Source organism: Glarea lozoyensis, assembly GCF_000409485.1.
Source record: "Glarea lozoyensis ATCC 20868 chromosome Unknown GLAREA6, whole genome shotgun sequence".
Lineage (NCBI taxonomy): Eukaryota > Fungi > Ascomycota > Leotiomycetes > Helotiales > Helotiaceae > Glarea > Glarea lozoyensis.
Genome location: NW_007361001.1, coordinates 2470490 through 2604418, shown reverse-complemented (window position 1 = coordinate 2604418; position 133929 = coordinate 2470490). Strand labels below are relative to the sequence as shown.

At 46.4% G+C, this 133929-nt stretch overlaps 49 protein-coding genes across 49 annotated transcripts; 32 read left to right on the top strand and 17 right to left on the bottom strand.

Annotated features, from left to right (window-relative positions):
* Positions 1 to 241: 241 nt before the first annotated feature.
* Positions 242 to 2172, bottom strand: GLAREA_03175 (uncharacterized protein; the record flags this gene model as incomplete). Its single annotated transcript, XM_008088259.1, has 5 exons — positions 242 to 883; positions 1038 to 1659; positions 1709 to 1871; positions 1919 to 1979; positions 2032 to 2172. 5 exons carry the CDS (start codon positions 2170 to 2172, stop codon positions 242 to 244), a joined length of 1629 nt encoding a protein of 542 aa, XP_008086450.1.
* Positions 2173 to 3136: 964 nt separating this feature from the next.
* GLAREA_03174 (RibA-like protein) lies at positions 3137 to 4415 on the bottom strand (the record flags this gene model as incomplete). The annotated part of the gene is made up of 2 exons (XM_008088258.1): positions 3137 to 3178; positions 3231 to 4415. The coding sequence occupies 2 exons, from the start codon at positions 4413 to 4415 to the stop codon at positions 3137 to 3139; spliced, it is 1227 nt and encodes a 408-aa protein (XP_008086449.1).
* Positions 4416 to 5421: 1006 nt separating this feature from the next.
* GLAREA_03173 (FMN-linked oxidoreductase) lies at positions 5422 to 6806 on the top strand (the record flags this gene model as incomplete). The annotated part of the gene is made up of 2 exons (XM_008088257.1): positions 5422 to 5872; positions 5926 to 6806. 2 exons carry the CDS (start codon positions 5422 to 5424, stop codon positions 6804 to 6806), a joined length of 1332 nt encoding a protein of 443 aa, XP_008086448.1.
* Positions 6807 to 7441: 635 nt separating this feature from the next.
* On the top strand, positions 7442 to 8830 carry GLAREA_03172 (uncharacterized protein; the record flags this gene model as incomplete). The annotated part of the gene is made up of 2 exons (XM_008088256.1): positions 7442 to 7631; positions 7668 to 8830. 2 exons carry the CDS (start codon positions 7442 to 7444, stop codon positions 8828 to 8830), a joined length of 1353 nt encoding a protein of 450 aa, XP_008086447.1.
* A 729-nt stretch (positions 8831 to 9559) lies between these two features.
* GLAREA_03171 (uncharacterized protein) lies at positions 9560 to 12094 on the top strand (the record flags this gene model as incomplete). Its single annotated transcript, XM_008088255.1, has 4 exons — positions 9560 to 9995; positions 10043 to 10191; positions 10311 to 10904; positions 11231 to 12094. 4 exons carry the CDS (start codon positions 9560 to 9562, stop codon positions 12092 to 12094), a joined length of 2043 nt encoding a protein of 680 aa, XP_008086446.1.
* Positions 12095 to 12283: 189 nt separating this feature from the next.
* GLAREA_03170 (uncharacterized protein) lies at positions 12284 to 14005 on the bottom strand (the record flags this gene model as incomplete). Its single annotated transcript, XM_008088254.1, has 3 exons — positions 12284 to 13043; positions 13093 to 13208; positions 13262 to 14005. The coding sequence occupies 3 exons, from the start codon at positions 14003 to 14005 to the stop codon at positions 12284 to 12286; spliced, it is 1620 nt and encodes a 539-aa protein (XP_008086445.1).
* A 1340-nt stretch (positions 14006 to 15345) lies between these two features.
* On the bottom strand, positions 15346 to 16759 carry GLAREA_03169 (RmlC-like cupin; the record flags this gene model as incomplete). The annotated part of the gene is made up of 2 exons (XM_008088253.1): positions 15346 to 16563; positions 16610 to 16759. The coding sequence occupies 2 exons, from the start codon at positions 16757 to 16759 to the stop codon at positions 15346 to 15348; spliced, it is 1368 nt and encodes a 455-aa protein (XP_008086444.1).
* A 525-nt stretch (positions 16760 to 17284) lies between these two features.
* On the top strand, positions 17285 to 18799 carry GLAREA_03168 (uncharacterized protein; the record flags this gene model as incomplete). The annotated part of the gene is made up of 3 exons (XM_008088252.1): positions 17285 to 17957; positions 18010 to 18440; positions 18464 to 18799. 3 exons carry the CDS (start codon positions 17285 to 17287, stop codon positions 18797 to 18799), a joined length of 1440 nt encoding a protein of 479 aa, XP_008086443.1.
* Positions 18800 to 19486: 687 nt separating this feature from the next.
* GLAREA_03167 (P-loop containing nucleoside triphosphate hydrolase) lies at positions 19487 to 20212 on the top strand (the record flags this gene model as incomplete). The annotated part of the gene is made up of 4 exons (XM_008088251.1): positions 19487 to 19736; positions 19802 to 19948; positions 19998 to 20110; positions 20159 to 20212. 4 exons carry the CDS (start codon positions 19487 to 19489, stop codon positions 20210 to 20212), a joined length of 564 nt encoding a protein of 187 aa, XP_008086442.1.
* A 2494-nt stretch (positions 20213 to 22706) lies between these two features.
* On the bottom strand, positions 22707 to 24286 carry GLAREA_03166 (Protein kinase-like (PK-like); the record flags this gene model as incomplete). Its single annotated transcript, XM_008088250.1, has 3 exons — positions 22707 to 23755; positions 23804 to 23971; positions 24187 to 24286. The coding sequence occupies 3 exons, from the start codon at positions 24284 to 24286 to the stop codon at positions 22707 to 22709; spliced, it is 1317 nt and encodes a 438-aa protein (XP_008086441.1).
* A 1791-nt stretch (positions 24287 to 26077) lies between these two features.
* Positions 26078 to 27646, top strand: GLAREA_03165 (MFS general substrate transporter; the record flags this gene model as incomplete). Its single annotated transcript, XM_008088249.1, has 2 exons — positions 26078 to 26182; positions 26231 to 27646. 2 exons carry the CDS (start codon positions 26078 to 26080, stop codon positions 27644 to 27646), a joined length of 1521 nt encoding a protein of 506 aa, XP_008086440.1.
* Positions 27647 to 28310: 664 nt separating this feature from the next.
* Positions 28311 to 30529, top strand: GLAREA_03164 (DNA-binding of Mlu1-box binding protein MBP1; the record flags this gene model as incomplete). The annotated part of the gene is made up of 4 exons (XM_008088248.1): positions 28311 to 28358; positions 28418 to 28664; positions 28714 to 28890; positions 28944 to 30529. The coding sequence occupies 4 exons, from the start codon at positions 28311 to 28313 to the stop codon at positions 30527 to 30529; spliced, it is 2058 nt and encodes a 685-aa protein (XP_008086439.1).
* A 1591-nt stretch (positions 30530 to 32120) lies between these two features.
* GLAREA_03163 (uncharacterized protein) lies at positions 32121 to 32555 on the bottom strand (the record flags this gene model as incomplete). The annotated part of the gene is made up of 1 exon (XM_008088247.1): positions 32121 to 32555. One exon carries the CDS (start codon positions 32553 to 32555, stop codon positions 32121 to 32123), a length of 435 nt encoding a protein of 144 aa, XP_008086438.1.
* A 1066-nt stretch (positions 32556 to 33621) lies between these two features.
* Positions 33622 to 34836, top strand: GLAREA_03162 (Protein kinase-like (PK-like); the record flags this gene model as incomplete). Its single annotated transcript, XM_008088246.1, has 2 exons — positions 33622 to 34500; positions 34552 to 34836. 2 exons carry the CDS (start codon positions 33622 to 33624, stop codon positions 34834 to 34836), a joined length of 1164 nt encoding a protein of 387 aa, XP_008086437.1.
* An 813-nt stretch (positions 34837 to 35649) lies between these two features.
* Positions 35650 to 36518, top strand: GLAREA_03161 (uncharacterized protein; the record flags this gene model as incomplete). The annotated part of the gene is made up of 3 exons (XM_008088245.1): positions 35650 to 35785; positions 35860 to 36163; positions 36227 to 36518. 3 exons carry the CDS (start codon positions 35650 to 35652, stop codon positions 36516 to 36518), a joined length of 732 nt encoding a protein of 243 aa, XP_008086436.1.
* A 5711-nt stretch (positions 36519 to 42229) lies between these two features.
* Positions 42230 to 44079, top strand: GLAREA_03160 (Zn2/Cys6 DNA-binding protein; the record flags this gene model as incomplete). The annotated part of the gene is made up of 2 exons (XM_008088244.1): positions 42230 to 42873; positions 42927 to 44079. The coding sequence occupies 2 exons, from the start codon at positions 42230 to 42232 to the stop codon at positions 44077 to 44079; spliced, it is 1797 nt and encodes a 598-aa protein (XP_008086435.1).
* A 4005-nt stretch (positions 44080 to 48084) lies between these two features.
* GLAREA_03159 (Protein kinase-like (PK-like)) lies at positions 48085 to 49720 on the bottom strand (the record flags this gene model as incomplete). The annotated part of the gene is made up of 2 exons (XM_008088243.1): positions 48085 to 48807; positions 48935 to 49720. The coding sequence occupies 2 exons, from the start codon at positions 49718 to 49720 to the stop codon at positions 48085 to 48087; spliced, it is 1509 nt and encodes a 502-aa protein (XP_008086434.1).
* Positions 49721 to 50600: 880 nt separating this feature from the next.
* On the top strand, positions 50601 to 51224 carry GLAREA_03158 (uncharacterized protein; the record flags this gene model as incomplete). The annotated part of the gene is made up of 1 exon (XM_008088242.1): positions 50601 to 51224. One exon carries the CDS (start codon positions 50601 to 50603, stop codon positions 51222 to 51224), a length of 624 nt encoding a protein of 207 aa, XP_008086433.1.
* A 1762-nt stretch (positions 51225 to 52986) lies between these two features.
* On the top strand, positions 52987 to 53211 carry GLAREA_03157 (uncharacterized protein; the record flags this gene model as incomplete). The annotated part of the gene is made up of 1 exon (XM_008088241.1): positions 52987 to 53211. One exon carries the CDS (start codon positions 52987 to 52989, stop codon positions 53209 to 53211), a length of 225 nt encoding a protein of 74 aa, XP_008086432.1.
* Positions 53212 to 53530: 319 nt separating this feature from the next.
* On the top strand, positions 53531 to 54736 carry GLAREA_03156 (HAD-like protein; the record flags this gene model as incomplete). Its single annotated transcript, XM_008088240.1, has 3 exons — positions 53531 to 53642; positions 53812 to 54417; positions 54471 to 54736. 3 exons carry the CDS (start codon positions 53531 to 53533, stop codon positions 54734 to 54736), a joined length of 984 nt encoding a protein of 327 aa, XP_008086431.1.
* Positions 54737 to 56487: 1751 nt separating this feature from the next.
* On the top strand, positions 56488 to 60014 carry GLAREA_03155 (C2 (Calcium/lipid-binding, CaLB); the record flags this gene model as incomplete). Its single annotated transcript, XM_008088239.1, has 5 exons — positions 56488 to 56658; positions 56715 to 56759; positions 56818 to 58969; positions 59039 to 59790; positions 59841 to 60014. 5 exons carry the CDS (start codon positions 56488 to 56490, stop codon positions 60012 to 60014), a joined length of 3294 nt encoding a protein of 1097 aa, XP_008086430.1.
* Positions 60015 to 62395: 2381 nt separating this feature from the next.
* Positions 62396 to 63232, top strand: GLAREA_03154 (Concanavalin A-like lectins/glucanase; the record flags this gene model as incomplete). Its single annotated transcript, XM_008088238.1, has 1 exon — positions 62396 to 63232. The coding sequence occupies one exon, from the start codon at positions 62396 to 62398 to the stop codon at positions 63230 to 63232; it is 837 nt and encodes a 278-aa protein (XP_008086429.1).
* A 1328-nt stretch (positions 63233 to 64560) lies between these two features.
* GLAREA_03153 (Dimeric alpha+beta barrel) lies at positions 64561 to 65062 on the bottom strand (the record flags this gene model as incomplete). The annotated part of the gene is made up of 2 exons (XM_008088237.1): positions 64561 to 64854; positions 64907 to 65062. 2 exons carry the CDS (start codon positions 65060 to 65062, stop codon positions 64561 to 64563), a joined length of 450 nt encoding a protein of 149 aa, XP_008086428.1.
* A 472-nt stretch (positions 65063 to 65534) lies between these two features.
* Positions 65535 to 66071, top strand: GLAREA_03152 (uncharacterized protein; the record flags this gene model as incomplete). The annotated part of the gene is made up of 1 exon (XM_008088236.1): positions 65535 to 66071. One exon carries the CDS (start codon positions 65535 to 65537, stop codon positions 66069 to 66071), a length of 537 nt encoding a protein of 178 aa, XP_008086427.1.
* Positions 66072 to 67083: 1012 nt separating this feature from the next.
* Positions 67084 to 68390, top strand: GLAREA_03151 (uncharacterized protein; the record flags this gene model as incomplete). Its single annotated transcript, XM_008088235.1, has 4 exons — positions 67084 to 67161; positions 67580 to 67887; positions 67942 to 68142; positions 68189 to 68390. The coding sequence occupies 4 exons, from the start codon at positions 67084 to 67086 to the stop codon at positions 68388 to 68390; spliced, it is 789 nt and encodes a 262-aa protein (XP_008086426.1).
* Positions 68391 to 70339: 1949 nt separating this feature from the next.
* Positions 70340 to 74834, bottom strand: GLAREA_03150 (Clavaminate synthase-like protein; the record flags this gene model as incomplete). The annotated part of the gene is made up of 2 exons (XM_008088234.1): positions 70340 to 74511; positions 74564 to 74834. 2 exons carry the CDS (start codon positions 74832 to 74834, stop codon positions 70340 to 70342), a joined length of 4443 nt encoding a protein of 1480 aa, XP_008086425.1.
* A 990-nt stretch (positions 74835 to 75824) lies between these two features.
* Positions 75825 to 77090, top strand: GLAREA_03149 (uncharacterized protein; the record flags this gene model as incomplete). The annotated part of the gene is made up of 1 exon (XM_008088233.1): positions 75825 to 77090. The coding sequence occupies one exon, from the start codon at positions 75825 to 75827 to the stop codon at positions 77088 to 77090; it is 1266 nt and encodes a 421-aa protein (XP_008086424.1).
* A 1191-nt stretch (positions 77091 to 78281) lies between these two features.
* On the top strand, positions 78282 to 78840 carry GLAREA_03148 (uncharacterized protein; the record flags this gene model as incomplete). The annotated part of the gene is made up of 2 exons (XM_008088232.1): positions 78282 to 78584; positions 78634 to 78840. The coding sequence occupies 2 exons, from the start codon at positions 78282 to 78284 to the stop codon at positions 78838 to 78840; spliced, it is 510 nt and encodes a 169-aa protein (XP_008086423.1).
* An 848-nt stretch (positions 78841 to 79688) lies between these two features.
* GLAREA_03147 (uncharacterized protein) lies at positions 79689 to 80121 on the bottom strand (the record flags this gene model as incomplete). The annotated part of the gene is made up of 2 exons (XM_008088231.1): positions 79689 to 79792; positions 79884 to 80121. The coding sequence occupies 2 exons, from the start codon at positions 80119 to 80121 to the stop codon at positions 79689 to 79691; spliced, it is 342 nt and encodes a 113-aa protein (XP_008086422.1).
* A 382-nt stretch (positions 80122 to 80503) lies between these two features.
* Positions 80504 to 81665, top strand: GLAREA_03146 (Translation initiation factor 2 beta, aIF2beta, N-terminal; the record flags this gene model as incomplete). Its single annotated transcript, XM_008088230.1, has 4 exons — positions 80504 to 80515; positions 80603 to 80744; positions 80795 to 81442; positions 81496 to 81665. 4 exons carry the CDS (start codon positions 80504 to 80506, stop codon positions 81663 to 81665), a joined length of 972 nt encoding a protein of 323 aa, XP_008086421.1.
* Positions 81666 to 82591: 926 nt separating this feature from the next.
* GLAREA_03145 (TRAP-like protein) lies at positions 82592 to 83949 on the top strand (the record flags this gene model as incomplete). The annotated part of the gene is made up of 5 exons (XM_008088229.1): positions 82592 to 82610; positions 82659 to 83231; positions 83284 to 83630; positions 83682 to 83855; positions 83905 to 83949. 5 exons carry the CDS (start codon positions 82592 to 82594, stop codon positions 83947 to 83949), a joined length of 1158 nt encoding a protein of 385 aa, XP_008086420.1.
* A 695-nt stretch (positions 83950 to 84644) lies between these two features.
* GLAREA_03144 (uncharacterized protein) lies at positions 84645 to 86777 on the top strand (the record flags this gene model as incomplete). Its single annotated transcript, XM_008088228.1, has 1 exon — positions 84645 to 86777. The coding sequence occupies one exon, from the start codon at positions 84645 to 84647 to the stop codon at positions 86775 to 86777; it is 2133 nt and encodes a 710-aa protein (XP_008086419.1).
* Positions 86778 to 87745: 968 nt separating this feature from the next.
* Positions 87746 to 89783, top strand: GLAREA_03143 (uncharacterized protein; the record flags this gene model as incomplete). Its single annotated transcript, XM_008088227.1, has 3 exons — positions 87746 to 88032; positions 88081 to 88889; positions 88942 to 89783. The coding sequence occupies 3 exons, from the start codon at positions 87746 to 87748 to the stop codon at positions 89781 to 89783; spliced, it is 1938 nt and encodes a 645-aa protein (XP_008086418.1).
* A 583-nt stretch (positions 89784 to 90366) lies between these two features.
* Positions 90367 to 92328, top strand: GLAREA_03142 (uncharacterized protein; the record flags this gene model as incomplete). Its single annotated transcript, XM_008088226.1, has 1 exon — positions 90367 to 92328. One exon carries the CDS (start codon positions 90367 to 90369, stop codon positions 92326 to 92328), a length of 1962 nt encoding a protein of 653 aa, XP_008086417.1.
* Positions 92329 to 92938: 610 nt separating this feature from the next.
* Positions 92939 to 94170, top strand: GLAREA_03141 (uncharacterized protein; the record flags this gene model as incomplete). Its single annotated transcript, XM_008088225.1, has 11 exons — positions 92939 to 93035; positions 93086 to 93123; positions 93171 to 93203; positions 93259 to 93390; positions 93445 to 93502; positions 93555 to 93602; positions 93650 to 93675; positions 93725 to 93818; positions 93867 to 93976; positions 94029 to 94095; positions 94148 to 94170. The coding sequence occupies 11 exons, from the start codon at positions 92939 to 92941 to the stop codon at positions 94168 to 94170; spliced, it is 726 nt and encodes a 241-aa protein (XP_008086416.1).
* A 502-nt stretch (positions 94171 to 94672) lies between these two features.
* Positions 94673 to 95577, bottom strand: GLAREA_03140 (uncharacterized protein; the record flags this gene model as incomplete). Its single annotated transcript, XM_008088224.1, has 5 exons — positions 94673 to 94717; positions 94795 to 95024; positions 95072 to 95314; positions 95369 to 95458; positions 95514 to 95577. 5 exons carry the CDS (start codon positions 95575 to 95577, stop codon positions 94673 to 94675), a joined length of 672 nt encoding a protein of 223 aa, XP_008086415.1.
* A 2121-nt stretch (positions 95578 to 97698) lies between these two features.
* Positions 97699 to 99356, top strand: GLAREA_03139 (Glycosyl hydrolase family 6, cellulase; the record flags this gene model as incomplete). Its single annotated transcript, XM_008088223.1, has 6 exons — positions 97699 to 97777; positions 97825 to 98209; positions 98260 to 98513; positions 98566 to 98961; positions 99021 to 99169; positions 99219 to 99356. 6 exons carry the CDS (start codon positions 97699 to 97701, stop codon positions 99354 to 99356), a joined length of 1401 nt encoding a protein of 466 aa, XP_008086414.1.
* A 1481-nt stretch (positions 99357 to 100837) lies between these two features.
* On the top strand, positions 100838 to 102070 carry GLAREA_03138 ((Trans)glycosidase; the record flags this gene model as incomplete). Its single annotated transcript, XM_008088222.1, has 4 exons — positions 100838 to 100946; positions 100999 to 101517; positions 101568 to 101874; positions 101929 to 102070. 4 exons carry the CDS (start codon positions 100838 to 100840, stop codon positions 102068 to 102070), a joined length of 1077 nt encoding a protein of 358 aa, XP_008086413.1.
* Positions 102071 to 102545: 475 nt separating this feature from the next.
* Positions 102546 to 103902, bottom strand: GLAREA_03137 (uncharacterized protein; the record flags this gene model as incomplete). Its single annotated transcript, XM_008088221.1, has 3 exons — positions 102546 to 103249; positions 103304 to 103826; positions 103876 to 103902. 3 exons carry the CDS (start codon positions 103900 to 103902, stop codon positions 102546 to 102548), a joined length of 1254 nt encoding a protein of 417 aa, XP_008086412.1.
* A 384-nt stretch (positions 103903 to 104286) lies between these two features.
* GLAREA_03136 (P-loop containing nucleoside triphosphate hydrolase) lies at positions 104287 to 106146 on the top strand (the record flags this gene model as incomplete). Its single annotated transcript, XM_008088220.1, has 2 exons — positions 104287 to 105594; positions 105646 to 106146. The coding sequence occupies 2 exons, from the start codon at positions 104287 to 104289 to the stop codon at positions 106144 to 106146; spliced, it is 1809 nt and encodes a 602-aa protein (XP_008086411.1).
* A 394-nt stretch (positions 106147 to 106540) lies between these two features.
* Positions 106541 to 107914, bottom strand: GLAREA_03135 (FAD/NAD(P)-binding protein; the record flags this gene model as incomplete). The annotated part of the gene is made up of 3 exons (XM_008088219.1): positions 106541 to 106975; positions 107027 to 107599; positions 107651 to 107914. 3 exons carry the CDS (start codon positions 107912 to 107914, stop codon positions 106541 to 106543), a joined length of 1272 nt encoding a protein of 423 aa, XP_008086410.1.
* Positions 107915 to 108643: 729 nt separating this feature from the next.
* Positions 108644 to 108988, bottom strand: GLAREA_03134 (uncharacterized protein; the record flags this gene model as incomplete). The annotated part of the gene is made up of 1 exon (XM_008088218.1): positions 108644 to 108988. The coding sequence occupies one exon, from the start codon at positions 108986 to 108988 to the stop codon at positions 108644 to 108646; it is 345 nt and encodes a 114-aa protein (XP_008086409.1).
* A 656-nt stretch (positions 108989 to 109644) lies between these two features.
* Positions 109645 to 112227, top strand: GLAREA_03133 (uncharacterized protein; the record flags this gene model as incomplete). The annotated part of the gene is made up of 1 exon (XM_008088217.1): positions 109645 to 112227. The coding sequence occupies one exon, from the start codon at positions 109645 to 109647 to the stop codon at positions 112225 to 112227; it is 2583 nt and encodes an 860-aa protein (XP_008086408.1).
* Positions 112228 to 112790: 563 nt separating this feature from the next.
* On the bottom strand, positions 112791 to 113838 carry GLAREA_03132 (uncharacterized protein; the record flags this gene model as incomplete). Its single annotated transcript, XM_008088216.1, has 2 exons — positions 112791 to 113714; positions 113776 to 113838. 2 exons carry the CDS (start codon positions 113836 to 113838, stop codon positions 112791 to 112793), a joined length of 987 nt encoding a protein of 328 aa, XP_008086407.1.
* Positions 113839 to 115411: 1573 nt separating this feature from the next.
* Positions 115412 to 116289, bottom strand: GLAREA_03131 (uncharacterized protein; the record flags this gene model as incomplete). The annotated part of the gene is made up of 3 exons (XM_008088215.1): positions 115412 to 115433; positions 115484 to 116033; positions 116085 to 116289. 3 exons carry the CDS (start codon positions 116287 to 116289, stop codon positions 115412 to 115414), a joined length of 777 nt encoding a protein of 258 aa, XP_008086406.1.
* Positions 116290 to 118490: 2201 nt separating this feature from the next.
* On the bottom strand, positions 118491 to 120846 carry GLAREA_03130 (uncharacterized protein; the record flags this gene model as incomplete). Its single annotated transcript, XM_008088214.1, has 3 exons — positions 118491 to 120469; positions 120523 to 120690; positions 120738 to 120846. The coding sequence occupies 3 exons, from the start codon at positions 120844 to 120846 to the stop codon at positions 118491 to 118493; spliced, it is 2256 nt and encodes a 751-aa protein (XP_008086405.1).
* Positions 120847 to 121624: 778 nt separating this feature from the next.
* Positions 121625 to 125341, top strand: GLAREA_03129 (uncharacterized protein; the record flags this gene model as incomplete). The annotated part of the gene is made up of 3 exons (XM_008088213.1): positions 121625 to 121781; positions 121834 to 122255; positions 122309 to 125341. The coding sequence occupies 3 exons, from the start codon at positions 121625 to 121627 to the stop codon at positions 125339 to 125341; spliced, it is 3612 nt and encodes a 1203-aa protein (XP_008086404.1).
* A 510-nt stretch (positions 125342 to 125851) lies between these two features.
* GLAREA_03128 (PH) lies at positions 125852 to 126484 on the top strand (the record flags this gene model as incomplete). The annotated part of the gene is made up of 1 exon (XM_008088212.1): positions 125852 to 126484. The coding sequence occupies one exon, from the start codon at positions 125852 to 125854 to the stop codon at positions 126482 to 126484; it is 633 nt and encodes a 210-aa protein (XP_008086403.1).
* Positions 126485 to 128404: 1920 nt separating this feature from the next.
* On the top strand, positions 128405 to 130072 carry GLAREA_03127 (uncharacterized protein; the record flags this gene model as incomplete). Its single annotated transcript, XM_008088211.1, has 5 exons — positions 128405 to 128555; positions 128613 to 128803; positions 128854 to 129100; positions 129148 to 129884; positions 130010 to 130072. The coding sequence occupies 5 exons, from the start codon at positions 128405 to 128407 to the stop codon at positions 130070 to 130072; spliced, it is 1389 nt and encodes a 462-aa protein (XP_008086402.1).
* Positions 130073 to 133929: the final 3857 nt, after the last annotated feature.

The window sequence follows — 133929 nt, the reverse complement described above, 5'->3', positions numbered from 1 at the left end:
ATGAGATGCACGTGAGCTATGAGAGAAACTCATCTTGATTATGTCTGAATGAATTTTTACCCCTTTATCTTAATGTGAGAATGTTAGCAGCGCGAGAGATATAAAGCAAAAAGATCTCACAGTAAAATCTCGAGAACAAACTCACTCATCAGGAACAATTCAATTAAACACTACCTCATCTCACCATTACCTCCCCCATCCCAACCACCAGTTACCCCACAATCTATCACCACAACCCCTCCTACCCCTTAACATCAACAACCTCCTTCCCCTTCAGATCCTCCTCCTCAGCCCTCTCCAACGCCCCCGGCTCCTCAGCACTAACCCCCAACCTCATCGCCTCCCTAACCTCATTCTGCGGCCCCACAAACCACTTCCGCGCACTCACCACCCACACCGCACAGCTGCCAAACGCAATAATGCCCACCGCCACAACCGTATAATTAAGCGTCTGACTGGTAACCGGATTCGCAGTCGGGAGGCAGAAAATGATCGTGATGAATGTGATCCAGGCGACCGCTACACCGGCGACCGGGCGAGAGAAGACTCCGAGGTTAAAGGGGCCCTTGCGGGCGTTGAACTCGCGATGGTAGATAAGTCCGATGAGGATCGGGATGCCGTATGAGATATACAAGCCAATCGTAGCAATGGAGGTGCATGCTGCGAAAGCGACGGTGGAGCCGAGGGAGGGGAGCGCGAGACAGAAGGAGAGGAAGGAGGCGAGCCAGACGGTGCGGATAGGGGATTGAAAGCGTGCGTCGACTTTGTGGAAGAAGTGCGGGATGCCGCCGTCGCGGGCGAAGGCAAACATCATGCGTGAGTTGGAGGTCATACTGAAGAGGCCGCAGTGCCAGACGCAGATTAGGATTAGGCACATGAGGACCTGTAAGAGAGTTAGCCTCTGAATTTGAAAGTGCTGTGAGATCGTTAAGGAAATTTAGCGGCCTGGTGGGTTCTCTTGAGGTGAAAGTGGGGCTCCTCCAGCTCGCTTAAACGAAAAGGGGGAGGATTGGAAAACAATGATAGAAATAACTTACAACCGCCCCATCATCCCCAAAGATATCCACAAAAATCTGTAAAACAGGCTGTCCATAATCACTTCCAATCGTAGCCTCAAAATCCTGTATTGAAAATAGGAAACTGAGGAGCACGAAAAAGCCAAATAGAGAACTGAACCCCACAGACGAAACAACACCAATCGGCGCGCTCCACGAAGCTTTTCTCGTTTCCTCGCTCAGATGCGCGGAGGCGTCAAAACCGGTGAGAGTGTATTGACTCATCAACGCACCACAGCACGCAACGTACGCGGCACTGGCGCGACCGCTCCAGCCATCATATCCTTCAGCACCTGTGCCATCGTTGAAAGACGCGAAGACGAATTTGGCGCTTTGGTGGGTTGGTGCTTTTGCTAGGACTGCGATTGCGAGGGCGGTGATACCTGCTGAGTGGAGGAGGATGGAGGTGTTGTTTAGATAGCGGAGAACGTGGACGCCGAATGTATTGACGATGCCGTGGGAGATGAGGACGGCGGCGTAGATGCCGATTGTCTTCGCAGCGGTGGGTTCGTAGGAGGATTTTACGGTTGCGGTTACGGAGATTAATCCTGCGCAGCCAAAAGAGATGCCGGTTGTTACTGCTACTTGACCAAGGAGGTTGAACCTGAGCTCGATGTCAGCTGTCGTTTGGTCGAAGTAGAAGGGGGAGTTACCATCCTGTTATCCATGATGCGAAAGCACTGTGTTTAGCTGGCGCAAGTAACGCAGACCAGTAGTAAGGTCCACCAGCCGTTGGAATAGCAGATACAATCTCAGCCATGCCTAACGCGACGAACATGGTGAAAACAGATACCACGATCCATCCTATCGACATGACTACTTCTCATCAGCACTATTCCGCATCCACTTTGCGCTTCACATACCGCCAGGACCTCCAGTAAGAAGCCCATACTGAAACAACGTCGTAATACCAGTAATAACAGACTGCAAACTCTGTTAACAGATAACCCAAAGCTTCGCGATACATCAAACCTACGATAATAGAAAACGAAATCCCAAAATTATGCGTCAACCCCCAATCTCTCTTGAGCTCCTGCTTATAACCAAACTCGGCCAGCACCTCCTCATCACGAACATCAGCCTTCGAAGTCGTGCGCTCAATCGGTGGATCCTCCATATCTTAACCTATATCTCAGCAACCTTTTCTTCTTTTGTGTCGTCAAAAGTAAATAAGTAAAGAAGCAGACGATCAAGCTTCGAAGGTGCAGCGCGAACGCGTGGGAGACATGGTTCCCAATTCACCGGCATGGCCGAGGTGCAGCTTGATCGCATCGTCCTCATTGCTGGAGGGGAGGTGATGGTGGCTTTCTTCTGGTCCGTTTACCTGCCCTGTTGTGATAGCTTCGAGCCAGTCGTGGTGCCTTGTTGGGGTTGGACCCCTGGGTGGGAAGCGATAAGCTGATAAGAAGGGTTGTTTCGGTGGTGATTGTGTGACGGGTGGTTGGAGGTGTGATTGTGAATGTGAAATATATTTCACGGGTAGATATAAAGTATATGGCCCATAGTTGTGTGTTTCTAATCGTGCTGTCGATGGTGTGGAGTTTTATTTCAGGTAACCCGCTTGAAACTTCTCTACAATGATTCGAGAATAACCCTAAAGTCTAGACCTTTATTCAGCAGTATACATAAACTCAATAGAGTACCGAACGTTTCGTGCTATTTCGTCCAAACATTTCATTCATCTGAAATATAATTCGAAGTTTTCTGAGTCTCTTTGTAAAACAGACATTGAAGCTTTTCTTCATTTCTTAACCATCTTAAATCTCTTGGCAGACCTCGGCGCTTCTCCGTATCTTTTCGTACTGCAAGCCCATGTGATCAGCCAACTTTCACTAAAGCTTTTAATCTTTAAGATAAGTTGCGTAACAATATCTGATAGTTTTGGAGGTTCTCGCCTCTGAATGGTATCATATGTCATGATAAATACAAGAGCGTGTGCCCATCGATATCATCTTCCTTCGTTTGCCAGTATATACCCCTGACCCAACTCCACAATGCGCCGAAAATGTAAAGATTTGTACGCCAAATGAATGCTCTCCAATGCTTTTTGAGTGCTTAACATATCCAACATAAACCTATTGTCAAGCGTCCCCCATTTGCAACATATGACCCATCTTTTCGATCTGTAACAGCTGATTAGGACATGGTCAGAGAGCTTGTGATAGCTGTACATACCTTTGTCTTTAGATACCCACCCACCTCTTGACTTCGAATACCACCAGTCTTTCCCCTCCAGGCTAGGGGAATCATGGGCACACGTTCCTTCACCACGATCTCTCTGTTGGGCCCTTCAACAGCCCGGACCTTGTCGGGATTATTTGTGAGAAGTCGAATCTCTTCCTGCCCTAGATCTTGTAACATCGCGGTAGCTAGACCATAGCTTCGCGCATCTGCAGGGTGTCTCAGGAGCAAATTCGCTTCAACCGTATCTGAGCCAAGATCTTGCAAGTTGTATGCTTTGAGCTTCTCGCCTAACCCAATTCCACGTCCTTCCTGTCGAAGGTAGATAATAATACCACCTCCGGATCCTGGCAGGGACATCAAGCGCGCAGCTTCATCTAGTTGTTCTCCACAATCGCATCGCGCGGACCAGACGGTTTCGCCAGTGTAACATTCCGAGTGTATTCTCACCAATGGAGGATCTTTCTTGGTATTCTCTGTCAAATTCTCTCCTCCAGCTTTCTCAATTGTGTTTCCATTCGTATTTTCAGGCATCTTCGAAGCAGTCCGCCCAGGATACAGCCGTCCAGTATATGCTCCTCGAATCAGCCTATCCATTTCCGTCTCCCCATCGCGGGGTCGATCCAGGCTTGTACTCCTAATAGTATTTCCAAAAACAATCGCCAAATGCTCTTTATTATCCTCGTTATTCGTGTATAAATGTAAATACATTTCTGTTCCGCTAATTGTGGTTGGGATTCTTGCGCGAACAACGCAATTGACTTCCGGCAACTTCTTCAGAAGTTTAGGTTTCTTCTGACCGCATCCTCCATTCGGGGCGCTACTATCGACTGGTATTGGTTTCGGCACATGCTGGGTAGCAGCTGGATGTGAAGGTGTTTGTATGCCCGGAGTTGAGGGTGGGGTAAAGGCGGGGGACACGAGTCCTGGTAATGATGAATCGTGGTCGGGAGTCAGCGGTGAGTCCCTGTGTGAGTGATGAGATGGTATGGATGAATTGGATATGTTAAGAGTGTTTAAATCGAGTTCGGAGATGGCGCGCGAGACGGGTATGGGACGTGGGGAATAGAAGGGTGGTAATTGAGGGACCTCATCGCTTTCGATGTCGTGATTGGGGTTCCAGGACGAGGAATGTGAGGGATGTGAGGGATGGGAGGGATTCGAATCGAGAGTCGGCATGATGGCTAAGAACTATGGAGGTTGAGACGGCATGTGTGGGTTAAAGCGTGGTACAAATGTAGAGGATTGAAGGTGGTGGAATGCGAGACGGATCGTGGTAATAATATCGCAGCGGGACTTTGTTTCAATGTCCCGAGGTCGGCTCTGTCAGCTCTTTTTTTGCGCTGTCAGCATTCGGCATCAGGTGTAAGCCCAAACAGACACATATTACTGTACGAAGCTGGTGTTCCCCAAAGCAAACGAAGTCTTAATAATCACGAATATTTGTATATAAATCATTCTTTCTTCTCCTTCACCCAGAAACAAATTGCTAGAAATAAAAGCCGCGATCACGTGCATTTCCCTCCCCGCATTTGCACACTATCGGCAGCGGGAGCCGACATTCCAACTCTTCATCTTATCTCTTTCCGACAACGTGCCTCTGAGACGAATGAATGCACCTTTATAACTGCCGTTACATCCTTTCTCCAGAGATCAACTTTATCAACAGGAAGATAGCTAACCACCAAACAGAGGCCTGACCTGACAACGCAGACACACAAAGGGCCTCCCTCTATTATTTGCCCCTCGTTTCTTCTCGAATTGTCCAATTCGGACAATTCTCGCTATGACGTCGCCTTCTCTGCTAGCACTATTCGTTTGCAGAGCCTCTATTCTGGTATCAAGGTCCCCTGCTCGAGCCTTGTCGATTCCAACAGAACCAATGAGAAATAGGACTGAGACAATTGAAACTACGGTCGAAGGAGAAGGAGAAGCCGCTCGAAAACCCCTCGAGCAATGAAACCTTGAGGTCCACTTCCAACCTCCACTGGCTCCAATGCTAGTGACGGCATAGATCCAGATTGGAAATCAATTTGAGGTGACAAAGAAAGGCTAAGTCTAAATTTTCTTTGGGGCAGGTGTATTTATTTTGCACGAGTATCAATCATATTTCCTTCCAATTATTCATACTCTAGATTTCACTATACCACGAAGTCTTCTTTACCAAATCACCAAATCATACAACATGCCAAACCGTTACGAATCCGATACCTCAGATGCTTCCCCTCTCGGGAAGCCGCTCAAGTTTGAGTTCTCTGGTAAAACCGCTAGGAACCGATTCTTGAAGGCCGCAATGACAGAGCGTATCTCTTCATGGGATCCGAAGGATTTCAGCAAAAGAGGAATTCCTTCCAAGAACTTGATCAATGTGTACAGGCGCTGGGGCGAGGGAGAGTATGGTCAGATTCTCACAGGAAACATCATGATCGAATATGACCAGTTGGAAGCGATGGGCAACCCAATCATTCCTCGCGAGGCGGAATTCTCTGGAGAGAGATTCAATGCTTTCAAGGAGCTTGCGGAAGCCTCAAAAGCGCATGGTTCCTTGATTGTAGGACAGGTCAGCCACCCGGGGCGACAGTGCGAGCAGAGGATCCAGCCAAACCCTATGTCTGCTTCTGATGTTCAACTAGAAGGTATGTTTATGAAATGCCACCATAGAAATATTCTTGCTAACAGAATCGTTCAGGCAATGTGATGGGTATGCAGTTTGCTAAGCCGCACGCCGCCACCGACGAGGAGATCGCTAGAGTCATTGATGGATTTGCGCATGCTGCCGAGTACCTCGAGAAAGCTGGATATGATGGTATTGAGCTTCACGGAGCTCACGGTTACCTACTCGCCCAATTCCTCTCCCCAACAACAAACAAACGTACAGACAAGTACGGAGGATCGCTCGAGAACCGCCTGCGCCTCATTCTAGAAATTGCGGAAGAAGTCAGAAAGCGGGTTTCCAAGGAGTTCATCATTGGGATTAAGGTCAACTCTGTTGAGTTCCAGGACAAGGGGTTTACCCCAGAAGACGCGAAGGGACTATGCCAGGCTCTTGAGAAAGCACGATTCGACTATGTTGAATTATCTGGTGGAACCTACGAGTCCCTAGCTTTTGGACACAAGAGAGAGAGCACCAAGAAGCGCGAGTCATTCTTCATTGAATTCGCCGAAGAAATCGTCAAGCCACTCACCAAGACCAAGACTTATATTACCGGTGGAATGAAGTCGGTTGGAGCTATGGTTAAGGCGCTGGATACCGTCGATGGTGTTGGGCTCGCCCGTCCCACATGTCAGGAGCCACGATTCCCTAAGGAAATACTTGAGGGCAAATACACGGGCGCGATTCACATGTTGCTTGACGATAATGATTTCGGTTTGACTAACGTTGCGGCTGGTACGCAGATTAGACAGATTGGAAAGGATCAAGAGCCAATTGATTTGAGTGTCCAGGAAAACGTCGATGCGTTCAAGAAGGATATGGAGACATGGGGGAAGAAGCTGGGTGGTGACAAGGAGATGAATGAGTATGGATATGTTGATTTAAGCCAGGCTGCTAAGCCTTATGGTCCATCATAGAGATAGCATTTGTGTATAGATAAATATAGGCACTTTAATCTTGTCTCCTCGGAATTCGTATTCGTGTCGTATTTATCAGCCACAGGGCTGAGTTAGAACTTAACCTTAAATATTCCAAGGTTTGTTGTGTTCCCAGGTTGCTTCAGATCTAGATGTCGTACCGATTTCGGGTAGGGGTGCGTGCGATGTCTAGACCACGGGTTGAAATTAATTAGCTGTTCCAATTAAACTCTAATGGAAGACTTTTAAGGTATTCGATGGGAAGTGTTTTTCTCTCAAGCCGATCTAAATCAAGAGCTGTTCATTGATCGTGTAAGCTTGATGAGCAACTAGGTATTCAGTCAACTAAGTCTGGGTTACCCGTCCGAAGTACCCCTCCGAACATCCCTATCCCCTCGTGCCTAACTCCCTACCGGGATTACGCGGCAACTACTGCGGTCAAGACAAAGTGCCGGATCTCACTTCAGCTCTACAACAGTGACGAGGATAGTGAGTTGGGTTTATTCCGTGTTGTATACAAGTATTGGAAATTCGGCTCTTGTTGGGTGAGGAATGGTTCAAAGCTAGTGTGGGACGACGTTGTCAATTGATCGATTGCAGGCCAAAGAAAATGGAGGGACATAATAGAGCTATGAATGCTGCGAGGAGGCCGCACACGAAGACGAGAACAGGGTGTCGGACCTGTAAGAGGAGGAAGATTAAGGTGGGTTCAAAATGATCTATTGAGTAACATTTGGGCGGGCTACTTGGGTGTCGTCGGGGTTTCTCATTGGCTTTTGGTTACAAATGGATTCCTGTTTCTTTACGGCTTCTTCTTCACTCCTTGTATATGATTTTTGAGAGATTCATAGGCTAACTTAGCGAGAAAGTGTGATGAGGGTCGTCCATCCTGTTGGAACTGTCTTAAACACTCTGTCATATGCGATTTCCTCCCTGACGCAGGAGCTTCACCGGGAAGTACATCAACAGTTAATGGAACCGCCTCTCACAAAAACGCTGCATTCATCAGTGGGAAAGGATTTTGGTATATTCCTGGCTATATATGTCCAGATGTCACCTCACCCAGCGGAACGACCTCCTACGAGCTAAACATGCAAGACATGGAACTCCTCCACCACTGGACCATCTCAACAAGTCTCACAATGACTTCAGACCCAGTCGTCCGCACCACCTGGCGCACCACAGTCCCCCAAATAGCCTTCCAAAACCCCTTCGTCATGCGCGGCATCCTCGCCCTCTCGTCCCTCCACCTCGCCCACCTCACCCCCTCAAAACGAGACATCTACCTCTCCCTCTCAACCTTCCACCACGAAATGGCCCTCCCAGAAGCAACCTCCGTCCTCCCCGCCATCGACGCCTCAAACTGCAACGCCCTGCACATCTTCTCCATCCTAACCGCCATCCACACCCTCGGCCGCCCGCGCCAACCCGAAGACTTCCTCGTCGTGGGCGAACAGGGTATCGCCAAATGGCTCGTTCTCTTCCAGGGCGTTGTCCACATCATCGAGCCGTTTGAGGAGATCATGGCTCAAGGCCCGCTCGCGCCGTTCTGTACAGCACGTATGCACCGCCAGCAACAACGCGTTTCATGCATTGAAACTGCAACGACTGATTACCTCTCCTCGCTGCGGGAAAAACTGCTAACATCCCTCTCCACCCCGGAATACATGGCCATCTACACCGAAGCCATCGACTCCCTCTCCAACTCGTTTAATTTCATGTACTCCTGCCCCGCGCACTCCTGGGAGATGGGGGATGTGTTTATCTGGCTGTTCTGTAGTTCGGGGGAGTACCTTCACTTACTAAAAGAGGGCCGGCAGGAGGCGTTGGCGATATTCGCGTACGCGTGTGTGCTGTTTGGGAAGTTAGAGGTGTATTGGTGGATGGAGGGGTGGAGTGGGCATTTGATGTTGAATTTGTGGAGGTGGTTGGATGAGGAACATAGGGGGTGGATTGAGTGGCCGGTTAATGAGATTGGGTGGAGGCCGCCATATGAATTGGTTGAGGTGGAGATGAAGGAGTAGTGTGTTTTTTGGGTTGAGATGACATTTTTAGATGTAGTGTCCGGGTTTTGGGAGTTTTGGGTACTGGACGTTTGGAATGTATATATGGATATATGGACGTAGAGTACTGCCCAAGAGCAATCTGAACCTATTTAACTTTGACTACGTGCCTTTCTCCTCGATAGCTATCAACTTGTCTGGCGCTGTTTGCATGATGCCACGTAGTACCTCAGATTCAATCACAAAACACTTGCCAGTGAATGATTGATACATGTACTATGAGAGGAGGGTTAGACCATGAATTGAGTGGTTTTGAAAGTGTTTGAGTGAGGGAACATGTCGCTGGCAAGGTTCGAAGTGAGGAGCAGACTGGAAAGGAGAAGAAAATGCGTCTCGGGGTCGGGGGAAACGGCCCGACGATGGTCAAAGCGTTCTCGTCACTCAACTACTTCCTTCCAAGTTGCAGCTCTTCCATCAACAACATCCAGAAGTGTCAACATATATAGGTAGGTAGGCTTTACTCGGGCTGTACCATACTAGCGATCTGGCACTTCTCGTGTGTTTATATTTCCCAGAAGGACGGCGCATCTGGAATTGAGTTGCTTTCAGACTTCGCAATCAACATGGACAAATCTCTATTGATAGATCTTGAAGCTACGTAACGCGTTGCGCACGTCTCTCACGATTTCGAGAACCATACTACTTGTATATCCAAGTGCTCCTGAGTATAACTTTTCGTTGCAAGCGACCATGTCGCCAATCCTTTGCAATCCCTGCGCTGGTTTTCTGCAGCAAGCAATGATTCCAGATCCAACTGGAATATACTCACATACTATGAGTCAACGATGGCGTTTACGGTCGAACACTGGTCATCTGCTATCGGAAGACTGTGAGCTTTGTGCTTTGATTCGGGCGGCGTTGAATGGGGGTGAAAATCGAGACCTTTCCCCACTGGAAGCAATGCGACAAAACGAGCGGTGGAAGTCACGAGTTCTGGACCACGGCAAAAATGGGAAGCCATACCCGCAGCTGACTGTCCGATTTTTAGAGGGCTGTAATTTAGTAGGAAATCGAAAGGAACGCTTTAGGAGAGCTGGAATTGCTGGGTTACATGTTGAGATTGCGAAAGTGGGAGAATCCAGAACGGGGTATCACCGGGGACATTTAAATTTTTATGCCAGTGCTGGTAAGTGTACACTTCAGACTTAACCCGTGATACTGATCCAGATTCAGGAAGTCCCGCTGCTAAATCTGGAAGAATCGTAGGCCAGCCACCCCTTCCTACTGGTGATTCTGCAGAAGCGCTTGCTCGTCTACGCGCTCAGTTCGAGCAGTGCTTGGCTTCTCACGCCGAATGTAGAGGTGGCAGGCCAGCCGAGGATGTAAGTACGGTCGGTGGCATTCAGTCTCTTCTTGTATCTTTCCTCTACAACCAGCTGTCAAGCAAGGAGTTCACATACCAAAAATGGCGTAGAAACTGCAACTAAATTTCAATGCCTAGTTACCGATGCTCCCTACTCGTGTTATTGATCTTGGCCAACCAGGAATTTCGGATACTCCCCGTCTCCTGGAGACTCTAGGGCTACGAGCTCATTACACAGCTCTCAGCCACTGCTGGGGTTCTACAGAAAATCGACCGCTTGTAACGACGAAACAGAAGCTTTCGAAGCATTGCCTCCGAATTGACGACGTTCCGAAAACATTCGAAGATGCTTTTCTCGTTACCCGAGCGCTCGGTCTCCGATACATCTGGATTGATTCTCTATGCATTGTTCAGGACGACGATGAGGACTGGACGAGAGAGTCTCAGGTAATGGGGAAGATTTATGAACGAGCTCAGGTGACCATCGCTGCATCTGATGCCTGGGACTCTACGAGAGGGCTGTTTGTGACCTGCCCTTCGCTTCCACCTCCTTTGGAGATTCCTTTCATTGATCCGACATCACGAGAGCGACAAGGGTCTTATTTCATCTCGTTGCCAGCCTCCTTTGGTAATATTGACCCAGAAGAAAGTGTGCTCAATTCAAGAGCATGGGCCACACAAGAATGGATGCTTTCACATCGGATGGGTCATTTCCTTGCTGGAGGCACTGTCGTAAGTATATCTTGTCCTCTTCTAGGCTCACTTATCACTCCCTCTTTGCGACCAGCGGTAGGGAACTGTGAAGTGTATCCGATCATCATTTAAATTTTCATTGTGATTGTTTGGGTTGCCTTGAGACCATGCTACTTTTGGTGAATCAGGCTCTGCTTTTGAGATTGAAGCTGGAAATTTTCTCCTTCCTGTTACTTGAGACACTACTAAATTGTTACTGGGTTGAGCTGAGCTATTACCCGGTTTGGATTGGAGCGGGCGCGAAAATCCTCAATTTGGTTCCTTCAGCTAATTCTATGGCTGACATGTACTAATACCATAAACAGTGGCGATGTAAAAGCCTCCACCACACTCGATTCGAGTTGCACACTCCCGTCAAAGATGCAGATTTTGGTGTCCATGAAAGTGGCTTGATTTGCTATCTATCTAAGCAAAATCCAAAATGGGAGGATCTCGTAGAACAGTTTACAAAACGAAACCTGACCAAGCCGAAAGATAGACTCTACGCGTTACAAGGACTCGCAGACATGATAGGGCAAGGTAGGGAAGATGACTACTATTTTGGCTCGTGGTCTGCAGACATCGTTTCTCAGCTTCTGTGGATATGCACGGATGAGGTTAGAAGCACTAAAGCTGTACTGCCAAAAGTACCGTCCTGGTCTTGGATGTCCACCCAGGGCCCTGTCCGTTTTTGGCGGAAGGATATCTTGAAGATTGCGGGATCTAACATCTGCCAAGATGTTGAAATTACTAGCGACGCATCAATTCGAATGACCTGCCGCTTCAACAAGATCGGTGAATTATGGCCATATATGCTTGAAAAATGGGACGCAAACGATAATTACGACTCAAGTCCGAGATACAGCTTTCCTACATCCATCAAAAGAATGCATTTGGAACTCCTCCCTATTCGACCACTGCACTATTTCCTCGAAACCAATATTTCTAGTTTATTGGCATTTTTTGACACAGGGCTTGCTCCAGATGAACCGGTGTACTGCGCCTGTCTGTTTTCCGAGGGCGGAGATCAAGATGACCAGTCTCCAATTATCAATCTTTTGCTTCTACGTGAAGGAGAGGACGGCGCTTTTTATCGGATCGGTGTTGGAATAGCGTTGTTGTTTGAAAAGGGATTTGGAACTGGGTCTTCGGGCTTTGGAGAGACTTTTCGCCGCATTGAAATACGTTGACAGGCTAGTTTTGAATGATTGCCATCGCTTCTACAAATGTTGTTCAAATGGCCGTATCGGCATCAGCTTATTACAAAACACCAGGGTTTGCAAATTGGAATCGGTCGATACCGAGAGGCTCGTGGGTGTACTGCTTTTGCGGAGCACTGCGAGAAGGGCACTGTTCATGCAACATAAAATCGTCTGGCATTATTCTATCAACCAATCCACCTCATCAGGCAGCTCGGCACTTAAATCCAGCAAATCCATCAGCGGTAAATCTTCCTCTTTCTCAACTTCAACCCAAAGAGCCTCAAAGGCCTTGCCAAATACACTTCTCAGTCCAACGAACCGACTTACCTCCCCGTCATCATCATCAAAAGACTGTAAAGTCATACTAGCCTTCAACCCGCCAAGATAACTCACAAACCACCGCCTGAAATCCCAGATCCCGTCGGAGAAACTTCCTCCCACTAAAGCTAACCAAACTAGTAGAGAGTTGTAAGTGGATGAAAGAGGGATAACACTGAGCGATTGTTGGAGTTGAGTGAGAAGGATAGATGGTCCTGTGGTTGAATGTGGGAATTCCTGAAGGATGGCTTTCAGATATAAGAGAGACGCTATACGAGTTGCTTTATCCAGCGGTGATTCCTCGCCAACTCTCGATAAAGTGGTTGGGAATGTGAGAAGTTGGTATTCTATAAAATACAGATCTTCCAAGAACATGGAGGGATCGAGGGCGTGTTTTGCTGATGAGGCAATGTGGACGGCTTGAGTGAAGAGGACCATGGTTGAGATGATGGGAATCAGTCTGTCATGGGTTCCATATTGGGTGAAAAGGGTTTCAATTTCAAGAGTCAGATTGTCGCGTTTTTCCTGTGGGAGGACGGTCCATATGGGATCTCGATCTGACCTCTCAAACTCCAGAAGAGGCGCCGAAGCGTAGTCTATTGCGCCTGTGACATCTGCTCTTTATCGAGTCAACTTCGAAAGTTTGGGGCAGAGTAGGGTAGCCATACCGACGAATCTTCGCTTGCACCATGGGATGTAAAGGTCCCTTATTTCCACGCAAAGTGATCATCTGTTTGATCCCCAACATGTGCGTTTGCCATAAATCAGGCTTTCCAGCAATAGACTTAAACCATTCGTAAGTACTCATCAAATCATATCACATCAAATTTCTCTCACCTCTCCCAGCGCCAAACAAGTCACAGCCCCAATAGTATTATCCTCCACCTCCCTCCCCCCACTCAACCTTCCATTCACAATCCCCACCAGTTTCGAAAAATGATACATCGTCTCCTTCGACTCCCTCTTCCCATCCAACAACGCCAGATACAACGCTCCAGCATACAAAATCCCATGCAGTAACGCCTCATCACCCATCGCCATCTGGAACCAACTCGGTGACCGCAAAGGGTTCGAAGATAAACAGGATTCTAACGGGTACAGCCGTTTCGGAGCGTGCGTTATGTAGTTTTTGAGCAGCGAGAAACTGGTTTCTTCCATGGCGATTGGGTAGGCGAAGGTTGAGAGTGTTGTGGGGTTGCCTAGGGTGCGTGGGGTGGGCTGTTTACGCTTTCGAGACGTGGCGTTCAATTTGGACTCAGCGATGATGTCTTCCTTAGATGTCTTTGACTTCTTCTCTTTCGCGGCATTACGCACATACTCATTCCGAACATGCGTCCGAACCAGCTTCCTCACAGCCGGATCTTTACTCCGTCCTGGCTCGATCGCGTTCACGAACTCGAAGTGTCGTGCATATACGACTCCATTCTCTTTCCTCTTACCCTGTACTACCTTCTTCGCCGTATCCACTTTACTCTCTCCTTTCGATGGTGCTCCCCCTAACGGCTGTTTCCGCGAAGGCAACCATCCCTTGTGGACAGTGATCAAAGGGCCTTCAGGCACGATTATGCTGAACCCGTCCATTTTCTGTGTGTATCAAAGAAGGTGGATGCTTCGGGATGGCATGGGTGAAATAGGAAAATGAAATGTCTGGTCTTAGAAAGCAGGAGTGTATCGCCGATAGGGAGTTTCTGATTATGTGATCATGGTTGGCGAATGGGTGGGCTTGTGTGCATGCGAGGTTGATTACTATGGATAGAGCATTCTCCTAGAAGGGGAATATTGGTGCGTCTGGGTGGTTATGGAAGGTATTGGGTGTTTTGAATTTGTGAGGTCGGTGGTATGATGAGATGAATTTCTGACAGCGAGCATATATCGCACAAATGAGTTATACCGACTCAAAGCGGGATTGTTACTAATCTTATATTTTGTAAGCATTCTTATACGGCGGCTCTGACTAGAGAGTATTTGAAGAGGGACCCCGGGGTTTCGGTGCGTTTGAAGACAAGTCGGATTAATCATTCATTGTTGATGAGATGGGGTTGGTGATATGAATGATTGCCGAGGCATGTTTTGCGATGACTTCAGGGGGTCTGAGACTCTGATGAGATGTGATTTTGAGGTGTTTTAGGTAAGGGTATAACGATTATTGGTACTTGATCGCCTTGTGTTAAGAGGTGCGACTCGGTAGTGGTGGATTAGCTCCTTTATACAATGTTTTCCTTCAACCTTTCAATACATAACTTCGCAACACTTTAGAAATACTAAGAACGTTGTCTTAACATATACAGAAAACACCCATGTAATCACTATCGTCAACGAAAACCCTTGAAAGATTCTCCTAAAACCCGATTCCCTAGTCTCCAGCAGTAGATTTCGATGTTGAACTAAACTATTACGTCAACTCAGCAAACTTTGAAACACGAGCTGTCCTAGCGGTAACTCACATATCTTGCAGTCGAATCCGACATCCACCAGATCTATTCGATTCAATCAACATCTTGTCTTTCTATCGTCAGTTAAATTTACTACCTACTGGGTATTTTATTCAGGTCATTTCGGTCGATTGGATGTTCAACACCCCTATGTACCTACACTTCGACATGGAGTGACAAACTCGTTAGGAGGTCCGTGGGATATTACTACTTGTGTTGTCCACAGCGAACCCTCTTTACTGTTCTGCTTCCGCCGAGTCTGGGTCTTTGCTTTACGACAGTGGTGATGGAGTATTAGTAGCGCACTTCGTTTTTCAAACATCTCAAATTTGAAGTGGTTAACAACCGAGAAGCTTTGAACCGAACTAGGCACGACCTCGAAGGACAACTGCTTCGCTTGTGTGAGAAGTCATGGACAACTCAGGACAGGAATTCGCTCTTCATCTAATCATTCCATCGTGTGTATCATCTACATATCTATCAAACTTCTCAAAGCTTCTCCTTACCATCCGCATCCTCCTTACCATGCAACTCGCAAAACGCCTTGAACGTAGTAAACTCCTCTCCCTCGCTCTCCAACACAACTTCCGCCGTGGACCCAACAAAGTAGACATATCCCGTCTTGATCTCCTCCACTTTAGGTCCAACACTAATTTTCCCTTCCCCGGATGTACAGATAAATATACTTGGTCCCTCGATGGCCTCGAACGTAGCTTTTGCTCCCTTCTTCTTTAAATCTGTCTTGACAACACTGAACTCCTCGATTGGTGGGTCATAGAGCGTTGCGGCGGATCCAGATGAGTAGGCCTCCCGGTTCAAGGTGACGTATGGATAATCGACTGGATTCATCTTTTGCTCCTCAATTGGAGCGTAGCTGTATGTTAACATTGATGTCAACGTATCCACATCCTTGAATTTTGGCGTGAAGCCAGCACGAACAACATTATCTGACGCTGCCATACATTCAATGATGTTTCCGCTCAGGTAGGCGTGGATGTCATCAGCCTTCAAGAACATTGCCTCTCCAACTTCCAATTTCACGTAGTTGAGGAAGAACAGAACGAATAGTCCTATATCCCCAGGAAATTGAGAGTCTAGCCGAACAACTAGGTCTGCCAGTTCTTTCCCAGTATTAGACGGCCCGCCCCCACCAGCAAAATCCGAACCCTCCTTCTTTGCAGCTGCAATCAAGTCCTTACTTGCCTGTTCAACGTCTTCAGGCTTCGATTGCATCAGAGAGGTGAAGAGCGTCTGTAATGCCTTCTTGTTCTTTTCCTCGTCCTCTTTTTTATCAGAGGTCTCCTGCCCACTCACAGCACCTTGGAATTCTTTGGCTTTAGACTCGCCTACCAGCTTTTGTAACGATGGAACCGACGAAAGGAAATGGGAGATCTCCGCGAGAGGTCTAAAACCACACAACCCATCAAAAGGTGTGATTGCAATCGTCATTTCCGGCTTATGGTTGTCATCTGGATAATTTTTGCTATCCTTCTTGTGTAGCTGTTCTGCCAGTTTCTTGTTAGGATGTGCTTGTATGCTCAAAGCTTTGCCAATTGACAGAACTTTGAAAAGAAATGGCAATTTGTTTTCGAACTTTTCGGTAATTTCGGTGGACATTAATTGTTGATTTTGTTGTACCATATCCAGTAGGGTCCGTTTCGACTCGACGTCCTTGGAAGGATTTGAGGGGTGGGTTCCCATCCATAGCTAGACACAATGAGCGTGATATCAATAATTGGGATCTTGTATGTACCTCGGCATATGGTTTATCTTCTTGAATTGAGAACCCTTCCGCAGGAGTGGCAGCAGCGAATTTGGCAGCTGCTGAATCCTTTCCAACTTTGCCCCAATCGTAACTGTTGACGCCACATTGAAGGCGGAATAGAGGAACTTGTAGTACCATTGTGCGGTTATGAGTAATATTCCAAGAAACGGTGGCGCTTGTAGAGTGAGTGGTTGAATGATCTGACAGTTCCAACAGCAAAGAAAGGATTCAATATTCTATGACAACAGAACAAATGGAGTCTACAGCAAAACCTAACGTAAACGGTGCGAGAGCGCAACGTCACAAATGCGCGATGGTCTAGATTACCCCGCGCTAAATTTGAGGGAGTGGCCCAAGCTTCCCCCTGCACCCTACAAGTACCTTCGTACCTTCCACCTCACTCTCTTTCCTCTCTTCACCCAACGGTCGCATTCGACACCATAAGCTTTGGTCTACACTCACAATACACACGCGGAAAACTCTATTTAGAAACGCAAGAACGTTCCTACCCCGTCACTCCTTTTCGAAATCGTTAGGTAAGTCACAATTGAGCTTCATCTGTAGCCTGCTTCCAATCAATCACGCAACCAATTTTGGCCGATCATACCCGGTTCTTTTGGTACTTTTGGAGTTCTTTTTGGAATTGTTGAACTCGCAGCTAACATGGATTTCAATTCAGACCTCATACCGGAAAACCTGAGACCGGGGAAGAACGATACCGGTCTGCAGCGCTTCTTGGGATCCATCGGGAATTCGCCGAGAAGAAGACCTGGACTTGGGAATTCGAACCCGTCTGCTGGTTCAGCCACGCCCACGACAAGACCCTCGCTTAGATCAAGTACATCGATACAAAGCTCGAATTCCACTGCTCAAACAGAGACACGGCCTACCAGCGTAGAGACAAGGTCTCCCAACGAAGAAACACCCGAACGGCAACCTAGCAAAAAGATTGTAAAACTCCCTATAGCCGTACATCTCACTGGTGGGCAAGTGAAACGCGCGAAGCAGATAGTTATATCCGACCAAGAGTTGTACACGACCACTCAAACAGATACGCGATACACCACCGAAGAGACCTCTACAAGGCAAGCCAGCGAAACACCTTCAACAATCTCTTCGCCTACTGACGAGGAAACAGAAGGTATGTCTGCTCGACCTCCTCGTGCAAGAGGCGGCCGTGGAGGCGTTAATGACCAAGGAGAAGAACAAGCACTATGGAACGACTTTCGTGGAGATTTCGCGCAGCTCCAATCTATGGAGCAGAGATCGGCAGTTGTTGTGGAGCTCATATTCGAGAAGCAAGAACGGATGCAAGCTTTCAAGGATCTCGGGAAAAGTATGTTCTCCTTTCATTGCTGTTTTGCCAGAATTGATGTTGACGAGTGTAGAAATTCCGATATCTGATATAGATGAACTGGATAAGCTGTATCGCGAAAATGTGAGCATCGCAGAGAATATGAAGACGATTCTAGGTAGCGATGGTGGCAGTGGAGCAGTACAGAATCTTGGCATTCTCAAAGCTCTTGTTGAAAATAACGAGAATACAAGAGAGGACGTCACGACATCGCGCGGTTCTACTTCTCGGGACTCTCACTCAAGATCGGCAGTTGATCCATTTGACGGACCATCAGCGTCTCCTGGCCCTTCGGCCGCCGAAAATCGACAGGTTAGAAAGCTTGGTGGCGGCAATGCTCGAACTGGAAGCCAACCTCCACGGAATCTGGATGTGATTATCCCCTCTGAGCCTGCGGAAAGGAATGCGGACAAAAAAAAGTCACCTATTCTGTTGGAGACGAAGTTGCTTTCAAACGAAAAATGGGTGAAGAAACCGATTGGATACAGGGTATCGTCACGAGAGTGATTGGAGAGGGCAAAAGTCGTCGTTACGAAGTTCGAGATCCTTATCCAGACGACCTCAACCAAGACAATTTGTATAAATCTTCAGCTTCTCAGATGGTTCCTATTCCCAAGCCAAACCTCAAGCTGGATGATTACGAGGTCGGAAAGCGGGTTCTTGCCCTTTACCCTGGAACGTCAACTTTCTACCGAGCCGATGTTAAACGTATGGTAGATGGGGAGAACGGAAGGGAGGTCTTGCTACTTTTCGAGGAGGAAATCGAGGGCCAACAAGAGAAACAAGTTGATCGTCAACATGTTCTTGATCACAAGGGAGTATGATTTCAATGAATGGTGACTTGGTAGGTATATGGAGTTTATAGGAAATACCCATGGGTCAAAAATTACTGGAAAGGGTCAGGCTTAGACTAAAGGTGTCGGAGTTTCATGCGTTACAATAGACACTTGCTCTATAAAATGTATACTTATATATTAATTAAATCAAAATCAAACATATTACAATAACATGAGGATCGACATAAATCGCAGTTTGCTCGGCGCCAGAACCCTGGATTTGGAAACACAAGTGTCGTCACATGACTCATAACGACGCGTTGAAAGTTAATCTGCCAGCACCCCTGAAACGACCGCGCCGAATCTCAATTGGCGTCTGGGATATCCATCGAATTTCCTTTCTCAAGCACCGTCATCACCGACCAAAAACGATATTTTCAAGCCTCGAAATTGCTCACATACCACCTCGCGATCCCTTTCCACTATTCAACGGCCACCATCTCTTGTGTCCCGACGCCATTTGACTCTCTTCAAAACAACACCCGCCAAGCACGTCCACAGTTTCAACACAGTCATCCCTTTTCGAACACAACTTCCTGACATCCAGCCTTGTCGAGAGTACAGTCGCAAGAGTACTACAATCAGCATTTATCGCCCACACTCCTAACGCTGCTAAATCTCCCACCCCTTCCTCATCGCGCGACTCCAGAACTACACCACCCACCGACTGCCAAAATGGGGGGTCAAATCTCTAAGATGATGGGCAAGATCTTCGGATCAAAGGAAATGCGATTGCTCATGCTAGGACTAGACGCCGCGGGCAAGACGACGATATTATATAAACTCAAGCTGAACCAGGACGTCACGACGATTCCGACGGTGGGCTTTAACGTTGAGACGGTCACGTATAAGAATGTTAAGTTTAATGTGTGGGATGTTGGGGGACAGGATAAGATTCGGCCGTTGTGGAGGCATTATTTTAGTGGTATGTTTTAAGGAAAAGGGGGATAAGAGCGCTGGGAAGACAGGAGATGCTAATTTTGGAGATAGGTACTCAGGGATTGATTTTTGTTATTGATTCGAGTGATAAGGCGAGGATAGATGAGGCGAGGTCGGAATTACATCGTATTATCAACGATCGGGAAATGAAGGAGTCGCTGTTACTTGTGTTCGCGAATAAGCAGGATATTCCAGGAGGTTTGTCTGCCGCGTCCGGATATACGAGCACCGCTGACATGAAGGACAGCAATGAAACCACAGGAAGTTACGGATGCGCTGAAGCTCACGCAGTTGAAAGATAAGATCTGGTTCGTAGTACCAAGTTGCGCGACAACGGGAGAAGGGTTATTAGAAGGATTGGTATGTCTTCCTGCAGACGTTCTTAGTGGGAGGTACTAATTTAATCAGGCATGGCTCTCAAATAACGTCAAATCACCACCCCAAGGCGCTGCGAAGAAGTAGGAAGCTTGAACCTCCCTGAACTCTGAATGCGAACCACCATCTAGAGGAAGCACCACATCTAAGAATCAACAGGACACACCCCCGCCCCCCAAACAACTCTTCCAGCGTCCTTCCTCGCCCAACTGACACCTCTCACTTCGGCCACTCCCTCTCACGAACCTCCGCACTACCTCCCCCTTTCTTCCCTTTCGCAATCAAAGCACGCAGGCGCTGGCATACCATTCAATATCTTCCACATTCTTCATCCAAAGGGCAAAGGAGCTCCATTCTAGCTATGCAAAACTTATTAATACCTTTCTTGTTTTGGTCCTTGTTTTTTTTTTTGATACCACCCGTTTTACTTATTTTTCTGTGATGAGGTAGGGGGGTTTTTGTGTTCGATTAGGCAATTTTGTAATGTAAAAGGTTATCGTGTATTTATAGGTTTTATCATATTTTAATGGAATGGGGTTTTTATGGCGTGAATCTGATTTGCGCTCATTGAATATGAGACTGGCAATGTAGCAAGGTCGTCCTGGTTGCCTCAATCCGCGTTCAAAACATAAGTGTAAGCTACAGAGTCTCAACTGTCAGTATTTGAACCCTCAGAACAAGCATAGTTAAAAGCTATAGGGAGTATTCACAATCAGGTATATAATCCCCTCCCCTCCCATTTCCATCCAACACCCCCTCCCCCCCAGCTTCCCATATCCACACCGCTACAGCAGGCCTACTACCTTAACCCCCAATCCACGCGCATCCGAGAATACGTATCTACACACCAGCGATAGTTACCTGGAGAAGTAGGTCTATTACAACTTAGCCTTTCCTGGTTTACCGCATCACGCACTACCTTCTGGATCCTCTATACCCCCCCAAAAAACCCTCTTTACCCCTCGTGAAGAACGAAACAGAAACCCTCAAAGTAAAGTAGGGATACTAGCGCGCCTCCGCTTCCAAACTGTATTTTTCTGATGGTGGAGTTTCAGCAGGTAACGCGCGTGCGTTTTCATTCTTATATTTGAAGTACTTACTTGATAGGAAAAAGGCGATTCAGAGGAGGTTTTTACTTTTAATAGCTAGATGCAATTTTTTTCGTTTTTCATTCTTTTTGTATCACTACTAGCTCTCTTGTCAAGACTTACATAATATACTTCACAACGCCCACGAATATGACGGCGATGTGAAATCTCAATCATCACAGGGTCCTAGAAATGAAGCACACTTTGAATTTCAAGAGTCGTTGTTGGATCTCAAGAGATGTATATTAAAGTTTTTCAATTGTTTTTTGTTTCTATTTTTGCCCATACTACCTAGCTACAAATAGCCAGGTAAATTATGATCGTGATTTCAAAATGAATTCCCCATCCGTGGACTTCCCACCTCCGTGCCCAAACTCCTTGCTCTGACTTTCTCTCATTTGTTTATACAAAGGGGGTCGTGAATTTCGTGATTTGTGCTGTGGTGTGTCGCTGTGATGATATGAGGGTTGAGGTTCGGTGTGATAATGTGAGGATTGGCATGAGTGATAATGGTGATAATGAGATTGGGTGAATTGGCGAGGTTGAGGTTGATCGAAGGGGTGATGTTTTGATGTGGTGATGGAGTTGAAGTATGTCGTTGAGGTGTTATCATATTTGATGCCAATTTTCAGCGGTATTGGTGTTTCCCACTCCGTCAAGCCGCCCTATTGCCTCCTCCCCCAAAAGCCACCCCTTAACGGAAGCAGTTAAGACCGCACAATCTGAATCTGAAGACAGGACGATGAACACCATGACGATCCGCGGTAACGTTTCCACCCGCGCGACGACCACCGAATCCCTTATTATAGAAGAAACCCATATTGATTGTGTTGTTGTATGACTTGAAGATTGTCTGATTGTATGACAGAATGAGGTTTGTATGACAATCAGAATTCCAGGCGAGGGGACATATGAATTATATACCCAGCCTTCCTCTCATATCATGCGATTCTGAATCAATTTACCCGCCTCCTTGCCTTGAATCCAATCTCAACAAACAAAACAATGCCTCAGATGACGTATCCAATCAAGGAACGCAGCCTTGGCGACTGCTTGTCTGAGGTGTTGGCCGTGCTGGCGTGACGTGGGGCTTGTGGCGGTGCACGCTAAAATGGGTTGACACAAATTCAGCCACAGCTAGACACCGCGGATCTTGGGGTCACACCAAGTTCTCGTGGGAAATTCCCACTCTTCAGGATTGTTTGACGCGCACAAAAGGCGGTATTTCTCGTTGGCCGTGGCGTTATTTGCGTTTAAGCTACCCTTGGGTTTATCGAATTGTTGGATGTTTCCGATGATAATCAATCAAATGTGTCATGCTTTCGATTATTCTGGTACAGTAGGGTTGTACACATCACACCGCAAACGAACTGTGGTGTTTTGCGAGGTCATGTGTGGCTGGAAACCTGTGCGTCGCCGAAACTAAAATGGCGATGGCGCACCGTATAGTTACAGGCCTAGACTTGAGAAGTGACAGCTTCTTATGGTTTAGCTCATTCCTTCATTCTCTTCATCGGCCGAGAATCATCTGGTAATCCACTTCTCTTTGTGCCAGGAAGACTGCCCGTACGAATATCATTATCGTCCTGACTCACTCTACGGTGAGGATATTCCATTTTCATTCCTTCAAAACAGTTCGCGGATACTTTGTCGCCGGTGCTGAAAAATGGATGCTGCAGAGCCGCTTGTGCTGTCAAACGTTTTTCGGGGTCGTACTCAAGCAAGCCGCTTAAAAGCTTGTATCCTTCTGCTCCAAGTGAGGCATTTGATGTGGGCATTGATGTGGCCGAATGCGAGTTGATGGTACTGAAATACCACTTTTCTAGATTTGAACCTCCATTCTTGCTGTGGGAACTTGCCGACAATGTTTGGAGCTGATTGTATTCGGGCATATTAACCAGATGTGGCCATGTCTCTTTCCTTGGCAACCCCATGATTTCCACAATCTTCTGCATCTGGTTTCGCTGAAAAGGGACCGTCTTTTTCGAATCCATCTTAGCTTCCTCTCCTTTGAAAATGGGTCGCAGAGACAGGAGTTCGGCAAAGATACACCCAATAGCCCAGGTATCGATCGCAGGTGTATAATGTCGAGATCCAAGTAAAAGTTCCGGCGCCCTGTACCAAATCGTGACAACCACCTTGTCGCCACTGTAAAGAGAATGGAGAGGCTTATTAAAGAGACGAGCAAGCCCAAGATCTCCAACCTTGACCTCTCCACCAGAAGTAACCATAATATTGGCCGGTTTGAGATCTCGATGAAGTACCCAATTGGCATGTAAATATTGACATCCATTCAGCAGCTGGAACATGATACTTTTGACGGTTGCCGGTGGGATGGGATGTCTCGTTGGTTGTGTATGATGATGAATAATCTGAAGCAAGTCATGCTCGGCATACTCGAAAACCATGAAGATGCATTTGTCTTCCAGTATAATTTCACATAACCGGATGACGTTCATGTGACTCAATTCTGAGCAAAGTGCCATTTCCCGAATGGCAGATTGCGAGATTCCGGTATACTGGATTTGCTCTCCTTCCTTGTCTATGGGTCATCAGCCTCCGCGTTAGTGTTCGAGATGGCCAAACCTACCAGGCTTGAATTTCTTAATGGCAAATTCTCCAGGCTGGCCATGACGGCCAACGGCCTTGTAGACACGTCCATAGGTTCCGCTGCTGATGAAGCCGATGACCTTGTAACGATCTACAACTCGCACCTTACTTTGATATCCGATCGGACCTGCTCCTCGTTCGACTGGATCTACGGGGAGGTCAGTAAAGGCAACCATCCAAGCAAGAGCAACAGACGATATGAATAAGTTCGTCTCGTAGGAAACATGTCGCCGTCAGGATCCCCGTCTGGCTACTTCTTCATCAAGCCAACATGGAATTAGGAAGACATGGTGTCCTTGAAATATTCCGAACAAAAGATAAACTCCACGGAACCAAGTTGCAAAGAAAGGCGGGGTGATCTACCATCAAACGCTTGTTGGACACTCCTCTTTAAAGTCTGTCTGCTCTGTGACGCCGAGGATAGAGCCCCCCCGGACGACGGTGGATTCGAGGTCAGGCTCATCTCGCGTTGGTTGCCGTTGCTCCCCCAGGCCAGGCCAGGTACGAGGCACGACTTTCGTTTCCCCTTCTCGGTCGACCACAACTCCAACCCCTGGACTGCGGGTGCGGCTACGGCGACGGATACGTACTGTGTGAACGGATACGATTGAGTGGTCTTTACGTGGTGGAAACGGTTGGTTCCTCTTCATGCAAATGTAGATGCACGTGTATTAAGCGGTGCTACGGGCGGGCCGGGAGAGCTGGAGGCGCGACAGTCGGTGATGGATTCAAGCATGCGCGGACGTGGCGGATACGAAAGTCGGAGTTAATGGGGGTCTCAAAGGCCACTGGAGGGGAGGTACTGGGACTCAGGGGAGGGGGTCCAAGTTGGGCAATGGGCAGAGTTGGTGATGGATGAGGTGATTTGTGGAGTGCAGGACAACAACAGCTGCGTGTCTTGCGAGTCGGTGTGGTACAAAACCTAACGTATCGTGCGTATGTCTAGGCTTGGTGGGGGCAAACGCACCACACATCCACCCATACCGCAGGAAATGCAGCAACAATTTCTCCACGACGCACGCGAGCAGGATGACGAGAAACAGAGAAACACAACTATGGGTCGCATGCATAGGCAGAGGCAGAAGCACCTTGAAAGGTCAAGGTCACAATTCGGAGAATGCGATATCAGGAGTCAGTGAGCTGGTGGTCGGATCCTCGAGTAGTATTTTACTTTACTTACACCTATTGGTGTTAGTATTCTGTGATTGAAGGTTAGTAATGACTCGCTCACTCTGGAGCTGCTCTGGTGCTCTCCTCAAGTCCGGCAGCCATTCGATCTGGAAGACTGCAGTCGCAAATAAGTCAAGTATCAGCCCCGACTACAATCTTGCTCTCCTGCTCTCCGGAGCTGCACTCTCTGTTCTCTCCTCATCCAGCTGTCAGTACCTCACAACGTCGTACCCATAATGTCTCAATTAATGGCAATCTGACATGTATTTCTTTGTGTAACTGGCCGACTGCACCTCACTTAACCGGCTCCCTAGGATGTCTCACAAAGTCTGATAACTCGGTGTCTGGAATCCATTGCGGCTGCTTGCGTATCAAGAGGGGTCGACTAGGAGAGAACGTCCAATGCAATTCGCAAGGTTTCTTTGCAGGGCGGAATCGACGCGGAGTCTGGGGAGATGATCCTATCGCTGCTTACTTCCGAGTGCATACTCCGTACCTCCCAGTGGACTCCTACTTCCCTTCTCTCACTATCGCCAGTCCCAGATTCGCGGGATGAAGCCAGATATTCTACTGATGTGGTGACCGATCTGCCCAGAGAAGCGTCGAAGATGTCCAGAGCGGGGTAAGTCTGGTGAGCCCCCTCAGCTTGGGACGGTTTTCGTGAGGGTGTGTGTCAGGACGCAGGCGATAGGGGCCGATAAAGCAGCTAAGTCTGACTGATTGACTGTCGACGTTGAGTAATTGAGAGGCAAGCGGTGAGATCAAGATTGGGCAGACGAGGGGGCCAGACGACCTCAGGATAACCTCCGATACGATGTGGATGAACTGGAAGGAAGTTGGTGAACAGATGGATGAGATGTTGATATCGACGTTGGTCCTCAGCCTAAGAGATTCGGAGCTGGTCACATGCAGTCAATGGGTCCGATTGGCCACCTTTTAGCATAAGGCCGCCAGTTGCATAAATCGTGCACAAGTCGTGTAGCACAACTCTGACGACACTCAATAATCGCGAGGCTGGTTGGTTCTCGACCACCACAAGACAAGATGTGTATCGCTCCTTACACTTGACTATTGAGAAATTGAAATGGCTTCTGCTGGCTTGAGGCAGTGCATACGAGATGTAACTCCCTATCTGGTCTTTATCATATTCGTGTCGACTTTTGGGCCTCTGCAGTTTGGTTTCCATTTGGTAAGATCATATATCCTTTCAATCTTACGGTACTGACTCTGCGCTTAGTCCGAATTGAACGCTCCCCAAGATGTCCTGACCTGTGCTGTCAAATCCGTCGCCGATCATGTAGCCTCCCAGCCCGACACAAGTCTGCCGCAATGTATTCCAATGAACGAAGCCCAATTCGCCCTCATATCGTCCATGTATGTTTTGGGAGGATTCATCGGAGCTCTAGTCGCAGGACCGGTTTCTACCCAGTTTGGCAGATTGCTCGCGATGCGGATCACGAGTGTCTTCTTCATACTTGGATCCAGTCTTGAGACGTTATCTGGAACTGTGCCATTAATGTCAGCTGGGAGATGTTTGTCGGGGATTGGAGCCGGCGCCGCTACTGTTATTGTCCCCATATACATATCGGAAGTTGCACCACCAAACGAGCGAGGTCTTTTTGGATCCATGACACAAGTCACCATCAATATTGGTCTTTTGATCACACAGACTTTAGGATTCTACCTGAGCACAGGAAGTAGTTGGAGGATCATTCTTGGTGTGGGAATCGGACTGGGTTTTGCCCAAGGCATTGGTCTCTTCTTTGTGCCAGAAAGTCCGGCATGGCTAGCAGCCCACAAAGATCCCGAGCAGGCAGTGAAGACGCTCCAGCGGATTCGGGGTGCTGGAAACTCCATTGCTGAAGAGATTCAACATTGGGATGTACCGGCGGGATTAGTTGACGACGAGGCGGCTACGTCTCTTCTGCGCGATCCGGAAGCTCCAACCCGCCGCGACTCCTCCCACAGCAAATCATCCTCCACGAAGACAGTCGAGCACGTCGGTTTCTTTGCCATCATCAAGGACCCCCAGTATCGTCCAGCAATTATTGCCATGATAGGAATTATGTTTGCGCAACAATTCTGCGGCATCAACAGTGTGATGATGTATTCCGTTTCCCTTCTTCGCGGAGTCATTCCTATGTCCTCGTCTCTTCTCACCATCATGATCTCTGCCGTCAACTTGATAGCCACCGTTGCTTGTTCCCCTCTAGCAGATAAAATAGGTCGAAAAACCTGTCTACTTCTGTCCATCGCTGGAATGGGCAGCTCTAGTCTAGTACTAGCCATCTCTCTTCGTATGGAAGTCAAAGTCCTTTCCGCGATATCAGTCCTCTCCTTCGTCGGTTTCTTCGCTACCGGACTTGGACCCGTTCCTTTCCTGATTGCATCCGAGCTCGTCGGGACGGAAGCTGTAGGTGCGACGCAAAGCTGGGCATTAGCTGCGAACTACATCTTTACGTTCCTCATTGCTCAATTCTTCCCAATTTTGAATACCATCTTGAATGAGAAGTTGGGTGGGAAAGGCTGGGCATATTTTGGCTTTACAATATTTGCGGCAATAAGTTTTGCGTTTGTTGGCGCTTATGTGCCTGAAACGAAGGGGAAGAAAGATGCCGATGAGGTTTGGGGTAGGACTAGGAGGGTAGATTGAGGTTGCAATATTTTTAGGTTAGATTAAGGGTTTGGCGTATATATATCAGGGATTTATCGGTGTAAGACAGATAATGACATATTCGATCGGAGTGCAGTGCTAATACAGTGATATTATGTTAACAGCTTCGGGAAACAGACTCTGGTGATACCATGGTGCATCTACTACAGTCATCGTTGTGGTGCTATCTTCGCTTTCAGAATCGAAATTAGAAACAAGTCGGGTCAATTCACAGTCTAGACTCCTTGTTTAAAAGTACAGCCCTAGTTTCCACTTGATAAACTTGAATCCAACTAATTACACTTCGAAGTACAAGAGAATTGGAATAACTGCTGGTGATCTCATAGGCCTGGCTTAGTATGCACGGACCACGCTTAAAGTGGTTTTTGGTCCACCGTCCCACGACGCGATCCTTGACGCGTTCAACGTCAGTGTTCAGTTCCCCGTCTGCCTCTCCGCACGAAACACCTTGGATTTTGCCCGCGCCCGTCGATATCCAGCCTCGGAATCTTGTAAATATACGCGTTTTACGCGACAATAGCTTCTGGAATTTCCAGATACCTAGGGCCACAGTTTCTCTCTACCAAAATCGTCAGACCAGGCCGGCGAGAGATCGCACCTCGAGTCGAATTCTCAAGATCCTCGTCCCAAGAATATAACCAGCATGGTGAAGCCAACTGTGGCAGGAGTCTATTCGGCTACCTATAGTAACGTAAGTAGGAGCAATGGTTGTGCAATTTTGGTTTGGTGCCTTCGCTAACTTGGCATTAGATACCGGTGTACGAATATCAGTTTGGAGAAGCACTTAAGGAACATGGTAAGGATTGCTGCCACTGTTATCGACGCACTCATCAATTATGGTTTCTAGTTATGCGCCGCCGACATGACGATTGGATTAATGCGACACACATTCTTAAAGCTGCGGGGTTTGACAAGCCTGCGAGAACAAGAATTTTGGAACGAGAAGTACAGAAAGAAAACCACGAAAAAGTGCAGGGAGGGTATGGCAAATATCAAGGTCAGCGAAATCTCTACCCCTACCAACGAACGGTTGCTAAAATACCAAGGTACCTGGGTGTCATTGGAACAGGGCCAGGCTCTGGCGCAACGAAATAATGTCTACGAGAAACTTCGTCCAATTTTCGAATTCATCCCGGGGAACATCAGTCCCCCGCCTGCTCCAAAGCATACTACAAACAAGCCAAAGGTGCCAAAAAAGCCAGCGGTACCAAAATGGGGAAGCAGTGAGCATAGACCTACTTTTATATTCGAATTGTTGCTAACGGCAAAGAACCAGTGGCCCCTCCAGCTCGCGTCATTGAAGACGAGTATGACAACCAGAGCGCACAATTAAACGATGATGAAAGTATTGCAGACGATGTTACTGTGGCTTCTGCATCTTTCATGGCCGAAGACGACCGGTATGATATTTCTCAAGCTTCGACTGGTCATCGAAAGCGTAAGCGTGAAGAGAATGCTCAACACGCTCTAAACCAAGCACATCTTAGCTATACGGACGAACTTCTAGATTACTTCATGACCTCAAACCTCGCCATTTCTGCCCCGAGACCAGAACCACCTTTAAATTTCCAACCGGATTGGGCAATTGATCAGGACGAACACACAGCGATGCATTGGGCGGCTTCAATGGGAGATGTTGAGGTCATGAAGCAATTGAGAAAGTTTGGCGCAAACCTGGCAGCTCAAAATGTGCGTGGAGAAACACCCTTGATGCGTGCCGTTCTTTTCACAAACTGCAAAGATAAGCAGTCTATGCCATTGGTTGTCAAGGAGTTGATCGGGACAGCTCATATCGTAGATCACTGCGGAGCTACGGTACTTCACCATGCTGCTGCCTCAACAGCACAACTCACAAAACACAAGCCCGCCCGCTATTACATGGATGTCATCCTGAATAAGATGCAGGAAGTGTTTGAACCTGAACGTACTCAATCAATATTAGACGCACAGGACATTGATGGAAATACAGCCATCCATATTGCGGCAAAGAATTGTGCACGGAAAATAATCAGAGCCTTAGTTGGTCGAGGTGCTAGGACAGACATCACGAATAATGATGGCGTTTCTGCAGAAGCACTAATCCAAGAAATAAACCACAAGACCATGCGGGAGTTTCACCAAGGATCTTCTTCCCCATTTGCTCCACATGAAAACCATGTGTCTTTAGGCTCTCAAGAGGTTATGGACCAGAACTGGCCTGAGGGATTTGACACGCCTCCTCGCCAGATACGACGGTCGAATGCACCTTCTCACTATTCAGAGGCAGCCATGTCTGTGGAAAAGAAGATATATCCTCTTTTACAGGAGAAATTTGGGGAGCTGGCTGACTCTTTCGACGAAGAGCTGAAAGAAAAGGACACCTCGGAGCAAGAGGCGCACCGCATTGTTGCCCAGGTTCAGGCTGAGCTGAACGAGATCCGTAACCGAATAATTGACATAACGTCAACAGCAGAGGATCCTGACACGAAGGCTGAGGTACAAGCACAGCTTAACATGGTCGAGCAAGAAATGCTTTCCCTACTTGAACAACAACAGCAATTACAACTTCTAAGCCGCACCAACCGAGAAGAAAACAAAGCTAATGGGCACGCAAGCAACGGTGACGATGGCCTTGCCGAGCGAGCTATGCTTTCAAAAATACTCGCCTCGGAACAGGAAAAACGTCGTGCTCTCGTCTCCCGATACCGAGATGCTCTCGGGGCCGCAGGCGATATCGGCGAGATGGGCGAACTCTATCGTAAAGTCATTGCGGAGAGCATGGATCGCGTTAATTACGATGAGATTGATAACGAGATCGATGTTATTCTCGAGGCCATGCAGGATGAGGAACGGGATGGGATACTTGGTCCTGAGGACGAGTGATGTACTTGATTACCAGTCCTGAGGGATAAAATGAAGTTGTGACTTCGGTTCTGGATGGCGTTTTGGGGGCAGAATGCCTGGATTCTGCATTTGGCCGGTGTTGGCTGGAGGGACGGGTGTATGTCTGATCATATATATGCTGATTTTGCTTCTGAGTGCTAGGATGGGTGTTTTTTGGATGGACATGGGTGGCATACTGGAAAGTATGAGGCAAAGTTGGTGGTGTTGTAGCTAGTGGATTGATTATAATTATTCTCATAGACTCCCTCTTGAGTAGTTGTGATAATTCTGGGGGTTATTTACTTAGGTCGTCTGGTGTCGTTTTGAGGATGGGTGGGTTTTGAATGCTGATTATAAGCTCGTTTTTTCTTAATCTTTAACTAGTTCTTCCCTCTTCTTGTGGTCTTGTTTTTGCTTTTGGGTTGAGAATTGGGAGGTGTATGAATTGGTTTGGTCACTTTAGGTAAATAGATGGTGAGGTTGGGGTTGTGTTTAGTGTCATACTGCTGAAATGTGTGAGGGCGGGAAATCTTTCAGATTTTGAATACATTATAAGTAAACATTATTCTTCGCTAATTACTCTTGACCTCCTTACCATTATCATCAAAGTCACACATCTTAGCTAGTTAGTTGGTGTACCCTTACTGCTCGAAATAATTTTCAGATTAATAAGTGGAGAAAGGGTATAAGGGGTGAGTAGACGGTTGGTTAGACTTTGCTTCTGAGAAGGGTGACGGGGTGGTAAGTTGTAGGGGAGCGAGGGAGAGGGAAAAGGTGGGGGATTGGGTAGATAAAGAAGATGATGGGAGAATGTAGAGTAGGGAAGTTACCGACAATGAAAACGAGAGCGAAACTGTGCAAATGATGGATATATCTTTCCCATCTGCCCTTCACATCCTTTATTTTGTGTATCGACTACGATAGTAAGGCTAATTATTGTAGGTTTGATTCTTACTGCTAGATCTAAGGATATACTTTATTCTACTTATCCTATAGATCTTATCTATCTTATCTATCCTATTTATACCTCTATTACAGGGAACGAAAAAGTACTATTATTACGCTTTAGGGTTATAAATATAGCCCTTAAAAGGAATATTTCTAGACGTTAGATCTTGTCTTTAGAGGTAATATTCCATCAACCTTTACATATAGTTCAGAATAGCACTTCTTGTAGATTTCACCTTGATTTTGAACAGGTAACCTTTCTATGTTCAACTCCGGTCTTAAAAGTAAGAACTGTGAGCCTTCAACTCCGATGCCAAAACTCCTATTTGTGTAATTGCAACACTAGTCCTGTAAATCTGTGACTCCAATCCCAGAAACTCTGATCAAACAGATCCAATTCTGTGTAAATCCAACACTAATTCCAAAACCGCAGTCCGTGGACACCCTTAACTCCAATTTGTGCACCTCCAATTCCAGTCCCACTCATTGCTTCCCCTTCTCCCTGGGATAATCTGTGCTTCATTCCAATGATCATCCAACTCCGTCTTGACGCCATCAAATTTCTCTCAAGTGTATTCCGAGTTTAGCAACCATAGCTTGCCCAGACGTATGCGGGAAAAGTGTAGCATTCCTGTCCTACCGATCAAGCCGCGATCCTAGCTACAACTTGATCGAAAGCGACCATATCTTGAAGTGTGATCGCGCTAATCCCCCTTCTCGTTATGGTCGGTTGCCCGTCAACTCTGTAAGACATCATCACACTGTCATCCGAATGTCGAATGAACAGAGCTGCCTCGACGTTGTCGTCGGCACGAAGCAAGGAATCTCTTAACGAACTGGCCATTAGAACCGCTATAGTATCGGGTTGAATAGTAGACGGCTTTGGAGCTGAGAATTGTGTTCCAAATGAGTAGGTTGCCCAGAATATCGACTTGCGATTGTTGTCTTCTGTTGGTATGGCTGCTGAGTTGCAGAGATGACATACCCACAGAGTCTTAGAGATTTGGCTGCGACAGAACAGACATCTGTTAGGTGATCTCAGGTCTCGATTCGTTATTGGTCCAAGATGCAAACTCATGGTGTCGTTGATTTGGGAAGTGAATTAGAAATGGGGAGGTGCGTAGAGGTTAAATACTATCAATTCGCTATCATAGACATTTCTAAAATCTTTTGGGCCATACTCCATACTGTGCGCATTTTCAAAGCTGTGATATTTGAGGCTTTGAGCATTGACATCCATCCGTTGCATATACAAAGAAACTGCCCAAACACGGTTTGGCTACATGGCGCAACAAAGAAATATTCGCGATGCACGCTGGTAAGTTTGCCGAAAATATGACAGACAAAGACTTGTTGGAACACTAGACCTGTTGCTACCCGATGGAAATGCAAAGTAGTGGATCACTCATGTCGCCAGTTTACTTCTATATGGCGACACTAAAGAAGCATTTAAACATATGTCTAATGTTTCTTTCATGGCCAAAGGTGGCCGGGAAAGCTCGCTTAAAATCCAAATTGGAAGGAAAATGCACGTCGTGAGATTCCTTTGTCTCTCTTCCCAATCCACGTCAAGCACCTCTCACCCTTTGTTCTTTTTTTTTTTCGCACTTGGCATAGCAATCTAAATTGCTTCACGTGCTTACTCGCACTCTGCCAAATCGTTGCAAATTGAGAGGGAAATGAACGACCAGGTAGTTTTGGTTTTTTCAAGATCCTGGCTTATTGAATAAGAACTTCAAATTGTCAACACGTCACATCTTTGCTTTGATATTCAAATAGAGCACTTCCATTGTATATACCAGTCCAGTTTTCTCAGCATGCCAACACCCATAAAATCCCAGTTAAAATCCAGTTACAATTTGTTTTACTGGATACCTGCTCCATGTAACTCTGCACCGATGCCACCGCAGATGGACATCTTTAGATAATTACTCAAAATTTGCTTTACCTTCATCTATGGAGCAGGCCGTTCGCAGCGAGTGTGGCTTTCGGCTTTACCTTTGTCAGTATATGTTTTCATTGGGCTCTCTTGGTATAAAGAAGAGCAATTTTCTTATACCGACCGAGTCCGAGTCCGTGCAAGACTTTGTTCTACCTTGATACATTTTTTATTCAGGTCGAATTTATCACAGTATCTAATAATCATGGAGATTCCGTCGGAAAACTTTATGCATCCGGAGGATAGTATGAGCGATCTTATTTTTGAACCTGAAAATACAATAAGACCAGAAGCAGTCGTCGAACGCAAGAAACAGCTAGGCGTGGCGAGAAGAAAATTAAAGGATCATGAGCTGTGTTGGGCTTGCGGCTGGACAAATTTGCACCAGATGAGCAGTTCTTATAATCCACGGCTCAAAATTGTAACAACCAGAGAGAACATGGGAATCTGGGCACTAGGCTCGAAATATCTTCTTAAGGACTTCCCAAACGATGGTTCTTCTCCGGGAAACGACTACGTCACGCACCGATTTCTACAGAGTCAACCAAACTCAGGGGTTCCCCTTCTCAAGGAAATGCAGCTCCTTAGTAAGCCTACGGATAAAACTTACTTGCTTCTAATGTCACGCTCGGAAAGCAAGTCCCTTAGTTCCATTTGGCCAGATGTAACGATCAAACAAAGACTTGATCTAAGGAAACAAATGCTTAAAATCCTTCAGGACCTTCGAAAATTTACTGCATCAGGGGCACAAACAGTTGATGGGGGTAAACTTTCCGACTATATACTCGGTGGTTGTAGCGTCACTAGGCCTATGTGTAAAACAATCGGCTTCGACACGGAAGAATGGTTCGCCAATATTGAAGAGGAACTTCGTGTTGGATTGGAAAAGATCCATGAAACCAAGGACCCTATCATCATTGAAAGAGAGTACCAAAAGCTAAAAAGCAACTTTCCAAAGTCGGAACCTTATACTCTCACCCATGGAGATCTGACCCTTGGCAATATTATGGTCGATGAAAACATACAAATTACAGAGATTATTGATTGGGAACATGCCGGTTACTATCCATGGTGGGCTGAATGGGTAAGTCCCCTGCACCTCTATTGTAATGTGCCTAACCACGAACTCTCCTAGTGGTTCAGCAGGATGCAGGCGCAAGACGGCAGCCGACCTCTACTCAAACCAGTTTTTCCACTTCTTGAACACTCTATGAACCTTGCAACTTTTGATACCGAGGTATTGGATCCTGTAGGGAAAGTCATTCAAGCTTGGCAAAAGTGTGACATAGCTCACCCCCATTACCTTGATCGATGGCTACGTCCGCCTTTCTCTGCGTCCGAGCCTTACGATGGCGAGTTTGTGTTGGGACATATGGGGGGAATTACTAAAAGAGAGCACGTTATCAAGAGATCACCTTAGTGGTAGGTGTGGAGAAGTCCTTTGAAAAGGGTCGTGTTTAAACACGCGGACTTCGCGTCCCGTCAGTAATGAAAGGTACAGTCAGCCTGCCTCATACTTGGTGCGAACTTGTACTCATCTAAAATACAGGGCTAGGATATGGATCCACCGCAGTGTCTTTTTATCATTATTCTGTCTGCTTAGTTTGCTATCTGCTTGTTTTCTTATCTGCTTATTTTCTTTATCAAGCCGAGGCAAACCGAAATCTCCACACTATTAGCACAATGAAACTAAATTTGCGAGCTAGAAAGACAATATAGTACATGCAATCCCATGAGAAATTGAAAGGGCAAGTCGTGTATGCAGTACGTCTATATGCCTTACATTTAACTGAACTCCACCGAAAAGAGGGGTGATGTATGATTAATTTTCTTCTTACTCACATCTGAGAGCTGGCCCAGTCCCACCATCTCGTGGAGAACGTATACTACATAATTATATGTCAGAACCGACTCTAGCTAACATAGCACCGACTCCTCACATCATCTTTAAAACAGTGTAACCGCCTTTTAGGTGTGGTCGCAATTAACCGAGAACAAACACTTAATGACGCCGGCTCGCCGGTACAAGCCGGATCATCGCCCGTTTGTTTTAAAGTCGGACCGATCTTCGCATCCTTACCCAACCGGCCTCCATGATGTGCGAGCGGCGCATAACTCAGCCTTAACGTACATTCGCAAACACCAACTCGTAACGTCTCTTGTTCTTTACCATCTTTATACACTTCATTGCGGGCGAATGAGTACGACTTCAACAACCACATAATCAAAGAAGATGCACGTCAAACGCAATGTTCGAGGCGGCCAGCCCTCTCCATATCCTCGGATTCCCTTCCACGCGCTGCGGGCGGCTCAGCTACTCTCCTCGATCGTCGTCAGCGGAATAATGTGCTATTTCATGTATTATCTTCGTAAGTCATTTCCATTCCAATCGACACTTGTTCTGGATTTGCCTGTTCCAAAGACCCCGCGCTAATGACACTAGGGGCCGAGCGTTTTGCAATCCCATGGACATTTATCGTCCTTCTCAGCGTCTCGCTCGCCACTATTGTATCACTCACCGTGACGATCGTCCTATATAACTTTACATATCTTTCTCCTCGTTATAATCTGGTTACGAATGGAGCTATTTCGGCAGTGTGGGCAATGGGCTTTGCCATGTTGACATGGTCAATCAGTACCTCGCACGTATTGGCAAAGGCTTGTACAGGTCCCGTTTGGGGAGGTGAAGCTGGAGCTGGTGTATGCAGAGACTATAAAGCTTTGTGGTCTATGACATTGGTTGGAACGTACGTTTTGTCCCTCTTTCGGTGCAAGAATTGTCCCAATCGAGGCTAATGAATGAAAAATAGTGTAGCAACCTGTTGTGCACTTGCGCTTGACTTCGCTACTTGGAAAAAGACACGTCAACGGGGTGTATATGCTATGCCGGAAGACGACAAGGACGCCCAGATGCTGAAGGATCTGCCGCAGACAACAGCAAGAGAGACTAGATATGAGCCATTGAAGGAACGAGGAGTTGCAACACAATCGACGCCTGCTTTAACGCCATTTCACGATGAACAAGACATAGGCTACCACAGCGGATATGGCCATGCTGAGCAGGCCTGGGGACCTCTGGATGAGAAGAGGGCTTCTGATTGATTGAATCGTCTGGAATTTAGCAAGATACCCATTTGAAATGTTATAGTTGGAATGAAAAGAGAAGGATTTGAGAACAGCGGCACGCAAAGCAGAACACATTCGAGGCTTCGCGGAAAAACGCCCTGACCCGGGAACAGCTCATGGGAGAACAAGAGTTGGTCATGACCTGAATCTCAATAGAGATATTGTGACTTGATCGTTTACTTACTGAGTTGGAGTTCGGTTTTGGGGAATACACAGTATCGCATGTATTATATGTTTTTATGGGCCTTCTAAAGAGCCCTTTCCAAGTCTGATTGGATTTCTTTGATTCTGTATATCATTACTTCCTTTACTTCAATAATATCCTTATGCTTGCTTGAGATATTATCACCTCGACGTACAAAGGAGGCTGAGGCATGGGCTTAATCATCGGTTAACACTCCCATGTCATTTTCCCAATTATTGGACCTACAATGTTCGTAGCTTTGTGGATTGCTACATTTCAAGTCCACAAGATGCATGCAGCTTCCATCAATAGGACCAATCTCACACGTCTTAAACTCATACTCATAGTATCAATAAGAGATCGAGAACTAGAGCAGGGCCCTTCATCTTATCTATTCCATCCTAATACAGGGAATAACTCCTTCTTTGCAAAATCTCAATGCATTACAAGGCAACAGAAAAACACCTACCTCGCGTAAAATTGCGAAGACATCTCAGAATTCCACGCCACGATTCAATCACATAGCATCGAGTACGCAGGTTGGGTACGCAAGTTGGGTTTTCTTTGCACCAAAGTTGTTCGCACCTCGTGGTACGAGACATTGAGTATGCTGCCTCCATGTATGAAGCGATTTCAAAGAAAGAATAGCGGCCCGCCAGTTTGAGCTACCAGCGATGACGAACAAGAGTTGACATGAGAGCTACGAAGGTCTCTTCCTCCAAGTATTAGGACTAAAGGACGTATGTTTGTGATTCGGTAATGGGGTTCGTTAGATTTCACTCGCTTACTAGTAGGTAAGAACTCCTACTGCCCACCCCTCCCTTTCCCCCACTATTTAAGTTCCATATGCTGAACAGGAAAATCCATGTCAAGGGTTGTTTTTCTAGAGTCGTCTGAGAGCTTTCCTTTTTCGTGTAATCGAGAAGTGTAGACGTGTAGAATGATCTATCTGGCTCTTCCATGCACGGAAATCTCGAAGTGTTCAGGCGCCCAAATAAAGCTCGCCAAACCCATTTTTCTTGGACGGAAGATTGGAGTTGGGTCTTGGTGACCTGAAGGATATTTAAATCTGGTTATAACCCTTTTTTATTTAACTACTTCATTCTTAGACTTATAATGTTCTTGGTTTCCCGAGTCTGTGTAATTTAACATTTGTAGTGTCGTGTATTCATTTTCATGATTTTGAAAGTGTTACCTTTCTTCAAATTGATAAAATTGAAACTTCGCTGCTTACTTAGTTTCAGAATAACAGTCAAGTAATTATTCACAAGATATATCGTTCAAACCCCTTTCCCTGAGGTATATGTTGTTTTTGTTCTCACTTTTTCCTTCTCCTAATGCTACCCCTCTGATTTATAGGTTTCAAAGTTTGCTACACCGCGCAAGTTACAAGGCGCAGTGGGCAAAGGACTGTACTATACTGCGAGCGTTATATTGATAGACAACACTTACATATTGGCCACCGTTGGCTCAATCGGGGCCCACGCTATGTTGATTGGTTACTTCCATAATTTTGTTTCACAGGCATGAAGGCAAGTTTCCTGCAGGAAGTGAGAGGATTAGCAATGAAGGAAGGAATGAGAAGCATAGTCTCTCGCTTATCGTAACCTGGACCTGCATGAGTTTCTATCGTTGGGTTCTTTTGACGTTCTTGATTAGAAGGTACGTGTATAAGCAGCAATTCCTTCCTTACGGCTTGGTCTTGCTATGGACGAAATGAAAATGCGGCATGCGGCGTGTTAACACGCCACTCAAACACAGAGTAGATGGTAGAGTAGGGAGAAACGTCCCTCTGATGCAACATATTACCTGTCGCCAGACTATCTTCAATTTTTTAGTCTCAATGATCAACCTTTGTAAGCCTTTATGAAGTTGCGTCGTCCTTCTATCCGCTCACTACATTCTGGGATGAAAAAACATGTCGGCTATGCCATACCATGAAACGAATTGATGTCAAGGATACGTTCCATATCTCTATAATACTTTTTCTCTCTCATTGCAATAACGCAAGGTACCTTTCGTGCCATCTCATGAAGCACATTTACTCCTACGCCGACCACATGGGCGTCTGTAGGGGTAAGCGATGAGAAGTCAGAAGGGTTACAACACATGAGAATTTATGACGGAAAATCGAAGTGCCGCCAGAAATTTGTCTGATGTATGAACTTCCATAAACACCGAAGTCGTATGGGCATGGGAGCCGTTGGCCGGAGGCATGGACGCGGCGTGGATTGGGGATGAAATCCTTCCAGAATGCTCAGCCCCCACAATGTGAAATTGTGTACCTCGGATGATCTTTACCAAACAATAGAGTAGCTATCTTCCCATTCATTCGTTTTCATCAGATGAGAGGTGAAAGTGGCCTGCATTGAAGACACTGAAAAGGATTTCGGTAAAACGTGCCTGCATACCGGTCCCCAAGCAAAGCATGTTCGACGTTTACGTACATATCGAGCCAATCCGAGAGAGCAGCAGATACACTACACTCTCTAGCTGTGTACTTGGCCTTTGTCAAATTGGTTTTACTACTGTCCGTGAGGCTATTCATTAGGGTGACTAAGGAGCTTTATACACTCACGGTCACGGATAGGTGTTCTCGTAACATCTCTATCAATTTCCTGTAGCGTGCTAATCGCATATGGTCGGTGCGTCGACGGTCAAGATTTCTAAGGACCTTAGACTGCCCGTCCCTAGAAGTCTCCGTCTTCAACACCCTTGATGGTCCTTAACCTACCTTGTCAGTTGAGCACCAACCATATACCCTTAGTACGAAACAGGAGGCAGGCAGAACAACCACAAGGAAGGCTAAACTCCTATGCACAGACTAAGCTGTTCTCAAACTTTTATCCAGGATAGCAGATGTTAGTGTGTGGTAGTCCCTACATAACTTTGGTTGCACTCGCATCGTAAATTTACAAAAGCAGTAAGTTTTTTTTCTCTAACAAAGGGTTGATGAGACCTTGCAATATCCACGTGCAATAAACATGGAATCATGACAACCTGCATTGGCCACGTGTGATGCTACCCTGCTTTGATAAAACAGGAAGGCGGGTGAGAAGTAAGTGTGGCTGCAGGAAGGGAAGAGTAACGTTTGCTCGACTTTGAGAAGCAAAAGAACCTTCGATGCAGGTGCGATGACGGCAATCCCGATCGATGCTTGAAAAGGCGCGCTTTCCCATGTGGCATAATACGCAAACGGTTAGTTATATCATGTACATGCCCAGGAAGAGTTCAATTAAGCGTAGATAGCGAAGGAATCGCTTAATCTTGCAATCCTAGGAGTGAGAATACGAAACAAGTTCAAGACCGGGATTCTTATTCGTGAAAAATTACGACGAGGGGAATAAAGAAACGAATACGCTCCGCCCCAAATTACAGTAGCCGTTCTGTTCAAGATTCAGTAGTATGATATCTTCTGAGTACCAACACACAAGTCATCAAAACCCTGTAGCCAACCCATAGTTATGGGATGCTCTGAACTTTCCACGGCAAAGTAAAGATAGTTGAATTCAGTCAGATGTTTGGTAGTTTGAATCAATTTCCTTTGAACCCTGGGTCGTGATATCGACAGGCGTCTCTAGCAGTCTCCTCAAATCATCGTTCGTTTCATGAGTTCACATCTTCAGTGGTAATTGCCAGGTAAGGAAACGGCACAGTACATGAAAAGCATGAACAATTTTTTGTGGTTAAATTCGAGCATGAATATTCGTCCTCCAAGCCAGGTGGGACCAGAAGTGGGTGTTTTGCGCATACCATTGGAACTCGCATGAAGGACCATTGAAGGCTAAATTGTGAAAGGTCTTCCTCGATTGTGACAAATGTGGACGATAAAAGGTATGAACTGCAATATACGTTGATTGCTGTTTTCCAGTATGATGGTGTTTCTGGATATCTCTTTCTTTTCCTAAGATCCGAAGCAAATATGAGTTGCGCGGTCCCACAGTTGACTAGAAGACGGTGGCCGATGGCCAAGATCCAGATACATCAGAGCAGAGATGTCCAAGATATTCTTCTTTGCAAGCCGAGAGCGGTGTGATACTATAAATCACTACCCGACGAAACAACTCTGCACTCTCTCTTTCGTACATCGAGCTACAGAAGACAAAGCAAAGATCACTTGTAATTTGAATTTCAAGTTAAAGAAAAGTATGTCTGAGTTCTTATGTGCTGCATCATGGTTTGTTTGTTTTATCACAAATGCACCACATGCTCTTCCCGGATAGGTGAAGAAAAAGGGGTGTAAGATATTTGCGAAATTCCAATTCCAGTTGTCTATCAGCCTTACCGGATACGAGGACTCGACTACAGAGATGCATATGAGGGTAGCACGTAGAAGGGTCCGGAAAAGTCATAAATTACCTTGTTGGATAGGATTTTATGACTGTGGGGTAGAACTCTAGTCGACACCCTCAAGATTTAAACTTTTTCGCGCATTCTATACGAGTATAATAAGGAACAGAACGACGAAAATTGGTTAACATTTAGTAGATAATAATATACGGTTCTTATATGGATACCAGGCGCACCTACGCTCAGTTTTAACGCCGTACTCTGACAAGTTGTTCATTGGCCGTGCCTCCTAAAAAAAACCACTGTCATTTGTCAGTTCGGCATTTCCCTATTAGAAGAATCATGCGACTAAGTGGATTCCAACTTAGACATAGCTCCTCATTCCATTCAGAAACGCAATCTAGCAACGTATTCTAGTATGAGCCTCTGACCTGTATCATTCTATAGAGTATACCCGGTAGTCCAATATCCCTTCTTCATGATCCTTTTCAAAATCTTACAGCAAGCCTTTTGCGACTCGTCCCTTGTTCACGAAACACTGAGGTTCTTTGCTGAACGCTGCAATCCCTATGGAGCCCTTTAGGTAGACCTGTTCACCGTTGACCATTCCGGTTAAGACTGAATAAGATTATTGCTAAAACGTACGGATCAGTCTGTTAAATATGTAGTAGCGATGCATGCAGCATTGCACTGCGCCGCAGCTAGTTAGGCCCCCACATTTTGTCCATCAGGCGCTGCGTAGGTTTTGAATATGGCATGGATCTCTCCTGGTCTTCTAGGTGATCGATTGTGTGACATTGTATACTATTGTTCGCCTCACTGATTCAACATTATTGCGGATATAAATCTAGTATAAAGATTGGCCGTTAATGGATCTGTCATTTGGAACAGATCAAGATCGCCAGCCCGCACCGTGACATGGGCGGCTGACCCTCAAACTGACCTGGAAGTGGCGCATGCAAACCATTCAAAAAAGGTGGAGAGTTATTTGATCCCCTGTTAGCTTGACTGCAGGTTCATCCTGGCCTTGTTCCTTGCCTCTAAATTCCAAAGTCTCGCCATGTGCCGATTACATGGGTGATGGTACCTGTGCCGCAAGCAACACCAGTATGCCTTCGATCGGACAACAAGTTCCTGTTATAAGACTTCTTTATGTCACTTCTTTCTCGTGTCACATAGGAAATCGACTTCAGACTTCAAATGCGCTTCCACTATGAAGCCCAAGTCCGGTAACAGATTTAGGATTTGTGGAACACCATCAAAAACTGGCTGCATCACTTGCAAGTATGTGTACCAACTTCCCCTCTTTTTCAGATATTTTACTTCGGAATTGACGGACGTTGGATGTAGGATACGGAGGGTAAAGTGCGGTGAAGAGCATCCGTTTTGTAAAAGATGTACTTCCACAGGAAGGAAGTGTGATGGATATGCGCCTCCCAAAAGTCCGGATCGTTCAGCAAGAAATTCTACCCCGCGAAGTATCTCTAGAGGGTCATCTCAAAGTCCGGACTCCGACTCCCTGGAACAGCAACTACTCTACTTCTTTCGCACCGTAACAGCCCCCAATCTCTCTGGCCAATTCTCATCAGATTTCTGGGAAAGGAGAGTGTTTCAGGCGAGCACCATTGAACCTTCAGTCCGCCATGCTGTAATTGCCATTGCCGGTATTCATCAAGACTATCTCAGCTGGACCCAAAATAGAGTTGCCAATCCATCAATACAAGCGTTTGCATTCCGACAATACGCAAAGGCCATAACCTACTTACATCATTTGATGTCCATACAAACCCAGTCCTTTGATATAACATTAATAGCATGCATCTGTTTTATCAGCTTTGATTGTCTGCTAGGGAACCAGTATGTATCAAACTCTATTTCTTGGCTCGTGGGCTGTTCTAATGTTAATTCAGCGAGTCAGCTATAATTCATCTCAAAGCAGGGCTGAAGATACTGGAGGATATCAGGCTCCGAAGATCACCAGGTTCAAACAAGATTCATGAATGGGAGAGAGAATTTGGTCCAATTCTTCTGTCTCTGGGCACCCAAGCAGCATCTTTCATAAATCCAAACCACGATGTCGACAGGTCCGAATTATGGGTATCACTGCGGGATGTTGGAACAACCAATCCCACCAACGATTTCAGGTCTCTTGAAGAGGCAAGACACGCTTTAGACGCTATCGCAGCCAACATAACAGTTGAACGGAACGAAAGAGGAAAGATATTTAAAAATGTTCATTACTATGACTCGAACAATCCAGGACTTCCAGATTCAGTCCAACAAATGAACAAACTAATCTCATGGACAGAAGGAATAGATCGCTTTTTGATTGACTTCATCACGAACGATCCAAATTTCGCTAAACGAATCAACTTCGGTGCTTCGCTGCTGAAGCTACATTGTCTGATATACCAAATCGTCGTAGAGGCACCAATGAACAGTGCAGAGAAATTTCAAGATGTGCTGGCACACTGCGATTTTCTTACGTCTGCTCATTCGAGTCCGACATACAGACCGGAACACTCCCCATTTATGCCACATATGGGGTTGATCGCTCCTCTGTTTTTCACGATCCTGAAAGCTCCCGACTTTTCGTGTCGACAAACAGCTGCAGAGCTCCTTTCGCGAGTTCATGGCAGAGAAGGAATGTGGGATGCGCAAGATGCACTGCGAATAGCCAAGGACGCACTCGATGCTGCTGGCTACGGTTCCTGGGCAGCAGAAAACCCACACTTAACAGGATTTCCTGCACCGACAAGCCAAAGAATGCGTCATTCAATCACGGACCGGATGGTTTGGCCATTTGGTGAAAGATGGGAGATCCCAATTTCTTCACAACATACCACTCCACAATTGGATTTCACGGTACCGTACTCAGCAACTTCGTCTCAAACAACGCCACAACCAGCACAGGAGGCAATGTTTCCACGAGAACAAGTTCCTCCTCAAGTCAAGGTAGAACCGATATATATGTTGTCTACCGATACGGGTCCTCAGATGATGACCGACACATCCTTTTCGAATCTATTACAACCCGATTACAATTGGATGCCTTATGAATGATGATATTAAACAGTGATCTTGCAGGTTTATGGTTGTAAAATTATTGCATGCTTCGGGGCTTAGCATGTATGGGCATGGTTTGCGATGTGGCGTCGGAATTGGTCTTTATGGTTGAATTAATACTACTACCCACGTTATTAAAGAATCTTGTCTTCATTCACTCAGGAACTTGAAGTCTATTCTGATATTATCTAGCTTACTGTCTATGGGCTGTCTGGTGGAAGCAAAATCACAGTTTCTCCGTGCGGTCGAAGCCATGAAGAAAGAAGTAGTGGATCGTGTTTCGCGCGCGGAGTAAAGGGCGCAGAATCTCGAGAGCCCGAAAGTCCGATTCCCCTGGCGCCGCATCAAACCTTTACGTGCCATACGCCCCATTAGCATGGTCAGTATCACAAATTACTCTATGGGGTACATCCATAGAAAAGCACGGGCAGGCCTTGGGATCGTACTGCCACCAATTGAACCTTTACCCAGCACTTGTACCTCGTAAACTTTAAAGAGACATCTATCCTCCGCGTTGCTAGGGGGTACAGTAAACTCGACCCATGCTCCCGGGTGTGGAATATATTTTCAAGAATCTTACGTGCCGATGCCGGTAACTCTGGCCAGCCTAGTAGGCGTCTACCTTAATTAATCGTCGGCGTTGGTAAGGCGCTCCTCTCAAGTTTCTTAACGCCGACCATTGTACTGATACGAAATACGAACAGTTCAATTTTTAACTCCGATTTCCTCGTTTTGTCTGTTGCTTCTCGCTTATTTTTCAGGGGCAAGCCAGTACAGTTTCCCATCATGATAACATGTTATATGAATTGAAAGCGTACTCAATGTCACCAATTTAAGTATCCTCGAGTACTGATTTGTCCTAGGGGACACGATTTCGGGAGCAGTGCGCTCCATTGATCACGGAATCGAGAAGTCAGTATGTCAAATCATGTTCCAGACCCATGTGGAGACCCCTATTACTCGCTTAATCGCCCAATTCGGCAATAATCTTTTGGTGGTCCTTCTGGGCAAAACTCCAAGAAGCTATGGGTACAAAATGATCAATGCCACGATCCAATTGACATGGATCGAATAGAATGCTTCGCTTATTGTTTCTTATATCGTCTTCCTAGGGAGGCACGGGAGCTCCACATTATAAGGCCCAGCAGTGCCAGCACTCAAGAGTGGGAATTTAGTTGGCCGTTGTTACCGGGACTAGGATCTAATCTAAACCGCAATAATGTAGGGAATGCTCGTAACTCAAAGTTGACAAGCCTCTACGAAAACCGTCGTGGCCAATGTGGCCCATGACGCGTACGTTGCCAAGTGCCTGGAGTGATGCTCATTTATCAAACTGTGTTGAACTGGCTTGAACTGGCATAATATGGAGAGAATTCGTGCACGAGATAGCTATGTGACAGATGCCGACATTTGATGTCGCTCACTCATGTAGAGAAGGAACACTTCTACGTAGGAGTTTAGAGATCTGGAAAGATGTGTAGGAGTCCCCCAATAATCCATATCAAGAACACACAGACGATAAATGAACCTCATCAATCCTCCACCAAGAAGTGATCACCAATGGAGCTCCTGTACTCGTATCACACCTGCAAGCTTGGACAACCACCAAACAATCTCTGGGTTCTTTAAATTGTAAGGACTAGGTCACCGGAAAATTATGAGGGCATTCGCGGATTGCGGCAGTCGCTTGACCACATGGTTTGTGCTCTTGCTAAAGCATATCCCCTCGCACCGTAACGGAAATTGCCAAGTTGGGAACAGGAGGTTGTATAGAAGGTAATACTGAACTTCAGTCGCCGGCACTTGTCGTCTCGTATACGAATCGTCTTGGATCCAAGTGCTATAACTTGAATAAGGTGCGGGGAGGGAGATTTTGAAATTGGTCCGGCCCCCATGCCAGACCATTGATACCCCATATCACTCATCACAGTTTTCTGGGTACTCGTAAAGCGACGTCTCTAATGGAGAGGCTTGGCGCGAACTTCGAATACTGATAACCAACTCTTTGGTTCTCTAAGGAAAGCACGACCGGTCAGTGTTCTGATATTAGCTCACCGTGTAGAAGTTTACAGCAGACTGATCCTGTCAATATTAGATAACTTTACCCCCGTCACAACGCAGTACTTGCGGGCTTACTTCTGAAAGCCATCAGACAATCTATGCCATGGTAAGTTGTCGGATTCGCTTTAAGCTCTCGGGAGTTGGGGTTCGAGGTTTGAACGATGCCTTTCGAAGTGTGTAGTGATTATCTCATAAAAGACATGTGTTAATCCGGAATATTCGCAGCAACAGAGATCACCGTATAAAGCTGCTTGTCGCATATTGCAAGCAGCACGTCTGTCACTCAAGTCTCCTGGACCTTGTGTTGCGTGAATTTTCCCCTTTTTATACTGCTCACATTTTCCAACACATTCTTTTCGTCTGCCGCAATTCTGTCCCGATGTCGCTCTTTTTCTCATCTTTTCTCCTTTGGAGTTGATGAAAGAATCTCACGTATATTTGCTTGTACAAATACCTTGCACAGCTTGAGTTCCTCTCATAACTCGCGGCGAACAAACCGAGATGCATCCAATCTGGGGACTACGCCCGACATAACTAATAATGATATTTATCAAGAAATTTCTTATCTCCGTCGAGTCACAGCTGTAATCAAGAGTTCCCTTATTTCACTGGTCAGTGTTTTGTTAGATACTGATGCTATGTGACAGAGATCCAAGTTTGATCTTCTAAAAAGATAATTTGTAGGAAGCTATGGTTCATACTCTCGGAAATCTCCAGTAAAGGTGTATCATTCCGGCTGTCGACTCTTGACATATCTTAACATGATTTGGGTAGTAGACAAGCTTTTCAGCACCTTGTCTTTTCATCGAATCCAAAGTGTTTCAAATCTTGAAGGAATCACGACGATACCAAAGTTACTTAGCCACCAAACATCTGAATCACTAAAGTGCCTTGTTCTGACAACGTTTATGGAAATACCCTCCTTCATTTCAATATGTCCTAATGAGCCCATTTTAATCCATTCGAACAAATGATTCCTCGTCTCAGTTCCAATTCCAATTCGCCCGCACGAACCATCCCCTTGCAAACTCACAAGAGCTCCTTTCCTGCTATCCACCCTTCCGATTACAATCAAGTGGACGTACGGACCGATCTCCATGAAACTAAATATGACGTTTCCAAGTTTATCGACGCTTGACGTTCATCATGACTTTCAGAAATCTTGTAAGATTATATCGAAACAGAAGGAGTCCACCATCCAAATCACAACGCCTGATAGCAAATGAACAACCCAAGTGATAACAACAGACAAGTAATTCCCATGATCAAAAATATCCGGCATGATTCTACTTAAAGAGGCGTAGATGTTTCGACAAACATTTCTCAAGGTTCGTGGTTGGTGAAGATACACGAGGGGGTAGGTGCGGGGACCTCGGTATACCCGTCCCATCGATAGCTGTTTCGATTCATCAAGGATGGAGATCTGCAAGCCAGGTCTGAAGAAGATCATTTGACTCGAATAATTTCAAACAGCTTGTCATACACGCTTTTAGACATGTCAAGTTCTTTCTAGACTATTCTACGAAGCTCAGGGGTAAAGGCCGTCGAGGGGGGGGAGAGTTATGAACGGACAGGGGCATTAGAAGTATCACCTGCTTGAAAAAGAAAGATCTAAGAATTTTATGGCACAGTGGAGATTTCTCCTATTGTTGATCAAGCGGAATGACTGGCAGTTGTCTTCCAAATAACATGGCTGGATCTCATAAGCAAGGTGGTGCATTTTCTGATTTCGCACGGTTGATATTGATTCACAAAGAGATATTCCTCAAGATGCGACGCAGAGGATATGATAATATGTCAATATCTTCTCGCTAAATACCATCTCGATCTCCACCTATCACAACTCTTATACCCTCCCGTCCAATCTCCTCCAAATCCAAATAAATATCTCACCACATGCCCACCCGTTTCCCACCATCCGCCTCCCCTTCCCCTAAATATCTACCTCATCCTCTCCGCCATAGAAAAATACTCATGAGTCCTCGTAGCCCACTCCGGCAACGGCGGCGAACTCTCATAATGCGTCCAGCCAGACAACTTATTAAGCCTCTGAAGCTCCTTAATCGCAACCGCGGGCTCCGGTCTCTGTATCGGGTTCTCGCGCGTGACATATAATAGCGCGTTTTTAAGATGTTCCGTGTATCTCGGTGGCGGTTTGAGCTCTCCGACTTTATGTTTCGCTGCGAGGCCTGCCATCCAAATGCCTGGGTCGACGTTAGGCGGAGCTTTCATGTCGATGTGGCAGAGGTCGACGTTGGCGTTCGGGGCTTGGGCGAGGGAGTAGACGCAGGCTCCTACGGCCCAGGCGTCGGATTTACTGGTGTGGAATTGGCCTTTTGGGAAGTAGCTTTGTTGGTGTGAGTTTTTGGCGTATGGGTAATGGTTTAGTTCGGGGGCTAGGTAGACAGGTGTGCCGCAGATGGTACCATGGCGTTGTTGGCTGTCGGGATGTTGGTAACCTGTGTATACTTTTGGATTCTCGCATGCAAGGCCAAAATCGCTGATGATGCAGTAGAAGTATTTTTTCGAACCAGGAGTGGAGCGAGAGCGAAGCAAGACGTTGTCTGGCTTGATGTCGCGATGTAAAACTGGTGTCCATCCAGATTTGACAGTTGTCTGCGGGTCACTTAAGCAGTAGCGACCTGTTTGTAGGTATGCAAGACCCTCCAAGAAGTTAGCATATGAATATTTGTATGTTTCAAGAGAAAAGAGGAGTGTCTGAGGATGAAATTCTTTCGCAGCCAATTAGAGTAGGTGTTTAGAAGGGAGAACGAAGGAAAAAGTCGCATACATCCATCAGTCCAATGAAGACATGCCAGATGAATGCTTCCGGTATAGTAGGAGGTTCCCGATCATTTCTCCGTTTAGAATACTGTTCTAGTAAATCTCGTAGGGATCCTCGGTCGCAGAATTCGATATAAAGAGATGCGCTTGGGCGAAGGCTCTTCTCGTCAATGAAGGCGGCATGGTAGCTGGTTAGGGAATAGTGCATGCACTTGCGTAACAATTTGATTTCGGTTTTGGCCATATCTATACTCGATTTATCTGCTTTGAACTTCTTCTGAATGAATAGCTTACCCGGTACTTCAGCAAGTTTCACTACAAACACGCCGCCATTGAACTGACCAAGGGTTCCGTCTCCCGCATCGATAGCATGAACCAGTTTGAATCTATTTTCAACGTCGTAAGTGAGTACCGGCTCACGTTGGAAGTTTTCGAAATCAGCCTGACTTTTGACCACGACCGAACTGGACGCCCCCCAAAGATCCTTGCTTTTGTCGGCTTTAGGCGTTTCTCTGTTGCGAATGTCTTGTCGGCTCTTTTCGCGTGTCTCTCTATTGTAATATATTGTTTTCCAGATACCGTCATCGAATTTCACCAATTTTAGGACCCAGTTCTTCGGCAGTGGTCCTCTGGATGGATGATTAAAGGTGTTGGCGTCTTTTTTTCCATCCCTGATGAAGAAGATGCGATTGTCCTCTTTAGTCGCAAAGTCAAAACTCCAACCCGGAGGAAGCTCGCCGAGTTCAGGGCAGGAGTTCTTAGCCGCTTGTATCATCTCTTCATAACTTGCCATTGTTGCGAGCGAGCAGTAGCTCGTGGTGGATGCTCTAGCTGAGAGCTCGCCAGTGAAGGTTGTCGTGACGCTAGAAGACAAATGAGAAGAGGGTTTTAAGCACCGGCATGTTGAGATCCTAATTCACAACAGTGAATGATGTGAAGATCGCAAATCAGGTACAATCCCTGCGGAGACGAAGCGTGCATGAATGAGCAAGTTAGACAAGCTAGAATAACAGATTTCGGGAGCTGAGAAAAAGTGTATAGGGTAACTTCTATATAATGTAGATCCTCAAGAGCATTCGCAATATCTTCATGAGCTTCGTTGATTAATCAGCAGACCGGCAGGGCAGTTGCTAATTTACAATTTTTGACAAGATTATCCAATGGACTGCAAATTATTACTGTGGTCCAAAGGACTTTGAATAAGACAGTCATGTCTTCAGAAAATAAGACACCTCGTTGTGGCATGGTGGGACGTCAAAACCTAGGTACGTACCTATGTCGCAACACAATATTGCTTGCTCATTTCTCTAGACCAAAAAAGACTGGCGCGAAGTTCATGACCGTGGCTGTAGCGAACAGTAAAGGAAGTTGACTCTAGACACACAGTGTCCCAGGAATCGAACTTGGCATGATGTGATTCATCAAAGTTTTATGACTTGCAGAAAACATCGAATTTGGTTGTGGTATTCCCGTCCAAACAAGTATGAATATTATACCCAGAAAATCTGTCTTCCATTGAACCGTCAAATGACAAGTAACCAAATATCAAATGTGAATATGCCACGCAAGAGGAATCAACTTGATGTCGAGTTGACTGTTATTCCAAAGGGAAATAATAAAAGCCGTAAACACAATAATATGCCCAGCTAGGAAGAACAAACATAAAACTTAAAATGAATGAAGTCTTGAAACGCAGAGGAATAGCACCACCGGCTAGAATTAAAACTTCCTTCCAGGCGGAGGCTCAAGATAAGAAGTGCGCGCATACTCGGAGCACAAGCCGCAATCCACCAGTAATGGATTCTAGCAGCGGAGACGAAGACGAAGACGAGATCGACTTTGACAATCTCTACTTCTTGGAATCTGAGCTGCAAGAAAGCAAAGCGGAAAGACTAGCGCGATGGAAAGCGTTTTATGCAGCGGATGAATATGACAGATATAAATGGCGCTTGGTCAACGACGAAAAAGAAGAACGTCTTTCCGATAAGATTTTCAACAAGCTACTCGCCACTACCTCGTCAGACCCTATCGATATCTCGAGCGCGAGACCCCAGAGTGAGCTGCGTGTAAGAGCGTGGTGGGGAAGGATAAGAAAGGAGCTCCATATCGAGGACGAGGAGATTGGATATCCTGGTTGGAATGGCGAATTCGGGGACAACTTTCATGACAAGAATTTCGTTGGAGATGACGAGGCACCGCAACGATTCCGTCATGGCAACAAGCGGTTTACTCGATGGATGAAACCGGTCGAGGTTGAGGAGATTCAATGGACAAATGCTTTGTCGAAGACGTGGTGAAGTTGATGGACTGGTCCTGTATCTTCTCGTGTAAAACCGTGTGGACGCACAGTAAGGCTATCTCGATAGAATAATGACAATATAACAACACGATCGTATTTGCGAAATCTTGATTTTTGCTAGATAAAAAGTCGAACGTGAAGAAACCGTGCTACGGGAGAGAGAGGAAGAATTAGGCGCTCGGACCACCGTTGGACCCTCGAATCCATCCACGGTTTGTAGATATTCAAGGACACAGACAGGTCAACTTTTTCAACCTCATCTGCCCACAGCAGGTATCTTAGTTCGAGGATAGCTGCTAGCAGAGATTATGCAAAAAGTCGTCGATTCTGTCATTACAGACACTCCGTTGGAAGAGGAAGAGATATCACAGCCAAAATGTAACTTCCAGCAACCCCACGGCGCGCGACAAACAGAGGAACAACTCCAGGATAGTCCCGCTGCCCGACTTTGCAGCGTCCCCAGCGGATGAAAACTTGATCAGCTGAATGAATAGGTTGAACTAGACCTATTGCCTGGCAACCCGAGGAAATTTCAGCAGCCGTCCTCTTGGAGGACCTTGGGCTATTGCGCTCGTGGGCCGAGACATGGTTGCACAAGAGCCGACTTCACTTGAAAGAGTTGAAAAGCGATAGCGGAATATACTGTAGTAGCCATAGTGGCCTACGGTAGTAGACGGATCTTGAGGCTAACATAGTAGTGTTATCCTAATTGCGACTGTACGGGAACGAAATGCGGTTCGTACAGGCCGGTTAGTCCATCAATTGCACTACCGGTACTTTTGCTAATCATTTCAATAACATTAGCTCGGGAAACATTAGACCAGACCAGCTATCAAAGCATCCAAGACTTGAAGAAAAGAGCCAGTATTCGACGAATCTGCGAACAACCACTTGTCAATTTTGGACTGCGGCGAAGAACCACCATAGAATCGTTCGAATTAGGTGCTAGGATTCTCACGATATCGTTTGAAAATGGACATAGAATATTGGTTATGCTTGCAATGTTGCCGTACAGTCAACAATCCTACGGATTTTCAACCCGATTCCACTGCTTCGCGCCTCGACGGCTTTGCGATGCATCTTGACATCACTGCCGAGCAACGAATGCAACAGATATGCACAAAGGGTACGACAACTTTCCAGATGATAACTCGAGGCACGGTGTTTGTACGGCGACAGCCTCTTGAGATAACAAAAAGTCTGCATGGTGACGATCGTGATGCAGCTTACGCGCAGAGATACTGTCCATGATTGGCCGAGCGGCTCACCGATATACTGACGCGCTTCATTTTGAACCGTGGGGTACTCCGTCTGCCAGCCGTCTGGGGGTGGAATCACGTCGAGGAGTGGACACTGGGAACATCGTGAGCTTCACGTCAAGCTACCGGCGGTTCATGGGTTGCAAGTTGCAATTCTGCACATGTAAGGGATCCGGCGGGACGCAGGATGACATCACGTAAGGGACGTGGTTCTTCCCAACACCCAGCCGCCTGACTCTCCATCAACGGCAATATTGTCGCTGAGAGATAAGTGTCCTACAACAAGTGCAACAGAAACGTGATATTTTTCCGAAGTCCTATTCGCAAATCCGACTTCCAGATCAGTCTTTTCGGCTTTCTCACATGAAATCTGTTATCACAGATTGCCCCTCCACACCACGCTTGCCCCACCATAAGCGATGGGCAAATTCAAATGGCTCACGTCTGGACGGTCCTGACTCTAAGCACAATGCGGTGCTAGTGCACCCTTCTAGCAGAAAAATGTCTGGATATGGAGAGGATCGTCATGGCTTATTCGCGCTCGTACCTGGCCTTGAGCCACTCATCTTCATTCTCTGGCCAAAGATCGCGATCGTGAAATTCGATGCGGAAAATCTCCTCGATGAGAGACGGTCCAGAAGAGCTGGCCCTCAAGGCGAACCGCCCCGCTTGAGAAATCTTCAAATCCAACTGGCTGGTTTGACAAGAGACTCCGAAGGGATCTAACCAGCCGATAAAGGTTTAGAGTTTTTTGGTGGGGGATATCGTGTTTAGGATGTGGCTGTGGTAAGGTCGGTCAAGTGTTGACTGTGGCATCAATACAGGAAACAAGTGGCTAAGGTTCTTAGTGCCATCAGTTTTGTGTCAAGGCTACGGGATGAATAAAATCCTCGGACGCCCCTTCCTTTTCATCTTTTCACTTATTTGATCAATATTCTCCAAATCCCACCATCATCAACTATTCTATCCTCAATCACCTAGATCTAGAACACCTCTTCTTCTCTTCTCATACCTAATATCGACTTTCACCAGTCACATCTTCATCATGCCTACCGCCGTTCCAGCGATCAAGGACCTCAATGTCCCTTTCACCAGCTATGAGCCAACACAGAACCCTGAGATGATGAAGACGACAAGAAAGATTATCTGCTTCTCGGGTATGTGTGTTGATCTCCTGTTGATCGTTTCCGAAATCAGTTGAATCGGTGCGGGTCGACCCGTTTGCCGGTCAAACTCAAACCAATACATTGGGATGAGCTTGGTGTGATCGACCAGCTAAAATAGAGGCATAAGCAATATTTCAGACCGCTAACAGAATATGTGCAGATTTCGACGGAACAATTTTCATGCAAGATACTGGCCACATCCTGTTCGACAACCACGGCTGTGGACCAACCCGCCGAGAAGTCCTCGATGAGCAGATCAAGACTGGCGAGCGATCTTTTCGTGAGGTTTCAGAAGAGATGTGGGGTTCTCTCAACGTTCCTTTCGAAGATGGCTTCGAAGTGATGGAAAAGACCCTCGAGATCGACCCAGACTTCCAGGCCTTCCACAAATTCTGCATCAAGAACAGCATTCCTTTCAACGTTATCTCTGCCGGTCTCAAGCCTATCTTAAGAAAGGTGTTGGATACATTCTTGGGCGAGGAGGAGTCTGCTCATATTGAGATTGTGGCCAACGACGCGAACATTACCGAGGACGGAAAGACTTGGGAACCTATCTGGAGACACGACACTGAGCTTGGCCACGACAAGGCTTTAAGTATTACCGAGTACCGTGATACCGCGAAGCTCGAGTCAGAAGACGGAACCATTCCTCTTATTGTATTCATCGGTGACGGAGTTTCTGATCTCCCCGCGGCCAGAGAAGCAGATGTCTTGTTTGCGCGAAGAGGACTACGATTGGAGGAGTATTGCGTCGAGCACAAGATTCGTAAGTTCCATATCACATCAGACTTGCCGACCACGTGTACTAATTTATCACAGCTTACATCGCCTTTGACACCTTTGCCGACATCGAAAAGGAAGTCCGAAACATCATGGTCGAAGACGAAAAGCGAACCAAGGGACAAGGCAAACCAGTCCGTTTCAACCCAAGAGCCAACATGTGGAGAAGAGTCAGCAGCAAGAAGAGCGTTCCCCAACTCGTCGCCGCTACACCTACCAAGGAAGAGAAGATGTTCCTCTGGCCAAATGCCTTCTCGGAGCTCAAGTCTCCTACTATCGCGGAGGGTATTGAGGTTTCTGCGTAGATACTGCCAAAGTTATGGTACTGGTATTTGGTGAGGGTTGAGTCTTTTTCTTGTCTTATGGGAGGCGCATTGGGCATTAGTGGCGTTTTCTTGTGGTTGCACGTACTTTCTCTGGGTGGGAAAATGGGCGTTTGTGCTATTGCCTTTGCGTCTTGAGCGAGATGAGACTAGAGTGTTCTAGACATAGATTGTTGAATGGAATAATCGGGTATGCTTCACTACAACTTTCTTCATTATCGTGAGACATCTGGACGGTGATTGGTGAACTGTGTATACGAGCAGTGTATGGATACGTCGACAAGTGGTAGAGATGTGAGGTCTCGGGTATTGAATAGCTGTGTGGATGGATGTATCTTGTCGGATTTAAGATATCTGACTGACCGTTTCGCCTTTCTTACTTCGTAGTTTGATTACGAGTTGCGGGTGCGGGTGCGGCGTGTTTTAGGAACCTTCTAGCTTTTGATCCTATAGAAGTATAAATAGGGATTTTGTGTTACCATGCGGATGAGGGTTCACGTGTGTGGCTTTTCTCATATCTCGTACTTGGGAACAGCAACTTGTGGGGTAGGCTTCTCAAGTCTAGAATTAATGTCGATATTGATTAATCGAAAGAGTTCTTCTTTGAGATGGTGATGTATAAATACTATAGACATCGAAGCGTAAGATCAGAGGATCCTTAAAGCATGGGCTGTATAAGGTGGGATGAAGCTTTGAGGCTCCTGCGGCGGGAAAACCTATGTAGTGGGTTATGCAGGAGGATGGATGGGGTAAGTTACTGTGAGGGAGAATGGCCGCTGGGGGGAGGAGATGTGTCTTCCAAAGGGAGGGTTGTTGAATGGGAGGATGGTGTTGGTTTTTGTGGCTGAAACTTGGAAGGTTGGACTTTGTAAGGTGGAGGATTTATGTAGTTGGTGGTATAATTATTGTGGTTATGGGTTTTGAGGGTTGGAGTTTTGATGGTCTGGAGACTGAGAAATTGATATGGTGTCGTGGCTGGAATGTAAATGCATTCGATCACTACAATCAAAAGAGTCCTTATCTATCTTAAAGACAATATATTATCTTCGAGGCGCAGTTGATACAAAACCGCCGCATCGCACATCATTCCTCAATCCAGCACTTCTGGTAGCTGATTCATTGGATATACGAACGATCTTCATGGATGGTGATACGTTAGTCCAGCCCTGTAAGCGGTAACCCCGCACTATATTACAACTTTACAAGTGTACGGGTACAACAGGACCAGTACATCCCCCTCTGCAGTGGGCAATCTAATCTCGGACATTCAATACTACCATCATCCATTGCGGTGGGAGTTGTGGTGTTGCATTCATCCTACTCTTCCGGCGGAGACAATTCCCATTCCATCCCTCAATCCGGTTCCAGCTCCAGCTCCAGCCTCAAACAAACGCACCGCAACACGACCCCTCCAGCAGCACACACACACCTGGGCTCCCGCCAGAAAAGCAAAATTAGCCACCAACCACACCAACCAACCCGCGCGCAGGCCCACCGACCTGCCAAAACAATCTCGTCCAGACGCTCGTTCGCCGGCGGCCCTGCCAAGATCGACGTCCCTTTCCCATTCAGCTTTCTACCTCCAAACTAGCAGCCGCCGTATTCACTTTGACAGGTATTCGAGACTACTTGCTCGAACTTGGCTACGCAATCGCAACCAACAATTATAACCTTTTCGGCAACAACCAAGATTCACGCTTGGTTTCCGATTCTAACCTAGCGTTGCCGTCACGATGGTTCGCAACATTCTTCCCAACCGACTAAAGTCTTTCACCCAGAGCAGCAGCAACAGCAACAGTCGAAGCACGAGTCCGAATCCCAGCATGAAGAGAGCAAACACCAACGAGTTGAATGCGGAAGCCTCAAAGGTCAATGGTTTGTGTTTGAAGGTCGTGGCAATCAGGGTATGTTATGACGACACCGGAGCAGCGGCACCTTTACTGATAGCTATGGGATACAGGGTAGAAATCTGGCTGCAAAGGACAAAAGTGGTACCTCTGACCCAGTGAGTTTAGAAATCTGTAGAATCGATACAAAGACGGAAGCTGATGTGCAATGTCTAGTACTTGGTCGTCACCCTTGGCGATGCCAAAAACGCTACGCAACCAGTCCTCAAGACGCTGAACCCGGAATGGCAGACCTCACTCCAGTTCCCAGTCACCGGTGTCAACAGTCTCCTACTCGATTGCGTTGCCTGGGATAAGGATCGTTTTGGAAAGGACTATTTGGGCGAATTCGACCTGTCACTTGAGGATATCTTCTGCAACGGACACACTGAAGTAGAGCCAAAATGGTACCCGCTGAAGAGCAAACGACCTGGTGGAAAGAAGGATAGCAATGTTACCGGGGATATCCAATTACAATTCTCACTTTTCGATCCCCTAGAGTTGGCTGCCTCGCCCGCTCAGGTAATGGAGAAATTCCGATCATTGACTGGAGCCGACATTCCAGAGACCAATACACCGACAAGACAGCCAAGTAATGGAGAAGAGGACGGCGACGAATATTTCGACGAGGATGAAGAGCCAAGCGATGAAACGGATGATCCATCAAAGCCAGAGAATATTGAAAAGAGACGACGAAAATTGAGATTGAAGGGTCTACGAAAAAAGAAGCAAGCCACGGCATACGAGTTCAACAGCGAGAGTGAAGTTGTGGGAATTGTGTTCCTCGAGATTGGAAAAATTACAGACCTTCCACCAGAACGAAACATGACCCGAACCTCCTTTGATATGGATCCGTTTGTTGTTGCCTCTCTTGGAAAGAAGACCTATCGAACCCGAGTTATCCGGCATAATCTCAATCCAGTCTTCAACGAGAAGATGATATTCCAGGTTCTCAAGCACGAGCAACAATACTCCATGTCCTTTACCGTTATTGATCGCGACAAGCTTTCAGGAAATGATTTCGTGGCCTCGACCGTGATCCCGTTGACAGATATCACTGAGACGGCTCCAAGTGCAAACTCCGAAACGGGTCTCTATTCACTAAAAGAGCCGGCAGAATTGGGAGAAATGCCTCAAAAGAATAGGTCGAGGTTTAAGCTACCAATGTCGCGATCGGCCTCGTCACAGAGTTTGCACAAGCAAAGTCGCCCTGCCTTGGTCACCCACAGATCGAGTAGCAATGCACACAGCCCAAGCGGCTCAGGGACCAGTACACCTACCTTGGCCCCAGGTCCAACATCAAACCCTGGTGGACTTCAGGCCGGTGATGTCCTTCCACCTCCGAATGCAGTAGATGATGAGGAAGGGTTCAATTCGAATGGAGACCCCGACTTACATTCGTTTACCATCCCGCTGAAACTCAAGAACGGCGAGAAGTGGGAAGCTAAGCACAATCCAGTGATGGAAATCAAAGCTAAATACGTACCATACCCAGCACTTCGTCAACAATTCTGGAGGTCGATGCTTAAGCAGTACGATACTGATGAAAGCGGCCGTATCAGCAAGGTTGAATTGACGACTATGCTGGATACCTTGGGATCTACTCTCAAGGAATCTACAATCAATGGATTCTTCAAGCGCTTCGGAAAGAATGCCGACAATGGTGATGATGCCAATAGTGAATTGACCTTTGATCAGGCAGTCATATGCTTAGAAGATCAACTCATGCAAAAGTCGAAACCTCAATCAATGGGTGACAAAATAAAGAGTCATATCCCACAACAACTCGGAGGGACTTCAAGCTCCTTACAGCCTTCGACGGGTACAGCAACTAGCTCAGGCTCAACAAGTCAAACTCCAACATTGATTGATCAGCCGCTACCCACTGAGGCGCAGACTGTTGACGACCTTAACACCCCTGGCGAAGAAGGTGAATTCTTGGAAGTTAATGACCTGAATGACAAAGGTGAAGAGCATGTCGTTGAAATCAGAGAATGTCCAATTTGCCATCAACCTAGACTCAATAAGAGATCTGATACCGACATCATCACCCATATCGCCACATGCGCAAGTCAGGATTGGCGGCAGGTCAATACTATTGTTATGGCTGGATTTGTCACTTCGAGTCAAGCACAGCGAAAATGGTACTCAAAAGTCATTACCAAAATCTCGTATGGTGGCTACAAGCTTGGTGCCAATTCTGCAAACATTCTTGTTCAAGATCGAATCACTGGTCAAATCAATGAAGAGCGTATGAGTGTTTACGTGAGATTGGGTATTCGATTGCTATATAAAGGACTAAAATCTAGAGATATGGAGAAGAAGAGAAGTAGGTTTGCTTATCATTTATCCAGAATTTGTGTAAAACCCAGAAGAAAGATTACTAACCGTCGTGCAGTTCGAAAACTCTTGAGGGGGTTGAGTTTCAAGCAGGGTGTTAAATATGACGATCCTGCTTCTAAGGATGAGATTGAGAAGTTTATCGCATTTCATCAACTTGATATGAGTGAGGTTCTGTTGCCGTTGAACCAGTTTAAGAGTTTCAATGAGTTCTTTTACAGAGCTTTGAAGCCAGGAGCTAGACCCTGTTCAGCACCTGATAATCCACGAATCATTGTCTCGCCAGCGGACTGCCGGTCAGTTGTTTTCAACAGAATGGACGAAGCAACCAAGATTTGGGTCAAGGGTAGAGAATTCTCCATCGAAAGACTGCTTGGAAATGCTTACCCGGAAGATGCGAAGCGATACAAGAACGGTGCTCTGGGTATCTTCCGTCTCGCACCTCAAGATTACCATCGCTTCCATATCCCAGTGGACGGTGTGATGGGAGAACCAAAACCAATCGATGGCGAATATTACACTGTGAACCCGATGGCTATTCGATCGGCACTGGATGTTTATGGTGAGAATATCAGAGTCGTCGTTCCAATTGACTCCGTCGCTCACGGTCGAGTCATGGTCATCTGTGTTGGTGCTATGATGGTCGGAAGTACAGTCATCACTCGAAAGGCTGGCGAACACGTCAAGAGAGCTGAGGAACTCGGATACTTTAAGTTCGGCGGTAGTACCATCCTGTGTCTCTTCGAAGAGGGGGTCATGAAGTTCGATGACGATCTTGCTGACAACTCTATTACCGCGCTGGAGACTTTGGTAAGTGGAGCATGCACCTGTGACCTTTACATGGCGGCTAACACATGTAGATTCGTGTCGGTATGTCGATTGGACATTCTCCTTCGCAGGAACAACATACGCCTGATATGCGCAAGAATGATGCGGATATTTCGGAGAGTGAAAGGGCTGAAGCGAAAAGGAGGATTGAGGGCAGTATTTCGGGTCCGCCGGTTAGTGCGCCGACGGCTAGTATGGCTGGATAGATGCGTAGTATCTCGTGGAGGAGTGGAGAGATCGAGGAGAGGCTAGGACGTTCAACATGAAGTGCTCGGGTTGGATGGATAGCTGGGATTACGACTATGATTGTCTTTTTTGAGATTTCGCGAATTGAAAGGAGATGAATGTGTTGGATTGTGAAAACGTGAGCGGATGTTTGCATGTGCCATTTCTTGTTTGTGGGGCAAGTGGGATGCGTGGGATGAATACACAGAACCGGGATGGGTCGGGGTAGAGGAGAAAAATATAGAGAATATTGTTTTTATTGAGTGGAAAGATCGGGATTTTAGTAGGAGATGAGGAAATTGAGAAATTCAAAAGGGGTTTTGTGAATTAGGTGGTGATGTGAGATGAGATGTTTGGTGGACGCGAGTGCAGGAAGGCACGAGTGTCTTTCTACTACCTGCCTATGCTCGTGACTGGATGAATCAGGCAAGTAATCTCTTTTGTTGCATATCGCGATTTTTGACGTTCGGGGACCGAAGGGTTGGGGGGGTTGTGTTCGGTGTCCGAGAGAACTGTTTGTGTAACGAGCGATTTTGTTCGGTGTCCGGATTTTCAGGGATATACTCATGTACGGTTGAATCAAACGAAGGTCACAGAGAGCAAGGACTTTAATGAGTTGAACTTGGGTGAGGAGGAGATGGTGGGGTTGAGTTGTTGTGGCGATGGGAATAAAGTAGGTATGCTACTTGCCTTAATTGCCATTTGACATGGCGATGGCGATGGGGATTTGATACGGGGATGACTGGTAGTGAGCATTGTATAAAACTTGAAAGTCTCTACAGACAAGCCAGAGATGAATATTGTTGGTGAATGTCTCTCGGGTTCATTGTTCGACTTTGTTGGTAGACTCCTCGCTCACTCACCTTGAGTTGAATTCGAGCAACATGTACTCAATTGACAAATCGTGTTATATACACTTTGGACAACCAATATAATCTCCTTCGAAAACTCGGCATTAAGGAAGTCTGGAACAATTGGTCAGTGGCAAAAGACATTGACCCGAACAGGTAGGATTTATAGTTGATATGGCTTTCAGAAGGATAGGCGTTGCGAGCGGCACGGGGTAGGTGATAGATTACTACGCGTGATGATGCAGTTGGCATTATTGGCAGGCGATTGGAGAGGCAGACTCGAGGATCAAAATTGGTTAATTTGGCGAGATGCACGAAGTGAGGTTTGTGCTACAGAGGGAGGCAAAAAATCAATATTATATAGCGTCTTACAGATTTCTAAAGATCAGCTACTCTCGATATATCATAGAATGTAATGGGAAAGTTTTTGACGATCTAAATATGGATTGGTAGAAAGGGGGGCAGTCACATGACTTGACCCGCTCGCTTAATCGAGCCTTCTGTTCTCCAAAACATGAAACACGACTTGCGCTCTTGATTCATGCTCAAGGAAACACTCAACCAACCCTCAACTCGTCCGCGCCTTACGTGGTCAGCCTGCGGACAACATCATGCACTTTTCATTTTATCTTTCTAGTGCAGCTCGCTGGCAGCTCCCAAAATGTGGCAAACAAGCTTGACAAACAGACCAACGCAGAAGCCAGCTCAGAGTTTCTTCGGCACATCTCCCACACCTTTACAGAGTAAGACGCCTCATGAAGACTGATCTCGGCACGATCCGAGCATAAACTTCGACAACAAATTTCCACGGCGCCAACTGAGTTCTAACCGATCGGTTGGCACCACTATTTCATCCCACCATAAGAAATTCTCCGCAAGGGGAGCAACCTTCATTCGCCTCCCGCAGCCCCTGACCTAAGCGATCAGCCACTCACAACTACGCAACACCTACACGATTAACGAACTTGAGACTGGCACGTTCGCGAATAAGCTGTCTTCACGACGACTTCGCATGAATGAACTAACAAACGCAGATGTTTCAATGTTCCGGTTCGGGACGATGGAGGATCTAGCCCTAGGACTTTTCGTCCCAAGTCTACGTCCAAGGCAGTTTCTTCAGATGGGTTTGTTGGGTTCATTTTGGAGGTTTCATGGAATCGGCCTATCAGAATGGGTATGTGTTTGTCGAAGGCATTAATTTATTTGGATATAGCAACATGGATGGCAATTGCTTCAATGTGTGGGAGGATACGATTGGCTAGTGGCCTTTAATTCGTCTGGTCTCGAGTGAGGCATCTGCATTTTTTGCTTGTTGCTATCTCTCTTGGTGCAACTCCCGAGCTCAATTCGAACGCTCCAGTCCATTTGTTTGCCCCTTTCGTTTCCTCCCCAGCAGTTCATCTCTTCTATAAGATGTTTGCGATGATCCGTCGATCACATTCAAACTCCCCGAGATCATCCTCCCACTTCACATAATCCCAATCGAGCTTCGGCCCCCCACTGTCCTTAAAATGTATCACTCACTCATTATCACACTCATTTCAATCATCACCCTCCTCCCCTCCACATACGCCTCAGACCCAGAAACCATCCCAGGCTTCTCCGTAGTCTGGTCCGACTCCTTCAGCGGCTCCTCCATCGACTCCTCAAAATGGACCACCTACACGGGCTCCGTCTACAACAAAGAACAACAAAAATACACCACCTCTTCCAGTAACTGCGCCCTCTCAGGCAGCGGCACCCTCCTCATCACTCCTCAAAAAGACTCCTCCGGCGCCTGGACATCCTGCAAACTCGAGTCCAAACCCGCCTTCGCCGCCGACGCCGGCGGCCAGATAATCGTACAATCACGCTTCAAGCTAGGCCGTCCCGGCGCGCAACTCCAGGGGATCTGGCCCGCGTTCTGGAGTCTCGGCCAGGTGATGCGTGAAGGCGTAGGCTGGCCTCAATGCGGCGAAATCGACACCTTTGAGAACATCAACGGGAGCCCGCTAGGGCTTGGAACGATCCATTGCGGTGCTGCGTGTAATGATCCAACCGGTCTATCCCAGGGTATCGCGTTTGATTACGGGAATTTCCATACCTGGGCGCATGCCATTGATCTCAGAAGCGGGGATTGGACGCAGCAGAGTATCACTTGGTATATGGATGGACAGGCGTACAATTTCAAGAAGGGGAGTGATGTGGGTGATGAGGCGGCTTGGGGGGCGTTGGCGCAGAAGGCTATGTATATGCAGCTTAATGTGGCGGTTGGGGGGGAGTGGCCGGGAAATGCGGCGGCGGATACGGTTAGCGGTGCGGATGCGGGGATGGAGGTGTTGTATGTTGGGGTTTATAAGTCGAATTGAGGACTGGATCTTCTTGGTGGAGGGGATGGCGGAGATATACCCGGGTTGGTTGGAAAACGATACCCATTTGCTGTTCAAGTTGTTCTTGTATATAATTAGGAAAAGACCTATGATTAACGTTTTCGTCACATTCTTTACTATAAGATGCCTTACTTTTAATGTCTATACGCCCAAAATGTTATGATATCCTTACATACCACCCACCCTCCTCAATCCAACAACATTCACAGTAGTAACCTGAATAATTAACTAATATACCAGCAACCCTACCTCCCCAACTCTCTCAGACACCCTGTTTAACCATCCTCAACACTTTATATAAACCCATTACCATACTAACTCCAACCCCTCCTTCACCAACCCCCAAAATCTCCTTCCACTCCCTCCTCCTACCTCCCCTCCCTCAAAACCAGTACTTATAACCCAATTCCCATTCACCACATCCCTCTCCTCCTCAGCTCCACCCAAATCTAAAAACCTCATATAAATATCAACTCACCTTCTTCTCCCACCAATAAGAGCCTATTCCACCAGCTCCCCCGAGCGAACTGGTTCTAGGTAGATCACCATGACTATCTATCTGCGAGCAGAACTTATGGGAAGATAATCACCTGCTACACGTCAGAGAGCAGCGAACGAAGGTCTGAAATTATGTACTGCGCGTTAGAAAGGAGGGGTCGTGAAGGATACTCTTGTTTTTCTTTTTTTTGGACTTTATCCTCCTGTCTTAGACGAACTCCAGTATACTGAATTCTTTATGTAAAATCAATCCACGTAAACCTCTGGAGAGGTTGGGTATCTTTGAATTACACGGCTGGTTTTGCTTTAGATGTGGTCAAAGTTGTGGTGCTGATAGGACACTTGTGAGGCGCATGTCGATATGTGCATGTATGAAAAGAAGTAATTTTAAGTGTCGTGGAATGATGCCGATTGATTTGGCACTTATGTGCAGGAAATCTGGATGACCGTTTCAGCCTGATATGTTGTAAATATTATACGAAAAACTATAATTCGTTCAATTGAATGTGGGTTCTGGGTCAATGTCGATTGAGAGGAGCTTTTTTCTACAAAGATGACAATGCACAGTAAAAACAGTAGTAGCTACTGGCTACGCGCCGTTTGTCGGACTTTTACAGGTGTCTTGATTCAAATGAATAGCTCACAGAACTCACAAATTATGGTGAAGAAATGCTGACCGTATGAAGTACCCACCCTATGATTTAAACATCCTTCGCAACATGAGTCCAACATCTCTTTATTCAACTACTTCCTCCCTCCCTCCCAGAACACCAACACCCATCTACCCTACCTCCTTTCCTCATCCCCCCCTAAGAACCATACTCCTTAACCCTAGTATTAACAATCTCCCCACCCTCAATATACGCCGTCTGCGTCCCAATCTGCACATCCACCCTCTTCTGATCATTCCAGCCCTCCTCAAACGCCACAACCTTATCGTTCCAATCCGGATCACTCAGCATATCGCGAACCTTCTGCGGGTCGGAGACATAGTAGTTGACTACCGCGTCGTAGGGCGCCATGGTCCAACCCTCGGCACAGCCGCCTTTGAGCTGGTCGAGGTCGGCTTGGAACATGGCTTTGAAGGTTGAGGGGGTGAAATACTGGCGGTTTGTTAATGGATGTTTGGTTCAAATGGAGATTTTGGGGGCTTACCACTTCGCAGCGGTCGATTCCGTGCTTGTGGGCGACGGTGATGAAGCGGGGAATTTGTTCCTCGATATACCACTTGGTCCAAGTCTCTTCGTCCTTTGACTCGTCTCGAAAGTGTAGCACAGAGACTTTGAGTAAAGTAGCAGGTTGTTCAGCCATGATGTCGAAAGAGCTTGTGGTAGTGGCGTGTTTTTCTTGGTACTTGGCAATGAGGGGATCTTTGTAGATGTTGTTTGGGATTCAGAAGCTTATATTTTCATAAGAACTGTTGGTGGCTCAGCTTCAAACGTTTGTTATGTTGGTCTCATTTATCCAACATCCACTCATGTCAAACCAACACAGGCTGTTAGCTTAACGAAGTAGGTGCATTGACACAAATAACCAACTTGAAGCGAGTTAGAATTCCTCGAATCCCAACATTTACCAAAGACTCCTAAAGTGTGTCTTTCAACAATCGGTGAGAATTGCCTCCGAGTCTCGATAGTGAAGTGAGTGTTGATGAATAGTTTGCTTAGAACCATTTGATCATGTTACGCTTTGCTGAAATTTATCATAGTCAACATTCAAACGAAAGTACCAAAACTGGTCATAATAGCGACAAAAAACCACAAGCACATCCAGCAAATCAACCATGGCCTTCCACGCTCTCCTCCGTGTAACTCCTCTCCTCTCAGCCACCAGTTCCCTCACCTTCGCTTTTTGCGAAGACACATTCATTCGCCCTCTTATTCACAATGGCTCCTCAAAGACCGAGAAGGAGGCACGTCGACGTGCCAATAGCATCCTACCATCACACGGGCGTTGGACACAGCGCGGCCTTGTCTTCATCTTTATCACCTATCCAATCAGCATCGCAACCGCGGCAGCAAACTTGGCCCGACCTGACGAACATTTAGGTATATCAACTGAAGCATCTGATAATGCTCGTGTTGCTAGGGTGTTTTATCTGGCTGGTCTTTGCTTCAGCGTACTTCATTTCTTTTTTGGGCATAGCTCTATGGCTTGTTTGAAACGAGTTGCGGAGAACAAAGGAGTCGAAGGGGACGAGAAAGCTGACAATACGGCTAGCATGATATTATGGTTGAGAATCAATGTGATTAGAGGTTTGGTGGCTGATCTTCCATCTTGGATCTGTTACTTGGTCGCGTTTATGTATGCTACGAATTGAAACTCGATCTTTCGTGTATTACAAGTCATCAAATTAAAGAGATTCCATTGCGATGTATTGTGAACATTTATTCCAATTAACCGGGCTGATAATGGCGTTGAATTCCAGTCCAATATATGTGTTTTCAGAAGTCTCGTGTTCATGGCAGCTGCTAAGACTAAGAATTTAAAAGCTTGACTGAATAGTAGTTGTTAAGCAGTCATCGTCTGGAAGTAAGCATAAACAATTCACACCCAACTCTCACCTCCGTCGAGATCTTGGAGTATTTAAGGCATTGCTGTTGACAGAGCCGACGTGTGTAATTCGGACAGCATGGATCTCGATTGCATTGTGACAATATGGGCCTTGTGAATTTTCGATCAAGTAGCTAAAAGACATCATATCTTGTTGGGTGTTGAAGTAGTATTTTCAACCTAAAAAGTGAGCTAAGAACTACCACCATGTTCTAAGCAACTATTTTTCAAGCTTATTCTCATTACTACCAACACCATCTTGTTGACGTTCCAACGGTCTCTCAGTGATATCTGTCCTTGAAAGCATTTCCATGGCGGAATGGTATCTATTGAATCGTCGAAAATATGAAAAACAACAAACCCGAGAGAAAAGATATACGGACATGTTCAAAGTTGGATGTGTAAATCCTTAGTACACGACCACTTAGCAACACAAGCATGGATTACCCAATTCGTTTGGGGACTGACCTAACATCGAACCAACATGTCCCCTCGATCACCTCGACCGGGAAAATCATACTATTCGATGCTGGTAGATGAATATCATTCTTATTCGTCTCTACTTGCTTTAGTCTGTTTTCAAACTGCTATATCGCAAAGTACGGGATCGATTATCACGTGTAGTGAGTATGTAGCTTTCATCCTTCGAACGAGACCCTGGAGAGATTTGCCTCGATTAGCTTTATGTTTTACATTTTACATGATGTATTAGGTCACCAATGATCATCATTCACTGTAAATCAGAGAAATAGAAAGTCAATAAAACTACTGTATCATCCATGCCCAAGATGAAAACCACCCAGCAAGAAAAACTTGTGTATAGACCCATCTATACAGCTTATGACGCCATACAGACCGTAAGTATTCAATAGCGTCTCGTGCTTATTGACAAGGCAACTTTAGGTGCTGACCAGCGAAGTTTGAAACTGGCTGATAAAGCCGCTTGAATTGGGAAGTAGATAAGATTATATGGAAGAAGCGAAGCACAAAACAACAGCGACAACGCAAATTTAAATTTTTTTTCACAACGCGCTTAGAGCTTAGAAACAAACACAATGTGAACACCTATATCTCCCTCTTTTCCACCAATCATCCTTTACACCATCGCGGCGTATTCAATAAGGATTCGCTAAACCACACAACCCCCCTCGCTTAACCACCCATCTAAGCCTCAGCCCCCTTTTATGTACACAGGTACATGTAACCACCCACCACACCTTTCCCATCTAAAAAAAAGTCGTGCTCCAAGCCCCCAGCACACCTCATGGCTAACAGCTTCTCGAAGCACCCAAAGGAATCGCGGCACGAACCCTGAAACATGAGGCTCATCCCTCCCCCGCCGCATCTCATAAGAAACATTTGTCTATGTATACGTCCCCCAAACCCCAGATTGATTGCGCTCAAATTCCTACGAAACAAGAAGTCGAGATGTTACAACCACAACCAACCGACCCCTTCTCCTGGCTCCGAATCACACAATACATCCTCTGGTCCTTCGAATTCGTCGTTCTCTCAATCTTGGAACTCGGACTTTTCTTTCGCGTGACGAGTCGACTTTCAGATGGATCGGGCCAGGTGTGGACGTACGTTTCCTTTCCCTATTTCGAAAAGTGCAATGGCTGATTCTTTTGGGACAGATTGGTGTATCTAATATTCGGCCTAATAGTCTGGACGCTCATGCTCCCCGAACTCATTCTCCTCTCCGTAAACCGCATCTCGCCGCTCCAATACACCACCACACAACTGCTCAAACTCGCGATCCTGGTAGGCGAGTTTCTGAGTTCAGGGCTAGAGTTCAATATCTCTTCAGATCTTATAATAGTATCATCAATCTTCTTGTAAGCCCCTCCTACTTAACCATCTGAACCGCACTAACGAGAACAGCACACCATTCATTCTCTCAATAATCTGTGGCTATCTCAGTCTCCCTAAAGGAAGCCAAGGGGAAGAGGAGTATGACCGCGATGGCAGAAAACGAGGGATTAGTTTTGGTGAGGTGCAGGATGCGTTTGATGAGGAGTGGTTGGAACGGAGGAGAGAACGACAGCCTTTGATTGGGAGGAGAGCTAGCATTTTGACCGTTTGAGTGCGTGGGAATTCGGCGTTCTTTTGGAGTTTGCGTGATACCCTGGGAATTCTAGTGTGTATGTGGAGATCGATGGAGATTTGTACATGTACGGAGAAGGACAGATGAAAGGTGTGTATATTTATAGAAGGCCATCTCTGTGCCCTAATTTCAGTAGTTGTGTGCCTGACATTATCATTTTGTCCTGGTTCGTTCAAAATCTGTCACTGTCAAGATAAAGAATATCCTGATCTGAGTAGTACCCAGGAAATATTTGAATGTAGAACAAGCAGCATTATAAACCATGCATTAAATAAATATGTTAATTACATATATCTAGAGAGCATTCAGTATAATATTCATCCCCTAGACATGATGAGCTCAACGCTCTTGCCGCTCTGGAAATTCAGATCTTTACCATTCATTCTGCTCCCTCAATTCAATACTACAGTAACCGTGCACTGCTACTGTCTAAAACCGCGTTTTTTCGTGATCTGTCGCGTCTTACCACCTTCACACCTTTTATTAATATTATAACTATGTTGCCTCCACGCTAGCCTATAACTCCTATTACTCTAAATCGTCAGTTTAATGGTCAATTAAGCCCTAGAAGTCGTATCAAGATTATAGAACGTTATAATTATAGTTTTACTCCTACCGCAATCGTACTCGGTTTTAACCTAATCGATAAGACGGTACGCTACACACTTGAATAAAGTACTCAACACGCTAACCACGTTACCCTACCTAAGAAACCCCGGAAAAAGAGCTATATATATGTCGAAGAGCGAAATATACTTCGATACGTACGAATAAACCCGAAAGCGACCTACGCCTAGGTCAAATCCGAGGTTAGGCTCGAATGTTCGACTATAACTATTAAGCGCGTTCTAGCCGCTAATAGGATTATAAATTGGCGTGTAAAGCGTCGTCCTTTTCTTACCGATAAACATGCCCGTCAAAGACTTACCTAGTACCTTCGCTACTAAGGTTATACTACTGAGGAATAGGGGTTATTCATGTGGAGCGACGAGTGTTCTGTAGAGCGTAGGCGGGGTAAGGCGCAGGAATGGGTTTTTCGTAACGCCGCCTAGAAATAGAATAAAGAGATGATTTAAACTTATAAAGTAAGTCGAGATATTAGTATAATAGTCTAGGGCTACTTTTAGGACAATAGGAGGTCTAATTTGTACGTCTTAGACCGAGATTTTAAGTCGAAAAAACATAGTTATTCCGCCAACTCCTACCTAGACGTTTTAAATGCCTAGGTAGGCCCCTAGTACGACAAACTCGACGACAATAGATATATTTTTATATAGGATAATACCGCTATTTATACTACTATTAAGGTCCGAGAATAGTTCTAGGAAAGGGGGATAAGGGTGATTAATTGGCCGCCTTACTCGCCAGATCTTAATCCGATTAAGCACATCTAGTAGGTACTTAAAAGAATAGTTACAGAGGAGTACCTACACCTCGTAGGCGCCGGTGAGGACGATATTAAGGAATTATAAGAGGCATTAAAGGATTGCTGGGCCAGAATACCTAAAGAAACCTTCGATACACTATATGAGAGTATACCTAGGAGGGTAGCTGCGTGTATTAAGGCGTAAGGCTGGCACACTAAATATTAGGTGTAAGAAATTTCATAAAAATGTAAAAAAAAATCGCAAAATGATCGCCGACACTGTACAAATCTACTAATAAAGTCGGTATATCAATAGCTTCAATATTGAGTGATTTATTTGGATTAATAGTGCTGGTGTAAAATGTACTGGTGGGGTAAAATAAGCGAAATAGACAGTAGCAGTGACCTAGTACTGTATCCCCGTGTGTATATTACAGTCAATTCATCTACACCGTATCCATCTGATCGCGATAAAAGCACAAGAAATCTGACAGGTACCATGCGATTAAGTCATGTGAATAAACAATTAAAGGCTCCGAATGAGGCAAGAAGTTCATGCAGCTTAGTATATACCTCGTGCAGGTCTTCCGCGTCCTCTGCCTCTACCACGACCTCGCCCACCAGTAGCCACAGGTGCCCGAATTGGTTTTGGGGTCCTGCGCACAGCAGGAATACTAGCATCACTATCCGAGTCGTCGGAATCAGATGATTCCAAGACTAAGCTTCGACGGCCTTCACCTTCCGATGCCTGCTCTTCTGATTCGTTAGTTATCGATCTTCTAGACTCATATTCTGATTCCGTTTTGGTGCTCATAAGACGCACAACAGTAGGTTTTTTCTTTACAACTTGGGGTGGTGGATCTGCTACCGCTGCGACAGGTTTGATTGGTGAAAGCCTGATGGCCGTTGGTTCTGGAGTCGACCCAGACCCAGAATCGAGCCCCCCAGAAGAATTTTTCTCATCATTCCAACCTGCGGATGTGGTGGCGCTCAGACTTCTGATTACAACAGGACGTTGAGTAATCACTGTATTAGCTCCGTTGATTGTAGATGGCGAGTTTTCATTGGAGCTCGTTGGTTTCGCCGCCACAATTTTGGCGGCTTTTCCTTTCAATGCAAGCCTTTCTTTCAGGGAAAGCATTTTTGGAGCTCGAGTTGAATTCGATACAACTACCTCAGGCGTAGGAGATTGAATAGTCGCGGCGACGTGCTTGGGCGGTCTACCCCTACGTTTTGGGACTGAAACTGGGGCAAAATCAGACATATTACCGTCGAGTTGAGAAATCTCCACGCTGGGATAATCTTCAACAGAGGCTGGTTGATTGGACTTGGTAGTCAACTTGACGGTTGATGCTGGTCCATCACTGCCGTCCCTCTCATTTGGCTCACCGAAGAGACTATCAACATCCAACTCAACGCCTCCAGCCTCATTGTCATCCGACTGTGCAGACGAAATCTCCATAGGCTGCATTCGGACGGTTGAGATTTTCTTTGGACGACCACGACCCTTCTTTGGGGGAGCACTGGCATGGAACTCATCATCCTGGTCATCAGCATCGCTGTGAAATCCATTGGTATCAACAGATTTTCTAGGACGTCCTCGGCCGCGCTTCGGAGGAGCACTAGCACGGAATTCTCCCTCATCCCCGCCTTCGTCTTCTTCTCCAGATGAGCGCTCGCTGCGGTCGGCTTGCGAGCCATCGGATGATATGTCTATAGCATTAGAGTCCATGGATCTCTTGGAACGGCGTCTTCGCTTTCGATCAGAAATTGGAGCATCATTGTTCTCGCCAGCTGCTTCCCGTGCCTCCTTTCTTGCTAGCCATGCCGATTTTCTTGGAGGTTTAACTTTGGGTGTAGAAGCAGCAGGAGACTCTTCCTGATTTCTACGCAAGCTTTTTCGTGGTGTCGGACCCCTTTCTCTAGTCATAGACTTCGTGGCGCGTCGCTTTGCTTCAGCAGCGAGTTCTGCTTCACTCTTGACCCTTACAGCAACAATATCGTCCGCACCGTATGGTAGAGCTTCTTCTCCCACGTCAGTATAGACCTTTGGTACTACTGCTCTGCGTGGCGGTTTGCGTTCAGCAGACTCGTCAACCGGAGCGCCTCCCAGATCTGTTCCAAAATCTTTTGCAACACTTTTCCTCGATTTTGCAAGCTCTCTCTGTCTTTTAGAGGTAAAGAATTCTAGATCCTCGTCCTCTTCCAATCTCTTACGCTTCTTGACCTCGACAACCTCTGGTACTAGATCTGACAATGCCATGTTGACGTTTTGAGTTGTAGCAACTGGCTCTGGAGGGCCATCGGGATTAGGGGCGGTGAATAGAATCTTATCAACGCCATCACCTTGCCTCAAGTAACCTTGACCCATCAACGGCCTGTCCTGGTCAAGATGTGAAGGGTCGGGATAGTATTCTGGTGGCGGAGGAGCCATCATTGGCGCTTCGGGGGCAACGGTTGGAGCAGTCATTTGCGCTTCGGGTGCCAGGAGTTTGGATGGATAATTGGTGCCTTGATGGTTATAAGGATCGTACTCGTCAAATTCATAATGCCCATCCATCATCCATTCCGGCTGCTGTTGTTGCTCTTCTGATCTCTCGTAGCCATTGCTGTCCATTTCATTGCCATTATCGGCTGCCTCCATTGGCGTGTGGTGGTCGTCGTAGTTGCCGTTTACCTGTGGCAATGTAACTGTTCCCGAACCTCCAACATCGCGGAGAGCCGGATCGATATCTTGCATGTCGTCCCTCTGTTGCTCGTCCGCTGGAGGTGCCCCAATGAAAGGGTCTTGCTGCACACCATCTTCCAGATAACTCTCGTTGACGGTGTCAATGCGAGCCTTATCGGCCTCCGCCTTCTCCTTAAGCTTCTGCATCCTTGCAGATTCTTGGGGATTTTCGTCGCCTTCATTACGAAGCCAAACCAGATTGGTTTTCGAGAAGTCAACAAGACTCTCAACGCTTCTGACATCAGCCACAAGTCTTGTGTCGTGCCCAAGCAGAGTTCCCTTGGGTGCATAAGGAGTTTGAGTGTCAGACTTTCTACATTTTCCACACGAGCAGATCTTCAAGCACTTCGGACACTGCCAATCCTTGTCCTCCATTACGGTCTGGGGCATGAGATCGAATGCTCTCCACAGAGTGCCGTAGCAATAAGCATTCCTGCAAGTGCTACAGAAAGCTAATTTCCAATTGAAATCCCGATGAAAGCAGATATGGCAAGATGTGGAATTATGCTTTTCGACCCCGGCCGGCCTACTTTTGCCATGCCTTGAAAATTTACTTCGTTTTCTGTTCTTGGGTCTTCCATTGTCATCAACCTCTGGCTCCACATCCGACATTCCAGGAGAAGGTTCTCGTGCTTCTGGGTTTTTGACGTCTTTCCAAGGTCTTATCTTCAGCTGCTCCTGGCATACCTCCGCAATAGGCTTTTTCCCGTAACGTTTCCTGGCAATTTCAATAGGTTGTGGGGATCTCTGTACATCGAAGAATCCGTCTGACTGAACAACAATATTGCGCCATCGCTCATAGTTTTGAAGGAGGTCGGACCACTTCCATTGCTCAACCCAACTGAGGTTTGATATGCAAGCACAAGAGCGGCCCATAGCGTAGCAGTCCATACAAACATCATACGTATCCTCCTCTCCCTTGGGACCGTATTCTATGCAGGATTTACAGGTCAGGAAGCGGTTAAAAATGTTGCAACGGCAGTAAGAACAAGTAACGTTAGAGTCGTACTCCAGAAATTCCACATCGGTTTCCTCGGGTAGCCTTGGAGAAAACATCTCGCTTACGAGGACTTCGGAGAATAAGAGAAATAATCGTTTGAAGTCATCAAGGACTTGTTTGATCCGGCCATACTTCCACATTTTCGGTTCTATGGTATCTCTCTGCAGCAGATCGTAATACTTCATCAAAGTGTAGTAGATTATCGCCTTAGTCTTGTACTGTTCATCGCGACAAACCATTCGTGCACGTGGCAGAGCTTCGTGAATCGCCAATTCGAGGGTATCAACGGTCGTCCTGTTCCAGGCGGCCTTCATAGTTCGTGTGCCGCGATTCCAGACTTGATGTGGTGCCAAAGGCGGTATAAGGATCAAATCACCAACCTTTTGCTCAACAACGTAAACATTAAATGGTGCCTTCTTCCAGGCATTTAGTTGCGCAAAATGCTTCTCGACTTCGATATCGTGTCCAAGCATAGAAAGGAAATACTCCGAAACAACTTGTCGCTCCTTGGTCTCAGTCATAAACCAGATCGAACTGCCAGCTTTCTCTCCTTTGCTGTCTTCGGAAGCTTCCACCATGATGTTCTGACCCAGACTAGCGCACATTTCTCGATGCGCTGGCGTGTACGTCCCTTCGTGTCCTATGTAGCACATCATGTTTTGCGCACGCATTTCTGGCGGGAGGCTGCTCATCAAGTCTCCAGCAGGTGCCACGCCTTTACCATAAACCATTTGTCCATATTCATTGGGCTCCCGCACGGCGCCGTCCCCACCTGTCCGCGATTCGATGCACTCATTTAAGTAATAGACCGATTCGGGGATGACGCTGGACAGATGCTGTGCCCACTCCTCCGGACAATCGATATCTTTCAGGTATAGGCGCTGTCTCTTAGGATCGCGGTAGTTGGGCGAGGAAAACTGTGTTGTGAGCTGGCCCATGGATCGCAAGTAATGGCCCATGCTCATGGGGATATCGACCGCATTGGAGATATCCCAAACCTTCTCAGCTACATCGGAATTAGCACAGGCTGTCAATGTGACAACAATCCTACCACTCACGATTTTTGCCGAGGTTATTTTCAAGCCATTGTTTCGAAAACAGATCTCTAGGAAGAGCATTTCCCCAGTCCTCGATGATGAGCGGCCGACCAGCTTGAATGACGACTGCCAAAACCAGCGCCTCAAAAGTTTGTATAGAATGCTCTTTTAGTTCCTCGGTCGACACTCTCCTAACATAATCGAAATTAGGGGCGTTCTCGACTAGGGCAGCTACGTCAAAGTCTGGCGATATGGGCACAAATTGCGCCTGCGGATGGGTTTGGGAAGGCATTTACACGCGCGGGCAGCACTTTTCGCGGTTTCGAAGATTCGTTACTCCACATTGCCTCGGTAGTTCCAATGCATGTTACTATCGCAATATGTATGTTAGTTAAAATTCGATATCAGAAGGAGGGCTTCTGTCATCCGTCGGAGCTGTGAAAATCCCAAAGCTCGCCACCATGTTCGGCGGAAGCCTTCGTGGTGAGTACAATATGGGAATCGCGTGAAATGCGCGTGTCCCCATGTGCGCAAACGGAGCCAGACAGCGCCAGAGGTAGATAGCGAACACGGGCATACTCACAAGAAGCACTGTTTGCTGGTGCGGATCGAAGGAAGCCGCAAGCTCGAGTACGTTGGTGCAATTTAACTGCGAGAAGATGTTGCTGCAGCGAGTCGCAGAAGGTGGTGGAGTCGTAAACGGTTATATCGCCAAGAATTATCACTTTCTGGGTCGGGCGACGCGGGATGCTACGGTAGGCAGGATGTGCGTTTAAGCCAGTAGTCTCGGAATAACAGCTTCACCTTTACTTTGACCTCTTGTAAACCTCACTTTTTCTTCATTAGTGATATTATATTGTCACATCCAAAACTATATATCAACAATTACAATGCACACATCACAGATGTAATGCAAAAATGAACCTTAAAAATGAAAGTCTTCTAGATCTTGTTCTCCACACTTTCGAAGGTGACCAGTACGTTGTCAATGTGGTCGGCATGTCGTCTGCCGTAGGCTTGGCATCAGTCGCGGATAGTTCTTCTGCTTTGAAACAGAGACTCAAAATATTCTGGTTGCTAGAACTTCAAATGACTTGCTTTCTCTCTTGATACATCGGAAGGGGTGCGAAGGAGCCGCAGCGAAGTGTGTCTGTGATTGTGAGGCAAATCTGAGCGGATCAAGTGGAAAATCCATAACTGTACGATTCTGTGGCCCCTTTAGCAACCTTGGAGTTTATTATTGACGCTGACGGTTTTACAGGTAATATATACATGTGACATTATGTCGTCTTTTTCACTTTTAAGACTTTCAGGCGGCTGTAGAAGTCATGTTCTGAGGAAGTCGTCCGAAGGTCGCTCAATTTTCCAGAAAAGAAGTCATGCTTGGATAGTGAGAAAGAGTCCATTAAGTCCAGTCTGCAAGTACAAAAATATATCACAACTTGGATCACAGCAACGGTTTTTCCACAATTCGCATATCAAAGCTGCTACAACTACTCTTAAAGATGCCGGCATTAAAACAGACGATCGCTCACAAAAGGGAGCATTAAGTAGTCCGCCAGCACCTTATACGACCCCAAAGACTGGATTACTGTCAATACTTCCCTCGTCATGGGTTCCATACGCAGAGCTCATCAGACTTGATAAGCCAACTGGAACCTACTACCTTTTCTTCCCTTGTCTCTTCTCGACACTCCTTGCTGCACCCATGGCTGTTCCTATGGCATCGCCTCTGTCAGTGGTTGGCACTTCGCTCCTTTTCTTCAGTGGCGCACTCATCATGCGAGGAGCTGGATGCACCATCAACGATCTTTGGGATCGCAACCTCGACCCTCATGTTGCACGAACACGGCTTCGTCCTATTGCACGTGGTGCAGTAACCCCTTTTAACGCGCTTGTCTTTACCGGCGCTCAACTTTTGACTGGACTTGGTATTCTCGTTCAATTCCCAACACAATGTCTCTTTTACGGCATTCCTAGTCTGCTCCTCGTCGCCTCATATCCTCTTGCAAAAAGAGTAACTTACTACCCACAATTCGTCCTAGGGCTCACTTTCTCATGGGGTGCGATGATGGGATTTCCCGCGTTGGGAGTGGATCTTCTGCAAAACAATGCGGCATTAGCAGCGGCAACATGCCTCTATACATCGAATATCGCGTGGACCGTGTTGTACGACATGATATATGCGCATATGGATATCAAAGACGATGCGAAAGCTGGAATCAAAAGTATTGCTTTACGGCACGACGCCCAAACGAAACAAATTTTGAGCGGTCTAGCTGTTACCCAAATCGGACTATTAGCAGCTGCTGGTGTTGCGGCAGGCGCTGGCCCTGTTTTCTTCGTTGGGGGTTGTGGTGGTGCAGCCCTCACACTAGCTGTGATGATCAAAAGGGTCAATCTAAAAAGCGTCAAAGATTGTTGGTGGTGGTTTGTTAACGGTTGTCTCCTCACCGGAGGGGTCATCTCAGCCGGCCTAGGAGGCGACTATCTTTTGCGGTATTACCAGCTCGAGGACAAGAAGAAAATTCGAGAGGAGGTTGTATAACACCACTCGTCTTCATGTATTAGTATTAGACGTCCTATCACAAGCTAGAATCGAGGGTGAGCAGCCTGCCCCTGTAATAAATAATCTTAGAATATCTAGATGCTCAACAATTCCGGTACTCACTGGCAAGAGCCGTCCCTACCGGGAGATGGACCCTGTTTCCAAAAGCCAAAACGATCTAGTTCAGTCTGGTTCAAGGCAAAGAAGACCAGTATGTGAGCCAGCATCATCGCAGGGCCACTTCCAAGCAGGAAAATGTAATTCTGCATTGAAACCAAGACAAATTGGGGAAAGTCCTGAATGAGAACGAAGGGCTCATCTCCACCAAATTCAAGACCAAGGCATTACGATCAGAGTACTTCCGAATGAATAATAGTCTTTTACGTGACTGATATTCAGGGTAGGTAGTTTGAATGAAAGATTCTGCCTCCAGAATGTAACACGAAAGGTATTTTGAGGCTTGTTGAAGTACCGCAGCCGGCCCGCATGATACGTCATGTGAATCATTCCTTGGCTTCTCCAGATTTCCAACGGAGCTTGGGCCTGGAGATCAGGTCCGTCGGAGGAGAATAATCTGTGTACATGATGTGAACAACACTACACTCGAGTCCTTGGGCTTGGTTTCATGAAGCCCGCGTCTATTCAAGCCGCTTTATTCGACGAATATACCGGGTCGCTTGGTACACATGTGGCATTCCGCTGTAAATGGGTGCATCCGCATCGCACTCACAAGCAGGGTGCTGAGTGAGTTGCCGGGTCAGCGACATATCCGATCATGAATTGTCCGACGAGCCACAACTCTTTCTCTTTTCTGCACTTGACAAACACAAATCCTATCGATTCTTGAAACCAAAGCTTTGCACCCCAGATCAGTACTTTGCAGAACTGGAAAGTCTCGAAACTCTTACAACACTAAAATCTATTGGTCTTGGGCCCCTACTACGACTCGCCCCTCGATCAGCGCATCATCTTTTGATTCTACTCGGCACACTAGCAAATACGTCATACCTTCCGTTGCAGCCGTTTTCATACCACACCACACCTACGCGCATTTAAAGGAAGACCAACCTCCTACACACCAAGAGAACTCTAATTCAATCTCACATACTCCTCACTTTTCAGCCTCCTTCACCTATACCCTCGCAAATCGATTTTCACCAAGCAAACCTCACTACCAAATAAAACATCAAAATGGTCTCAATCGTGCAAGCCATCCTTCGTGGATCCCAGTTCTTATGGACTCTTCTCACAACAGCTTTGATCGGAAACGTCATCGCTGAGGCTTTCGCCGGAAACCCATCGGGCATCAACTATGCCATCTTCACCAGTGTCTTCTGTTGGTTGGTTCTGATCTATGGAGGAGTTGCAGCTTTCATGGAGAGTCTGGCGATCCCAATTGCGCTTCTCGCTATGGACGCGCTCGCTACTCTCTTCACATTCATCGCTGGTGTCGTTCTCGCCGCCAAGCTCACTGTTCACAGCTGCAGCAACCGAGTAAGTGGTAACGATTACCTGCACATGATTTTTATTAATAAACATATAGGGTTACGTTCTAACCAACGGCTACACAAATGGCTCTCACAACCCAGAGAAGAGATGCCGCGAGCTCCAAGCCAGTACCGCATTTTACTGGTTTCTCTTCGCATCTTTCGCTGCTTCTTTGGTCATGACTGCGCTTAGCTCCCGTGGCTCTGGCATAACCGGTCGCGGCGGTATCCGTAAAGGTGGGCCATCCATGAGCCAGGTTTAAAGGAACAGCTGGTAAGCCACAATCCGCTGGTTCCTTGTGTGGCATCAACTTATACATCGATAGGTCTTGGAGTCTGATGCAGGCACGTCAATAAAACCCAGGAAACTTCAAGTCGCGGTTGGACATTATCCCGCGGGCTTTACTACATATACCATTGGGGGATCTTCTTTAATTGGATTACGGCGGATGGAATTGAGCTGGCCAGGCGTTTTTGTATCATGATATTTGGGCTTGGCTTTATAGCGATTGTCACGAGTGTGAGAGACGCATGGAAATTAATAATGTATATACGGTATTGGGGGTGGTAATAGGTTGGGGTAATAAAATCGATCATCATATATCATATTACACTTAGTCTTCTCATCTTGATGTAACCGTTAACTAGAGCCTTGGATTGAGAGCTCGGCACTAACCTCAACCATGCTGGGAACACATATAATGTCTGATCTGTGATGACAGCTTCGATTCAAGCAATCACCTCATCCTTAAGCACAATCTGCATGACATCCAAGCTGGAAACTTAGCGCAAAGCGTGTAGATGTTGAGAGTGATGACAGATGTGGTAATTATATCATGAATGTACTGATATTACTAATAACTGCCCTACTTCCCTGTTGTAGCTTGAATACCTCATCTCAGATATGGGGACTGTCCGAAATCGGAAAATGGCCTATAATACCATTCATCTATAACTTGCTCCGCCTGCTTTTCGACAAAAAGCCGCCGATATATGTGCTTCTGTTCCACTATATATATTTGCATCTCATGAACGCCTCCTACGCCAATATACACAATGCTTTCTCTTCCGCTAATCCAACATCACTCTCAAACATATTCTGCATCGTCGCTTATAGTGTAGCAGCTGCCTCAACAGCACCGGCTGCATTGAAGGCGCCCTTATTCGTAAATCGAACCTCGACTGGGTATTTCCAAGTCATGTACTTTGCCCAGCCTGTAAATAACCAAATCAGCTCAAGATTCATAGCAATCGTATGAGAACAGCCATTCGCGTTCCCGCCACTCAACGCAAGTGAATTACTTACCCCAGTAAGCAAACTTCCTCCCAAAGTATTTCCCGGCATACGGAACAATCACCATTGTTAATAACAGCTCCAGCTGCTGCAATGACGCCTCCCATTCTTTCTGTGCATCCGAGGCTTCTTCTGTAGTTTCGGAGGAAAGGTCGCTGCTGTCTATAGAGGAGGGAAGGGAGTCTACATCGTCGTGGTCGGATGTTGAGGGGGATTCGGTGGGGAGGATATAGGAAGAGGAGGTCGACATTGTGATATTGTATCGGGGTTCCTTGGAGGTTTATTGGGAGGTATATTGTATGCACTATAGCGCTACCAATTCAACAGAAGAGGCATTGAGGACTGCGCAAAATTATTGTGGTTGCAGACTGCAAGTTGTACCTTGAATAGATGCTGTCGAGCTATCATTACTGCCGAGCTTCCAAATGCCGGTCCGCTTCCATCGCCGATTAATCACGTGCAATATGCGGGTTGTGAGTCAACGGGTTCAAGACGTCGAGAGGCAACTTAGCATCGTGAGAAGATCTCTACTACAAAAGCACAAACTCAGCGCAATATTCAAGTCAACGAAGATCATTTAGAACTACACAAATTTACCTGCACGTGAAGGCGCAAATCTATCAACCGCAATCATGGCGAGCGAGGTAGGCTATTTCAAATCTCTACGCATCTCACCCCACCTCATTCTTCCGCACACAACGATTTTTAGTACTAACAACATCAACGATTAGGCAGTACCCATACCCGAGAGGAAAGCCCGGAAATCAGTTGCTTTTAGTGAAGGAACATCGATCGTAGACGAGAACGGTGTGGTCACAATGAAGGAAGACGAGCATGACGATACCAAGAACACGGCTTTGTCGCATTCCGCAAGTACGTTTGTAGACTCCCAATTGCAGGCGGGTTTTGCTGACAATTTGAAGGCCACGATGATGCTGCGGATGCCAAGGAAGAAGACGATGTCGCTGATATGTTGAAGAGCATGAAAAAGAAGAAGAAGAAGGTTAAGACTGAGGATGCGGAGGAGGGCGAGGGCGAGGCTGCCGCTGATGGTGGGCTCGATCTTTCTTCGATGAAAAAGAAGAAGAAGTCCAAGAAGCCAAAGGAGGGAACCGAGGAGGATTTCGCCAAACGTGTTGCTGCACTCGAGTTGGGTGACAATGCTGCCGAGGGCGAGGAGGCCGAATCTGCTGAAGCGGGGGAAGTCGATGAAGGAGATATGGAGAAGGGAACTGGAATATGGCAGCACGACGAGACGAAACAAATCGGCTACGAATTGCTCCTCTCCAGATTTTTCACCCTCCTCGCACAAAAGAACCCAGATCACGCATCCAGCGGCTCAAGGAGTTACAAGATCCCACCTCCACAATGTCTTCGTGAAGGAAACAAGAAGACGATTTTCGCCAATATCGCTGAGATTTGTAAGCGAATGAAGAGAACTGATGAGCACGTTACATCATATCTGTTTGCGGAATTGGGAACGAGCGGTTCCGTGGACGGTAGCAGGCGGTTGGTCATTAAGGGTCGTTTCCAGCAGAAACAGATCGAGAACGTGTTGCGAAGATACATCAGTAAGTCATATCGTTTGAAGCTAGTTCAATGAGCCATGCTAATGTTCTACCAGTGGAATATGTCACTTGCAAAACCTGCAGATCCCCAGATACTGAACTCAACAAAGGAGAGAACAGATTGTACTTCATCACTTGCAACTCTTGCGGTTCCCGACGAAGTGTCACCGCCATCAAGACTGGTTTCTCTGCCCAAGTCGGAAAGCGTCGCAGACAACAAGGTTAAACGATTATTGGCAGGCCAGATTTGATAATCGTGGGGGCCGAGAATTGCTTCGCGCTGTACATCAGACATTTCCTTGGAAGCAAGGTCGCGTTCTTTTGCGATGATGGGATTCTTTGGTATAGCATACAAGCACATAGGTGGTAGACATGCGGGAAATTGAGGAACCTCTACCAAAAGTAGAAGAGATGATGAAATGGGATCACATTTTGTAGATGAGGTTTCTAGGAACTCAATGAGAATTGAAGACAGTTGCAAAATATAAGTGAGGATGAAAGGCTGTCTCTAACATGATACTTTAACATTCCCCAGGTCTCATCCCAAGTATTCCGAGTCACTAGATTAACAATATGTCCATGCTTGAGTCTGACCCCACCGCGCCAAGCGGAGACACAAGACTGTATTTAAGCGCCCGGCTCCCATCAATCCAACGAGGACCCCTCGATTCCACTCCTGACGATGTTCCGTCCACGCCTGCAATTGGCCGAACAATCTACAACTGCACGACGCACCACCTTGATTGGCAACAAGATGGAAATAGACACAGCCCCCAAGTACGTATTGGCTGGGCGCGCTAGGTGGGTTGATCCTGGAATCTGGAGGTGAGCTGTTTCTCGCGCGCGGGAGGATTCGAGCTTCCGTTTTCTTTATTTCTAAGAGTTTTCTTGCTTCTTTGGTATATTTCTAGCTGCGTCTGCCTTTGTTGTGAGTAAGTAATTCATGAGAAAGGAATAAGCTTGGGATCCTACAGATTTAAACTGTCAGACAACGAGGTGAGTCGAGTCAATTGAGAGTGCGGGGTCCTTGGTTCCAGGCTGACTTCTGTTTGCGCCGAGTGTAAGACGGCCTTGGATTTGCAATATTTCTGCAAAAGAACTATTCAGCTGAATTCTAATATTTAGAGAGTAAAGAAGCTCTAAATCACAAACATGTCATACCAATATCCTCGTGAGTGTTACCGGAGTGGTAAATAGAGCTCCTACTCACTGTTTTCAGCCCCTCCAGGTTCTGGCCAGCCGGCGCAACAGGCACCACAACAGCATTATGCTCCTCCTCCTTCAACATCACCGCAACAAGCTCAATACTCATACCCACCTCCACAGCAACAAGGTTCTCCAGCTCACGCTACTTCGTACCCTCCTCCCCCGCAACAGCATGGCTCTCCTCCGCAAGCTCAGTCATACCCACCCCCACCGCAGCAACAACAACAAGCGCCTCAGCAGCAGCAATACACTTCCCCACCAAACTTCTCACAACACCGCACGTCTTACCAACAAGCTCCAGCCCAAGCAGCTCCACAACAGCACCAACAGCAACAAGCAGCACTTCCTTCTTATCAGGAACCGCCCCATAGCTCGGGGTACCCAGAAGAAAAGCCAGCCTTGGACGTGAGCAAGACGAGTAACCTGGATCATGGAGCACCAGCTGCTGGCCATTTCGTGGGCGCCAGCACGACCGTAGATGACATTGGAACTTTCAATGGAGGTAGCTACCGCATTAGCCACAGGGACTCGAACAGTATCGTGACGATTCAGCTTGCTATGGGATGTCCTTTGACTGCTAAGCCAGGTAAGAGATAATTCCTTGGGATTGACGATTCTCAAACTCTGACTCCAATTAGGTGCTATGATTGCAATGACCCCAACCATAACACTCAAAGGAGCAATTAAATTCTCCATGAAGAAGCTCCTCGGCGGCGACATATCAGTTTCCACATATACCGGTCCTGGCGAATTACTCCTCGCGCCAACTGCTCTTGGCGACATTACCAATATCCGACTTTCAGGCGATGAGCAGTGGTCTGTTGGGAAGGATGCGTTTCTTGCCTGCACTCAGGGTGTGGTGAAAGAATATAAGCGACAAGGTATCGGAAAGGCTATGTTTTCCGGAGAAGGTCTGTTTGTATACAAGATAAGTGGAACTGGTATTCTGTGGATTACTAGTTTTGGCGCAATTATTAGGAAAGATGTAAGTATTCATTCTGCGCGGCTGTATCGTTCATACTGACGGTTTCATCAGTTGGCGGATGGTGAGAAGTATATCGTTGATAATGGCCACCTGGTGGCTTGGAACACAAAGTATATACTCGAGCGAGTGGCTTCGGGTGGCATTATTTCCGGGCTCTCTTCTGGGGAAGGATTGGTGTGCAAGTTTACTGGGCCCGGAACTGTATTTTTACAGACTAGGAATCCTGTAAGCCCATCTTTTTACCACATTGGTGGAACCGTACTAAAAAATCCAGGCTGCTTTTGCTATGTGGATGTCTGCGAATGCTGCAACAGCATAAAATGATCTCGAGTGCTTTATTGTTAGTGGCGTCAGTGATTGATATCGGGAAGTTTGGAGTAAGAACTGGGGTATGTAGCGAAATCGATTACGCATGTATGAATCAAAATTGAAATCAGATCATATTCTCCCATCTATTGTTGATTCTTGGTCGTTTGAATCGCTTCGTGGCCTGTCCCGAAAGTACCTTCCTCTTGAAAGGACTGATGGCCGTCGCACCCAGGTGCCGCCTTCCTCATCCTCGGAAATGCTAGCATCGAGCATTCTCAACCCAACCAGACTGTCTGTTTTCTTTTCTCTCATACATACAAAGCGAACGCATCACTACTTGTTCCTGAGAACAACTGCCTTTGGGCACAATTTTGGAAGTGGAAGATTTTGGAAAGATCATTGTTTTTATGGTGACTTCCAGAGTGACCAGGAACACCTCCCGCTCCGACTGAATCTGAGAGATAAGTCAACACGGCGCAAGGATCGTCACGGACAAGGTCAGTACTCGGTTCTTTTATCATGTAAAAGTAACTAACAGGCGAGGCCTACAGCAAAGAAGGACAGCAATCGCACACCATCACCTCTCCCTTAGAGGTTTGATGCCTACGAGAAAGATTTCTAGCTAGTCGTGTTCATCGTCCATCTCTGTGTAGGAGAGGATATCGCAAAAGAAATACATCTGGCACCCACATTTCCTGGCAAACCATGCCTCAAGCTTCTGAGAATCGTCACCCGCGGATCGCTATTCGGTCAACACTAGCTAAGAAACCATCTCGTGTCGCTCTTCGAGAGCCAAAAGCTTCACCGGTTAAAGGAGCTGTCAATGCCAAACCAACCGGAAATGTTGGCCGTGATTCTCCAGCAGGATCCATACGAACCAAGCAACCAGAAAAGCCAAACCTGGGATCACCTACTAAGCGACCTACCAAGGGCTCAGTCGAGACTCCTCCTCCCACCAAGACAAGTCTTCGTTCTACAAAGGCTTTCGTGGTGAAGACATACGAGGTAATTGAGGATGATCTGGCTCCAAGAAATCCTACCAAGGGGTCCGACAATGGACAACACTCTGATCATAGCAGTCACAGTCATCCGGTCTTGGCTATTGGTGGCCTTTCCGAGTCGACCAAGAACATGTTCATGGCACACCAAGGCAAAAAGCAAGCGACACCACCAATTCCGTTAAAAGATCCTCGGAGGAGGCTGCTCGGAACAAATAATACTGATGCTGATGACGAAGGAAGTGAGACCTTCGAAGATTCTATTCGATCCGCCCTCGCCACTCCCGGTACTCACAACTACCACCAGAGAGCCCAGACTCCTACAAGTGTTAAGTCTGTCAGATGGGATCCTGCAGTTGTTTCTGTTGGCCGTATCACTTCAGGAGCGAAGCCGGCATTAGATGACTCGCCATGGGTCTTTCCGCCAAGCACTACCAAGGAGCAGACTAGTATTACAGATGTTCTAAAGACCCTTTCACGGTTGAAGAAAGAGGACCAACAAACGTTACGCGACTACTTGCGAGACTTGGGCTCTCCGGAAAGCGAGGATCGTAGCTCCATTACACAACGGCCAAGCCGAGAAGAAACCAACGAGCGATTTGGTCTGGACGGCATGTTTGCAAAGAAGCTCAACCCAGAGGCCTCAGTGTTTAGGAAGGTTTTAGGCCCAAAGAAGCAGACTGAGAAACAGGAAAACCCAAATACGAATCCTCAATTGGAATCATTGGGTGAAACGAAGCAAGCCCGGGAACCGAACGAACCAGTGGTTGTCACGTCCACACCCCGGAAGGGCCTCAAGATGGATATCCCTCACCGACAGAAAGTCGAGAGAAGCTCCAAAGAACCAACTTGGATCAATATCTACAACCCACCATCTGCCAAAGACATGCCTGCAGGGTTTTCCAATTTTGCCAGCAATCCATTAAATCGTAATGGTCCCGAGTTATCTCAGCCATTGCCGGCGCCTGCTTCCAACCTTATGCCGTTGACCTCTGGGTGGCATGGTGGTCTTTATGATCCACAGCAAACAGTCTGGGTACCGATGCCAATATTCCCTACTCCACATGGTTTTCAGGCTCTTCCAATGATTCCGCCACACCTTTGGAATAACACTTTTAGTCATCGAAACCAGTTGCCCTTCAATGACCAGAACGGGGCAGCGCACAAACGTCCACCATACAATCCACGACGACCTCCACACAAGTCAAAGTCTGCAAATGGTCCTCTCGTGGATGTGTCTCTTGCTAATGTACCTCCGGAATGGGGACCGGGTCGAGTTGCTCAACCCGTCGATGAGGCCTGGGGTCAATCACTGATTAATCAGTTTTCGTCCAAGTATCCACGGACTGGAAAGGTAGACATCAAAGCCAAGTACCAAGCACCGGGTCAAATGAGACAAGCCGCCGCAATCCAACAAGAACTCGAGCTTCTTATCTACACGGAGAAGGAGAAAGCTGCGGCAATGGGGAAGGCTGGCCTTGCAAGACCGAAGCCCCCAGTCTCCAGAAAAGAACCTAAAATCACTGTGGTGGAGAAGGGCTCATTTTCATCCGAGAACGAACCATTATCCAGCCAGGCTCAACCGGAAGTTTTGGGGTATGAGCAGCCTAAGAAAGAACCCGAACTCACTGTTGTGGAAAAGCGTCCATCTCCTGCAATGTCTAATCCGTTTTCTACCCCGGAGAAGAAGCATGTATCGAGGAGAGAACCTAGTGTTACTATTGTGGAGAAGCGGTCCTCTTCAGATGATGACCCTTTCACTTGTTCCACAAAATCAAACCTTTTGGCATCATTCGCATCCAGCACAAATACTGTTCAGAAGAGCTGGGAGCAATGGTAAGCTTCTAGGAGTGACAATAAGAATGCTATGAAGGCTCTGTTCGTGAGAAGTTGATCTGATGGGGGTTCGCAAGTATCGATTGTACTAATATTACTTCGAGGAGAACTGTGATCAAGTATGGGTACTTGTGGTTTGAGAGGAGCCATCGTAAAATTGGTTTTGTTGTGTTCTGTTGTGTCTCAATGCTTGTACCTTTTAAAAGTCTATAGCTTTAGTTTTCTTATGAGATATTATCAGTAAAGATGGTTTGACGAGATGTGAGAAAGATGCTTAGTCTGAACCTTAACGCCTACCTTAGGTACTTAATGGGATTCAAGCTTAATGATTCTAGGCCCTTCCCGCTCCCGTTCTTGTCTCCAATCGTCGGCACTCTACAGGTGAATTGTTACCTTACGAAGGTTAAGCGAGGTCCCCCTCGGCTTCACCCGCGGTCATTGTTCTAGCAACGGTGGAACTTCCTGTTATATCCTCTATCGTTTTCATAATCGGTCTATGCAACGAGCTTAACAATCACAATTAATTTAGATCACAATTCAAAATCCTTTTTCATAAAATAGCCGCCGCCTTGGCGATTGGCTATAATTCAGTTCGAAAGTGGGGTTTGCATTTCGTACGTCCCCAGGAAACACCCGAAACGCGGACAAGGAAGAAAACAAACCCTCAGCGGCCGTCTCTGGCCCCCAATACTGCAACAATCACCTTTCGCGTCCATCCACTGGCTAGAATGGCCTGTGAACCCTGAATGTACCCCGTAACACGACATCGAGGTCGCTGTGCATGCGGCTGAACGACGCTATGGGGGGTGGAAAGTTTCCCCCCGGACCCGACGTCGTTCTTCTTTCTAACTGTCATTTCTATCTTCGACGTGTCTGATAATTGAGCTTATATCGTTATCCCCGTTTGACTGTCGTATATCGTAATCGGAGGAGTCTGGCGCGGCATTCTTGTCCCACTTGATTGATGACAAGATGTCGAACTCCACAGGCAGCGGCCAAGCCGACAATAGCGATAATGTCGTGACGCTTCAATTAACGATTGCAGCCCTCGCTATCTCTATTGCAGCTATCTTTCTGTCGACTCTACAGGCGCTGCTCGCGTATTTGCAGTTTGATAACAGTGAGGTGGGGAGACGACGCTGTTCGGAGGAGGTGATGGGCAAGTTGTGGGCTACCAGGACGACGAGGAAGTTCAAGTGGCGGGAGTTTAGGTATCAGGTGTTTTTTGAGGTGCCGGTGTTTTATACGGCTAACCCTGGGTGAGTTTTGGTCTAAATTGTATGAGAGTGGTTGTTAAATGAAGATAGGATTACCGTGGGTCCACTTACCAGGACGAAGCCAGAGTCGACGTTTTGGGATACGCTTTTCCAAAACAATCAAAAAGAGACGTATTCTGAGAACGTGAAAACATTGGAGCCGGAAGCGGAAGCTATGGAGGTGATTGAGCTTCAGAAACACATCCATCCTATCTACAAGATCACTGGTACCAAGACTTCGTGTGCGCACACCATGACTAAGTACCATGAGGTCGACGAGAAGTGGGCTAATGTCCATACCGCCGAAGACGAAGGTTGTTCTTGGGTGCTTCTCCTCGACGCGCTTCAAGGGCAGGAAAAATCTTCCAGAGATTGGGATAATTCTAAAGAGCCGGGCAAGAATCACACTATTTCTTACTTGATCCAGAGGAAGCAGCGGTGTTGGGATTTCATGCCACTTAACATCACCAAACCATTTGCAACTACCACGATTTGTCATCTTGTGGAGATAATCTCAATGCTGGGTCTTGTCTGGACGGAATTTAACTTGCAGCAATCGGTTCTGACAGCAGAGGGAAATGGGTATATGGTCAAGAGCGAGTATATGCAAGGTCTGGGCATCTTGACCAGATTCTCTCGCTTGGGAAAGCCTCAACACAAAGAGGAACGGATGATTCCTTGTGCAGAGATCAAACGACTTTGTTTTGGGGATGTGCCTTCGATATTTGATCAACCTAAACAGAAGCTGCTATTCGGTCCTGGTCGATTTGAAAACACTCTTCGGAAAATCATGCCACGGCTTGATGAGGAGTGCCAAAGAGACTTTCTTGATAACACTGAGAAGCCTTACGTGATCGCGAGTAAGTCGAATAACATCCTGAACACTCATATCAACTGCTAACCGCCAAATAGGTAGTTTTGAACTGCTGGGTATGGTTGCCAAGTCTGTCCACATCCTAGGGTCCCGGTTCCGCAGACTCCCAAACCCTTGTGCAGCTACATGGAATCCAAATCTAAACATGATAGATTGCCTGCTTGCATTGAGTCAGCAATTGAAAAGCCCGGATGGCGCCAGCCTAGGAGACCATAAATTGAGAAATGAAATCCAAGACTTATTCACAAACGGCAGTCTTGGCAAGATTGATTTAGACAAGAGGATCCAGACATATATTCGCGCCAACAAAGAAAAAAATGATCCTGGAGCGAGATCAGGATGGGCTTACACTGCAGAGGCCGAACGAACAGCCCATGAACAGCTAATGGAAGAAAACTATGATACTGCACACCGAGACCTCCTCGATTCTCTCCACGACAACATCCTTTCCATCGACCGCAAACTAGAAGACATGATCGACGACGTCCGAGAAGTCCTCGCCTGTCACTTCAACGCAACATCCAAACTCCACCGCGAGCTCGAAGACCTACTCGCCGGCGCAACCCTCGACAACACGAAAGAGAAGATCTTAATCAACTTCTACTTTGCGGAGGTTCTCCCTAAAGTCACGGCTGGATTGCCTACTTCGGCCGCCAGCACACCTCAAAGATCGGCGACGCTGAAGCCGCCTTCGATCACGGTGACGAGCAGCCAGTCGTCGACGCTGGGGTCGAATGCGTCGGATACCCGGAGTGCGGTTTGGTTGGCGTTGATGTTTAAGATGTGTTCGTGGTTGTTTCTGCATGATTTCAATCCGTATGATCGGATGATTGAGCGGAGCGAGTTTAGTGATAATAGGTTGCCTGTTTATATTGGGTAATGTGGGAAAAGTTGAGAGGATGGGGTTATACTTGGGGCTTCATGGATTGGGGATTGGGAGTATGGGTTGTGTCGTGTATATTCGACGTAAGGACATATACTGGGTATTGTTTGGATTTTGTCATCCAAATGGCAACGAGGTTATGAAGGAGGATGACGATGATATCAAGAGGAGAAAGCTGGGATGACGGAAGGATCCATATGAAACCACACAGATAAAGCAAGCATACATGAGTCGACACCTGATAGTATGTTTCCTGGAAGAAAGCTAGTTGTGCAGTTTATCACTCGATTTCTGCTTGATTTCATTCTTTTTGCTTATTAGCTATTCATTCACATACCTAGATATCCATTTAGGTACTTCTCTACTTGTAGCTGGCATTAGTTTTATAGAGCCGATGCGGCCCGTTGAGCGCCAGGCGTGAAATGTGGGGCTCTCCGTCGCGTCCACCCACCACGCTCTGAAGCTCGACAGAGCTTCATCTGGTTGGGCTCCAACCTCTCCAACCTTGAACACTTGCGATGACACTGCGGCAAGCTCTAAACCCTTAGCGCATGACAGAGAAACTTCCACATCAACAAAAATGGCAACACCGACCGCTTCAAAACACCCCCAGGTGGTTGCGACTCCGCCAGTATCAACGCCCTTTTCAACCCACCATCCCCAGAACCCAGCATTCTCTCCTCACGGCCCCCGCTCTGTCGTTCCGTCGCCCCAGCAAGTCAAAAAGAGCCCCGCGAACTCTTCGACGCTATATGGATATGGTAGTGGAGCAGGTGGTGGGGGTGCAGGCGGGTTTGGAGGAGGGTACGACAGTCCATCCGCCGCAATGGCGTTGGGAGGTGTGGACTTGGAGGGAATGGGAATGGGCCATGGCCTTGGTGGTGTATTGGGCGGTCGACAGGTAGAAGACGAGAGGAGGAGAAAATTAGAGGATGTTATTTCGATACTGTCAGTCAGTAAGGGCCGTTTGAGTGCTGCGGGCGTGGAACGTTTAGCACAGCGATTGGGGCTGGAGATCATGTGGCAGGATAATATGAGAGATGGATCGAAAACGCTGATTATTGCTGGTCCTGCGCATTTGGCGCTTGATATCGACTTTATGAGTGATGTGGTTCAGAAGGTTGCGCTTTCGTTTCCTGATTCGCCTGATATTGTTACGAGGCATACGGAGAAAGCTGGGAATATCTTGTTGGAGGATCTGAAAATTGGGCCAGAGGAAAGCACGTTGACGAAATCGCTGAACCGGTTTGCTGCGAATCTGGAGAGGCTGGCTGCTCTCGACAAGTTGAGTGGGAATCCGGGGCTTAATTGTCATGAAGCTATCGCGGGTATTTATGAAAATCTTGAAAAATTACATGAGTGGGAGGTTCAGAAAGTCAAAGCGGACTCAGATATGGCGAAGAAAGATCATGAGTTTGTGCAAAGGGCAGTAATGTGCACACGGAGTGGCAAGCCGGTTATGCACTCGAGAGACCGCCTAGGACTGAGTCTGGATTATTGGCAGAACAAAAGGATGATTACTAGGAAAAGACTGAAGCATGAGGAAGAAAAAACTTGGTCTTTGTTGGTGGAATGCGCGCCATTACCTTCACTTACCGTCTTCCCGCCACTGAGAGTTTCGCAAGAGTGGATTTCCCAAAAGATTGTTCGAGACACTGCTGCAAACGACATATTTGCCGAGGCCCTTCAGCCCCAGCTCGACTGGCAAGAGCCAGATAGTACGGTTGTCCCTGCGAAAGCCGACGCCATGGGAGGCGTTGAGGGTTCAAAAGAAAAGGTTCTGGATGTTATCTTTATGGCCAAATTTGACCCACCCCTAATCGTTCCATATTCCATGGCAATGACCATTTACAACTCAACAAACGCACCCTTTGACATGTATCAAACTAGCAGGTTTGACGGTCTTATGTTTCCGCACTCCGGTGACTTAGTGGACAGTAACGCGTCGAGGACGATCAATTCCCAGACCACAATTCAAATACCTGAGAGGGAGGGTAGGGAGGGCCAGACTCGAATACACAAGAATACGCTCTTGATCGATAAGATTGGTTATGGTCGTACCCTCACAGAGCTGCCGTTTTCACATCCCCAGCAGTTGGTAGCCATGTTGCCTTCTCTTCGCAAATATGCGTTTCTCTCTTCACTCCTTTTGAAAACTTTCGGACCGGGTCTGGAGCCGACACCCATTTCTGCGGGACCTCAAAGCACGATTCTGAGTAAATCGGATGAGTTCTCCAAATTCATGAGCAACGAATTCAAGCCCGCCACTACGTTTACCAAGTCAGATCTCTCACTAGACGCAATGCTACAAATCGACTCTGAAAAGGTGAGATTGCGAGTAATCTTTCCAATGCGGAAGGAGAAAGCCGATCTACAGATCCAGATCAAGCTGAACGGTGCTGTGGAGATCGAAAGTGAAAATGTGTTAAACAAAGATGAAGGAACGGGGAAGAGCCTGAAGAAGGAAGATCTGGCTAGAGCACTTGAAGTCTGCGAGGACTTAGGGATATGGGCTGAATTCATTAGGTGGCGTTTGGCTTAGCATATTGGGGGACAGGTTGTTTTAGGTTTTGAATATGATACCCTTTTGCATTTTATGAGGTTGCTGATGTTCCCACAGTGCTTGTGAAGTGACAATATCTGTCTGGTGTTTGCAACACCCCTGATCTAGCCGAGACGGCTTCGACCCCACGTTTTGCTTATCACCGAAGATTTCCATCTTCGCAATATGGATAAAACACTTCAAACTTAGCAAGAGCAACCAAATGCCATCTGACCTTCAAAACATATATCCGCATTCGTACTGGAACATCATACTCCGTCGCTGCATTCGGGTCGGTCGTTGCTAAAGTGACGTACTCAACTCATGAATGGTTTCCATTCGCTGAAAAATACACTTCCTTTGTTTCCACGGATGATCAAGCTTCATGTTATACTGCCAAATATTGAAATAACTGTTTTCATTCGTTCTAGCTGCCGTTGTTACTATCCAGCACAAGTCATGTCTGCTGTTCTGCCGGCCATGCTATTTCTGTCATTTGGAGCCGAAACGTGATGGGTCGGCACATGGGTCTGTTGGGCTTCTTATATATATTCTTCTTCTCAGATTTCGATACTCGATGTCAATATTGTTCGAGTAAACATAGTACATCATGAAGTTTCAAGTTTCATGCTCGCTTTCTGTCCTCGTTGGAGTGGCTTCGTCTCATACTATCTTTACTCAGTTGACTGCTGGTGGAGTTACAAATGGTGAGAAATCCGAGATACTGACATGTATGTATTTCGCTAAATCTGTCTAGGCATTGGTGTTGGTATTCGAATTCCATCTTACGATGGCGTGAGTTTCGTTTTTCCTGCTGTCACTCTTCATATTGACAAAAGTAGCCGATCACAAACGTAAACTCGAATGATATCGCAGTAAGCATTCAAACCTGAATTCCCACATCCGTTATTTGATTCTGATACAAATTAGTGCAACGGCGGTCCAAATCCAACAACTCCGTCCTCAAAGATTATCGATGTGCAGGCCGGCTCAACTGTCAAAGCGCGATGGAGACACACCCAGCAGAGCGGTTCAAATGATATTATTGATGCTGGGCACTCCGTAACTAGCCCTTCTGTTTCCCAATCTTGAGGGCTTAACTGATTCTATACACAGGGTCCGGTCATGGCGTATCTGAAGAAAGTTAGCAATGCTGCGACTGATCCTGGCTATGGTGGGTATGCTCTAGTGTTTTCGTCTAGGTTGCTTACTTACGTTTGAGTTAGGTGGTGGATGGTTTAAGATTTCTGAAGCCGGTCTTATTAATGCTGCTTGTAAGAAATCTCGAACGTTCCTTAGGTGCCAATCTAATGATTATCAGCAAAGCAATGGGCCGTAAACGATCTGGTAAGACGCGTCACATCATCTCATCATTCATCCAATAATAAGAACTCAGATCAAAAACCTCGGCGAACAATCAATCCCAATCCCATCATGCATAGCATCCGGTCAATATCTCCTCCGCGCAGAACTTATCGCTCTTCACGGAGGTAAGCATCCTCCCCACCTATCCAGAATCACACACTGACGATATCTAGCCGGTTCATCTGGAGGAGCGCAATTCTACATGGAGTGCGCGCAGATCAACATTACAGGTGGTACGGGCGCGAAGAGTCCGGCTACTGTCAGCTTGCCGGGTGCTTATAAGGTATGTTCTTATGTAGTAGAAGGGAATGGAGGAAGTGACTGATAGGCGATAGGCGAATGATCCAGGAATTTTGGTTAATATTTATTCTACGCCGGCGATTTCGAAGTATACTATTCCTGGTATGTGTTTCTATGTGGCAGTAATACGTGTTGTGGCTAATCATCCGTGCAGGTCCGCCAGTGTTTACTTGTTAAATGAAGCGTATCTTGGCGGTAGGAAGATGTTGGAGGTCGAGGATGTGTTTGGATAGGTGTGAGCATGGTAGAAAATTGCGATGTGGACATATCTAATCATCACGGTGATAATCTATCAATATGAAAGTCTTGACCGTTGCAGTTATCTTTAGGTTCGATATTTCATTTTATGTTCCCTCCACCTTTTGGATGAATAGTTGCACTCGCGCCTCACGATTGCGCTCTTCGGTTTTTGAGCGGTAGATCACTGGGCCACTAGAAGGGAACTAGAAATGGAAGCCTGAGCTTGAATGATCCCCAATCCGAGAGATTAATCCAGAGTCTTCAACTTTTTATGACTGACATGTTGCTAGCGCACCTGTTATATCTAGGGGGGAGGAGGTGGAGCGGGTGAGGGCGGTGATACATGGTCATATTCTTCTACTATTTACAGCCACTCGCATAATCTTCCTCCAATATAACATCTTTCTCGTTCTTACATAACTTTATCAAAGTTCCATACCTAGCACGACGCAACTGGTGGGCCTGGGACGGTATAACTGGTGAACTAGATCCATCGTCAGCAAGCACTCAATAAAGTCTCGACGGCGTATCCCGCGTTCTATCAATTATCGTCAAACTTACCCCGCTATAAATATTCGCAGTATAACCCGGATCCGTCTTCTTGAAAGCCCCAGGAATAGCAACCTTGGGTCCCAAATCCGTGCTTCCACCGCCAGTAATCGTCACCTGCGCGCAAGAGATGTAGAATTGTGGGGTTCCGCCTGGGTATGGGTTATGGATCGCAAGAGATTGGATTCGAACGAGGTAATCTCCGCTTGGGACACATTTTGGGAGGTTGAATGTGTATGTTTCTAAACATCTATCAGCCTTGCAGATATGAAAATGGACGAGTACTTACGTTTCAAATCCCAAGTTCCTCCTGGGAACTTTGGACCGATATCAAGGATTTTGAACCACACGTTTCCGGAACCGTCGAAGTCGGCAGCGGCGCCCGGTGCTTTGGCCATGTATACTGAGATGGGTCCTTGATGGTACACTGCTGTGTCGGTTGTGAAGGATACTGCTGATCCTGCTGCAAGAGAAACAGTGCCAGTTGAGCCTCCAGTCGCTCCTCCTACATTACAACGAAGGTCATTGCTTGCTAGATCTTTGGAATGTTAGACGCGAGACGTTGTTACGGTATGGAGGTACGTACCAGTTACGGGCGAGTTGTAGTTGGTGTTCTTTCGAATGTATGTGAATGTCGGGTTTTTGACATTGTTGGCGGTGAGCTGCTGGAAGATATCTGATTTCATTTAGTCTTGTGTGGCGCGGTATCAGTTCACCAAGGTAGAACCTACAATGTCCTGATACTTGGCTCGACAGAGTCAAGAGACCTGCTGTTAAGATTGAAAATCCCTTCATGATGTGCTGATGACGAGGTTACGATAAAACAGAGAGGTTGTGATAATACAGAAGAAATTCTGAAAGTATCAGAACTTGCAAAAAGAGAAGTCTTCCCTTATATTTGCGAGAGAGTGGTTAAAAATACTGCCTCGGAAATTTCCAAATTTGTACCCGAGAATCTCTATCTTGGAACTACGTACATTGCCAGCAACCGTAGGCCAAATATTTCAGATTTTGAAGTCTAGAGCATCTGATTACTGCAAAGTTGTGGATGAAGAGTAATATAGATGACTTTTCTATCATCATTTGACCTCATATGTTCCATACCAGGTCATTGATTGGGTGAACAATATGGAAAGCAATATATCCTAATTGCTTCCAAACTCGAGACAACCTTTTGTCGTGCTTTATTCCTGGGGCACGGATCACCAGTTCCTGGCGTGGACAACTCGATACCTCGATCTGATATATTGCAAGGAAAAGTAACAGCCTTTTCAGAATAAATGGATTAAGGCTTCTATTCGACCACTAAAACAATATTGGACTTTTTGGTTTGCTTCATCTGAGGCCCTGTTATTTCGGCTTGGAGATTCTAAACTTAAATATAGCATACCTTCTGATAAACTGCCAACAGGTAGTTGATCAAGTAGAGTAATTTGAGGAGTATATATTAAACTCGACAATAAAATCTCCGCGCTCCTAAAGGCGTATTCTGAGAGGAGCGCATAACACTACGAACCCTCCTGTTTGTTGCAGCCTTCGCCACACGGATATCAAAGGAAAACCCTACGGTTACCTGCTCAAACGGTCCGAGATCAATGACTTTTGAAGTCGTTTGATTTTGGCCACTTCGTTTCATGAGGAAGTATAGTTTGATTCGTGGTAGATTCTTGTTGCGTTGGAAGTGCGGTCCGATCGCATTCGTCAGAACCTTATGAGATTCCTAGATTTTAATCTAGTAGTACCGAAAATAAGTCAGGTGGAAGAAAGTTTGCGCTGTAGCAAGGAAAACGGGTTTAGCCTGTTGTAAACCCCTGATGTGAAAAATACTAGATTCAATTGAAGGGAGCGGGAGGTCGTCGTTAGTGAGGGCATTGTAGGCCGAAAATTTAAGCGAATGGTTTAAAATAGACATGTCGCTTCAGACAACACTTCAGTCGCAGAACCTGCCAGAAAGCAGAATTTAACGACTCGTGACCAGACAATCGGTTATCCTACCCTCCAACAAGATATTGCACTGCTATCTTCGACCGGAAGCTGCCTGAAAGCCCACGTTCCCGTTTATGAGAGCCATATTACCTTGTTTACGCTTCCATGTTGATGGGTCAAATAATGGCCATGTTTGGGCGATAAGAGGCTTGCTGCAGGTACTACAGAAATCAATCGTTTCGCCCATTCAACTTTCTTAAGAAAGCTGATATACCAGCAAGGGATACAAGGACAATGATCGCTACCGACAGGGGCCTCCGGCCATCCACATGTTTCTTCGAAGAACCAAAAAGATGGCGCTCTTCTCCACGTCTAGACTTGGCTCGCCCGGGCAAGAATTCCGCTTCCTTGTGGATGATCAACGACAAAAGTTGTCACAGAGACGCCAAGTACCAAATGGTCAATAGAAGTTTACTGCCGGCCCGGAATATCCTAGAATCAGTGGAGATTCCCCGGAGTCTTTCCTCGCGCTTGTTCAAGGCTCCCAGAATGCCGTGTACTTTGACCAATGGGAATACTCGTTGTTGAAGATCGAACCTGCATATTCGCTAGTTCACGATAACTCTATTACTTATCCATTGTTTCAATGGGAAATGGTCAATCTATCGTCGGCAGCAGCCTCTTTCATGCAATATCTGTTCGCCACAAGATTGGCCATAATCCGCTAACATTGTCAAGAGACCAGTATCACTGGCTTCCTTGGAGGTCTGCAAGCATGTTCGAAGTGGCTTTTGAACGCTTGACCAAATTGGGCTTCTCGGAGTGGCTTGCCAGTGATACTCACGGTTCCGTCTCCGTGCTACTAGGATTCAGATAAGTGACAATCAGTACCAGCAACGTAAGTATAAAAGGCCATACCTCGGTCGTGGATAGTTTTTGGATGTACAAGACAGCTAAACTCATATTCAGGATTACTACTCTTCTACAAATATGGGATTCAAACATCTTCTTGTTGGGGCTTCTTCCCTAGTTCTGCTAGCAGCAGCTCAAGAAGCAGCGTATGCTCAATGTGCGTAGAACTTTAAGGATTTCCAAATCATTACTAACAATAAACAGGTGGTGGTACCAACTGGCCAGCATCAAAAACAACCTGTGTGTCTGGATATGTCTGCAGTTACGGAAACCCATTCTATTCTCAATGTCTCCCCGGTTCCGCTACTCCCTCCAGCTCGAAAGCAGCCAGCACAGTCCCACCCACTGGAAGCAGCACCAAGCCCCCACCAACAAGTACGACAGTACCTGCAGGCAGCAGTAGCACAACAGTCTCTGCAGCCCCGGGGACAACTGTGGCCCCCGTTGCAGGAAACCCTTTCTCAGGAGTAGCACTCTACGCCAACCCATACTACGCCTCTGAAATATTGACTCTAGCGGTCCCTTCGCTTACCGGTGCAATGGCAGTAAAGGCGTCAGCCGTCGCTAAAGTGCCTACTTTTGTTTGGTTGTAAGTAGTAGCGTTTGTCGCTTCCTTTGCATTGAACTAACTTTTTCTAGGGATACCGCTTCTAAAGTTCCGCTCATGGCGACCTTTCTTGCAAATATTCGTGCCGCAAACAAAGCTGGTGCGAGTCCTCCTGTAGCTGGAACCTTTGTCGTGTATGATCTGCCAGACAGAGATTGTGCAGCTCTAGCTTCTAACGGAGAGTATTCTATCGCCAACGGCGGTGTCGCTAATTACTACAAGTACATTGATTCCATCAAGGCTCTCCTTGTGACTTATTCAGATGTCAAAGTCATTCTCGTGATTGGTAAGTTCAAAATGAGGAATTTCGATTGTGCATTACTAATCTTTTGTTACAGAGCCTGACAGTCTGGCAAACATGGTGACAAACATGAACGTACCCAAGTGCGCCAATGCAGCGGCTGCATACAAACAGTGCACCCAATATGCCATTGAGCAACTCAACCTTCCTAACGTTTCCATGTATCTTGATGCAGGACATGGAGGTTGGCTGGGCTGGGAAGCAAACATCGGTCCAGCTGCCAAACTCTACGCAGATCTGTACAAAGCTGCTGGAAAACCTGCCGCTGTCAGAGGTCTTGTGACCAATGTGGCCAACTACAACGCATGGAGCATAGCAACTTGCCCTTCGTACACTCAAGGAGATGCGAACTGTGATGAGAAGCGTTACATCAACGCTCTTGCTCCGCTTCTTACCGCTGCTGGATTCCCTGCGCACTTTATCGTTGACGTTTGTAAGTATTTGAAGTTTTTCTGTTTTCATACTATTAGCATTTTCTAACATCATCCAAAGCGCGTAACGGTGTTCAACCAACTGCCCAGCTGGCTTGGGGTGACTGGTGTAATCTCAAGGGGACTGGATTTGGTGTTCGGCCTACTACCAACACTGGTGACGTTTTAGCCGATGCATTCGTCTGGGTGAAGCCTGGAGGAGAGGGCGATGTAAGTGACAAACCGATTGTGAATGTGCGCCCCAAATTAATTCAGCTAGGGAACTTCTGATACAACCTCAGTACGGTACGATGCCCACTGTGGTCTGGCTGATGCTCTTACACCGGCTCCCGAGGCCGGAACTTGGTTCCAAGCATACTTTGCCCAATTGTTGGCGAATGCAAACCCATCATTCTAAGTCATTGATCGGTGAAGCTACTTTCCAAGAAAAGTTTCTTTTTTGTAAGATGGATCTTTAGACGGACTAGGGGCTGGTTTTGAGATAGCTTCCATAGCACCTCGCACTCTGCATCAATACCAGCTTATTTTATACCATTTTGCTCGATGATAGTGACTACTTTATTGGTTGACGTACTGCGGTTGAGCCTCTATTCTTGGCTTGCTTCCAATTACACTAAGATAATTAACGGGTGTGACATCTGTGTTCCGAGTCTTTGGCAAGGTTCGGATCATGAACCGAGAATAGATTGTTCTGACATAACTAATTTAGATTATCGATACTGTAACATGCAGGATGTGATGATGTCCTCTTCCTCTTCTCAAGTGCCTGACGCTAAGTGACGGCAAGAGTAGCACAAAATGGGCACTGTAGATGTGTATGCCTCAACAACAATTGTGCCTGTTGAGTTGCAGGTATTCCTTTCTTTGTTTCCTTTCTCTGCTGTACAACTCGGATTAATATACTTCTGTAGCACTCGAAGATTCGAGACAGTCTTGAGTGTGGGCACCATATCTCACATCGTTAAAGTTGCTGCCGAACAGATGAACGACTGAAATAATAGGTCGCTATTAGGGACTTACAACATCTTCTGTATTCCCAATACTATAACTCCCACAGGAAAGCAGTCAATGAGTATAACATTTAAGTTAACACCCACCTTGGACAAGTCAGAGCAAAACTCCTGACCACTTTGATTTTGGCTTGTGAAGAAGTGCAGCCCATGTTCTCCAATAGATTTGAGGTTAATTTCTCCATAATACTATGCACCCCGCAATCTCGGGGCGCTGCCGCCGTCACGGCAGGTCGAGTACCGCCTGCCTCCCTTTTTGATGCGGGAAATTAAGCGAGACGTGGCATTGTAGAGACATGCGGGACATGGCTGTCCGTTTAAATACCCAGGTTAATAGGGAAATTGGAAGAGGGGTTGCGTGAGCAGATACTTGGCATACTGCTCTCATGTACCCCACATATTGGCGTAACAGCCGACATTAAAGCTCATCGGGTATTGATCAAGCTTTACGGATGCCTCTCCCTGCGATCGATATACGAAATTTGGCCTCGGCGTAGCAAGATACATCTTAAATACGCCGAGTCGATTCCCAAACTCACGAGGACTTCATCGTAAGCCAGTTGTTGTACAAGTGATGAATGGTGCGCTTCTTCCCACATAGATCGACATGTTCGATAGCTCCCTGAAAAGCGGACCGATTATACATACAAAATATTTCCCGCCTGTTGTAAAATGTAGATGAACACTATGTTAGCGTTCTTTTTCATTTGTGGGAAACTTTAGTTTGATACTGTTTCACATAAATCATGCTTTCAAGCCTGATATTTAGCGTTCTCACTCTGTATCTTGCTCTGCCTATATAAGCTGTACTCGCCAGTGATTCTTCCCAGAAACAACTTACTCCAATTCAAGACCACCATCTGCGACAATGAAAGCACATCTTGCTTTAGGCGTCTTGATTGCAAGGGGAATATCGGCACTTCCCAGCAACGTTCTGACAGAAAGAGCGGCAGCTGCAAATGGGACCGTAACATATGGTTTGCTTCTACATTGCATAATTTCTATTCAACATACCTAACAACTGCTTAGCGGGTGTGAATATTGCGGGTTTTGATTTTGGGTGTTTGACGGATGGATCTCAAGACCCCAAAAAGGCAGTACCTCCTGTCAACGGCCTCGGTGGCCCTGATGGCGCCGCTCAAATGTCCCATTTCGTGAAAGACGATCATTTCAACATATTCCGTCTGCCCGTTGGCTGGCAATACCTGACAGGCTCAACACTATCATCCACCTCGACTCTCAACGCTGGTAACCTACAGAAGTACGATCAACTTGTGCAGGCATGCTTGAGAAGCGCCAGCACCACCGTCTGCGTACTCGATATCCATAATTATGCAAGATGGAACAAGCAGATTATCGGCCAAGGAGGGCCTACCAATGCACAATTCGTCGGATTGTGGACCCAACTGGCTGCGAAATATAAAGGGGAGACGAGAATAGCGTTTGGATTGATGAACGAGCCTCATGAAGTTGATATAAACAAATGGGCAGACACTTTACAGCTTGTTGTTAACGCTATAAGGGGAGCTGGTGCAACTACCCAAATGAGTGAGCCGGAAACCTATCTTGCTATATGTCTCATTGCTGATCTGGAATAGTTTACCTCCCTGGAAATGATTACACATCAGCTGGAAGATTCATTTCAAATGGCTCAGGCGCTGCGCTCATGAAAGTAACGAACCCAGATGGTAGCTTCACGAACCTGATATTCGATGTCCACAAATATCTTGACAGTGACAACAGTGGAACACACACTGATTGCGTGACCAACAATATCGACTCTGCCTTTCAGCCTCTTGCGACTTGGCTGAGAACCAACAAGCGCATGGCAATTTTGACTGAGACTGGTGGCGGTAATACGGCGAGTTGCACCACGTACATGTGCCAACAGATTGCCTTTTTGAAGTGCGTAACCTTCTAAAGTTGAAGGTCGAAAGAACTAAGCTAACGTTCGCCTAGTGCAAACTCAGATGTATACTTAGGTTATGTCGGATGGGCAGCGGGGTCCTTCGATGGTACATATGAGCTGACCGAGACACCCACTGGAAGTGGAAACAATATGCAAGACACTTCACTTGTCAAAGCATGCCTCAGGAGATGATCATTGCCTGCGGTATTGCAGCAATGAATTACTCTATTGTAGTGAGGGATGTCACTTTCTTGCCGCTTTTCAATCCCAATCGTATGATCTAGCACGAAAATATAGAATACGACAGTAAAAACCTTCTTACAGATAATTAAGCGTTGTGAGCTCAAAGGTGTCGTCCGGCACTGGAAAGGACGACTACCAATGAACCAGCTATTCTGCATCAAGCGTCCTCGTTCGACTCTGGCATGTGAAGATGCAAAGTGCGGAGTAGACCATTTGTTACTATAAATTTAAGACGGTCCCTAAAACTTTGTCCTATGCCGATGAATGAATTCGCTGCGCCTTTGAGAAATGGCATCTTCAATCCAGAGAGCTACTGGAAATGTGATAGCATATTGGTGTAGCTAAATTTTGTGAGAGACGGGCGCAGTAGTTCGAAACAGCTCTTCTCACTCATCTTTTATTCGCAGAGTTCGAAAGTGACGAATTATTTGCCAAAGAAATTAGTAATTTTCTGACTGCCTGTTCCCTTTGGAGGGCTTGCTGTGTTATTGCTTGTGGCACTTCGGGTCTTCCGTGCGGATTTGTGAGGAGAGGATGACGGTTTGGAATTGGCGGAAGTTTTGGCGGACTTGTTAGGCGTCCCTTCTACTGGCACATCCTCCAATTCTCGCTTAACCCCTTTCTTGACATCTTCGGGGACAGGAAGAGGTGCATTATCTTCCGTTCCAGTATGATCAATTGTCTCGCGAAACTCATCCGAGTCATGCTCAATCTTAATATCCTTTGCTTCATTGCTAGGTGTGTTGTCGTTTTCCTGGGCCTTGGGAATTGCCGGAACTAGCGTTTTTGAGACTGCTGATGTGTCATTGGCATTGGCTTTAGGCTTTGTGAAAAAGTTGGCGATATTAGACTTATTCTCGCTACTAGCCACGGGGATGACGAATTTTGGTGAGTTGTTTCCAACTTTTCCCACTTCCTGGCTGACAGGATAGCATTCCAATTCACCTTTGAAAGGCTGTAGTAATGCTTGGAGTTCCTTGGACCAGGTGTACCGCTTGGGATCCAGCCAAGTCCGTATGTCCTCGGAGCCGTTTTCGAGTATAACGGGCATTCGATCGTGTAAGAATCTCAATTGTGGATTGGAGTCAGTAGTGATAACAGTATAAGTATAATGTTTGTCCGTACTTCCTGGACATATTCGTTAATGCTTCATTACTTTACGAGTGTGGAGGCGTAATATACCTTCATATTTTACACAGTCCCAGAGTCCAGCAAAGCACATCAACTGCCCGTCTTTTCTCTTGGTGTAATGAGGGATTTTAGTCTTGTCTTTTTTGAGCCATTCGTAAAAGCCTTCTGCTACGACGATGCAACGCTTCTTCTGTTTCATGGTATTCCACATACCCCGATTTTCTATCAGCGAATCATCTCGGCAATTGATTGTCTTCATCATAGAACCATAATCTGGATTGCGTTTCGTCCAGAATGGAATCAATCCCCATTTCATTGACTGCAATTTGTATTTGATGGGACCTGGATCATATTCCTCCATCGAGTCATTAGGATTAGTCTCATGTTCTCGATCACTGTCAGTACGCTGTGTAGGACCAGCACCAGTATCTGGGGTGTCTGCTCGATACACAATCCCATGGTACCCCGGTGCAAAGTTGTAGCTTTGCCGGGGCGCGTTGGGTGCATCGTCGTCTGGAAACTCATGTACTGGCATGTTTTCATTTTCGAGGTAAGCACGTACCTGCGCCGGACGCTATTAGAATAATTAGTAAAGTCATATTCAACCTGTCAAAGAATCTTACCAGATGCATACTATAACGTCCGCACATCTCGATCGATTTACCGTAGATAGCGTGACAACTGATGGTATAGACACGTCAGATGCAGGTTACCTGCTCAGTAGACAGGCAAATTGCGCGATGGTGGTTGCACAGATGAAGTCAGTTCGGTCTACTAGTAGTGGAATCTCTCCTCCCTCTGCTAGACTGTGATGATAACTGACATCAGGGAGTCGTGGAGATTGTTCCAGAGCATTTCATTTTGCCACTTAAACGCCAGATCATGTGATAACGTGAGATGGGGGAATCATGTGACTGATAAGAGTTGTCGACGCTAGCCTTATCGCCGCAAAATTTCCTGGTCGGCAAAATTTATTTCTTGCCGGGAGGTCGAGCGCATTCGAACATCAACACTTTGAAGTACAACTGGCCACCATGGATTCTTCCGAATTGCAAAACAAGAAGCGCAAGAGAAAGCATTCGGCGTCGAAAGGCGAACCTGCAGAGGCTGCTCCCAAAAATGTTGAAAATGTGGTGAAGGATAAAAAGTCCAAAAGGTCCAAGGACGATAAAGCAAACAAGAAAGCTAAGAAGACCCACGAATCCGACGAAGAGGAAGAGACTTTCGAAGGAGGCATTTCGAATGAGGCTATAGACATAGCTGAAGCAAAAGACAGCGATGGGGAGGTTGTGAATGAGACGCCGGAAGATGAGGACGAGGTCAATGGAGATACAGATCTGGTGGGGGGACCCACCACGGGCGCTGGCACACTCGCCTTACCGTCGACAGGAGTTGAGGCACAGAAATTCTCAGAGTTGAATTTATCAGAAAAAACAATGAAAGCATTGGTGGAAGATATGAAGTTTGAGACGATGACAGAAATCCAGCGCCGAGGCATTCCACCTCTTCTAGCTGGTCGCGATGTCCTTGGAGCTGCGAAAACAGGATCTGGAAAGACTTTAGCATTTTTGATCCCAGCAATTGAAATGCTAAGCGCATTGCGATTTAAGCCTCGTAACGGAACTGGCGTTATTGTCGTATCGCCAACAAGAGAATTAGCCCTCCAGATTTTCGGTGTCGCGCGCGAATTAATGAAACATCATTCGCAAACATATGGAATAGTCATTGGTGGAGCAAACCGACGAGCAGAGGCGGAAAAGCTTGCCAAAGGTGTCAATCTTATTATAGCTACGCCGGGTCGTTTACTGGATCATCTGCAAAACACTCAGGGCTTCGTTTTCAAGAATCTCAAAGCACTGGTAATTGATGAAGCCGACCGAATCTTAGAGATTGGATTTGAGGACGAGATGAGGCAGGTCGTCAAAATCTTACCTAAAGAGGAGCGGCAAACTATGCTGTTTTCTGCGACTCAAACAACTAAGGTTGAAGATTTAGCCAGGATATCGCTACGTCCTGGACCTCTATATATCAACGTCGATCATCAAAAGGAGCACAGCACTGTAGAGGGCCTTGAGCAAGGTTATGTTGTGTGCGATTCCGACAAACGATTCCTTCTTTTATTCTCGTTCCTTAAACGCAACATCAAGAAGAAGATAATTGTTTTCCTCTCGAGTTGTGCTTGCGTTAAGTATCACGCCGAACTCCTCAACTATATCGACCTCCCAGTCCTGGACCTTCACGGAAAGCAAAAGCAACAGAAACGAACAAACACTTTTTTCGAATTCTGCAATGCAAAGCAGGGTACGCTTATATGTACTGATGTAGCTGCCCGTGGTCTTGATGTAAGTCTCAAGATTTCGCTGTTCATCATCTCGTCGCTAACAGGTTCTTAGATTCCCGACGTCGACTGGATTCTTCAGGTTGATCCACCAGATGATCCCAGAGATTATATTCACCGTGTGGGTCGAACAGCGCGTGGTTCCAATGGCAAAGGAAGGTCCTTGCTCTTTCTCCAGCCATCTGAGATTGGCTTTCTTTCTCACCTGAAGACTGCGCGTGTTCCAGTCGTGGAGTTTGACTTCCCCGCGAAGAAAATCGTCAACGTTCAATCACAACTTGAGAAGCTGATTTCCCAGAATTACTACCTGAATAAAAGCGCCAAGGACGGCTATAAATCATATCTCCAGGCTTATGCTAGTCATAGCTTGAGAACCATATTCGATGTGCACAAGTTAGATCTAGTCAAGGTAGCGAAGAGTTTTGGATTTACAGCGCCACCGAGAATCGATCTCGCATTGGGAGCTAGTATGAGTAGGGATAAGAAAACACAGGGACGGAGAGCTTATGGTAGTCAGCCGAAGCAAGGTGGGAGCTTTAAGAAGAGGGGTACTTGATATTTGAAGATAAGAGATTAGTCGTATTTATACCTGGACCACTATGCAGCATTGAATGGCGTTTTGTGTCGGATTATTTGTTCATAGCAGATGCGGCGTAGGGAGGGAAAATGGAATGCTACAATTGTTGAGTCAAGAAGAACATCTTTCTTCACATCATGCTCATCCTATCACTGTGGACCACATATACCAGAGTGACATTGTGCCAGGCTGCTGATTACATTGTGTTGTGTTCTCAGCTGGAAACCCACCAGCAATTATGATAAGTTTAACTTACCAATGCACACTGCCCATCATACCATGTTGATACTAAAATGAGATGGATCATGCTGCTATGTATATAAAAGCAAAGAGGGAATGAGCATCTGAAGATAATTATATTGAGCAACGTTGTTTAGCTATTGTTAATTTTATTGTATAACTTCAGCGCTTCGAGTTTGTACTTTTCCATCTCAAAATTCTGTTCAGATGCGTGGGTCGTAGCAAATGCTTCTCTCAACTGTTCAGGATCAATATTTGCTCCGGTTTTCTCAAACAGTATGGCATCAATCATGACATTGGCCTGTGAATATGCCTGTCTCCGAGGTCTCCTTGCCTCATCATACGATTTAAACACAGCCTCGAGCTCAGTAGACTCCCTAATTTCGGCGAGAAGAGCCGACAAGACCAACACATCTTCTATTTCTTGGCTGGGGCCTGACCCATCCCAGTGCGAGCCAGTATTTGCTGCTTCGCCTACGACACAGACGCGGCTCTTGATATACGATGCGATTGGATGTGTATGATGGTAAAGCGGGAAGGGTGGAGTGATTGGATGTTGCAACAATAACTGCCGTTCCAACATTAGCTGGAAGGGCTGTGTAACCATAAAGTGACTTACCGAGATTATTGTATTTTTGACAACTTGATTTCCCCACCCCTTAAAAGCCTTCTCCAAGAATGTGCGATCATTAGTTTGCCTCAGGTCATGGCTAACACCAGGCTTTTCGTCAATATGGCTCGCAATACAAAACGCAGTTCTGTCTCTATCAAATGTACCAAGCCTCACGAGCCAACCTTTTCCCATCCACGTGTACTGTCTGTTTTCAGTTAAACCAATTGCACCGAGAAGCTTCCTCGCTTCCTCAATAGGGACTAATGCTCTGTATTCCCGTCCAGCAGAAAGAGCAGGATAGTCACTGCCAAGGACATGCTGTCGAGTATACCCTTGAAACCCGTCAGCGCCGACTACAGCATCTGCATACGAGGCCGTTCCGTCCTGGAAATGAAGATGTACGCCTCCATTCTTCGAAGGGTGAATTGAAATGACTGATCTATGTGTGTGTAAATTGGCCGAGGGCACTGGCTCCAGTAGCACATCGATAAAAGACGACTTTCTAACCACATGTACTGGTAGGTCATTTGCGAGATCAGAAATTTCCGTGTCAACTGAAATTGACGTCGATGTGTTTGACTAAAAATTGGTCAGTAAATTGAATAGCTTGAAGAACGGAGGTAGGCGTACAATTACCATTCTAGTACTTTTCAACGACGAGGCTCCCGCGTTCTCCAAAACACTAAGTAGCTCTGAACCGATTGTTTGAAGAGCCTCCTCTCCTGCAACCCCTATCTCAATAGCGGTGTCTTCTTCCCCAAATTCTGCGCCCGCTTCGTAAAGTTGTAAATCGAGATTTGGGCAGTTCATAAGTGCTCGAACTAGAATGGCGCCTGCTAGCTCTCCGCCTACAACAGCGATGCGTACACGCTTCTCGACTCCTGAAGCTACCATGTTCTTCTATAGATACTCCTCAGTAAAATAGAACAAATGCGAAATGGGTTGAGAAACTTTGTTCAAGTCAGGTGAAGAAATAATGGCTCACCTGACCACTGTCGTTCGCTTGGGGGGATGGACGTGGGGGTGGGTTTTGACATCTTACGGTGCTGCTGAGGTTGGTATTGAAGAAAAACACCACTTAGCTGAAACATACGAATCGTAGTGTCATACTGTTCTCAATTATATGCAACAATGCCTTGAAAGATTTCCTCACTACTTGGATTCCTCTTTCCTCTGACGTTTAGCCACCTGGGTCTAACAGGTACTCGAGGATCCGTCTTGTTTAATTGACTGTAGTAAGGCGGCTTGCGTGAAGCTCTGACAATCCGTAAAAAACATATAATCATTTGTATGATACAACAATGGCCTCCATTCAAAGGTCAACTGAATGCGAACTCCTCCCACGGTAATAGCGCATTTCTATATTATGCTCCGTCAAATGTGCCCACCCGAAAGACCCAATACTCAAACAGAGAGATAGCTGCGCACTGCAATTCTATCTGAACCGTAAACCATGTTCATTCCTGAACCAAAAATCTAATTGTATGTCGCACACCCAAATTTCTCAAAGTCCCTTGTTCCTTATAACGATTTCGTTTCCTAACAAGGTATTTGAAGCGAAGTAGCTGGAAGTAAACTTCACACTTGTTGTTGTAGGCAGAGTCTGCTGTGGATGGCCGTGGCCTATGCAACAGGTGAAGGGGTCTGCTGCGCCAATTCTCTCTTCGTTTTAACGTGCCCTATTGTGCCCTGGATATCTCCCAACCCGATTGCTCCAGCAAGAGGAGTAGCACCCAAGGGCCAGCCTCCAAGAGCTGTTGCAGCGAACGTTTGCGTAAAGACTATATTGGTCGCTGAAGTGACGCCGTTTATTGTGAAGAGGGAAGGGGCGTTCGTAACGACAGGATATTGTGATGCTGCGATCGAGCTGACGACGCCAGCTCCACCGCCCGCCGCGACTTGTGCAGTGACGAGAGAGGTGAAGGAGCAAAGGAAGAGGAAGGCCGATGTGGGAATTGACGGCTGCATCTTGCGAGAATTCTAGCACAGCGGCTTGCGGGTCCCGAAGCGGCTCTCCCGAAGCTGTCCAGGCGATGCGACAATACGGATGCGTAGAGGTCGTGTCAATGGATGTGTTATTTGATCTGACCCCCTTTCTCAAATGGAACGACGGTTCCGACGAATCGCTTTAGAATTGCTGCTTGGATTTGAAGCGTAGCGTCGAGTAGAGAGACGCGATGCTGATCGATCACGGTGCGTAGTATGTTCGCGAGAAGGTATCTTCGCGTGTGGTGAGTAGATGGAACTGAGTGAGGATGTTTGTCGTTAATTGAGACCTCACGAACTCGCAAAGTATATTCCAGACCCACTCACGGAGTGGCAACCACTCATCGGGCTTGATGAAAATAGCAACATCTAATGCAGGCATGTCCGCTTAAATATCGGTATCCTTTTTTCGGTCACGGCCCGAGCCAGGACTGCCAACTCACCGGAGCCGGAAGCCGAGCGGCATCGACTTCAAAGCTTCAATTTCTCAAAGATGCAGGTGTCCCAGACGTCCCGCCAGTGCATCGCGCATCTCATGGATCCTCGAATCACTCGATCAAGTGCCTCACGATTGTAACGGTCAGTTCTCAGAGGTTCTCGATGACTCAATTGCCGCCTTAATCATCAATCAGAAGGGAATGAACCTCTCGACACCGGTTGGGAGAGCATGTCGCAGGTCGGTGGCTGTCGCTCGCAATCGTCCTTCCAGCGTCAACCCATATATCCCTAGAGCGACCTTTCTCTCTCTCACTCGCGACAATCCGCGTCGAACGACTCTAAAGCAAGGGATAAAGGGAGGAGAGGGACGGAAGCAAGATGAATCGGATCCGCCAGATGATTTCAAGGACCATCTCGTCGCCAACGCGCGACTTCCCTTGCCTGAGAGGAAGCGAATACCCAGAGCTCCACACCGCAGTCCAGGAGACCTTCTCGAGTCTCTTTTCGAACAAAGCTTAGCGCCCCCAGATGTCGCACATGGCTCACCAGTCACTAAACCCTCGCTCGACCACTATAAAAATGTCGAGAAACTCAAGTCCATGCTGGCGAACACTGGGGACCCTACAGCCTCATGGAACTTTTTCGTACAGCACTTTGGTCCAGAGATAACAACCAGTGGGCGCCACAACTTGCCATCCTACCTTCAATCTACAGCAAGACTACTTCAGCGACAAGTCATTGATGCGAAAGTCCAAAACCCTTTTTCTCAGACATTACCATCATGTACAGTAATATCGACCACATACGTACGGCTAGGAGCACTGCATGAAGCAGATTGGGCGGATCTAATGCTAGGTCTCCTGAATGGTCTCTTGAGAACCAAACACAGAGAGGGAAGAAGAAATGAGGATGTGTCGGCCTGTTTCGATGATATTCTTGGTTCTTGGAATGTGGTTTGCACACAAGTCTCAATGAATACGTTTGTGGACTCGCCTGTGCTGGACTGGTCAAATCTGCCTGAACTTCAACTTCCAATGCGAACGGCCAAGGAACCCTGGCGGACGCTTGCTCGACTTACTGGTCTCCTGAAAGGCCGCCGAAGTGAGAAACTTGGCCTTGTAGCTGTGGCAACTTATATTCTCCTGGCTAGACATTGCCCTCCAGGCCAGGTTTCGCTCAAGCAGTCTGGCGAATTCGTTGATGCATTGCGAGTGGTCATTGGCTCTATTGATGATATCGAGACAGTCGTACTGAAGGCTTTGTCAATGCAGGCGCTTCACTCCGATTTGATTGAGTTTGTTCGTGATGAGTGGCCCAAATTGGGCGTTGTTTCGGATAGGACCCCATCTTTTCCAACTGCGTCTCGCACAAGTCAAGACGCTTCACCATCTCTTGCGTCTCGCGAGTTCGCCGGCTACGACATATTGAAGAGAATCAAAGCTGCTTCACGAGCACATGACATAGCACAAATAGATCTTTTGTGGCTAGACGCAACTCACTTACCGATAGATGTCAGTACACATGAGTATAGACAAGGATTTCTGACCTCAGGATTATGTGACACGTTCATACAAACATATGTAACGAACAAAACAGTAAGAGGAGCGATAGACGTATGGAGCCACATGATAAGCCAGGGACTCGTGCCAAGTATTTTGACATGGAGTTCAATGTTGAATGCCGCAAGTGTATCGCGCGATGCGCGAATGATGGAGGCTATCTGGCAAAAAATGGAACATTCTGGCGTGAAACCCGACGTTGTATGTTGGACCTCACGCGTCCACGGGCTGATTGAATGCAACAAAGGAGAGGCAGCGTTGAGGGCTTTGGACGACATGGGCCGAAGATGGGTCCAAGCCGTTGTCAAAACTCATGGAGATCTGAAGAACAAACATATGCAAACGATTGGGGATATGGATGACATACCAAAGCCTTCCATCGAGACCATTAATGCTGCTATCACAGGGTTTATTCGTAGGAAGGACCCTGAACAAGCGTACCGTGTCCTCGGTTGGGCTGCAAAATTTTGTATCAATCCTGATGTAACGACTTACAATATTCTTCTAAGACCTTTGATTAAGGAAGGACGGGCTAAGAAAGCCGCAGCACTTCTAGGGCAAATGCACAAGGCTGGATTACAGGCGGATATCGTAACTTTCACTATCATCCTAGACGAGATTCTTCGTACATCTGAATCGTCCACCCCCGAGGCACTGAAAGAGACAATATCGGAAGTTTTCAAGTATATGGACGAAATAGGAGTGCAGGCGACACCACATACGTATACTAAGCTCATACACCATATGCTTCAGGCACCAGCGGGAGGGTTTCTAGCTGTAAATGCGATTATGGACCGAATGAGCCAGCAAGAGCTAAAACCGTCACCGTACGTATATACGACACTGGTGCAACATTATGCCAATGAACAGCCCCCGAATCTTGTGGGCATCACCAGCATTGTGGAGAGAGCTCGTCAAGAACATGCAAATCTTGATCAGATTTTTTGGGATCGAGTAATAGAAGGATATGCTAGGGCAGGTGACACAGCTTCCGCGATGCGAGCCCTAGGTAAGCTCAACAGCCAAGGTGGCTTCGCTGGGTGGTATGCCCTCAGAACTGTATTGAGCGCACTTGCGGAGGGCGAGGAATGGGAAGCCGCAAAAACATTGGTGAGGAATACAAAAGCTGATCATGGTGGTCCGCTGCCAAACGATGTCCAGGGCAGAGAGGGACAGCATCAGTTCTGGAGGCTGGCTTTCGACTTGATGCTCATAGAAGGGTAGTTTGTAGATTATTTGTACATTATGTATAAAGGTAAAAGTCGTATTACTGCACATCTACAGCAGCTGTACAGTCTTTCTCGTCATGGTCTTTACACTGGCTGTTGCAGATACTGTTCCTGGATGTAGCCATACAGATGCTGTAACGTGAACTCGGCTCATTCTTTAGCCCATAGTCAGACGCTTATATCCGAAAACTACTTGTTTGACAAGAATAAGGCCATCTTCAATGCCATTTATTAGGAGTGCTTGAACTTGTGTGACAAGCCCTTCTCTCACTCACTTCATGGATTGCAATGCTACTCTCCACGTATCGATGTCCAAATGCTAAGGTACCAATGATTAGAGCCGGCAAATACCAGGATTTTCGAGTTAAGTAGCCACATGAAATACAAAGTGCAGCAACATACACATCTTTCATGTTCAAACTACTTAAATGCAAAGTATAAACGCCCCGACCTCAATCCCACCTCCGAGACCGTACCAGGTATATCTCCAAATGCCCCAAGACGCCAAGGTAATATCCAACCAACAATGCATGTTCATAACCAATACTAGAACGCTTGTTACGTTTGCTCATCTGTATCTTTGCCATTAGGCTTGCCGTTGACCATACCAACGACCGCCTCCAAATCCTCTACCTCCTGCTTTCCAATCTTTCTTCCTTCTCCCTGCCAGTCGCCATCCCGAATCTCACCCATATCACCCAGCTCAAGCCCTCTTACATTCTCTAGGTGCTTTCGAGTTTCATTTTCTACAAATTCTACCCTTTCACTTCGCCAACTCTTCTCAGCTTCGCCGTTGATGGCCGGGTGCGGTGTCGAGAGCTTCTCTAATCGTGGCTGCAAATTCGCTAAGATCGCCTTCAACGCTGGCAACTGGCTGAGCGTAAACGAGGTAGTTGTTGTGACCGGTCGCTGAGCATCCCCAGTAAGCTCTCCTTTATCCTGGAGGAACGCGAAAGCAGGATACGGCTTCTCTCCCTCGTCTCCATTCTCCATCTTGTCCCCTGAGATCGAAAGCAAAGCCTTTAGACTTGCTATAGTTGCCTCGTTCTGGGATTTCTCCGTCATTAATAATGTATTTAACTTCTGCGTCTCCCTTAATTTGCGCCTCTGCAAACCAATACTTTCGACGTCGGGCGCATCTTCGTCCGGAGCAAAATTGAGCCCTTCATAATGGCTCAATCGCACCCAGTCCCTCACGTCTGGAGGGACACTCAATATGTTGCGCAGAGCATATAATTCTAACTTATCGAAGTTTTTATCAATTTTGGCTTCGAGCAATGTTTCGAGCTGATGGACGCCATTCTCGATTTCGTGCTGTGCTTTGTCGCGGATTTCTGATTCCGCTTCCGACGCGTCGGGTGCATTGGGAGCTTTTCGAAATCCTATATCCGCTGGATCTGCTGCTAGGAGACCTTTTTCGACTGCTTCCGTGGCGCGGAAGGCGAGAATATTTATACTATTCACTATATCGTCAATTAATGCCTACAGCAGCTGTTAGTTATTATGGAAATCAACAACCTTATGACAGAGCAAAAATACTTACAGCTGGTCGGTAAGTCAAGTGCTCTGTCAACAATGTGACATCTGAGTTCACTGGTGCGCTCATGGTCTCTTGTTGTCGACTATTGTCAAGTTGCGCGGGGGAAAAGCCCGCGTTAATAGGCGATGATAATTATTATTTGCTAGAATTTTTGAGCCGCTAGCAATCGTGCCCATGGAAGGTACATCTGTCGGCAAGTCTATCTTTTGCGCTGATATGGAAATGCTGTCAATTGAGATATCGATATCGTGAGGTTGAATGCGACGTTTCGTGGGGCACGCGTTTCCAGCGCGTCCATGTTTCTAATGCGGGGGGAAATGCTCGGCCCGAGGGGTCTTGGGTTGATGGCTCTTTCGGTGGACACCCTCCGAATAACAACCCGGCTGCTCATCTACGTTTGGGTATTTTTAACACGAAACATTGCCATCCTCAAGCCTACTCAGATAAGTCCGGGAGATCCAGGCTTCTATACACTCTTTAACTTCTAAGCAACAGTCTTTTCTTCTGTCACAAACAGTCCGCATCGGAAGCTGGACAACTAGATTCTATCCGCCCAGAGCCTCGTCTATGGGCATGCCATGTCAGACCCAAAGGTCTGGTTCACATATGATTCCGAGTCTCAGCATACGAAGATACCTTGGCAGCATCTCACTCAGGCCATGTTGACATAAATTACTCACAGAGCCTCTCGTGCACCGTGGACCATGGAGATCCGGTTTCAAAAATTACCGATCGCGTGGGTGTATGATCTGCCTCAAGGGTTCACCGAGAGATCATAACTCCATGTCTAGATATCATTCCCTCGTGAGGGCCCTAAATAAGCATAACCAGGGCTAAAAGGTTAGGTATGCTGAAAAGTTACTATTCTGTGTAGCTCTGGATTGTTTGGAAACTATAGAAAATAAATAAAGATATGGGGACTATTTTAAAGCACGAGTCTCACTCAATCTGCTCTCAAAGTTAGAATTGATACCTCCTCCCATCTCGGCGATTTTCACAGAATACTACAAGCTAGGACACTAGGTCACGGCCGACGTGCGGCTAAAATTTGTTTACAACATGCTTAAATAATGGTTCCCTTTTTAGGCAAATCTATACGCATGCCCTCCCTCGTGTCTCGACGCATCATTCTTCTTTAGGTCTTGATCGCGCGCATTTATCCGCAAGAAGTGTACAGTCCGTGAAGTTTCAGGCCCACACATGAAGCTGGAGACAGGTCTATGCGAACGAACATGTGGCTCGGCGTCAGCCGCACGTCCGTTGGCTTAGTACCGTGATATGCTTGTAGAAATCAATGGATCAAAGAGTAATCTAGCTGGATCCAGTGGAGACAGCTATGAAGAGTCCTATTGAACATGAATGGTGTCTAGAGAGATGGAGTATGTGAATGCACACAGTAATAGCAAATGAAAAGAATACACCAAACTAGCACATTGCGTTGTCTCCAGAGTTGGGCTTGTCATGATATGTATTATTTTTACTCCATAGATACACCAGCTAATCCGGCCATCTTTTCTACTGGCTCGAATGCCAACTTGGTCTTCAATAATACCACTCAAAAAACGCCATGCCAGATGCAACGCCAGGGTATGTAGACAAATTAAAGCACTATATTTCAAAGATCCATTTCCAAATTTGTTTATGATTCGTAAAACCAGTACCTGTTTCTTGATTAGTCAATGAGCAGTAATATCACATAGAAATGACTTACTCAGCAGCGTATTCAACTTGGAATGTCTCTGGCATGCCAGCACACACTTTAGGGGGGCTTCCACCAGCAGTGTTGACTCTGTATACCTCTGCAAGGTCACCTGTCGCGCCACTTCGAGTGGTCAGCTTGAGCCATGGGACGGCACCAAGTCCCAGTCCGTTTTGACCCACGGGAGCATCCGTAGGTGCTGGAATGGATGAGTTCTTCTGGCAGGGCGCAACACCCAACTTCATTGCTGTGGTGTCCAAGTCAAATAGAGGGGTGGTAAGGTTTGTGAAGTAGTGTTGTCCACTAATTGCGAGGTTGGAGGGCGAAAGAATCTTTTGGTTGGCAGTCATGTTGAACTCTAAAGCGACTTTAGGAATCATTGCTAGTAGATCGGGGTAAGTTGAGGCTACACAGCTGGCGTTGAAAAGCGTGGCGACGGCACCGACAGCGGTTGGAGCAGCTGTTGCGTTTGTTTGCGAACATGTATAGTTTTGTGTTCCTCGGCCGATGGCAACATGCTTCAAAGACATGCCTGCAGATGGGAGTGGTAGGTTGGTGGGAGCTTTATATCTCATCAGTGTGGTCCCATGTAGGACGGGTTCATGGAACTCACCAGCAACTGGTAACACAGCCTTTGACAAGTCACACACAGGAACCATTCCCATCATCTTTCCTGCTTGCACCTTCGTCGCCAGCATCTGGAAGTATTGCGACAACACTTTCATTTCCTCGGGTCGAGCAGCAGCACCAGGCGCTAGTGATGGAGCAGCCAGAGCAACCGCGCACAGCGCCGAGGCCATCCAAATCTGAGAAAGCATGATGTAGAAAGTATAACACAACGAAGTTGATTAGATTAACAGGAGGTTGAAGGTAGCGTGGGCCGCGAATCGACGTAAGGAAACCAGAACACAATTAATCAAAACACCACACCAAACAAGAGAGATGTCCAATTAATATAGATGGTGAGAGGTAATGGAGGAGGGCGAGGACGAGAGAGGAGAAAATCGCACGGATATAAAAGAAATGAGACCGTTTACCATCCAGATGCAGCGGGATACCAAAGCGTCTTATACACCCGTCTAGCTCGACCATCTGTACTTCGGTACCGCGAAGGGTGTGGACGCACTCTAATCCTGTCACTGACGGCGTCAATGAGGTTGGTCGTCCTCGCTACCGCCAGAGCAAGCGGTAGGCGGAAAGGTCAAGAACGATCCCCAGCAAGTGCAATTATGGTGCCGGCGGCAAGGTAAGAAGATCTATAATGGGAGGCGCAGCTGGGATGCATCGAAGCGCTGACGGATGATAGATTGGCTGGCTCGCCGGACAGAACCAGCAAGCGAGCAGACGTGTGTTGCGGGTACAGGGGGGACGGTGGGCGATCTGCCACTGCCAGTAGTTGGAGGTGGAGGTGGAGGTGGAGGTTGGTTGGTTGGTTGGACCTTGGCGAAGCGGAGAGCAACGAGTGGGTGGTGGTGGCACGCGTCGACGGTTTGGCAGTTTGCTGTCTTTCAAGCTTTCCTACTCGCGCCTTTTCTCTAGTAATTCGCCATTCCGCCCTCGAGTGATCGTGCTGTCACTGTCGTCGTTGCCGTGAAATTTATGTTGAAGCTGTCGTAGCCTGTTTGACCGACAATTCTGCCAGCCAACCCCATCGCCATTCCCCAGATCTTCCACCCACACCAAATGAAAGCCGGCACGAAGCTGTGCGCACTCCAAACCCACAATGTCTGGAAGCCTGCACTCCGTCTATCAAACCTAAGAGCAACTCTGATCCTGGCCTAGAACGACCGCTAGGCAGTCCGTAGAATCCGTACACAGGCCGTAGTCTGAGAACACCGAGTGAGCGAATACAACTGTGCAACCAAGAACGCACGAGCAACATCTACGGAGGCAGCTTCTTGCGGCTCGGATGCGTAGGTAGACGAAGCAAACATCCATTCTCAAACTTTCTGCGAACACCAACCAACCTTCGCTTAAAGTCATGACCTTCTTTCTAGGTCTAACGCTGGCTCGAGAATAGAACTACAAAAGGCAGCTTTACAACATACTAGGTACCTAGGTACCCAGGTAGGTACTACCGGTCTGAGCTGTGCGGCTTGAGAGTCTGCTCGGGACGTGGCACTACTCGGGTCAAGTGTAAACAATACTCGATTAGTCTTTCGGCACGCCATTGCCTTTGCTCCTGACTAACATGCATGATCAAAATAAATAAAAGGTGCTGACGGCCCATCGACCGTTTCTCACACCGGACTCATTATAACTTTGACAGATCCTTCAATCAAACAGACATTGGTGTCTACATGATAGTCAAGCTACATCAGTAGCTAGCTCGCGAGTCCAAGACGTTGCCAAACCGTCCAAGTCGCCCTTTGCAAACGCGCGACAGAACACATACGACAGCTATGAAAGAACTTGGTATGACAACGCTGGTTGGCACACTGACCACGGCCGCTTCGCAAGCAGCCTTATCGATAGAGTAGATCCCCCATCAGGCGGCCCACCAGCCGTGGAAGAGTAGACCTGGCAGTTCAGTCCAAGGATTAGAAAATCTTCGGCGAAGATGATTCCATTCGGCTTCTTTGCAGAATGATTGGTTAGGTGTTGAGCATTGCTATTCTTAGACCTAACACGAGCGCTTACAAGCACCCCCACCATAGCATACATCCTGGCAAGCCCTGGTGCGGCTCTTGCAAGTTGCAACCAGAGTGAACCTTATTTGCCCGCAATATGCAAGACACCATCTCGTCGTCCGTATGGATAGAACACAAGCGCCCTTGGTATCAGGACGTGGCCTGACTCTACTTCATATTCTGGTAGTCTAGAGCCACCATAGCGGCCAGTTCCCGACCATACCCCGCAAATATGCATCAAGGAGCGGACACAACGAAGAGAGAGAAAGGGAAAGGGTAAAATACATGTGATTTATAATGTACAATAGTTTCTAACCAAAGATACACATCCGAGCGATCGATCGTCTGCCCATTCGGTGTGTCAGGCGCATCCCTATGAACCGTGTCTATCAGTCCTGGCCGCTAAACCGGTCTTGATGCCAATCATTGTCTTTGGCAGTATTCAGCGGCCCTGCAGCGGCAGCAGCCGCAGCCACGTGAGTTCCGTGAGAATCATCAACGCTCATGGTGTAGTACAAGGAGAAAAAGACAAGAACATGCAAGGCAAGACAATACCCAGCAAACAGATTGCGACTCGAGCGTGTTGCTAACACCATTCTTGTAATTGAATAGACCACACGTTCGGGCAGGCTCATGCGTTTGTAGGCCCGCGTCGATTCTCGACCTCTGAAAGCAGCGAATGGCGAGATGTTGGATTCGTACGCTGACCTATAACGATCCAATGCTAGACCTGATGAGCTGGTAGAAGACATCTGGACTGTGGACGGGTTGGGATTAGTGGCATATGACGATGCAGATGAAGCTGGTTGACCTCCGCGATTATAAGTCGATACATATCTGGTCTTCTCGTAAAGGTTAAGATTGTCCTTTTGCAGAGAGGCAACTTCTTGTCGCAATGACGACAATGTCCGATGGACTTCTGAAAGCTCGTTTTCGAGCTGAGTATTTCTCTGCTTAAATCGATCACGCTGAGCAGTAATCATGGGAAGAATCCCAGACCCCCCACCAACGGGTTCACCAGATCTCAGGGCTTCAAGGGAGGTTGTACCTAAGGATGCCTGCGACCTTGGGTCGAAGCCCGAGATGATAGAAGACGTTGGGGAAATTTGCTTTTTACGGCCTCCCAATAGATGATTTGCCGCAGACTGAGGATATCGACTAGCGTATGTACCCGCAACTGACGCCTCGGACGGGTACGCACTGGCGGTATCCTGTTGCACATTGACCAGGTCATTTTCTAGTGTCGAATTTAGATGCTGGGCTTTCTGGAGGTCATCTCGAGTGCGAGACAAGTCCTCCTCCATTGACTGGAGCCTGTTTTGAAGGTCTTGGTGAGACACGCGCAGAATCGTCAATTCGTCACTCAACTTCTTGTTTCGAGCCAAGAGCAATTGCTCTAGAGTTTCGCCTTTCGGTCGTGCGAGTGCCGAATCATCGAGATTTTCTGGGTTGTTTAGTCTCGCAGTCATTATTCCGTCTCCTTCTTCATCATCCCCTGTGGAGAATTCTATACTCTTCAGCACTTCCAGCTCCTGCTTGATATCATCGTAATCATTCCACTTGTGGATCTTTGCTTTGAGGGCATTCCGTTCCTCCTTTAGTAACCCTGTCTCCCTCTCAAGAGATCGTAGCTTGCCGTCTAGCTCTCTTTTCCTAGTATCTTTCTCAACCCGAGCAGCATCCAATTTCCTCAAAAGCGACGAGTTCTCAGATCGCATTCGCATGAACCCAGGATCATCCTCCAAATTGATTGCTGGCTGGCTTGGGAGCTGAGACGCTGCCTGCGCCAATTCCATACGAAGTTGTTCGTTGCGCGATTCCACTTCGGCCAAGCGTACACTCGTTCTCTCGAGATCCGAGTTTACCATTTCCAATTCAGCACTCGTGACATGCCCTCGTCCATTGCCATCCTCGTCATTATCTGCTTGGCCAAGTCGTTGGGTGACCTCGTAACTAGCTTTTATTTCGCTCAGTAGGCGGTCCTGTGATTCAACTTTGTCCTCCAAGAGCTTCTCCTTCGCTTCCCAATTATCTTTCTTCTCCTCAAGCACGGCTGCCCAGGAGCTCTCAACATCCTTAACTCGAGATTCCAATCCATCTTCCAAGACCTTGCGCGCACTTCTCTCTGTTGCTAACCGGGACTCTGTCTCCTCCAATTGCGATGTGAGCTTGCTGATATTTTTCTGCAGATGTTCGTTTTCTTGAGTAACTTTCGGTAAGGTATCTTCAGACAAAAGGAGCGAATCGACAGAAGCTTCAAGCAGAGGGTATGGATCGGGTGCTTCCGAAAGCGATGAATAGACCTGGAGAAAGGCGGAATTGGTTGACTTTGAGTGGTTGGTGAGCAAATCGATGAATGTTTGGTACGCTGTGCCATGTTAGTTAGCACCCTCCCTAGCATTCACAACAGCGATAACAAACCCTTGAGCAATCCCTTTACTTCAGCCAGCTTTCCAGCATCATCAAGCTTCCTAAAGTCTTTGGTCTTCTGCGCTAAGTCTTTTCGCTGGGTCGTCGAGTCCCGCTGATACTGTACAATTTCCGAAGCAGTGTTATCCAGGCTAGGAATCAAAGATGTCAAGTCAATATCTGTAGGAAGTTAGTGCAAGCACATCCATCCCGGTGGGCCTACTCACTCCGCCAGGCGGAAATTGCCTTTTGAAATTTGTTGTCCTCGGCTTGTACATTTAACGCCAGCGGAAGACTGGTCGCATCTTCTGGGGGGGAATCCTCAAGACTGGCCATTGTAAAACTATGTAAAGGAAGCGGACGAGACAGGTTTGTTTTCACACCCAGCTGGTAGCCAGCGTGTGCTCATGTCCAGGCTGGGAGGACGAAAGATTTATGCTGTCAAGCAAAGTGTATGCTATGGCGCGAATTGAGCGGGCTTGCTAACACCTTGGGGTCTAGCAATCGATGAGCTTGTGGTAGCTGGAAGCATTTGTCGCAACAGTGAATGTTGCTGCACTTCAACAGCCTCACATGCACAGGTGTTCTTTAGGCGCTTGTGAACCCTGTAGCAACCAACAGACGGTGACACGGGCTTGCAGAGGGCAAGCGAAGGGACGGTACATCGATACGACTATTTTCAGGGACGAAAAGACCTTTTCGACCCGGTAAAAGAATGGCTTCGATTAAAAGGGACAACATCAAGACGTGATGAATATTCGTTGCTCGTGGACATTTAGAGACTCTAATCATTGATCACTTCATAAAAGTCACTCTACAAACCAAACACAGAGCCCGCCCTATGCAAATTACCAACATTGTCTCCATGTCCCGCCGTACTAACCTTATGTACACACCATGACAATTCAAGTTACAGCCGGCCCGTCCCCATCGGTCTTCAGCCTTGCGTGCTGTGGGTTACGAAGACCTCCCTCGTCCGTCCGCGACTCATCCATTGCGACTCGAAGCATCACGATTCCTGGTTTCGGCTTGCCAACTGTGTTTACACGACGGGATGGCTCTCGGCGCTGTCTTCTGAGCTTTCTGCGCACATTCAACTGCTGTCGCCGTAGACATGCGCTCGAGTGACGAGGAAGAGCGTGTCGGCTCTCCTCCTGCTCAACCAGCCCCAGAAACCGGTCCCTTCGTTCTACGATCTTTGCTCGAAGATGTACCCCTCTCTGCTGATGGAGATGGGCACGACATTCAGATAACCTGCGTGGAGTTCTTGGGTAGGTAGGTACGCTCTGTTCTTTGCGGCGCAACTGCTAAATCCCATCTCAGACCAAAACCTCTACGTAGGTACGTCCGCGTCGGAGCTGCTTCATTTTGTCCAAATACCCCCCGACCCGGATGATGAAGCAGCACAGCCATCGTACATTCTGGCCTCTAGGCTACTGCCTGCCTACCATGAACCATCCAGTTCTACCAGACCCGGCATACAACAAATCCTGCTGTTACCACAAGTCAACAAGGCCTGTATATTATGCAACTCCACCGTGACTTTCTACTCCCTGCCGGAACTCAGTCCAGTGTTTGGAACGCAGCAAATTCGGCCATGTAATTGGATTGGTGGAATTGATTTGAACACTGATCTCACGTCTCGTGCCCGTCGAGATGGCGCATCTTTCGTCACAGTTCTGGTGTCACTCAATAAGAAAATGAGAGTGATCAAAATTGGCGAGGAAGATGCGCGTCCTCACAAGGTAAATTGCCTGGTATTGTCTACCTACAAAGTTTCCCAAGTTGACTGGCGTAGATCATCGATTTCGCAGGAAGCACAATATCGGTCAGAAGGGAATCTTTTGCATGTGTTGCCAACACACGCTCCTACGCACTTCTGGATGTTGAGAGATTGCTCAAGATACCTTTGTTTCCCATCTCCTCACTGGATGATTCGCAAGGTGGGGGTGGTCGAGTAGAAGACATATCTGGCAGTGGAACTGGCGGGATCTCCAGAAGTACCTCGTCAGCCCAGGGACAGTATTCAGGACTAGACGATAGGGGCCATGGTCGTAGTACCAGTCTAGGCGCGTTTATAAGTGGTGGTTCACGTCGACATAGTTATGCTAGAAGTACAGATCAAACGGGGCGAGAAACGCCGGACAGGCTCTTCCGAGAATCATCACCTGCCCCAGCTGTAGCTTCAATTACACAACCATCGCGCGAACCAAGTCCGGCAACCAACAAAGCCCTTCCTCCACCACCCGATGAATCTTCCGTTGATTCATCTGCTTCAATCGCAGCAGCTCCTCGTGCACAAACGCCGGTACCACCCCCTGTATACCTCAAGCCACATATTACCTCGCCTACACCACAGGAGTTTCTCTTAGTAACCGGAACAGGCAAGGAGGATCCGGGGGTTGGTATGTTCGTCAGTCTTGAGGGAGAAGTTACGCGGCCGACCTTAGAATTTGGCATATATCCTGAGGAAATTGTAGTTGTTGGCCGTGGAGTTGGCGTTGAGCCAACTGCTACAAGTATGGACCAAGATGAAGAGGGCTTCGTACTGGCGTCTATGGGAAGGACGATCGGCGACGAGGTGCGTCACGGCCTTGAAATCCAGAGGTGGGATATGAACCCTGGCGAAAGTGCCATGGAGAAATTCTGGCTGGAGCCACCGGAATGGGCGAGAGGCCCCAAACCTATTGGTATCCGTTCTATAATTGGCACGAATAAGGTAGCATTCCCTGAGGTCACAGAGAGGCTTCGCTTGAAGCGCTTTCAGCCTTTTGCGACGCGCTCGATCGATGCATCAACGCTTTCCCTTAAGAATCTGGATTCGCGGACTGCGAGCTCGTTGGAGCGTGTATCCGGCGAAAGAGAGCTCTTTGAGAACACCGACTCTCTGTCCAAAGAGTGGGAGAACCAGCGAAACGTAGAGGAGCAGAAATTTGCACAAAGACTTGGTGAAGCACAGACAGGCGTAGTGGTTTGGTCTGGAAAAACTGTATGGTGGGTGGCTCGGAATCCTTTGGCTTTGCAGCTTGATGCAGTTATCACCTCGACAATGAAAAGTGAAGGGTTGGCTCCAACAGCGTACGGCTCAGTCGATAGGCAAAAATTGATCGAGCTGCTAAATTCTCTCCGTGGCCGAGAGGCAAAGACGGAGACAGAATTCGTCAGTCTTGGATACCTTAAACAACGAGTGGGTTTGATCATTTTAATGAGTATCCTCAACTCCGAGCCTGAGGACTGCTCTATATCTGATTATAACGTGTGCGAAGAAGCTTTGCTCGATGGCTCGCTTGATCCACGTGTAGTATTATCAGTTGTTCCATACCTTAGACATGAGATTATCGAGGGCAGCACCGGCATATGGGTTCATGGTGGTGTGAGAGATGATGCTTACAGATTTATTGGCAGCATGCGACCTGACTCCGCTGGTTCCGAGTCGATCAACGAATCCAGGCTATCAGCAGATGTTCTTCGGTTTTTGAAAAGATTTCTATCTGCTTGGCGGAAAAAGAAAGGCTTTGGCAGTATAGGAAATGAGCAAGAAATATTTCGCAGCATTGATGCATCTCTCTTGTTCGTTCTATTACAACTCGACAAATCATCTCCACCTGGCCATGCAAGGGGGAAATCGGCTCGCGCCGACCTATACGACTTGGTGGACCACGGCGTTGACTGCTTCGAAAGAGCGGTCTCTATCCTAGAATCCCACAATCGCCTGTATGTACTGAGTCGTCTATATCAGAGCCGCAAGATGGCCGGTGACGTTTTACGAACTTGGAGGCGCATCGTCGAGAGCGGTGCTGATGAGACCGGAGAGTTTCGAGATGGTGAACAACGAGTGAGAGAGTATTTGACCAAGATTCGGAACGGAGCAGTCGTGAAAGAGTACGGCGTCTGGCTGGCCGCCCGTAATCCTAGACTTGGTGTCCAGGTTTTTGCCGAGGATCGTAGTCAAGTCAAATTTGAGCCCAGCCAAGTCGTTCAAATTCTCCGAGAAGGTGCTCCGGGATCTGTAAAGGAGTACCTGGAGTACCTAGTATTTACAAAGAATCATGCGGAATACATCAACGAGTTGATCGCATACTATTTGGATATTGTAACCACCAAACTTGAAGAGTCGCCTGAAGCTAGAAGCTCGTTGGCTATGACCTACGAGTCTTACCGAGCTCTTCGTCCCCCGAAACCTACATACCGACAATTCATCACTGATAACACTATCGACGAAGAATGGTGGCACAGTCGGCTTCGGCTTCTACAACTTCTTGGTGGAAGCCAAGGTTCCGCATCTCGGTACGATGTGGCCTCTATACTTGAGCGAATAGCACCATATACGAATGAGCTTGTGCCAGAGGTGATCATACTTGATGGACGCCAGTCGCGTCACGAAGAAGCACTTCGTTTGTTGACTCATGGTCTAGGTGATTACGATACAGCGATAAATTACTGCCTTTTAGGCGGATCAAGTATTTACCACCCCATTTCTGGAACTATGGCAAGAGAGAAATTACCTTCACGTGAAGAACAAGCTAAATTATTCGATCATCTACTTTCAGAATTCCTCCGAATTGAGGATATCAGCAACAGGGTAGAGCAGACGAGCAGTCTGCTTGAGAGATTTGGTGGCTGGTTCGAAGTTGGGCATGTCCTGAGTCTGATACCGGAAACGTGGTCCGTGGAGCTGGTGTCTGGATTTCTTGTAAGTGCGCTACGGCGTATTGTGAGAGAGCGACATGAGACTATGGTAGCTAAGGCCTTGAGTGGTGCTGAGAACCTGCAGGTTACTGCTAGTCTCATTGGGGAAATCGACAAAGCCGGGCCTTCAGTTGAGACCTAACAAGCTTCTTCTGGCAGCAGGTTACTCTCTCAACATGTAATTCAAATATAGTAGTAATGATACAAACCAGTAGCTCCTCGGTCTATGCATAACGTGACAAACTGAGGCATTATTTGTTGATGAGGAAAAGCCTTTCCTGAAATGGAGATGATGCTCAGAAACAAGCTGTTTTTCTATCACAACGAGGTTTAGTGTATTTATACGTACATTACTGGTGTGAGTTTTTTGTCAAGGGAGCCAAGGAAGCTTCACGGACATGTCTCTAAAAGTGGGGCATCCAAACAACCTCATATGTCAATCGTGAATATTGATTGCCATGTATCATTCGTCCTCACATCCCTCCACCCCAACCATTGCTTTTATGATCAACTAAAGCGCGAACCTTATTAGAACTCAGCACGACGCCAACCTCGCAAAGAACTCAAGACTTATAACGCCCTTCCCTCCAGCCTACAAGCGGTCACCTTTTGCAATTCAGTCAAGCATCTTAGAACCACGTCAATCCTCAAAATGGCAAACGTAACGCCTCGCAAAGCGCGCCGAGGCCATCAGAATCCATCCGCACAAACTCATCCTGTCGCGATACAAACCTCAGATTATGACTCGGAGGCGTTCTTCGAATCCAATGTTCCCAGCCGCTCCAACACAGAGCTCAACCTCTCCGTCCTCCGTCGCTATCGGCCCTCGATCCAAACCATACTTTCCATCGCCCCGTCTGCGCAAATCTATACCTACTCTCCCTCTACCACGTCCTGGCTCAAAACGGACACGGAAGGCACTCTCTTCGTTTGCCAGCTGTCGCCGGCAAGCGCAGGGGCTGCTGCGAACTACTGTATTGTAGTGCTCAATAGAAGAGGACTGGAAAACTTGATGTTGGATCTGAGCACGGTCGAAAATGTGGAAATCACGGACGAGTTTCTCATGGTTGGTGTGAAGGGAGACGGAGAGGAAGGTATGAAGATGTTGGGGTTTTTTATTCACGCGGATAAGTCAGATACCAGGGAGGTCAACTGCAGACTCATACGGGAGAAATGGGAAGAAGTCAATGCTAAGGATACTGGAGAGAACATGCAAAGCTCGGAAAGAAATGGGCGGAGGTTGAGTTTAAGTGATCTGTTTGGTGGACAGATTATACGAGGGTGATCTGGGACGACCGCCCAACAAGAGAACGAGGCCAGGAAGCATTTATGTCTAAGGACATTTGTGAAGGGGATGATATTACTCGGGGGATGGCAGTGAAGTCCTGCTCGGACGGGCCCATATTGTTCAGCTCCATCTCCCCAGAGCCCGCAATGTCGAGGCACCGATGCTGTCATGCCGTACGGTTCTATCCTCCGGCTCGTATGTGTATGCCTTAGCAAAGCCAGACCATGCTCAAGGTGTGCGGGTGTACCTAGGCCGCAGAATAGCAGGGCCATGCCTTTGAGATGCATTTCGGATGCGGGAAGCGACGATTCGAGATAATTGACCATGAAAAAACATTCGGATATTGTTCTGTCCCTACATATGTCGTTGGTATTGTGTCGTTTCCGAGCATGTCCGGACCCCTCGATTTGGGATTGCGAGTGATATTTTCGACTGACATCATTCTATTGGTGTGGTGGTGATTCTCCATGGTTGAAAGCAATCTCGGCAAGCAACACAACATTTGGTACCAAAGCTGGCTAGCCAGAACGACTCTTCCGCGACAAGTAGCCCTCCCCGCGTTTACTACCTCAGTGCTACTGTACCACTATGTTGCTACTCAACATTCTGTGCCCAGCAATGCTACTACTAAGTGCTGTTTGTTGTGTATAAGCTTTTATGCAGGTGCGCTTGCTAAGAGCGGCTGTTTGCGGGGCAAGGATGAAATCGACGATGCCCCCAGACGCAACTTGGAAGGCACTGAGTCTTTGTTACTGTAAGGGCTTGTTAAGTGCCGATGCTGAGGTACCAAGGCTTGCATCTTATACACTTCTCATGGACACTACCTAGATCCCCAGGGATCCCCAGGTAGGGAATCATATGCAGGTCTTGTCTTGTGGGTTACTCTTGATTTTGTCTCTTCCCTCTAAAATCTTGTTTGGAGAACCCGTTCTGGCGAATAGTAGAGTCTGTGTTCGCAATGCTCTTGAAAGTTGTTGTTGCTCTATCAGCGGGGCCTGGGCGTGATGCGTGTTCATCCGAGCCATACTGACAGAAAACAGATATCACTATCTCCTAGAGTAACACGCAGTCGACACGGTAGGTACTACACCGTGCTCCTCCTCGCGTGTAGAGCTTCCGGGTACCAAGTTGGGGGCACCGGGGCAGTCGCTATCTCCGTCACGTGTGCGTCGTGTGGGAAGGGCCTCTAGGCTTTTACCCTCCAGGCTCCGCGACCACTGCCGTGCCCAGACCAGCCCTATCGGCATACGGATACCGGTGACGCTAGGTGCTGAAGGCCGCCTCCACCATGACCTGCCCCTGCCTCCAAATTCTCATCGACGATACGGTACTGTCCTGTACTGCACCGTACCACTATGTTACTCTCACTTTCCATCCTTATTGCAGAGACAGCGCCGACAGCACCGTGGTTGCGAGCGAATGCCATCCATGGCCCCTCCTCTTCTCCGCATTGCTTCGACTCTTGAAGGTCTAGACGGACGACTTTCGTAGCGACTCAGGGACGCCCGAGGGACTCGGCCTCAGCGGATCCCATTACGAGATCAGTCTCCCCAAGTGCGAAAAAGGGCCTGTACCATCCCCACTTGGCTCTCTCCAGTGACCTAATAGCATCGAAGTAGCATCGCTTCTCGATTTTTTTTACTTAACTCCTCTCCACCAGAACGTGTTGTGTCCTTTTCTTCCATCGTCCATCGTCCATTTCCTGCTCTTCTCCCGTCCCCGAACTCGGCCCCTCGACGTTTTGCTTGTATCGTCATATTATTGGCACTACTCGACCGCATTCTTGCCTCCAGCGTGGCACTTGGTTTCGACGCCGTCCTTGTGTCATTCTTCCAGACGGACCTTGTCATCTTGTGTAGTATCGCAGAGTAACGGAAACATCGAACTCAGTGAAAATTCTTACCATATCCTCGTGCGATGGCTGAAAAGTACGAACCTGAGAGGGATGGCATCAAGCCAGGGCCTTCTCCCATCGGGCCTGCAACGGATGATGTTTCCTCGACCCAAAGCAAGGAGCAGACCGAGTGTCTTGATGCCTTTGGGGACGAAGCCGGCGGTGAAGTTCAATGTATGTGGCTTCTTGTCCCTTTCGCGGCCTGCCCAGGTGGCTAACAATCGACAAAAGACAAGACCATGACTTGGTGGCAGGGCGCCCTGGTAATGATTGCTGAAAACATCTCACTGGGTATTCTCTCTCTTCCTGCCGTGTTGGCCAGAGTTGGGTTGATTGGTGGGTTGATTGGCATCATCGGTCTCGGTATTTTTACAACCTACTCTGGCTATGTCCTATGGCAGTTCAAGATGAGATATCCGCACGTAAGCATCATCATGGTGTCTGAAAAGTCACACGCTGAGAAAATCTACAGATTATTAACTATGCGGATATTGGAGGCGTGCTCCTTGGCCCTTGGGGTAAGGAGCTTTTTGGCATTGCGTACATCATCTACATGGTTTTCTGCATGGCCTCGCACATTTTGACTTTTACTATCGCCATGAATGTCCTGACTGAGCATGCAACATGTACCATCATCTGGGGAGTGGTTGGTGTCGTCATATTCACGCTTCTCTCTATCCCTCGAACGTTGAAGAACATCTCCTTCCTTTCCATAGTTTGTCAGTCTACTCCCCTAGATTTCTCGGTCCGAGCTAATATCCTCAAGCATTTGCTAGCATTCTATCAGCTGTGATGATCACAATGATTGCTCTGGGTGTCTCGCCACAGGCTGCAGCTGATGCGATGCGTGGAACCTATCCTGCGTCATTCCCAGCAGCCTTCAACAGCATGTCCAACATCGTCTTTGCGTATGGAGGCCATGTTGCATGGATCAGTTTCATCAGTGAATTGCGGGACCCAAAGGAATACCCCAAATCTCTCATACTATTGCAAGCAGTAGACATATCCATGTACCTTGTGGCAGCGCTGGTAATCTACCGTTACGCTGGGGTAGGCGTTGACAGTCCCGCTCTAAGCAGTAACAGCGTTATTGTGAAGAAGGTGGCCTGGGGCATTGCACTCCCCACCATTGTCATTGCCGGGGTTATCTTCGCCCACGTATCTGTCAAGTACGTCTACGTACGTATGTTTTCAGGTACACGTCATTTGCACAGTCGTGGCTGGATCGCTACGGGTACCTGGATTGGTCTGGGCACCTTTTCCTGGATCATAGCTTTCGTTCTCGCAGAAAGCATACCAGTGTTTAGTGATCTGCTCGGTTTCATTTCAGCCTTATTTGCATCATGGTTTTCGTATGGTATTCCTGGTATCTGCTGGTTCTACATTAACCGTGGGAGCTGGTTCAAGGATGGAAAGAACATCTGGCTTACGATGGTCAACCTCGTTTTGATAATCCTTGGTGTTATCATTTGTGGAGTTGGGTTGTATGCATCTGGCTATGAGGTAAGCTTGATTTTCGTTTTCTTGACTCTACCTCTCCATTTACCTGGAGCCTGCCATCTCTGCCAGTACTAGACATATCATCGAATGTACGTTTTATGCGATGAAATTTACTAACATCTGGGCAGATGGCCGCGCATACGAAGTCAGGGTCTAGTGGCGTTTGGAGTTGTGTCGATAACCAGTATTAAGTTTTACATTTTTATCTATAAATTACAAGGAGATTTGCTAGAGGACATTACGTTCGGCGTATAGTCGTAGTTACTACTATAGACGTAGTAAGGTAAATACTTATCTATCTTTATTTAGACTACTTAAATAAAATTAGAGACTTTTATAAATAATAAACAATAAATAAATAAATACTAGATTTATTCTAAGGTCTAGAACTTAAAACTTACTTTAAGTAAGTATAATTACTAGAAAAATATTTAAAAATAACTTTACTAGTAAGTAATATATTTCTCTATATATTTAAAAACTTCTAAAGTAGATAACTTACTACTATAGTTATATAATAGATTAGACTTAAAGATAGTACTTAGTATAGTCTATACTAGAGTTATATATATATATATAACTTACCTTATCTCTATATATAAAGAGCTTTAGCTTTATCTCTCTTTCTTTCTTAGTAATTATAAACTATTATAAATAACTCTACTACTTTAACTAAAGACTTAGTCTATAATAATATAATTACTCTCTTTTATCTTATAATTAGAGAATATATAATAGTATAAGTTTAGAAATACCTAAACTAGAAACGTAGAAACTATAATAGTATCTTATACTTAATAATAATAATTAAGTAAGAAGTTTAATTAACTTACTAGATAATAGTATAATATTTAAGTAGCTAGTATACTACTTAGAAATATAAGTAAAGTAAGAAAACTCTAACTATAAAATAAAAGTTATTAAAATTATATAGTAAATTTAGTAGAATTAAAGTTTTTATTTAAAAGCTATTTATTTACTTAAAAATTCTAGATAATAGAAGAAAAGACTCTATAGTAGTAAATGTTAGAGAGCTTATTAGAGAGTTTTTATAGATTTATAGATAGTTACTATAATAGTAATAAAAAAGTAATAAATAGAAGAATATATAATATAGAAGGTAATATAGAAGAAGACTCTTTAAGAGAACTAGTAGTACTATTACTTATAGAGAATAATATTTCAACTATCTTTAATTAACTAGTAGTAAGTAACTAGTTAAGTAAAGACTAAGTTAGAGAACTAGTAGTCTAGATTATAGATATTAATAAGTATAATACTATAGAGTAAGCTTAGATTACTATAGCTTAATAACTTGACGTCTAGATAAAGAATATCTTAAAAGCTCTAGCTAGACTTTAACTATAGATTCTAGCTCTACTTCTCTCTCTAGTTATAATATTTAGCTAATAACCTACTTCTTCTCTTATAGATATATAGAAAGCTAGAAAGCTAAAGACTAGCTTACTAGATATAGAGAAGTTTAATAGCGAGAATAAGACTCTATATACTTAATAGATAAGTAAGCTTAAAGTAAAACTTATAATTAATAGAGCTATAATTAGAGACTTAGAATATTAAGTCTAGTATAAATTTAGTTATCTAATAAGTAAAATAGTATAAGCTATCTATCTATAGATTAAGTATATAAAGAGAAGTCTAGAGTTTATAGTTAATAGACTCTTTAACTAACTAAACTTAGTCTTTAAAGATAAATACTAGACTATAAAAGTAAGTAAAGTCTATAGATATATAAAGTGAGGCTTTATACTATTTTAAGAATATATTATCTAAATAAATTAATAGAGCTTAGAAGCTAGTAGTTAGAGATAGAAGAATATAGTTAAGAAGAATCTTCTAAGAATATTACTTAATAATAAGCTCTTAGACTAAATAGTTACTATTATTAAACTATTTAACTACTAATAGTACTATAAAGTACTAAGTAGTATCTAGAAAAATATATAAATAGTTAAAGACTTAAAGTTATACTACTATTACTAGAAGATATAAGTAAGTTTCTATTAGTTTTATATATAATATATAGTAATAAATACTTATATTATTCTCTTTCTATACTTAATTAGGTTAAGGCTTAGTAGTACTATAGTTTAAACTAAGTCTACGTATTCTTATTATTTCTATTCGTTAGAGATAAGAATAGTAATATAGTAAGCCTTAGTAATTTAGTCGGCATATAGGTATATATAGTGCTATTTAATCTAATAGGCTACTTTATATAGTATAGATATCGGTACTTATACTATAGGCTAGTTAGATATCTAAAGATATCGGTAGTTATACTATAGGTTAATTAAATCCCTTAAGATATTAGCAATTATACTATAGGTTAATAGTTTAACTTTAAAGCTTACTAATAACGTATTCTAAAGTTTATATATAGTTAGAAGTCCCCTATAGTTTTAAGTTCTTTAAGTTAAATATATACTTTTTATATATTATTAAGTTATCTAGTCTTTATTACACTTTATCCTAAATTTTACCTTCTATAATCTAAGATAAGCTTCTTTACTCGACAACTTTACGCCGACTACTATACTAAGCCTATCGGTAACTAGAAACCCCTATTAAGAGATATCGAATACTAAGCTATTTATAGCTCTTTAGGATATCTACTAACGCTAATAATAACTAGAGACTAAACTAATAAGGACGCGCGCTATAGGAAAAGAGAGGGAGGAAGTAGAGCCTTAACCGAGTATATTAGAGAGCTCTATATCTATAAACGACCTACTAAGGGCTCTAATCGCTTTACTCTTAATAGTAAATTAACTATAGTCTAATAACTAACTATTAGGTCCTAGAGACTAGAAGCCGTCGACCTAGGACGGCTAAGTAGACACTTTTCGAGATTATATCTTAAGGCTTAGAAGCTCTTATACTATATACTCTATAGTAAAACTAGCGCTCTTTAAGGATTACTACTAGAATACTACCTATAATACCCTCCCTCTACGCGAGTAAGTCTAAATAAGGTACTTTTAGGAAAAGGGAGACGCTATACGTAGTAAGGACTCTATAGTATTCTTCGCGTAACTCGATAAGACCTTCGCGGATAGTAATAAACGAGCTAAAGCCTTAAAAAGACTTACTAATATAAGATATTCTTTAGGTTAACCTTAGTATAAATACTAGCTCGAATTTAACGAACTTCTACTAAGTACTAGCGAAGAGAGTTAGGAAAATAATATAAAGATTAACTACTTTAAAAATACCTTTTCTAACCTTATTTAAATATATATAGCTACTATAGTTAAGATTATAGACTACTACAAATTCTCGAAGAAGGTAGAGTAGATTATAACTAACTTTAAAGAAACCGACTAGTTTAAAGTATTTAATAAGAAATAGAGAGAAAGGAATAAGGAGTCTAGAATAAAGATAACGGCGACTACGCGCTCTTAGGGCTACTCCGCGACGTCTAGAGTAGACGCTAATAGTAATATAATAATAGTACTAATATATATAGACGGTAATCGCGAGAAGAGTAATAGAGACTATAGGACTTTAAGCGGAAAGTAGAGAGTAAATTAGGTAGATATAGTAGAAAGAGAGAGACGTTAAGAGAAAAGACTCTATTTCTACTATAAAGCCTCTAGACACTATATTCGAGATTACCTATACGACCTACTTATATAACCTATTAATATTAACTAGATAGGTATAGGCCTAGTATTAAAAGACGATAACGAAAATATAGACTCTATACTCTTTATATTAGAAAAAGACTAGCTCTTAGTCGTAGTTAAGAACTAAGAGCTAAAGAAGTATTATATTACGAGTAGCGTCGTCCTCGACGTTGTAATACTCCTAGGACTAAAGGTCTTAGGATTAGATAAGGTTATAGAAATTAAGTAGTTTCTAGGACTACTATCTAGTAGTTTTATTTAGTTAATATTAGCTATATTTAGGTTAGCGGATAGGCCCCGGTTTAGGGTACTATTACGTAATAATAAAAGTTCGATAGAATTACTAGGTAAACTTATCGAACTAGGTAGGAGTTTAACGAGTTTAACTAGCGAACTTA